Source organism: Hippopotamus amphibius, chromosome 1, assembly GCF_030028045.1.
Source record: "Hippopotamus amphibius kiboko isolate mHipAmp2 chromosome 1, mHipAmp2.hap2, whole genome shotgun sequence".
In the NCBI taxonomy this organism is placed as follows: Eukaryota; Metazoa; Chordata; class Mammalia; order Artiodactyla; family Hippopotamidae; genus Hippopotamus; species Hippopotamus amphibius.
In genome coordinates this window covers 49,501,181-49,645,359 of record NC_080186.1, presented here as the reverse complement: position 1 = coordinate 49,645,359, position 144,179 = coordinate 49,501,181, and the positions used below count along the sequence as shown (strand labels likewise).

The 144,179-nt window shown below is 41.1% G+C and overlaps 1 protein-coding gene and 1 long non-coding RNA gene across 7 annotated transcripts; one reads left to right on the top strand and one right to left on the bottom strand.

The window, feature by feature from the left end:
* The first annotated feature begins 48,473 nt into the window (after positions 1-48,473).
* Positions 48,474-87,455, top strand: MYSM1 (Myb like, SWIRM and MPN domains 1). 6 transcript variants are annotated; one of them, XM_057712365.1, is made up of 21 exons: positions 48,474-48,548; positions 52,124-52,199; positions 53,716-53,786; positions 56,107-56,184; positions 56,278-56,301; positions 57,419-57,497; positions 60,290-60,388; positions 62,501-63,270; positions 66,925-67,055; positions 68,178-68,281; positions 69,491-69,568; positions 71,005-71,093; positions 73,986-74,040; positions 74,344-74,394; positions 75,116-75,190; positions 75,804-75,992; positions 76,748-76,796; positions 80,828-80,933; positions 81,108-81,165; positions 82,196-82,373; positions 82,483-87,455. In XM_057712365.1, exons 1-20 carry the CDS (start codon positions 48,484-48,486, stop codon positions 82,361-82,363), a joined length of 2,415 nt encoding a protein of 804 aa, XP_057568348.1. In that variant the 5' UTR covers positions 48,474-48,483; the 3' UTR covers positions 82,364-82,373; positions 82,483-87,455. The 6 variants fall into 6 exon arrangements, 4 of the variants coding, with proteins under 4 accessions (XP_057568348.1, XP_057568338.1, XP_057568328.1 ...); XM_057712355.1 differs by having other exon boundaries at positions 76,664-76,796; positions 81,111-81,165; XM_057712345.1 differs by having other exon boundaries at positions 76,664-76,796.
* Positions 87,456-88,052: 597 nt separating this feature from the next.
* Positions 88,053-123,041, bottom strand: LOC130840132 (uncharacterized). Its single transcript, XR_009049972.1, has 3 exons — positions 122,436-123,041; positions 89,547-89,678; positions 88,053-88,163 (listed from the first exon to the last, which is right to left on the bottom strand). It is a non-coding gene; the product is annotated as an uncharacterized LOC130840132 (long non-coding RNA).
* Between the last annotated feature and the right edge of the window lie 21,138 nt (positions 123,042-144,179).

Sequence of the window (144,179 nt, the reverse complement as noted above, 5' to 3'; positions counted from 1 at the left end):
AACTCAGGTCTTTGGAGTTGAAATAGTTTTTATACCCCGACGATGTGCCAGGTTTCTTAAATACTTTATCACTGGTTATCTCCAATGACACCCTGAGAAAGGTGTATCAGCCCACATTTTACAGATAAGGAAACGGGACTCAGAAAGTTGAAATGATTTGTCTCAAGGGTTCCTGGCTAATAATAACTCCGCCAGATAACAAAGTTGGGACTGAAGCCCAGCTCTGTCTGAATCTGAAGATGTCTAAAGCGTCTTCCACCACATCATGGTGGTAAAGGTCACTGGAATTTTTGAAGAGCACGTTGCTACTGAGTGATGGATCTGAGACCAAAAGAATGCAAATTCCAGACTAGAGAATTCAAGACTACAGATGCCATATGTACTGTGCCTGCAAATCACCTGGTGATCTTTTTAAATTGCAGACTATGATTGAATAGGTCTTGGGTGGGGCCTAACTTCTGCAGATTCTGAGATGCTCAGGTGATGCAAGTGCCCCTAGTTCTGGAACCAGACCTTGCACCACAAGGCTGCTAAAGATATGACCCAGTCCTCAGTGGCTCCATCCCCAGACTGCCAAGCAGCAAAATTCAGAAGGGAGAGGGAGTGTGGCTGTGGCTGAGTAGTTGAAAGGGGCACCATGTTTGTGTGGGTGTCATTTGTTGAACATCTTACTGTGTGCTGGGTATAATGCTAAGGACTTTACAAGTATAATCACATGTAATCCCCACTGTCATCCTCTGAATAGCTGTTGGTATCCATATTTTACAGATGAGGAAACAGACTCAGAATGTAGGCAACTTCTCCAGATTCACATGGTTCTGATTCCAAAGCTCATGCTCTTAACCACAGTGCCAACTTCCTCCATGACGAGTGTTTCCTTTACACCCAGGGCAAGTCTGAATGGCACTTTCAAGGAGGAAGGAGTCTTTGAGCAGATACTGATGAGCTGATGTGGACATCACAAACCCAACCCCAAGGTGCTAAAGAATATCTTAGATCAGGTGTTGATCGGCTTGCTAGAGGATTGTGCAAAGGACTCATTCACACCCAGACAGAAATAAGCATGAGTTGCTTGAGTGGAAAATCAGAAATAACTTGCATGCTCTACAATAGAGGAATGGTTAAATAGAAAACAGTATATTAGGCAATGGGCATACTAATCAGCCAATGGCTATACAGATTTCAGATAACACATTTGCTACTATAGTATGATCTAAATTTTGTTAGAAAAAAGATGTGACTGTTTATACATAGGAAAAGATTGGAATGAGAGACTACAAGAAATTAATATCAGTAAACTTTAAATGGTATTATTATTCATTTTTTAACATTTCATTTTCATACTTATCTTCATCTCTCATTTTTCTGTAAAAGGATATATCACATGAATATTTTTTTAAAGAAAAAATAGATTTGGAAGAGAAGGCAGGAAAAAGCGGAAAAAGGACAACAAAGGTAGATATGTACTCCAAGATATAAAAATAAATTATAAAGTGTTAAGTACTAAACCAGTTTGGAATTGGGAGATATTAGAATAAGTTGGTGGGAGAGAATAGAAAATAAAGTAAAAGACCCACAAGATTTGCATACATAAATAATTTACTTTTTCTCTTGGAGAACACTTTCCTAAAATAATACAAAACTATTCTATGCTCTCCCCCCCCAAATACTATATATGCAGTCACTAGGTCATTGACAAAATAGGAAAAAATAGTTCTAATGTGGAGAAAAATGTTTCTAATATATATGACAAGTAAATAGCACTAATTTTCTTAATTTGTAAAGTGTTCTTATAACTCAATAGGAAAATTGGCAAGGAACATGAACAACTTTTCAAAAAAAGAGAGGAAAAAAAAGAGCGTGAGCATGAATGCCAGTTACAGTCGTGTTTAGAAAAGGGCACTGCTCGTGCCATTGTCCACTCTGTTTGTTAGAGTTCCTATGTAGTAATCAAGGTAGAAATTCAAATCGAACCAGAACAGCAACAATCCCCTTAGTCACATCTGACCACTAAGGGCTTCATCCGTGGCTTAGTGAGCGAGGGATAGGAAATGAATCCCGGGTTCCTGCTGCACACGGTTTAGTCTGTTGTACATAATTAGGCTTACGCTGACTGCATAACAAACCGTAGCAGGGAGGGAACTGAGATGGCATAAGGAATGAAAAGGGGACTGATAAGGGACCTGAATCCCAGCTCTTCCTCTAGCTGTGTGTATCCCAGAACAACGTCACGAAACCTTCCTTTCCTCATCTATAAAACGGATACAATAAATCCTACTTACAGTGTTTTTCTTTGGAAAAAAATAAGATCCTATATGTAAAGCACTTAGCACCCCTAGTATTGGACACACAGTAACTGTTATTACATCCCCAGGATTATTATTACCACCCATGTCAGGCTAGAAACGGGGACCATGCTTTGTGCCTCCCCTACCGTACTGAGCACAGAGCAAGCCCCTGCGATGGCTGGGTTGGGAGCGGGCACCCAGTGTTGTGGCCGCAGGCAGGGAGCGTGGCTTTGTCTCAGGTTCAGAGCCCTGCACAGCACTGACTGCCTCCTGGGGAACCTCTCAGGACCTCTGTTTCTTGAAGTAGGGAGAATGTCGGTCATGCAAGCGGCAGGAATCAAATCAAAGGAGACGATGTTCAGGAAATCACCCTCTGAGCTGTGAATCTGTCAGTCTCAGCCCTGCCCATCCAGTTCAGAGACCCCAGTCCTTGAGGCAAGCCTATCTGGCAAAGGTAACCTCAATGTCCCCTCATTCGCCTCCTCAGCCCATCAAGCAGCGCTTAGAAGATATTCTCAGACCAAGAATCTGGGAACTTAGGACTGAGCACCACCTCATCTAGTGCATGACACCAAGATCAGGCTGCCTGGACAACAATGGTAACCTCTATAACCTCCCTTAAACTGCCACCACCGTCCAAACACACACCACAAAGCCCCATTTCCTGTGCCTTCACTGCCAACCCAACCAGGACCCAACATCCCAGGACCAATTAACAGCTACCATTCGTAGAGTACTTTCTGTCTTCTGAGCCTATTGCTAAGTATTTTACCTGCATTGTTTCAATTAATCCTCACACCAGGTCTATGAAATAAGAAGAGATACCCTTATCCCTTTTCTACAGATGGGAAGACTGAGGCTTACAGAAGCTAACTGCAGAAGTTAAGGAACTTATAGTTCATAAGTGATGGACCAGGGCCTGGAACCCTGGTCTGTCTGACTAGGATCTTGGTTACTGTGCTGCCTTTCTAGAAATGATTTTGCAGGTGTGCCCCAAGAAGTGAAGTGACCTACCCAGGATCACACAACTAGTAGATACCAAAACTGAGGTTCAAATCCACAAGCCCCCAAGTCCAAAGTCATGCACTCCCATAACACCATGGTACTTTCCCCAATCCTGTAAGACTAGCTTCCATCTAAGTGCCTCTTCCCTGAGCCCAGAGCCTGCTGTTGTCCCAGCCCATTGGTTGCTGGCCTGGATCCATGCCTGATTTTTCTCAGCTCATTTCCCTGAGGGCTGGGTTCTGGAGTCTGTCCTTGCTGGAAGAACACCTCCTACATGTGGACAGATCTTTCCCAAAGGTGAAAATCCCTACCTGGTTCTGAAGAATGCAAATAGAAGTTCCCACTCCAGACACATCCACCTCTGAAAATAAGGAGCAACCTAACCCTTTCCCTTGGCTGCTCTGTTGGGTCTCCTAGGTTGCCTTGCTCCTAAGCTGACTTGAGAGGGGCCAAGAGGTCAATCTCCCATCCTACCTTCTCCCAGTTTCATCCTCCTGCTCATCCAGGCACACTGGGAATCCATACTGCCTTAAACTCAAGCCTGACCTGTGACAACTGAGAGCTGTTATTTTTTATTATGTTTGTTCATCTCCAATTATAAAAGCAACATGCTCATTGTGCTATCTCCCACTGCTCTGACAAACCCATCCTCTCCACAGGAAATGCTGCAGAAACATCAAGGGAGCAGGAGTTACACTTGAAGTTTTAAAACCGGTGTGAGTACCAATTAAAAATCCTCCAAGGTGTTCAAAGGATGCTACAACCGGATCAATCTGCAACAGAGACAACAAAGGAAAAGCAGACTAAGAAATAGAATATTTAAACCGTGCAAATCATTTCCTCAGAAAGGCTCTCTGCATCTTGTCAGAGGAGCGAGTCATCTTCCTGCGTGAAGTGTTCATACTCACTTCCGGTGAGTAATGAGAGGGGCATTCAGGTCTGCACGCAGCCACTGTGCACGTGGTAGAGCCCATGGCACTACAGCTTCCTTTTCAGAAAGCAGAAGAGCTGTCCCTAGGGCCCCATCCCTCCCAGCTTTCCGCCAGGCTGAAAAACAGCCGGAGTTTCTAAGGGGCATCTGAGGATGGCATCTGCCAGCTCTCCATCCAGTACACTGTGGTGTCTGTGACTTCCAGCAAGTTTGCCCTGGAAGACATTCCCCTGTGTTGCTGTGCAGGCTCTCCTGGCTGAAACTGGTGTCAGCCCCAGGAAAGGTCCATGATGCTCGCAGGCAGTAATTGTGAGTTGGAGAACCGCAAGGACCCAGCCTTAGCTTGGGCTGCAGCAGCACTTGAGGGCAAAAATGAAAATCAGCACAAACTGATTTGTGTGATGAATGGGCCTGCCTATGCAGTAGGCTGGAAAACACATACCACAGATCTGATGGAGAATGCAAATGCATGCTGCACACATGGAAGACTGTATGTTATCTAGGCCAAGCACGGCAGTTCCAAAGAGATAAGGAAGAAAAAGAACCCATTGCTCTGAGCAGCCAATCAAGCGGGACAATGGGAGACTTGGTGTGTTAGAAACTCCCATCCTGCCTCTAATCTAGGTGAATCATAAAACCTTCAAATGACCGCACAGAAACAGCCTGGAAGGGAGGTGTTGTCCCCTCCACTTCACACAAACTGAGCTCCAGAGATCACACCAGTAGTCAGTGGTCCAGTGGCACGGGAACCAACGTCTGTCAGACTCCCATGCTCTTAGCTACTTCAAAATTCATTTTGTTCTGATAGATTTTTATTGAAAGCCACCTGTGTGCAGGGGCCCGGCTTAGAGCCAGACATCCTCGTGAGGTGTTGAATGAAAGGAAGAAAGGGAGAGAGGAAGATGTCCCAACTTTGTTGCTCTCCAAATGTGTGACCTTGAGCGAGTTGCGAATAACCTGTCACCACTCTTGGGCATACTGTCCTGCACAGAGCCCCACGGGGAGGGCGGGGCCGGGTCTCAATCTGACTCCACCAGCCACTAGCAGCCAGATGGCTGTGGGGAGGACATCCAGGTGGTCATTGGGCTCCTCTGGCCTCCAGTTATTCATTTGTAAAAGAATGGACTTACCAATAAGGACCTTTCCACCTCTGACGTGGTTTTATTTTATGGTTGAGAGGTTGAAATTAGATTATTATAAAGATCTATTTTTTGTTGTAAAATCCCCATCAGCTCAGATTTTCCTCACAGATATGGAGATAGACTGAAGATTCTATCGTTATTTAAACGATGGCCCCCTTAGCGCCCAATGCGTTACAGCTGGGCGGTGTCGCGGCTCTCCCTCCTTTCTGCTGGCATTTTGTGAGGTCCTGGATGGTGTCTGCTGCAGTTGGGTTAACATACAAAGTGACTCTCTCACCGAGACCACGCTGATCGTTACAGCTTGTAAGCCAGAGGCCCACCTCTGATCTCCAATGAATCGCATCCGTGTGGGCGGGGAATCCCACGGGAACGGACGGAGTCTGTGTCTGCTTGTCACCCAGCTCCTAGCGTAGCGCATAGCGAGTGCGCCTCCCGCTCCTCCCGCTCCTCCCGCTCCGCCTGCTCCTCCTGGCCCAGCGTATGGCACATACGACTGCTATTATTACTACTACTGCTGCTGCTACTGTCAATAACACTAGCCCACTGCGTGGCACATCTGCTGCTGCTCCTATTGCTATCGCTACCGCTACGACTGCGGCTGCTGTACCGCTACTACTACTAGTACGGCTGCTTCAGCGCATGGCGAGTACTCCTGCCGCCACTCCTGCCGCCACTGCGGGCCCAGCGTGTGGCACATACTGCTACTGCTCACAGTAATACTAATAACAGTAACCAGCAGCGTCAGCAACAACACACGTAGCATCCAGTAAGCACTTACTAGATGCCAGCCTCTGTGCTACACGCTTTATGTGTGTCATCTCACAGATTTTCCTTTAACAACCCCTGCTTTACAGATGAGGAACGAGAGGCATGAAAAGCTTAAGACAGCTGCTCAGAGTTACACAGCATCAAGTGGCAGGGTTGAGATTCGGACCCAGAGACCCCAACACCCAAGACTGTGCACTTGACCTCCAATGACACAGAGCTACCGTCTCGAATAAATGAGTGAATGTGTTTAAGGATAGGGAAGGGGTAGGACGTGGGCTCACAAGTCAGGCAGCCCTGGGGTTTGAACGTCAGCCCTGCCATTTACCAGCTAGGACCGAAGTCCAAGCCTCTGTCATGGCACACTTTGGAAGTGCTACTCTTTTCCACAGTTTTTGTTTGAAATCCTTTGCCACATCTGCCTCTTCTCAACTAAAGGCACTTCTATAAACATGTATGAAATACCTACCATTGCCTGGTATGCGGCGGGGCCCTGGGGAGAGATGCACAGTGACTGGGACACAGTTCTTGCCCTCCAAGAGCGCAAACATCTCAAGTGTGGACACTGAAACAGCTGCTCACTAGGCAGATGGGATCCACGCTGCAGGACATGGGCGCAGAGGAAGGGCTGATTAATGCTCAAGACTCCATCTTTGGACCATGGCCACCTTCTGGAATTACATCTTGGGTCCTCTGGGCCTGCATGACATTGTTGGATGATTTATTATAAAATTCAAAGCTGGGGAAGAATTTTGAGGCCCTTCTAATCCAATCTTTCATTTCACAGGTGGGGAAACTGAGGCCCAGAGAGTTGAAATTCACAGGTAGGAAGGGGCAGGAACTGATTCTGGACGCAGACCTCTGGACTTCCCTGCCTTGTTAGGTTTCAGTAGTTATGAGATGCCCAAATCTTTTCTCTCATTTATCCTACCACCTCCATTCATACCCTAAAACCTCATTCAAATGGGTGTAAAAATGCAGGACGGGGACTCAGAATAAATATAACATTTCTCAGTGGGACACGAAATTAAATAACCATTATTTTTTGGACCTGTTTCCAGAAATCTCTCCAGCAAGGGCCTTTATTTATCTAGCTAAAGTGCCAAAGTCTCAGTTAACATTAAAATCTGCTGCAGATGAATCTCATTTATAAAATGCAGTAGATGGAAAAAGTCCTCATCTAGGATTTGGAAAGCCCAAATTCTAAGGTCAAGTCCACCAGGAGGCGGCCCTGAGACATTAGGCATGTTACTCAGCTGCCAGGACCTCCAGCAGTCCTCTGACCTGTAAAGGAGAAGCCTGAACCCAATAGAAGCTTCATGAGGTCAGGGACTTGGTCCACCACTGTCTCTGCAGAGCCCGGAGCCATCCCTGGCACACAATAGGGACTCAACACCTACCCCTTTAACATGTGGACCATCTTCAAGGTCGGTAGCATTCGGTGAATAGGAATCCATAAAATCATTTCCAAAATCTAAAGTTCATCTCTTTGTTTTTTCCCCTCCCTTTTATTAGCGGCATGAATACCTCCCCCACCCCCAGCCCAGTCTCTTAGCAACAACATGGAAGAGTTGACGGTTCTGAAGCAGTTCTCAAGTTGTGTGACCTGGCAGCTGGGAGTTATTCTGTGGACTCTAATATTATCATTTTGGCATCACTCCCCCTCTGCTGTCACTCCCCGGGCCTCCTGCTCAAAACCACCCGCTCAGCGCGGTGCAAGTCCCAAATTTGAAACCTGTAACCATTTCCTGGCATCTTGCACATGTCACTTGATTGTGCACCAGATTAACATTTTTTAAAGCAAATAATCATCACAGCCATTTACTGAGCACATATTATGTGTCAGGCAGCTTCACGCACTCCTTCCTGCTTAATCTTCTCAATAATCTTAGGAGCACTCCCTCTTACAGGTGAGAGAATGGAGGCTCGGAAATGTCAATGAACTTCTCAAGATCATAAACTAGCAAATGCTGTGACCAATACTGAATCTGGGTCTTCTGTCTCATTCTAATACCCTAGGTTTTAACATTGAGAAGAATCTGGAAAGTATTCTAAGAGCCCCACAAGAAAAACCTGGCAAGAAAGGAACAGAACGGCAGTTACAGACCATCCAGTTCTTTCTCCACCCACTTTGGTTCCACTCCTAAAACTGAAATAACTTGTTTTCTGTTGCTCCAATATCCAGAGCTGACACTAACAGCTGGGAGTTATGAGGAGATGACTAGCAAGTATTAGGCCCAAGAGATTTCAGTTTGGAATGGACCTTTTAGCCCATTCAACCTAGCCCTGATATTTTCTAGATGGTAAACTGTAGCCCAGAGAGCTTAAGAAGGTCACCCATCTAATCAGGAATAGTAGAGTCAGCCTTGTCTCTACCAAATCCTAAGCTTTTTATCTGTAAAAGGGGCAATAACGCCTGCGTATATGGCTGTGGCTATAAGGACCAAGTGAGACAATGTCTTCAAAGAGCTCAGCCAGGGACTTCCGTGGTGGCACAGTGGTTAAGAATCTGCCCGCCAATGCAGGGCATGTGGGTTTGATCCCTGGTCTGGGAAGATCCCACGTGCCAAGGAGCAACTAAGCCCATGAGCCACAACTACTGAGCCTGCGCTCTAGAGCCTGCAAGCCACAATTACTGAAGCCCTCATGCCACAACTACTGAAGCCTGCACACCTAGAGCCCGTGCTCTACAACAAGAGAAGCCACCGCAATGAGAAACCTGAGCACTGCAAGGAAAAGTAGCCCCCACTAGCGGCAACTGGAGGAAGCCCGCGCGCGGCAGCAAAGACCCAACACAGCCAAAATTTCTTTTAAAAAAAAATTAATTAATTAATTTAAAAAGAAGAAGAAAAAACAAAGAGCTCAGCCAGGTCAGGGCCTGGCCCATGGCAAATCCTGCAAATGGTAGATGCCGCTGACCCGGGTCCTCTCTGAACCTTGGTCTCTTTGTCTGTAATTGGGGCTGCCAAGGGCCCCTAACTTGTATATTCGTTAAGGTAATCTAATGTGCTCTTGGAAATGGCAGAGCTTTGTTCTGCTTGCTTCACAAACACTAGTCCCAATCTTCCAGGGCTGTCAGGTGAGGCATTTCAGATGGTCCTAGATAACTTCCCAGGTGAGCAACATCCGAGTTAGGTTGACAGCATCTGCCCCTGGCCTCTGCTGATTATGGATGCTTATGAAACAGGAGAAAGGAAGGACATAGGAAAAATCTTCACACTTGCATCCACATACAAATTTTAGCTTCTCACTGTTCTCTTCTTGGCATTGCTTCGACTTCACGGGGAGCCCCAGTAGATGCAAGGAAGCCCATGAGCTGGAAAGGCACAGGTGGAGTGGCGCTCTCTGGACTAGGCTTGATTAGAAGTCAGGTGCTGCCAGGTAAAGGGCTCATAACGTGGGAGGGAGCTGCGTGCATGCGGGTGGCGAGCCTAGAGGACTGTGGGTTTTACCCAACACGTGAGCCTGGATTACACACCAGGCACTGAGGGCCAGCGGGGTCACCAGAGTCTCTATCACCTCCTCTTCCTTCTATACCTTCTCTCTAGGCCCCCTTTTCAGGTGGGAAACCACCCCTGCCCTTGTGTCTTTTACCTTGCTTCTTCCAGACTCCAAATATTCCACCTACTTTTTAAAGTCTGTACCATTGGGAGGAGTGAGTGGGAGGTGAGGAAGGAGAGATAGATTGTGCAGACAAATATGGTAAGGAGTTTGACTATGAAAAGATGGAAAGGAAAAGAATGGCACTGGGGGAGAGTTGGAGTAAAGCTGATTTTTTTAAATGAAGTGGTGTTTGTTCTAAGGTGAAAGAGACAGGAGCCCATTTGTTTTTGGAGAGAAGCGAGTAGAGAGGAAAAGGCTGAAGGGACAGGAGCTGAATCAATAACACAAGGTCCCTGAGACGAGGGGAAGGGGTTCAGAGCTCAGCGGCAGCCATTGGCCTCACCCAGGAGGGATCTCTCCTCTGTGGCGGTACGAAGGGAGGAGGGCCCCAGGGAGTAAAGGTGAGGCACCTTCGGTCCAGACATCTGCAGACACGCCAGGTCTAGAGTTAGGCACAGTCTTTCTTCTCTCGTTGCCCAGCTGTGGCCTCATGCCAGGTGTCGCCTCTGGTGCTCTACCTGCATGAATTGCCATCCTCACCACAATCTGCAAAGCAGGCACTTCTAACCCCCACTGTACAGATGTGCACATCAAATCTCAGAGAGTACATGAAATTGCCTAAAGTTACACAACCAGTATTCTTAATGAAAATAGTGCTGATATCATGTAATCCCAGCTATGTGTCACACTCTTCTTTTAAGCACTTTATGTTCATTAACCTACTGAACCCTATTGAGGTAGGTACTATTACTATCCTGATTCTACGGATGAAGAAACTAAGACACTGGAAGATGAGGTTTTTTGCCCAAGGTCAAACAACTTTAAAAAGCACTTAAAAAGTCCATCCACCTTCCATCAGTTCTGGGACAGCACTGGGCATACAGAAAGGAGACCTCCTGGGTCTTGCTCTTTAAGGAGCTTACAGACTGATACTTAGAATGGACACATAAGCAGACACATCCATCTCAGTGTGTGGCAACCTCCTATAGTGAGCTATGCGCAAAGGGTAGTGGAAAGAGGGGAGATGCTCTGTCTGTCCAGGGGAGGGAGTGAGAGGCAGGCTTCACAGAGGAGCCATCGCTATTAAGAAAAAAAAGCTTGCCGGATGAACAAGGGAAGTGAGGGTGTGTGACTCAGGCAGTGGGGACACGTGTGCAAAGTCAGGGACGCAGGGAGAAGTGTGGCAAGTTTAGGGAGCTTTGAAGGGTTCAGCATGGCTGCACGTAGATGCCAGCTTTGGCGGGAGAGGAGGTAGACGATGCAGCTGGAGAAGTAGGCAGGGCCCTGACCGTGTCACAATGGGTGCTGTACACCACGTGTAGGAATTTAATCTCTAATCTTTACTACCACCCTCGCAAGCTGTTCTATTCCTATTTCCAATTTCAGATAAGAAAATGCCCTCTGTCCACTACTGATAAGAAGCACAGCCAGGGTTTGAACTCAGGCAGGCCTGAAGCAAAGCCCACACCATAAGGACTGCCTCCGCTAAGGCCTCTAAAGCAATCGCACCCTATTATGCAACCAAAAAACTAAAAAGCCTTTTTTGCTACGGTGGCAGTGGCCATGTCATTCCAGAAACTAAGATTTGTTCCCTTTACAAATGAAGGGTCAGTGTATGTTTTTTTTTCCCTGCTCATTATAAAGGCCTGCTTCCTACCAGAATGAATAATGAGGTTGTAGCTGTCTGCATTCAGCCAAAGGAAGACGCATAATTGTATTTCTTCCATGATGGGAGAAGCAGCTGTGGCACTAATAAAAATGACTGCTTTTCAATTCTTTCAACAGAGTAAATAAAACTCCCTTGTGATTAGCAGCAAATTGGTTTCCTACAGAGTTGTCAAATCTGAAGGGGTGTGATGAGGGGGAGGGGGAGGATGGGGGTGAGCGCTTGGTTCGTGTGCTTTCTCCGAGTATGCGTTTCAAAGGTGCTTTGGGTAGGAAAGATATTTTTAACTGCTTTCAGGAAATTCCCAAGCCTGGCAAAATAACGCTCCAATATCCTGGCCTGGGGACAAAAGGGGAAAAAAGGGACTCACTTGTTAACAACTACAGTCTCTAAGGCTTTGAAATGTGGGGTACCAACTCTTTCCCCATTCACTTGTTCTATGAATATTTATGAAGTGCTTCTTCGTGCTTTATTCATTAACTGAATATTTACTGAGTGTCTGCTACATCCCAAGCACTGTGCTGTGCTTCGGGGAAGAATAGTGAAGAAAATCCAGTGCCTGCCCCCAAGGAGTTCACAGTCTAATGAAGAGAGAGAGGCACGTAGTGTGTTATGATTCTGGTGATAAGATCTGTATACTGGAAATTAAAATAGTGGGTTTTTATAGCTTTGTTCTCTCTTGACAAATACAGTAGAAAAGTTGTTTTGCACCCAGCTTCAAGCAAAAGAGTTACAAACCAAGGCCAATGAATGATCCATAAGAAACGAAGATAATATAGCTTTGAAATGGTAACAGAGGGAAATGTGATTCTGTTTGTAAAATATTGGTGGAGTCAAATAGAGTCCCTATAGGAAACAGGACAGTATAATTAGAGGAAGTTTATTTACAAAGGGATCCTTTGTTTACAAGGAGTGGGTGGGATGTAGGAGACCCATGGGGGCTGTACAGGAGCCCAGGGCTAGCAGTTGTTACCACCCCGGCTGCTGGTACCACCCCGAGTCCAAAAGGATAAGGAAGAGCATTAGATATAGGGACCTGGAAAAGAAGAGTTGTGTAGAGAAGATCACCTGGAAAGGAATAGTGACTGACAGTTGAGGGTCAAAGCCGGACCAGGGTGACCAAACAGGGAAGGTGTCAGGGAAATAAATACCTAATCTCATTCTCCTCCATCCCAAGGTTTTTTCCATCTTAGGGGTCAGGGAAGGTTTCCTGTAGCAGAGATAGCACATGAGCTGGATCTTGACAGATGAATGGGAGTTCAGTAGGTGATGAATAGAGTGGAAAAAATCTCCAGTCAGAAAATACAGTCAGAGCAAAAGCAAGAATTTGGGAGGTAGACTGAAACCAGATCCTAAGGGACCTTTACATTACGGATAGAAGTTTGGCTTTTGTACCGAGCGTTGGGAAGCCATGGAATAATTGAAACCAGGTGAAGAACGTGATCATAGTTGCTTTTATAAAAAAATCTCATTGGCTGAAGCATGGAAGATGGATTGGAGAAGAGTGGATATCGGAGAAGAAGGGACAGGCTGGTACAGTAAGTAGCAGATAAGTGGTGAGAGACTGGACCAGGACAAAAGTTATGGAGACAGAGAGAAGGGGATAGTTTTGAAACAAATGTAGGAAGCAGAAACAATAGCTGATTGAATGGGAGAAGTCTGTGCAAGAGAGGGAGGCATCCAGGCTGATTCTCAGGCTAGTGTGTCAGTGGATGGCATGTTTACTTGGATTAGAGACAAAAGAGGCAGAATCAGTTTGGGGGAGGCAACGAGACGGCTTTGGTCTAAGGCATACAGAGTTTCACATGCCTGCAGAACACCTAGGTGAGATGCCCAAGGTGACTTGGATATGACTCTCAAGTTCAGGAGAGGGAGAGAGAGCTAGGTCCAGTAAGAGATAGGGGCCACATGAGTACGTGATTAGGGCATAGCAGTACACAAGAAGAACTCGGAAGAGCGTGGAGAGAGAGAAAGGAGAGGGCTCACAGGCTGCGTGACCTCCCACCTTCCTCTAAGGGATGAAAATGAGCGTGCCTCCTTTGCTGGGCTGTTGTGAGCATTAAGAGGGGAGATATATGTGAACATGTCTTGTGCAGAGCAGATACTAAATCTACAGCAGCAGAGAAAAGGTACAAACACTGAGAAACTTGATTTTGCCTTGTGTTCAGAGAACAAACAGTGGCTGCTTTACACTTAATGAACATCATGATATGACCTCTGTGCTTATTTCCTTACATATCTGGCTCTCCTTGCTACTTGGACAGTAAGGGGATGGGGGCAAGTTCCCAGAGTTGTTTGTATTTCACACTCCCCTAAGTATTTGTAAAATAACTAGCACATAATAGGTATCCACTCAATGTATAAATATGGCTGATTGACTCTCTGGCAAGGAAAAAAAAATGAGAAAGACTCCAGGCTGGATATAGTCCCAATTACCCCAGCACTTCTCCATAACTGACAAACCACTCGCTCTCTAGGTTCTGTCCCTCCCCCGCTGGGGAGGCATGATTAATGTCCTTTCTCTGTTTGAAAGTGGTAGTCCGAAGATTAATGAAGTCAGAATCCCTTGGAGATACTTGAGTAAGAAATGCGGCGTATTGTTGTCTTGTTTTAATTAATTTGAAAATTATCCTATATTGTTCAAATGGCAACTGACTCATCAAAAGTGGGTGTTTGGAAGTGATAAATGGAAAGTCTGAGGATTTTTCTCATTAATTAATTTGGCTGTGAAAATAAGCACTGGCCCACATTCCCAGTGAAATAAAAACAGACAGAAAGGTAACCAAGAAGCCAGGCTAGTGTGGAATGGCATCAATTCTGCCTCGGGACATAGACTCACACTTTTAGCAGCCACGAAACAATTTTACATATGTAATATGTAATATTTGATTTTCTATATTTTCCAAATTTTCTAAAATATGTACATGTTGTTTTACAACAAAAGCTTAATTTTAAAAACATGAAAATAAAAAATATTCATTGTACATATATAACATAAAGAATACGTATAGCACATACAATAAGCAAAATAATGTAAATTCTACATTTATTTTTCTCTTTATCTATGCTTTGAGACTTTTTAAAATTAACACTCCATAATGTTATTTGTTCCTTTACTCTGTTACCAAGTAAACCAGGAGCCTTTACTCATATTCAACAGAAACTGCATTTGATGAATACATATCAAAAGGCATTGGCGGAGAAGAATGTGAGGGAAGGCAAAATTTCAAAAGGAAAGCTGGGCACCAGGCTTAGAAAGACAGGAAGAGGAAGGAAGTGTTTCCAGGGGTTTTTCAGGAATCACGCACAGGTGTGTCCAGGAGCCTCTGTGACAACCAGTGAGCTCAAACCACTCACGTGACCCCTTAGGAAGGGAAGGCCTGGTCAGCCCAGTGGAGGCCATGTTTCTGCCCATGGCTAGAGGAGAGTAGGGCACCTTGCTAACTGTCCAAGCCAGCCTGTATTCAAAAGACTTTGATCATTCACCCTGGTGAATTTTCATCCTAATCCCAAAGGAAATGTCATGGATGTTGGACAAACAAAAGCAGGTGCCCACCACATTTGTAACAGTCCCCTCCCCACCCCACCCCCACTGACCCAATATTTTTAGGTACAATCTACATACAAGCGATGATGTTTCAAATCGAGCACAGATCCATTGCTGAACAGCTCTGGTTGTTAGAAAATCCTTCCATAAGTGTTGATTCCATTTCTGTCTCCCTGTATCAAAGAGGAGGCAGGATGGTGGTGGAACTGGAAACTGTCTTGTTTGAGGATCAGTCGAGAAAGCTGGGGGAGAGAAAGCTTGGAGGCGAGAAGACTTAGGGGTGAAATGAGCTGTCATCACCATGTTTCCAAAGGGCTGTCTGCCATGTAGCAAAAGAACGAGGGTTGCTCTCTCTTTTCCTGAAGACCACAGTTAGAACCAAGAGGTGGAAGTTCAAGGGAGGCAGAGGTCATCTCAACAAATGTTTTTAACTTTTAAGAATTAGAACTGCCCACTCTGGAAAGTAGGAAGCCTGTTATCTCAAGGGGTAGGCAAGTAGGAATTCCAGCCTGGGTGGAGGTTGGGTTATATGATTTCTAAAGGATTCTTTGAACCCTAAGAGTATATGAATCTTATGAATTTGCAAACCTAATAATATTTATAATGCCAGCCCACGGTTGCCAGAATTACATGAAATAGCACATATCATACTGGACTTAATAGAGGCTCCATTATCCTGATAAGAAAATCAAGGCTCAGAGGGGTTTCAATAATCTGTCCAGAGTCCGAGGACAGGGGTAGGGTGCTAGGAAGGAAAGTACATATGTACGGTGGATCTCAGGTAAAGAGGAGGCTCGGGGCTGTGGTAGGGTAGGGAGAAGATTCCAGACTGTGGTTTTCACCTGCACTGCACACTGGAGTGATGAAGCTCACTTTAAACAGCGCTGATGACTGGACCCCACTCCTAGAAATTCTATTCACTTGATCTGGGAGGCAATCTGGGCACTGAGATTCACAAAAGCACCCCAGGATATTTTAATAAGCAGCCAACATAAGAACTACTGGTTTAGGAAAAGAGCTCTTGGAATGCGGAGGGGTTGAGACTCCTCCAGGCATAGGTAGCAAAGATCCTGTGTGTCCTGTTTCTCCTCAATAACGCCACCATCTACGGAGGACGCCTCAGGTTCCAGGTGTAGCTGTGCCCTCAGCACTGACATCTAGTAGGCAGTCGCAATGGAATGGATCACAGATGCTCTACTCAGAGAATGAATAACTTTCATACAACCTCCACCAAGTAGCGAGGCTTCTATTTTACAGATGAGGAAACAAAGGCCCAGAAATTGTCAGGAACTAAGTCTCTCTGGCTCTGTACTTTCAAGCCCTGTCCATCTGCTGAAGAAACAAAACCGGACCTCTCCTCTCTCTTTCTGCGCTCCAAAGCATCGCCTCGCATCTTACTCTGTGTTGGCCCTTCTGTGGCCCCTCCCAGCTGTGGGGGAACATCAGCCTCCTGAGAGAGAGGAGGAAAGTGCTGAGGCTTCCAGTGTAAAGCATGGGCAGGAGTCAGGACCAATTGTCATTTCTGAGAAATCCTATAACCTTGTAAGTTGGGATTCTAGCATGATCTCAGAGCTTCACTTGTACAGTGACCTTGAGTAAAGCACTTCCTACTTCTAGGGCTTGTTTTTCTCATCTGTAACACAAAGAAGCTGGACCATAATCTGCAGGTCACAAACTTAAGTACTTTGGGGTCTAGGTTGATGATGTATACCCATGGGGCAAGCTGGATGGGGACTGTGGGGTAGTAGCAAGCATATGCCTCACCCAAAGGGTCAGACTTTATTGAACTCCAGCCAGTTGTCACCATGGAGGCATTCAGGCTCAGAGTTGTGAGATCTTCTGATTTGTTTTTAAAGAAATGCTAAGAAATCTTTATGTAATGTGCAATCTCCTCCTTAATTTAATGTTAGCTTAATAATAATAATAACAGTATAGAGAAAACAAAACACAAATGTGGACTGAATTTGGCCCACAGGCTGCTTCTTTGTGACCTGAGGGCTAAATGGTCTAAAAGCCTCTACCACATTCTGTGATTTCTAAACGAGGGGACCTGACCCGATATTGCAGAATACAAAAATTGACATTTCTGCACTAGCTAAAAATTCTCTTCAGGAAGTAAACCCAAACGGCATCCTCTCTATTCTTAATTCCTAGTACTTTGGTAAGCATTTGTTTCTGGGGTCCCTGGGAAATTGTTCTCCCCCCAAAATCTGACAACAGTATTTGAAAGAGAAGGACCACCTGCTTTACAGAGAAACAGTACCCTCTGCTGGAAGAGTAGTGCAGAAAGATGCCTTTGGCTCTGAGATCATCTAATACTTGAATGGATTTGTTTGTTTTCACTTGAAATAGATTTAATGAAGAATAATAAATAAAAATCTAAATGCATATTTACGGATGGTTTGATGTATGTTAGGCAGAAATTGGTCTTTCATGTATCCATTTGGGAGTAATTACTCTTAATCTATAGAGAAAGTGCAGGATTAGAGAAAGGAAGAAAACATTTGTTACATCAACTGACAGCAATCATTTGAAATGCACAGACACGGAGAGGAAATTGAAGTCTAGGTCTCCAGACTGTGTTCTGGAAAATCAGAACCTTTACAATAATGTACTGCAAATTTATAGGTTTTCGTCGTTACTTTCACTGCAGCCTTTTAATAAATCCTCCCACTAACTCTCCAAGGCAGGTATTATTACCCTCATTTGACAGATAAGGAAAATGAAGCACAGAGAGTCTGAGTGACCAGCGTGATATTTTTTGGCAATTAAATGATAGAGACACACTTAGGCCAGTTGCTTAGCCCCTCTAAGCCTCAGTTCCCCTATTTGTAAAACACGGTAAAAATACTATCTATGTTTGCAACAAGGATTAAATGCAAAATAGGGTGAGGCACTGAACACGCTCCTTGCCTTGGAGTGAGCCTGGTGCCTAGTGCTAGCAACTGTCACTGCAATGACCAGAGCTCAGGTCTTTTAACGCCTAGTTCTATGTATTTTTCACTACCTTGCGTGATGTCTTGAATGGTCAAAATAGGGACCACAGTGCCGCTGAGATCTGTAACACTGGCCCAAAACCTTAAAAACATAGCCCAGATTTTTTTAACATAAGTGTCTTCGTCAACAGCTCTGAAGATCTTGAGTGGCATCACACACATAGGATATTCTAAATGAGGAAATTTATGGTTCCTGTGAATTGTGCTGCCACCATCCCAGGACTGTTGTGGCAGATTCCTGAGCTCTGCATTTGAATGGGAACCTCACCATGTCGGATGATCTCTCAAAGATAGTGGGGAGGGGCCCAGGAACCACATCAGAGAGTGAGCATTTGCTCATCCCCTCCTTCACTTGTTCATGTATTCTACAACATTTATTGGGTGCTTGTTCTGTGTCGTGTGCTAAGGAGCAAAACAGACATAACCTCTGGCCCCATGAATCTTAATCTAGAGAGGGTTCATATGGTCAAAGAGTAGTGGAGGGCATCAAGTGAAGAAGTAGCCTTGTTCTTGGGGAACCCATGCAGCAGGACAGGGCTAGCAAGGAATAGATTTGAGCAACTCTTTAACTGGCTGGAGGGTCAAGTGGGAGGCGACTGGCTCCACTGTGTGAATTCCTTACTGCTCGGCGTATCCGAGAGGTGTCCAGATGGCTACTGGGAGATTTTGGAGGGGGTTTAAGATGGGGGTGAGTCGGGGCAGAGTTTGGCCACCTTAGTTTCTCCAAGCCTAGCTAGGTACTATGGATGTATCAACATTAACCAGTCTGTTCTGGAAAGGCTCCCAGGAGCTGCCTCCCTAGTGGGGGAGAAAAACATGGACCTAAAGTCCCTTGGTCTTTGACTTTCTCTCCTGAGCCTCCATCTTCTTGATGCTTCAGTGATACTGTGGTCCTTTCTCTCCCAGTCACAGAGAATTCTTCTGAATTGTGACCCTCAGCAGAACATAAAGGGATTGACAGCAAAAATCTTTAGTGCAGGACAGAGATGTTTTTCAAAAGCCCATTATAGGACAAATTCATTTTCATTATAGCCAATTATGATGCACAATATAAGCAATAAGAGTGAGAGAAAAAAATCCCCCAAAGATAACTACAGCTAAGAGTATTTCTAACATTTTTCCTTCTACTTAGGATTTTATTCTTTAAGTACATATAATCACACCAAATCCTGCTTTTTCACTTAGAATTATTCAAAAAAAAAAAAAACCTTTCTTTAGCATTTTTATAAGGTCTATATTAGAATCATATATTTAATTATGTAATTATTATTCTATTATTATTATTGTATAATATTATACTGAATAAATACACCATCATTTACTTATTCATTCTTCTCTCATTGGCCATTTCCAATTTTTGATACTATTTTGGTACTGTGGTAGAAGTCCATACAGTACACAGATTTGGGGGAATAAAGGAGGCAATGGTGTGCTCTGTGGAGAGGAAGGAGGTTGGTGTTGGGTGGGGAGTGGGAGAGCTAATAAAAAGGAACAGAGGAAGTGACATAGACCTAAAGATCAATAGATGTTCCCGATGTGGACCACTGAGAGAAGTTCATATGCAGCCAGGCATGTAGTAATGAGAGATCCTCATTGGGAGTCAGACCCGGGGTTCCACGCTAGTGACCAGCTGGGGAACCTTGGGAAAGTAACTCCTCCAAGCCTCACAGTATGGCTGTGAGAATTACATTAAACTGGTAGATACAAGGGTTGAAGTAAATGAGATAATGTGCAAAGTGCTTAGTGCCATGCCTGGTTCTCAGCACATGCCCAACAGAGGCCAGCTGTGCCAGAGAGTCTCTTGGCAACTCAGAGCCATTCTTGCCCTTCTAAGCTCTCCCTTGTAATGTGGGGGTTGGAAGCCTAGCAACTATGTCTTATAAAGTCCCTAATCCCAGAGTGTGTTAGCTTGCTAGGGCTGCCATAACAAAGTATCACAAACTTAACAACAGCAATGTATCTTCTCATAGTCCTGTGGAGGCTGGAAGTCTGAGATCAACACAGGCCTCACTCAGGGGGTAGAGAAAAGGGAACCCTCCTACCCTGTTGGTGGGATTGTAAACTGGTGCAGCCACAATGGAAAACAGTATGGAAATTCCTTAGAAAACTAAAAACAGGGACTTCCTTGGCAGTCCAGTAGTTAAGACTCCATGCTTCCAATGCAGGGGACACAGGTTCGATCCCTGGTCGAAGAATTAAGATCCCACATACCGTGTGGTGCAGGGGGATGGGGGGGAGACTAAAAATAGAATTGCCATATGATGCAGCGATCCCACTCCTGGGTATATAGCTGAAAAAGGTGAAAACTCTAATTCAAAAAGTTACATACACTCCTATGTTCATTTCAGCACTATTTACAATAATCAAGACATGAAAGCAACCCAAGTGTCCATCAACAGATGAATGGATAAAGAAAATTGGTATATATATACAATGGAATTTTACTCAGCCATAAAAAAGTATGAAATAATGCCATTTGCAGAAATATGGATGGACCTAGAGATGATCATACTAAGTGAAGTAAGTCACACAGAGAAAGACAAATAGTATATGATATCACTTAACATGTGGAATCTAAAAAATAGTACAAATAAACTTATTTACAAAACAGAAACAGACTCACAGACATAGAAAACAAACTTATAGCTGCTAAAGGGGAAGGGGTGCGGGAGGGACAAATTAGGAATAGAGGATTAGCAGATACACATGTCCATATATAAAACAGATATACAACAAGGATTTATGGTATAGCATAGGGAACTATATTCAATATCTTGTAATAAGCTATAATGGAGAAGAATTGAAAAAAAGAATATATATATATATATATATATATATATATATATATATATAAACCGAATCACTTTGCTGTACACCTGAAACTAACACAATTGTAAATCAACTATACTTCAATTAAAAAAAAGATAGGCCTCTCTCCTTGGCTTTTAGATGGCCACCTTCTCCCCGTGTCTTCACATGATCTTCCTTCTGTGTGTGTCTTAATCTTTTCCTATAAAAGGGCACCAGTCATATTGGATTAAGTCCTACCCATTTTACCTTAAATATCTCTTTACCTTAAATATCTCTTTAATGAGCCTATCTCCTATTAGTCACATTCTGAGGTACTGGGGGTTAGGACTTCACCATGTAAATTTGGGGAATTCACAGTTCAGCTTATAACCCAGAATCTGGGTTGGAGACATACATGTAGTATTTGAAAGACAGAAGAGAAGCAAAAGCCATTTTCTTGGTCTTTGGCAAGGGGTCGGCATAAGGTTTTTCCAGTGTCTGCAATTGCTAGGCATCCTCTTGAAAATCACCTATTTTCTGCTGCAGACAGCCTAGGTCATTAGCAGTAGTATCCTGCAATTCCTGTACTACTTTCTTGAACACTGGCAGTGGTTTCTCTAAACTTTATTCCCCTATATCTTCTAACAGCTTTGGAAGCATCTAATTTCCTATATAAAATTCATTTCTGTTTGAGATACCTACAGTGGCTTTTGTTTATTGACTGAATCCTGAAGGCTACAGTAGCTGTTATTTTAAATGGGGTGCAATGGTTGGTGAGTAGAATTTCAAGGAAACCACTAAAGAGACAAGAGTGGCAAGCCAGGCATGAACAGATCCTGGAGAAACTGAAGACAGGATATTTGAAATTTATCCTATGGTCTAGGACATTACAGACTTTTTCCACTGAAACATCCCTATGGCAGAAAAGAATAAACTTGTACTTCCACATGTTCTGACAGCAACTGCTACAAGTAAGAAAAATTCTGTGAAATCTGTTTATTCATCCCAAATTTTCATGTGTGCAATAATATATTCATTTGTTTTAATGTAAAATAGTATTTTTAATTACTAGCCATCAAGAAAAATGAACATTCTAGAGTTATGCTGTGTTCATTCTATGGTTTCAAATACTGTCCAGACCCGGTCACTAACCACAATCTGAGAAGCACAGCCCAAGACAATATGGAAACACTGAGTGGTTTTGAGGAACAAAGTAAAATAAAGCAATTGCCTTTTGAATAACCTCTGTGTTGCTGTGTGGAGGGTGGGAGGAGGTAAGCATGGAGGCATGGAGATCTCTTAGAGGCTACTGTAATAATTGAGGCGAAAATGATGAGATACGAAACAAGACCCTGGCAGTAAGAAAAGAAAGGAGCCAAGACAGGTACCTAAGAGAGCCTGTGCACATCACTGTCACCTCTGATTTCAGCAGAAAAAACAAGTCGAAGCATATAACAGCCAAGACTCTTTCCACCCAAGGATATTGGGATTTCTTTTTGCTTCTCTTTACCTCTTAATCTATTATAAATTTTCATAGTTTATTTCACTCAAAGGCCAGCTTCACTCAAAGGTGACTTTTGTTGCTAGTTTGCCAATGAGACAAGAGTCTGTAGACTGTTTATTTTACATTTCTGTTGTTAACGTTTGTGACACTTTGTTATGGCAGCCCTAGCAAACTAACACACTCTGGGATTAGGGACTTTATAAGACATAGTTGCTAGGCTTCCAACCCCCACATTATAAGGGAGAACTTAGAAGGGCAAGAATGGCTCTGAGTTGCCAAGAGACTCTCTGGCACAGCTGGCCTCTGTTGGGCACGTGCTGAGAACCAGGCATGGCACTAAGCACTTTGCACATTATCTCATTTAATTCAACCCTTGTATCTACCAGTTTAATGTAATTCCCCTAGTTGGGGAAGTTCTAGATCTAAGAAGCAGTGATATTTGGACAGAGGTGTCTAGTAATTTCTGATTCTAATTTGACAATGTAACCTGGCATATAAGAGGCATTCAGTAAAATGTGTTGAATTACCAAGTGAATGAGTAAGTGACAAGATACATATTCCAATGCATTCAAACATATCTTATAGCAAGTCTTCCCTTATGCTACCTGTGTAACCTTACACTTTCTTGGCACTTCAGCCCACAGTTCAAGGCCTTGTCATATATATGCTGTTCCCTCTGCTTACAATATCTTTTGCCTCTTAATCCACTTGGAAAATGTCTGCTCACTTTTCACAACTCAGCTTAAATATCACATTGTCAGAGAAGAGAATAGCTATTCAAATTGAACACAGACATTTAGAGTCACACAGACCTGGGTTCAGACAGAAGCTCTAAAACATACAGTGGGAGGGTGTCCCAAAATTCTTTTCTCATAAACATTTGGCTTCTTAGATGATAAGTAAAACAAGAAAGAAAAACCATGTCACCAGATCCAACCATCATTTTCCATGGCTGTGAAACACAGTTCTGCAGGCAGTGCACCACAGTAACAGCACCAAGCTTCATGTTTGGTTTTGTTGACTGTCTCAAACTGCTGCCCATGTGGAAACATAGCCATAGGCTGGAGAGCAAACATACCTGATGACATGACGTCTCAGCCACATACTAGATGCAACCAGATCTTTTACTCCATCCAATTTCTGGATTTTGCTTAGGTCAAACATGTTCCCTGTGCTTGTGCATCACTGTGCTTGAAGGGTCCAAGACTGGTTTGTGCTTCTCAGAAAACTTGAAAATACTCATTATTCACATTCAGTTATTCAGAGATCCATGTGGAATTCATGGCAAGACTGTGGGGAACCAATTGAAAGGGCAGAAGCCCTTCTTCTTCCACCAAACCCAAACCTTCACCTTGTGCCTGAGTCCACCTGGTTTACCCACCAAGCGGGACTCATGGTGCATTGCACCCACTGTCACTCTCTGGGCTTTTGGGCTCACAGATGTGTCCAGCTGCCACCTTCATTCTCAAGCCTGTTTTCCAGAAGAAACCCAGAAGTACTTAAATTGTACTTTTGTCATTACACAACTGGAGGCCTAAACAGAATAAAATGTACTTAAAAGGCAAGAAATCATGGGCAGCTTGAAACAAACTTCAAAGTGATACCAAAATTGTTGATATACAATTTGACTTTCACATTGCAAACCTAGCACCTATATCATGCTTTACTACAAAATAGTTTTTGAGACTCACTAGATTTCAGTCCTTAGGCAAGTTTCTTAAACTCTCATAGTTTCAATTTCCTCATTGTAAATTGCGAGTAATAATTCCCGTTGTGAGACTTCAGTGCAATATATAAACAAGTCTGACACACAGTAGATGCTCAGTCAACAGTGTCTGTAATTATGCCTCCAAAAACTCTTCCTTTCAAGGAGTGTTTCTTTCCTCAGTACCACGAATACAGAATGTCCTCACTTATTAAGTGGTCCAAATAATATCAATGTCATAGGATTGTTAGGACTAAAGTAGATAAGACACATAAGATTTACAGTCTCATCACAAGTCTCATTTGCATTATCCTAAAATAGAACATGCTTCCACTGAAGTTTTAATCACTTTGTAAGTGTCCGTTATGTGTCTCTCTTGTACACATTCTTTGAATCTTCCATGTGTGTCTTGGGGAGAATGGGTGAATAATATGTGTTGGGTATCTCCCACAGGCCAGTCATGTATGAGGTGCTTTCGATACATTATCTTCTTGGATCTACCCTCAGACTCTGTAAGGAGACACTGAATCCCCATCACAAGATGAGAATACAGATGCTATGAAAGGTTGAGGAACTTAGCAGTTGTGATGCCATGTTCTTTGCATCATTCTGCAGCATAACTGAGGCCAAAGCAGGTGTTCAATAAATGTCAAAGAGCAGTCCCACTGGTGATGAGGGCCCTCCCCTGATGCTGAATGCTCACTAAGCCTCAGCACTTGAGAGCAAACCCTCTGGAGCCAAATTGCCTTGGCTTTTCCACTTTCCAGCTCTCTAACTTTTGATAAGTTCTTAACCATTCTGTGCCTCTGTTTAAATCAATTGTAAAATGGAAATCATAATAGCATCTACCTTATATTATTGTTTTTTTGAGAATAAAATGAAATAGTGTCTGTAGATTATTTTGTGTAGTGCCTGGCATATAGTAAGTTCTCAATAAATGTCTCTCCTAAATAATTAGGTCTCAGAGCCCCTTGAGTAGCACTGCTGCAAAGACTCATCGAGCTGTGGGAGGTCCAGGCCTCAGGAGCCTGCAGACACTTGGATGCTGTTGCTGATAGGAAGCAGGGCCCATTTCCAGCTGTAACAGCCTCACAGTTGACAAAGGGATTGGTGTTCATTTCCTTCAAAAGTTATTTTGCTCTCTTTCCAAGGCTTTAGGGCAACTGCTGTTTCAATAGGAAGCTCTGCGAAGCTGTGAGTCAACAGTCGCTCATCCTGTGAGGTGATTCACACACCAGAGTGTGCGGTCCACAAATGGTGTGGGGGTGGTACCGCTGGGGGAGAGATTGACGTGCCCCCAAATGAGTTGTTTGTGATCACAGGCTGCTCACAAGCAAACATAAGAACAGATGCACCAATTAATTTCTTGTCATGTCCCCTCCACACTCCTTCAGGAAGGGCACAAATATTGCTCGAAAATATATTGAACTTGGACATGAGAACAGTCATTTCCCCCATCCCACAGATCTTTTCAAAATGAGGGCTGGTTAAAGAGTCAGAATGAGAAACAAGAGATTTAGATGGTTCCAAGATTTGTGTTATTCATATTGAGGTAAGACAAGTGAACTCCTGAGAAACTGACTGGAGAGGAATTTTAGAGCTGAAGGCAATTTCAGTGGGGTGATAGTTTTGCCCCTAGATTTTTACTTTAGAATAAAAATTCTAAGATAAAAAATAATTAACCTATTATTTATCTGTCTGCTTCTTCCAATAGTCTGTGCATATCCCAGGGATACTAAATCTTTTTTTTTTATAAATTTATTTATTTATTTATTTTTATTGGCTGCATTGGGTCTTCATTGCTGCACACAGGCTTTCTCTAGCTGCGGCGAGTGGGGGCTACTCTTCATTGTGGTGCATGGGCTCCTCATTGCAGTGGCTTCTCTTGTTGCAGAGCACAGGCTCTAGGCACTCGGGCTTCAATAGTTGCAGCACGTAGGCTCAATAGTTGTGGCTCACGGGCTTAGCTGCTCCGTGGCATGTGGGATCTTCCTGGAGCAGGGATCGAACCTGTGTCCCCTGCATTGGCAGGCAGATTCTTAACCACTGCACCATCTAGGAAGTCCCCTAGGGGTACTAAATCTTAAATGCAGGACTGTGAGTTCTGCACTGGCCATGTGCCAAAACACTTGGGTCTGAATCTGAGTTCTAGACAACTTAACCTCTCAGGGCCTCAGTTTTCTCCTCTACAATGTGGAGATTCTGAATAATACCTACCCAATAGGGCTGTTAAGAACATTAATTGACCTAATGCGATGCTACTCAAAGCATGATCCACAGACCAGAGCACACCTATCAACTGTTACCAGTCCTTGGTCAGGTATGTACAAAAAGTGAAATTAGTCTTTTGGGAACCTTTTTAGCAATTGTGAATTACAGCAATAGTTTTATCATATTTAATGAAACTATCAGCTCATAGTAGATGAAAGTTTTAAAAAAAAGATCCTTCATCACAATTTGAGAATTATTAATGGTGTACATCTTATAATGTGGATGTGTTTAAGTATCTACTTTTTAAAATACATATCATTTTATTATAAATATCTTCCTTTTATTTTTCCTTTGTGGTTGTCTTTGAGCTTTGTGTGTTGGGAGTACAATTTCCATTCCAGGATTTTTAAAGAAGTATTTAAAATGTTTATTATTAAAACTGGGTGTTGTAGACTTCAGAACCACTGATTATAGAACTTATTAAACATAAGGATTTTGGATTTGAGTCTACGATAGCATGAGAGAGAGTTAGGGAACCCTGGAAGTATGGTGAGGGAGGGGCTTCTGTTAAATCCCATTCCCCAGCAGTGTGGTCCTTGGTAGGCTTTCCTCTGTGGTTCTGCTGTTGGTAAAGCATCTTCTTTTTTTTTAATAAATTTATTTATTTATTTATTTTTTGCTGCATTGGGTCTTTATTGCTGTGTGTGGGCTTCCTCTAATTGCTGCTAATGGGGGCTACTCTTCATTGCGGTGCTCGGGCTTCTCATTGCAGTGGCTTCCCTTGTTGTGGAGCACAGGCTCTAGGTGCACGGGCTTCAGTAGTTGTGGCCCACGGGCTTAGTTTCTCTGCAACAAGTGGGAGCTTCCCAGACCAGGGATTGAACCCATGTCCCCTGCAATGGCAGGCAGATTCTTTTTTTTTTTTTTTTTCAATTTATTCATTTGTTTATTTATTTATTTATTTAATTGGCTGTGTTGGGTCTTCGTTGCTGCACACGGGCTTTCTCTAGTTGCGTCGAGAGGGGGCTACTCTTCCTTGTGGTGCGCAGGCTTCTCATTGAGGTGGCCTCTCTTGTTGCAGAGCACGGGCTCCAGGCACATGGGCTCAATAGTTGTGGCTCGTGGGCTCTAGAGCGTAGGCTCAATAGTTGTGGCGCACAGGCTTAGTTGCTCCGTGGCATGTGGGATCCTCCTGGGACAGGGATCGAACCCGTGTCCCCTGCATTGGCAGGCGGATTCTCAACCACTGCGCCACCTAGGAAGTCCAACAGGCAGATTCTTAACCACTGTGCACCAGGGAAGTCCCAGTAAAGCTCTCTTGATGAGCTCTTGGTTGACAGCAGTCTTTCCCACCTTATCGTGCATTCCATAAAATAGAGAATGAGTTTTGCTTAATATCAATTCATTTAATATTAAACAAGAGCAAATCTGGGGGCAGTGAAACTATCATAAAAATTCTCTTGAACAAATCCAGCAGTTCACAGGCACTTAAGTTGCCTTCGATGTTCTCCATAAAATTAGAGATTCATAATAGATAAATGATAGCAAAGTGTAGCAGAAAGAACACAGATCTTGGAATCAGGCATAACTGGGTTTGATTTTTTAACTCTGCCACCAGTGGTCAGCAAGTCACCTTATCCCTGGGCCTCAGCTGCCTCACTAGTAAAATGGGGATAATAACACTTCCTTTGCAGGGTCTTTGTGAGAATCAGCAGTGATATTTGCAGTGTGCTCCAGACATAGAATATTTCAATAATTGTTAGCTTCTATCTCCCTTCCCTTGTTTTTCCATGAAGGAACCTCTGTGAATTCAAATAAAGATGGCCACAAATTTTATACTATTCCTCTCAGTGAGAGGTGGAGTTGAATTTGCCTCCCCTCAATCTGAGCTGGGCTCAATCTCTTACTTGACTATAGAATGTAGCAGAAGTCATGTTGTAGGACTTACAAGACTAGGTCATAAGAAATCTTGCAGTTTTCACCTGGGCCACTTAGAAAATTTTCAGTGCCATCTGCCGTGAACTGATTACTCTATGACCGCCATGCTGTGAGGAAGCCCAAGCTAGAAAAGTAGAGAAGGCAGTGGAGGAGAGATGCCCCACCAGTGCCTCACTGGACCAGCCATCCCAGCCCAGGTGCCAGACATGAGTGAAGAACCCTTCAGGTGACCCCAGTGCCGGCCACCATCTCTAATCATAACCACGTGAAAGACCCTGAGCAAGAACCAGCCAGCTAAGCCTGTCAGCTGCAGAATTCTAAGAGAAAATACTATATTGTTGTTTTAGCCACTACATTTCAGGGCAATTTGTTCAGCAGCAATAGATAGCCATGAAAGCTAGAGTAAGATTTCTGATCTTTCTGCCCCTTACTAACTTATTAGTGATTGGTGGTTTGCCAATACTTTAACCTCCGTTATTCAGTCTGCAATCCTGTACTGGCCAAGGTTAAGGTATTCAGGGTTGCTGTTCACACACGATCTGCCCTTGTTTCCTTTTTTTCTGTGACCTATGAGCATTCTCCTCCTCCTCCGTGAGGTGGGTGGCTGTTCCTTGGTGGGAATGGCTTCTTGCCTTGCTGATCTTACCTATGATTGGGTTGGTAAGTAAAAATGAATCTAGTTTGGCTTCAGGTTGAGGCTACTTTCTCCAGTCCAGATCTGATATTTTCATTGCCTTCTCTTTGACTCAACTGGTTTAGAACAAAGAGTGGGAAGCATTTGGGACTGGCATTGCAGAGGAACCCCAAGCTCCCTTACAGCTCTGACATTCAGTAGAGCAAATGGTTGGGTATTAAGCAGGTTCCCAACTTGCCCTGTAGCCTTACTGATATGGAATTCTTGCTCCTGTTGCTTCTTGGCAGCAATTTCCTGGACGTGACACCAAAAGCACAAGCAACAAAAGCAAAAACAGGTAAGTTGGACTATATCAAACAAAAAAGCCTCTGCCCAGGAAAAGAAATGATCAACAAAATGAAAACACAACCTACAGAATGGGAGAAAATATTTGCAAATCATATATCTGATAAGGGGTTAATACCCAACTCATGCAACTCTATAGCAAAAACCTAAACAACCTAATTAAAAAATGTTCAGGGGACTTCCCTGGTGGTCCAATGGTTAAGACTCTGTGCTTCCACTGCAGGGGGCAAAGGTTTGATCCCTGGTCAGGGAACTAAGATCCCACATGCCATGTGGTACAGCCAAAAGAAAAAAAAAAGGGCCAAGAATAGACATTTTTCCAAAGAAGACATACAAATGACTAACAAGTACATAAAAAGGTAGTCCATATCACTAATTATCAGAAAAATGCAAACCAAAATCACAATGAGATACCACCTCACACCTGTTAGAATATCTGTTGTCAAAAAGACAAAAGATATCAAGGGTTGATGAGGATGTCGAGAAAAGGGAACTCTTGTGCACTGTTGGTGGGAAAGTAAACTGGTGCAGCCACTATGGAAAACAGTATGGAGGTTCCTCAAAAAATTAAAAATAGAACTACCATATAATCCAGCAATTCTACTTCTTGGTCTATAGCCAAAGGAAATGACAGCAGGATCTTGAAGAGATATCTGTGTCCCCATATTCATTGCAGCATTATTCACAATAGTCAAGATAAGGAAACAACCTAAGTGTCCATCAACAGATGAATGGATCAATTTACATTCCCACCAGCAGTGCAAGAGGGTTCCCTTTTCTCCACACCCTCTCCAGCATTTACTGTTTGTAGATTTTTTGATGATGGCCATTCTGACCCATGTGAAGGGATACCTCGTTGTAGTTTTGATCTGCAGTTCTCTAATAATTAGTGATGTTGAGCATCTTCTCATGTGCCTCTTGGCCATCTGTATGTCTTCTTTGGAGAAATGTCTATTTAGATTTTCTGCCCATTTTTTGATTGGGTTGTTTGGGTTTTTTTGATATTGAGCTGCATGAGCCGTTTGCATATTTTAGAGATTAATCCCTTGTCAGTTGCTTTGTTTGCAAATATTTTCTCCCATTCTGAGGATTGTCTTTTTGTCTTGTTTATGGTTTTCTAGCTAGTAGGAACCAGTGCAGGGAGCTCAGCTCGGTGCTCTGTGATGACCTAGATGAGTGGGATGGGGGGTGAGAGTGGGAGGGAGGTCCGGGGGGGGGGGGGATATATGTATACATATAGCTGATTCACTTCATTGTATAGCAGAAACTAACCCAACATTGTAAAGCAACTATACCCCAGGGGCTGGGGGATGGGAGAAATGAGGAGATATTGGTCAAAGGGCACAAACTTTCAGTTATAAGATTAATAAGTTCCAGGAATGTAATGTACAGCATGATGATTAAAGCTAATAATACTGTATTATATTTTGAAAGTTGAGTTGCTAAACTTAAGTGTTCTTACCACAAAAAAGAAATGGTAACCATGTGACAGGATAGAGGTGTTAGTTAGTTACTGTGGTGATAATTATTTTGCCATGTATAGTGTATCAGATCATCATTGTATACCTTAAATTTGTACTACATCATCTATCCATTATATCTCCATAAAGCTGGAAAAAATAGAAGAATTCCTATTAGATCTTAAAACTAAGTATAAATAAATAAATAAATAAATAAAATTAGATAGTGATGATTGTTACACACTTTGTGACTTTGATAAAAACACCTTAAAGAGTGAATTTTATGGTATGTGAATTATGTCTCAATAAGGTTATCATTAAAAAATAATAAAACTCTTATCAGGGAAACAACAAAAAATAATAGGGAGAATGTTAATGATCTAATAGTATTAAGACAAAAAGCACAAATTATGGACTGAATGCTAGTGTCCCCCCGAATTCTTATATTGAAGTCCTAGATCCCAATGTGATGATATTCGAGTGGAGCCTTTAGGAGGTGATTAGATTTATATTAGGTCATGAAGGTGGGGCCCTCATTATGGGATTAGTGCCTTTATCAGAAGAGGAATAAGATACATCTCCCTCTCCAGGAGCATGCACTGAGGAAAGGCCATGTGAGGGGACAGAGAGAAGCCATGAGGTGGCTCTCACCAGGCACCAAATCTACCGCACCTTGATCTTAGATTTCCCAGCCTCCAGAATTATGAGAAATAAATGTCTGTTGTTTAAACCACCCAGTTTATGGTATTTTGTTATAGCATACCAAGCAGACTAATACAGCAGAATACAAAGGCAATACAATCATAACTATATAATACAAATGTACAGAACAAAGAAACTTGGGGAAAAAAGTTTAAAATGTTTATTCTAAGTGATACTTCTTTCAAACTTTTCTATATTTTCTAGGATGTTTGTAAAACAGCTCATTTGAGCTCCAAGTGTTCATAGGCTAATGTTTATTGGGTATTTACTCCATGCCAGGATCCATGACTTCAGTTGGTCCTTACAACAATGCTATGGGGCAGGAACTATAAACTCCTCCACAGTTGACCCTCTGTATCCACATGTTACACATTGGCAGATTCAATCAACCTCAAATCAAAAATAATTGAAAGAAAAATTCCAGAAATTTCCAAAAAGTAAAACTTGAATTTGTTGCACTGGCAATTATTTATATAGCATTGACGTATTTACAACTCTTTATGTAGCATTACATTGTATTAGGTATTGTAAGTTATCTAGAGATGATTTAAAGTACACTGGAGGATGTCTGTAGGTTATATACAATACTATGCCATTTAATATAAGTGACATGAGCATCAGCAGGTTTTGGTATCCAGGGGGCTCCTGGAACTGATCCCCATCGGGATACCAAAGAATGATGATTTTATATAGGGGAAAAGTGAGGCCCAGAGAGGTTAAGTCATTTGTTGAAGATCACACAGCTTGTACATGACAGAGTAGATTCAAACTTCAGTCTGTCTAGCTCTACAACTCCCACTTTTAAGTTCTAAAAGCAATAAACTTTATATTCTTCCTTGCCCTCACCCTAAATTCAGACTCCAAAAAATATTATACTATTGCAAAATTGTAATTTCCACTTGTATATTCCTATTTTGACACTGGGAAGATGATAAGTCTACAGAGGTAGCTCAAAAGTCCAGGCTGCCCTAAGGGAGTAAATGCCTTACTTTTAAGACATGAATGAATTCTTAGAAACCACTTAGTAATTTGTTTCATCCCAGGGGCCTCCGTCATCCTTTCCAGCTTTTGCTTTCTGTTACCCTTCTCATTGGCTGACCCACTGAATCACAGAACCCCAAGGTTGGAAGGACCACAAGGATCATCTAGTCCAATTACCCTTGTGATGCTGGAGGCCTTCATTAACCTCCCCAGTAGGGGGTGCTCTAACTATTCTTTGAATACACCTCTAAGAGCAATCACTGCCTGCCCTCAACACCATGATCCCAGCATGGCAAACCTCTTGGCTGGGACCGTGTTCTCACTTTGAGGAAATTTATCTCAGCGACCTCATTTGCAGAGAAAAATAAAGCAAATGTAGTGCTGTCCTTACTTTTCCCTCATGGAAAAGGAATTTTAATGTGCTGCAATAAATTGATTGTCCAACAAGCATTTTCAAGATATATCAGTGCCTAACTATGGTAGAACCCATCTTCAGTACTCAGCCAAGAAACATTTTGCATCAGGCCAGTTTGCCTCTGACTAAGGGCTTCTTCCTCAACCTGCTTCAGCTCCAGTCTTCACGTGTCAGCAAACAGCACCTGCATCCCTTGCATTTCTCAAGCCAAAAACCTAGGAGTTATTCCTTTTGCCTCCCTCTTCCTCACACCCACAGGCAATCTGTCACCAAATCCTGTTGATTATACCTCCAAAATACATCTCAATTTCATCTGCTTCTCTCTATTGCCACTACTCGTGTCCAAACAATTGTCATAGCTCATCTGGACCCCTGATCTCCCCCACCTTCACAATACTCTCCCCAAAATACACACACAGAGAGACACACACACACACACACATACACACACATCCATTAACCACCCAATACCCAAAATGATCTTTTAGAAGAATACGCTAGATCATGTCACTTTCCTGCTTAAAACCTATAAATATGTTTTCCGTTGCCCTCAGAATATCATTAAAAATCTTCCCTAAGGATTAATCTCCAAAATATAGAACAGTTCATGCAGCTCAATATCAAAAAAACCAAGAACCCAATCAAAAACTGGGCAGAAGACCTAAATAGACATTTCTCCAAAGAAGACATACAGATGGCCAAGAGGCACATGAGAAGATGCTCAACATCACTAATTATTAGAGAAATGCAAATCAAACTACAATGAGGTATCTCCTCACACAGATTAAAATGGGCATCATCAGAAAATCTACAAACAGTAAATGCTGGAGAGGGTGTGGAGAAAAGGGAACCCTCTTGCACTGTTGGTAGGAATGTAAATTGATACAGCCACTATGGAAAATGGTATGGAGGTTCCTTAAAAAAATAAAAATGGAATTACCATATGACCCAGCAATCCCATTACTGGGCATATACCCAGAGAAAACCATAATTCAAAGAGACACATGTACCCCAATGTTCATTGCAGCACAATTTACAACAGCCAGGACATGAACGTAACCTAAATGTCCATCAACGGATGAATGGGTAAAGAAAATGTGGTACATATGTACAGTGGAATATTACTCAACCATAAAAAGGAATAAAATTGGGACATTTGTAGAGACATGGATGGACCTAGAGACTGTCATACAGAGTGAAGTAAGTCAGAAAGAGAAAAACAAATATCGTATATTAATGTATATATGCGAAATCTAGAAAATGGTACAGATCAACTCATTTGCAAAGCAGAAATATAGACACAGATGTAGAGAAAAAACATATGGACACCAAGGGGGGAAAATGGGGGGGTTGGGGTGGGATGAATTGGGAGATTGAGATTGCCATATATACATTACTAATAAGAATAAGAAAAAATACCAAATTATACACTTTTAAATAAATAAACACTTCATTATAACCTGAAAAAAAAATCTTCCCTGATACTTCCACGGCCCTCCTATCATCTGGCCTCAGCCCACCTCTTGGCTCCGTCTCACACCATTCTCCGTCCCATTCATCATATTTCAGTCTCATCAGGCAGCTTTCAATGCCTGCTTGCCCTGGAGCTCCCATCACCTACTAGCCTGGAAAGCCCACCCTCTTCCCTGATTCTGGTTTGGCCAATTCCTATTCATCCTTTAAGTGTCAGCTTAAATGTCACTTGCTCAGACAGGTCTTCCATGATTTCTCAATCTATATCAGCTCTCTCTGGAGGCCAGAGATCTTTTCTTGCAAATAATGAAAACCCAACTCTAATTGATTTAGTTAAGTAAACAGTTTTTCTTAAATCAAATTTTTAAATGAATTTGTTGACCTGTGGAGCTTATAAGTCTAGAATTGGTCTTGCTTCAGGCACTCAAAGAGGATCCAGCACTCACATTTCAGAACTGGGTTTGACTCTATCTCTTCATTCAATCTTATATTCAACAAATATTTATTAAGCACCTGTACCAGGTGCTGGGATGTATCAGTTAAATAAAAGATAGAGATAAAAATCCTTGTGTTCAGGGAGCTGTCTTTCTAGCAAAGGAAGATATACGAGAAGAGTAAAGATAATAAATAAGTAAAGTATACCAAATATTAGAAAATGTACCTAATATAAAAAATTCACATAACATAGATTGGTAGTACAGGGAAAGGAAATGGGGCTTGCAATTTTAAATAGGCTAGTCATGGTAAACCTCTATAAGAAAGTGACTTTTGAGCATGGTTTTGAAGGAGGTGAGGGAAGAAGCCATGTAAGTATCTGAATTGGAGGGTCTTCCAGGTGGAAGGAATGGCCAGTAAAAAAGCACCCTTCAAAAGTATGTCTGGCACGCTGAGGACCAGCAGGGAAGCAAGTGTGTCTGCAGTGGGTGAGGGAGGAGAGAAGAAGGTCATAGGTAACAGGAATCTCATCCTGGAGAGTCTCACCTGCCATTGGAGGGTTTTTAGTAAAGAAGTTAAAAATCTGACTTCTAAGAGAATCATTCTGTGTTGACCAAAGATTTCAGGGAAGAGCAAGAGTAGAAGCAGGGAAGCCTGTTAGTTGGCTATTGCAGTCATCCAAAGGAGAGAGATGGTGGCTTGGACCATAGTAAAAGCAGGGAAATGGTGAGAAGGGGTTAGATTCTGAACACATTTGACAGGTCGGATGTGGGGTCAGACAGATGCCCAGGATAAAGACTTCATTTCCCAGCCTCCCCTGAAAGTAGGCGAAGTCACCTAATTCTAAATTTTGGCTCATGGGACATGAGCAGAAGGAGGTGGGCAATTTCCCAAAGGGAAGGGGTGTGCCCTTCATTTTGCCTCTTACCTCTGCCTTGCTGGCTGACATTCAGCTGTAACGCTGGTAGCCACCTGGGATGCTGCCATGTTGGGTCACCCCAAGAAGGGCAACACCTTCAGGAGCGACTGAGTGACCCAAGGAGGAGATGCCGCATCAGCCCTGGCCTGCCAGTGTGTGGCTTATTACATGAGAAAGAAAGATCCCTGAGGTATTTAAGCCCTTTTACTCTAGGTCTCTGCAGGAGATGTCAAATATCTATTATACCTAAGATAATGGCCTGGTGTTCTTTATCCCACGAGTTCTGACAGGACTTTATCTTGCAATCTGAAAGTCTAGGTCAACCCAAGAAGATATTCTGATGGCAGAAATTAAGCCTTTTAGAAGTTACTAAAAGGAAGTCAGAAGTATTAATATTTTACTTTTCATAATGAACTATTCAGCTCACAAAATATTTTAAACTGCATTATTTTATTTAATTCTTGAAACAGTACTGTGAGTTGAGTATCATTCTCCACTCTAGTGTGGTCACCCAGCGGTAGGGACCGTATTTTAATCATCTTTGTATCCACATCCCCTGTAACTTCAGTCCACGACTTGGCATCCAAAGGTGTTTAGTAGACATATGATTAATAAGTTAATTTACAATGCTTGGACACATGAAAAATATGGTTCCCCCATTTTCAAGATATTTAAAAAAAAATTCAAAGCTGTTAAGTGACTCGCTCCAGGTCACACAATTCATAAGACATGAAGACAGAGAGCTATGCCTTCTGAGTTGACACTTTGCTTCAGATTTTACTCAAAGAGAGGAGGCAGGAGACAGATGGAGAAAGGAAAGAAAGCAGAGAGAAAATAAAGAAAGAGAGAAGACAAGGGGTACTAAACAGAGACCCTGCCCCTTTGCTGGGATGTTGTCTGAAGGGAAGGAGACAAAGGCACAAAGGGATATCTTTATTTCCAGGTCCTTGTGTGGGACATCAAGATACAGTAAAGGCACATTAAAAGCCTGGCCTCGGGGCTTCCCTGGTAGCACAGGGGTTAAGTATCCACCTGCCAGTGGAGGGGACACGGGTTCGATCCCTGGTCTGGGAAGATCCCACATGCCATGGAGCAACTAAGCCCAGGCGCCACAACTACTGAGCCTGCGCTCTGGATCCCGCAAGCCGCAACTAATGAACCAATGCTCCACAACTACTGAAGCCCACACTCTGCAACAAGAGAAGCCACCACAATGAGAAGCCCGCACACCACAATAAAGAGTAGGTCCTGCTCTCCACAACTACAGAAAGCCCGCACACAGCAATGAAGACCCAACGCAGCCAATAAATAAATACAAAATAAACAAATAAATAGATTTATAAAAAACTAAAAAATAAAAAGTAAAAGCCCGGCCTCCCTCTGAGGCCAGCATACACCAGGGCAGGCCTTTGAGCTCCCAGCCACCTGAACTCCAGAGCAACTGCCAGTCACTTTCCCACTGGCAGATTCCTGACCCAGATACTCTCTCTGGGCAATGGATACTTCTGTAAGTAAAGATCATTTAAGAAGATTGGACTAGCAAAGCATTAGCTGCTTGTGTTTGCCAAGAACAGAAATGAGTGTGTTTTTTCCCTTAAATCCTTCTTATGTTATTTTAAACCTTCTTGCTTGCACAACCTGAAGGGGAATTATTAGACCCCAGATTCTGCATTTAAATCATTCTACAGCTTTAGAGTCTGTCTGTCCTATTCATTTAGCGGGGAGGACGTGAGCAGAGCTGTGTGATCTCAGATATTATAATATAGACCATGATAATCATCTCAAGCTGCAACTGACAGCAAAGAGCCGTGATGACCAAGAATCACAGAGCTCTCCTCCTCAGGCAGGCAGCAAAGTCCTGGTCCCCATTATATTCTCAACTGCACCTCACAGGCAAGCTAGTGCTCCTTTGAAAGAGTGACTGTTTCGAACACAGAACTACAGCAGACGTTATGGTCAAAACCAGACGCAGTGTGTTTGGAGCGCAGCCGTAACCAAGAACAACTGTTGCCTGAGGCAGTATAATATTTGTTAAGTACCTACCATGTGTCATACCCTGGGCTAAGCCTTTCCACTTACATTATCTTTATTTCATTTTATTTCATATCATTTCGTCCTTCCAACAGCCCTCCGAGGTAGGGATCCTTACCCACCATTACAGGTGATGAAGCAGAGACCCAGTAAGAACAGTACTTTTCAAACGCACCACGCCAGTAAATGCAAAGCCAGAATTCCCTCCTGTTCACTTTCCACTCCCCCATTCACTTTCCACTCCCCCATTCACTGTTCATTCTGGCAAATATCACCTTTTCCATTCAGAGAGTCCACCTAAGCGTTTAAGTTAGGACAAGCTGTGAGCAGACAAAATAAAAACAAAGATGAAATCCCTACAACGGGAGTATGAGGGTGGGTGTGTGTCTGTCTGTATGCGCCTGGGAAGTACTTCAGAGGACAGTGTTGTCTTCCTGAGGTGTGGGCAGTCTAGGCCCCGGGCCAGGATGGGAAGGTGTAGACCACAAGGGAAAGGGGAAAAAGGAGCCCCTGTTCTGAGGCTAAGGAGGTGTAACCACTGCACCCCAGGCATAGAGCCTTCCCAGGTCCCCAGCTCCTTTTATGCCAGGTCAAGACCAAGGCTGAAAAATCCTAATGGTCATAGCATATTTTCAAAGGATTAGTCACTTTAATAAGAAGAATGCCCTGGAACCTTCACTAATGCAGTGAGGTCTGTTTCCAAGACATGGGGCTGAGATGCCAAGACTCTTACTAAATATCATCTGGGCTGCTTAACAGGAAAATCACAGCAAGCTCGAGGTGTCGGTGAGTGGGATGGAAATGGGTCTCAGTGAGCATGAAATTAAATCAAATAAAAGCATGGAAAACCTTGAAAAATCCCTTCCTGCCTTAAAAGAAAACCACAGAAAAAGTATATGAATCATTCCTTGATGTCAACTTTTTCTTTCTAAGTAAAGCCTTTCAAAGGGTTAGAAGTGTTGGGGACAGCATGTGGCCTTGGGAACACTCCCTCCCACATAAACAATTAACACAATATCTGTACTTTCAAAATTATTTTTACTGCCACCTATAAACAATGATTTTTTAAAGAGGGTCTTGGCTTTCTTATAAATGTGATAGAATATGATCTGTGGCATGAAGACAAACACAGAGAAAACACATTACAGAAAGTCTTCACACACTTTGACTTCTCCTCTTGGTATAAACAAAAAGATGGTAATATGATATTTTTGTCAATGCTGACTTGTAGTAAGTCTATTTCATTACGTTATGCAGGGTTCTGAGATGGATGATGAAATTCTCACCCCAAGAAATGTCCTAGTCTTAGGTAGGATACCCAAAATGGATAAAGAGAGATAGAGATCTGCTTACTTTAATTCAGCAAATATTTGGTGAACACATGCCAACTATACATGTACCAGGAATTGCACCAGTGGTAGAAAAAGTCAAAGTTGAACAAGTCAAACTCCCCCCTCCACCAGAGCTCACAATCAGGCAAGGGAAATGAAATTGCAGGCATCCGAGTTGCCTATTTTCTCAGATCTCTGATTTCAGGATATATCTTACAATTGACAACATGTCAAAATGTAATTGGCAGTGCTTTTTCATTCTTAGCAGCACATAAAATAAGGGAATAACTGACTATCCATTATAATGAAGTGAAGATTTGATAAAATATGGTCATTACTGTATAAATCAGAACACAGTACTAAAATAAAGAGGCCCAAAATTTCCTTTTCTAAGGTAAATGTACCACCCCTCCCTGGAAGAGTATTTGTAGTTGAAGAATTTAAGTCCTAATGGGTAAATAAAAGGAAATAAGTTAGGAATGACTACACAAAAGCACTTGTAAAACTTTTTTTTGTTCATAATAATAAAACAAAGAAAATTCACTGCTATTTTGCTAATTAATAACAGTGCATATTACACAATTCATTTCCATTTACTTCCTTGAAAATTTTTGGCATCCCCCTCTTTTGGTCACAATAAGATGGTTGTAAATTGCTTTATATACCTGTAGATAATCTGTACACTAAGAGCAGTTTTATTTTCCAGAATTTGGTCTTTCATGCAAATATTCAATTTTGTCTTCAGCTTTTAGCATGGCTGAAAGTTACTACCCAGTCCATGGGCCATTGATTTCCCAGACATGAAGAGCAATACAGGTGCTTATGATGAAAAACAAACAACAAACAAAACTTTAGGGGGAACATTTTTTCAATATTCTCAGCTTATTATATCTGATAAGTATTTCTCAATCCACAAAACTTCCCACGAGTAATTTTCTTCTCCTCACGTCTTCCATTCACCCCATGCTTCAGCCACAGCAGGTTACTGCAAATCCCTAGATGTGCCTTGTACTGTCTGTGCCTCTTTGTCTTTGCTCCTGCTTTTTCCTTTTGCCTGGGATGCACTCTCCCTGTGTCTATATTTGGAAAACTCATGCTCGATTTTCAAAACTCAGGTCTAACACCACTGTCTTTGGTTGGGCTTTCCCAGGAAAAAAAGGGTGTGAGACCAGGGCTTGAAGAGACCAGGGCTTAAATTTATCTGAGTCCCAAAGATTACGAAGGAGGACTGGAAAGAGTTTAACAGTGAAGAAGACAAAGTCAATAGAAGAGTAAGTTATTGCTTTGTTCCTTTCTGTGGGCAATTGGGGCTCCATCCTACAGGGATCATTTGGGGATCTGCACAGGATGCACTTCAGAATTATTACCTGTGGGATAGAAGAGAGGTGCATTTATTCATCAAATCTTGCCCCCCATTGGTCATTAGTTGCCTTATGGGATGTTAACATCCTTGCTTTCCCAGATTGTGCATAAGTCAGAGAAGTCCTGGTACTGAAAATGAGAGATGCGTAGCGCTACCAGATTATACCTGTGTGATGTGGTTCCCATGACAACAGCCAGAGTAAAAGATGAGCTAAGAGGATGAGGCCATGCAGAAGCCGTCTCTCTTTCCTAACTTGCACAGAATTAGCCTTGCCCCATCAGACCTCCACGGTGCCAGGCACAGACCTCTGTCTCGTGACATTTGTCCTGTTGCTTTCTAATGAACAGTTTTTATATTGGGTATGAGCTTCTTATCAGTGCTGGCAAGATCTTGTTCAGTAGCTACTGAATCCAGCAGAATAACCAGCATACACCATATAGACTTAGCCCCCTCAATGGAGTCAAAACACACATTTTATTTTGTTTTATTTAAAAAATTTGTTTTCTCTTGGGTATTTTTTCTTCCAGTTTTATTGAGGTATAATTCATGTACAGTACTGTTTAAGGTATATAGCATCATGATTTGACTTATATATATCATAAAATTACCATAAGTAAGTTTGATGAACATCCATCATCTCATATAGATACAAAATTACAGAAATACATAAAATTTTTTCCTTGTGTTGAGAACTCACAGGATTTACTCTCAACTCATATATAACATGCAGCAGTGTTAATTATATTTATCATGTTGCCCATTACATCCCTAGTACTTATTTCTCTTATAACTGCAAGTTTATACCTTCACTACCTTTATCCAAGTCCCCCTTCCCCCACCCTCTCCCTGCCTCTGATAACAACAAATCTGATCTCTTCTTCTATGAGTTTAAAACACACATTTTAAATTAATGGGAAGTTTTATGGCAGCCGGTCTATTTCTCAAGCAGTTGATGTGACTGTTCAAAAAGGACATTACGTAGTACGAAAAAAGAAGAAATAAGTCAGGTGGACTGAAAACAAAGTCAGCAGGGACAAAAATGTGATCACGTGTGATCTTGGAAAAAAGGAACTATTTTAACAAAAGTATCAGTTATATTTCTTGGGATTTTTTTTTCTTAAGAAATCTGACATGTCATATGTTCCTTCAGAAATATTAAATATATTATCAACCACTCAATATATAATCTTAAGTAAATTTCATGAACTCATACTGTTAAAATCTATCTTTAATCTCACTAGAGCCCTGCAATGACTCCCAGATTCACTAAGCATAAGAACTAACGTCCTTATAATAACACCTACAGCTCTACAAAATGTGGTCCTATTACAACCTATTACGAGTCTGGCTTCTTCTCCGAATACTTTCCTCTTTGCTCACTTTCCTCCACACTGGCCTCCACTAGGCACATTCCCACCTGCAGTCTTTACACTGGCTGTTTCTCCCACCTGAACCCTTTCTCCTGACACCAGGTGGGCAACTCCCTCAGCTTTGCAAGACTCTGCTCAAATGCCATCTTCCCAGTATGGTCTACCCTGAGCCCTCTCTTTAATCTTGCAGCCCTCCATCACTCTGACCTCTTGGGCCCCTTATCCTGCTCTACATTTTTCTTTTTCCATAGCACTCAATCACTGCTAACAAATATACAATGAATTAATATATGTTTATTGTTTATTTTCCTTCCCCCTCTACCAGGATGTGAGTTCCACCAAGGTAGGGGACTTTGTCTTTTTTATTCTTTGGCATGTCCCAAGTATTCAGAACAGTGCCAGACACATAATAGGTGCTCAATAAACACTTATTGGATTGAACTGAATATCCTGAAACTCTGGAGATAATATGCTTCCTAGTCTAGAGGACATGTCATTGATGCAATTCTCCAAACATTGACTGAGCACCCATTAAGTGCTAGGCATGGATAACCTACACATGATCCCAGTCCCCAAAAAGGCCCCAGGCTAGTGTGGACACAGGCAGGGTCACAGACAATTACACACCAGAGTGATGGCACCCAGACACAGCATACACTATGGCTATAGGGTCGCAAAGGAGAAGGTATTTGTGTGGGGATGGTCAGGAAGATGTTAAGTGAGGAGACAACGCCAAAGCTGACTTTTCACATAGAAATGGAGTTACCAAGATGATGAAGGGAAGGATTTTGTGCACACGGATTCTATCATATGTGAGTTATAGAAATGAGAGTCAGCAGAGGTGTTTATCTTAAACAGTCCTTTAGGGTCAATACACAGTGAACTATTTTTCTCAATTTAATTATTTATCTTCTGCCTCCCCTCAGTTCCCCCCAAAAGTATAGCCTCTAAATAAATAGTCAGGCAATAGAGCTTCATGCGTCTCTCCCTCAGCAACGGAGAGGGACTTTGGTAATCTATTTAGGTTTATAATTTTCCACTTGTCTACTGGGTTGTGTATTTTTGGTCAGGATCATAATTCAATTGCTATATATATTTCTCATTTAAAATAGCCATTGATTATGTGCTTATAAAGTAAGTTTTTGTTTTCAATTAAGACAAAACTCTGGTGTTATTCTTTCCACTTGATTCACTCACCCATTCAACAATTATTAAGTGCCTACTATGTACCAGGCATTGTGCCAGATGTCATGGATAAGAAGAAGAACAGACGTTTTTCCCCTGCCCTTAGGAAAACTTTAATAGCAGGATAGGCATATGTGGGAAAAAAAAGAACACTGAAGCATTACATGCTGTATGAGGGAAGGATTTAGGGCAATAGTCACAAACTGCAGGTCGGATGTAGCCCACATAAGTGTTTGTTTGGCTCAACAGTGTTTTTTTAAAACTTGAATTGGTTTTCACAAATTAATCTTGATTTCTGGCTAGTCTTAAAAGAAAAATCAAATTTGACAACTCTGAGCCAGAGTTCCAAAGGGCAACAGAATACCAGAGTTCAGTCAGAACCAGCCCTCTCCGAGGGAGGGAAGGACGCAGAGAGGGAGGGAGGGAGAGAGGGAGACAGAGTTCCCTTAAGAATGTGGATGGGCTGGGAATGGGGGAAGAGATACAGATTTAAAGTAGAGGGCATATTTTGGTTTTGGTCCAACGAACTATATATAAACCCATGCAAACTCCAACACTCCCAGCCCCCTGTTTTGCCCAAACAATGTTTAATAAATGTCTGTGAGATGAATAAGAATAGGATCAAAGAATTTTAGCCCAGAAGAGATTATTTCATAGGTCATTTTGCAAATGAAGGAACAGGAATCTGGAAAGGCTGAATACTTTGCCTGATACAATGCTAACATGAGCCTGTAGGGGTTCACAGATTGTATCAAAGGCTTGAGGGAACAGAGGGGAAACGCAACATGGAACAGTATGGTGGGCATCTGCTGTTTTACCTACCCAGCATCCATTCCTCCTCTGGAAATGGTACCCTTATTTTGCTTGGGGCGCCAGCATTCCTCCTGTTCCATGTGGTACTGGTGGAAGTGAGTCCACCTGGCTTCTGTGATGGCATGAAACTCAGGCCTGCCAACCCCACTCATCCTCCTGGAGCTACTGAGAAAGAGACATAATCCTTCCACCCGAGGCTGCTGAGAAGAAGAGACACAATTCTGAATGATGTTATTTGTACCCAACCTGAGATAGCATGATGTAATGAAAAAATGATAAGCTACATTTCCTTGGGTAAATTGCTTAACTATTCTGAATCTAAGTTACCACATCTGTAAATGGAAATAATTCCTTACCTCAGAGGACTGTAAAGAAATAATGTATATAAAATGTCTGGCACACAGTAGGAGCTCATTAATGTTGGCATCTTTTCTTTTCCTTCTGAATAATGTCAGATGGATGTAACATCACTGTAATTAAAATGTAAGAAGTGCATTGGCAGACTTTCCTTGCAACATATTGAGAACATCTTTTTCAGTAGCTACCTTATGTGATTTCAGGGAATTGGGAAGGGAAAATAAAATAAAATGCAGCTTGCTTTCCTGGAACAATTCAAGCCACATCCAATGCTTGCCAAGTGTAGCCTTTAATTCTATGTCTGCATTCATCTATTATCTTACCTCTATTTAGATAAAGTGGTTTTCCTCCCCACTAACTGGCCATTTTATTTTTAAAATGGGAACTCTTTTGAATCCCTGGCAATCATTTAGTTGACAGTTTGGATCATAATGTAATAATAACATTAGTGAGCAGTTGTACGACACTTCCTGCTTTTAAAGCACTTTACAAATCTGAGTTAATTAGCATGAATATTAACATGCCAGCTTTTCTGGATTAATATTGCCATTGTACTTTGCTTTTTCAATAAAAATGCAGTGATGTTCTTTCACCAGAAACGGGGAAAAAGGAAATGAATAAACTGTCTCTCCAATGGATTCAAACACAATGTAGCTGAGATACGACAGACACTTAATTGACTGTTTCCTCTAACGACTTTCAGGAGAATGTACAGGTATGGCACCTCCTGCTAATTAATTCTGTTTTAGGATCAACAAAGGCAACAGAGTGTATCGGTGGGAGACAGAAAACCCGTAAACCTAAGACAAGTTTCCAGGCTTCAGAATACTCTTTCTACTCTTTTCTAAACCGAAGCACCTCAAAGAAATCAGAAATACATGGTTATGATTTATTCTTAAACCAAATGAGAAAATATCAGTTCACATAGTATTGCAAAATACCCTATTCTTTCTGTTGTCAATGAAAATATAACAGAGTTAAGTGTAGAGTGAGGGAGACTTGGGCTGGGATCCTAGCTCTGGTACTCAGCTATGTAACTGTATCTGAATTTTGGTTCCCTCACCTCTAAAATGAAAGTGATAGATCTTTGACTATGTGCTCAAGTTCCCTAATCCTTTATTTTGCAATGTCTAATTTACTATTAATCCCACCCAGAGTATTGTTTGTCTCAGGCATTGTAGTTTTCATCTCTAGAAATTCAATTTCATTATTTTTATGTTTTCCATGTCTACTTAACTTTTTGAACATATAGACATATAGAATACAGTTATAACAACTATTTTAATGCCTTGGGGTGCTAATTCTAATAACTGTGCCAGTATTGGGTGGGTTTCAATTGATTGATTTTTTTCCCTTATTATGGGTCATATTTTCCTACTTCTTTGCATGCCTCATAATTGGATGCCAGCCATTTTGAAATGCATTGGGTGCTGGGTATTTTTGTATTTTTTTTAAATTTATTGAAGTATAGTTGATTTGCAATGTCATGTTAGTTTCAGGTGTACAACACAGTGATTCAGTTACATATATATATATACATAAACATATACATATGTATATGTGTATATAATCTTTTTCAGATTCTTTTCCCTTATAGGTTATTACCAGATTTTGGCTATGGTTCTCTGTGCTTTACAGCAGATCTTTGCTGGTTATCTATTTGATATATAGTAGTGTGTATATGTTAATCCCAACCTCTTAATTTATCCCTCTCTCTACCCTTTGTCCTTTGGTAACCATAAGTTTGTTTTCTATGTCTGTGGGTCTTTTTCTGTTTTGTAAATAAGTTTTGTTTTTTTTTTTTTTTTTTAGATTCCACATATAAGCAATATCATATGATATTTTTCTTTCTCTGGCTTACTTATTTTTGTATTCTTATAAGTACTCTTGAGCATTTGGTAGGGGGAGGGGATAGGTAGTTAAGTTTACCTGGAAACAGTTTGATCCTTTCAGATCTTGTCTTTAAGCTCTGGTGAGTATCAGGCACTATTTCTTCTAACCTTTTTCCATTGATTCTTTCTCCAAGTTAGGGACAGGATCTTCTATTTTGTTGTCCCCAGAGTCTAGAGCATTACTCTCAAATTTTAACTGATCAATATCTTCCTCAAAAATGTGGTACAGGAGAGTATTTATTCTGGGATGTGTATCTGCCCCCCACCCACCCCAGTGATCCCATAGCAGCTTGTAACTCCTCTATCATAGAACTTATTACATCATCTTGAAATTGCATGTCTGATAGCTTTTATGAGAGCAGAGACTGAGTCCATCTTGTTCAATGTCATTTCCCTAGTACTGAGTAGAGTAGGAATATAAATATTTGTGAATTCTAAATTCTGAATTTTTCATTCTACTTTCAAATGGCTGAGAAAATGCATCTTTAAACAAGTCACAGAGTTGCAGACCTCTAGAGCAAGGAATTTTAAATAGTAGACCAGTCTTCAGGAGTCCACCCGACTGTGGGGTTATAGCTGCATTCTTGCAGGTGGGGTTATACTAGACCCTTACGGAGCTTGTTTCACATAAAGCCAACAAACCAAGAGCATAGTGTGAGGTATGTGAGGGGAGCCTTCAGACTAGTCCCCTGTTTAGGGAGGGCTTTATATCTAAAGGCCTTGGGGCATATCTGAATTCTGTACAGGACTTCCTTTTCTTCCTTCCACATATATTTAAATGCCTACTGATGCCTGGCACTGGGCCAGAAAGCTTTCAGTTCTGTGTTGCAAGAGATGCTGTTCACATGGCATTTTGTGTCATGGTCTAGGAGGCACTTGATATCATGTGTATCCAGACAGTATTACCAAGGTTCCCATCCGGCCTGCTATGTAAAGATGAATGGAAGGCATCTACTTTCTTTTGACTAGCTGGTTATGTCCATTTTTCTATCCTTGCTGTAAATTATGTTCAACAAATATCTTAGAATGCCTACTCTGTTACAGGCAGGCCAGTTACCACTTGGACTGGTCATTGAATAAGCCCTTTGGCAACAGGAAAGGCACCCTCAGGCACCCTAGGGATGGGGCATTGTTCAGTTTCTGAGCACTGGATCTCCTTCTTTGCAAAACTCTCTCCATCTTCTGCCATCACATTCATAGTACAGCTCATCTTATGGCTTGAGGACAAACAAAGGTGAGATGGGACAAACTCACACAGTGTGGGAAGTGAACTCATTCCATTAACTGGTTGATTCATTCATCAGTTCTATAGTTATTGAGCACCTACTGTGTATCAGACATCATGTTGAATGTTGGTAGTATAAGGACTCATGCAAAGACTAGCAGATACAGTCTCTGGCCTTAATGAATTCACCACCCAATGGCAGAGGCAAGTGAACGAACAGCTACAATAATGAGTGATAGATGGTAAGGTAGAAGAATACATAAGGCCAATAACCAATTCCTTAAGAAGCCACAATTCTTTGAGACAATGGTGCTTGTCTTTCACAGTTCCTAACAACATGATTTGTAGAGGGTGAGCACTCATAAAGAGTCAAGAGGCCTAGATTCTGGTGCCAGCTCTGTCTTTGACTAGCTTTCTATCCTTTATGTTAGTCATTTCAGCCTTCTGAGCCTCAGTTTCCTCATCTGTAAAGCGTGATTGATGATACCACCCGGCTACCTCACTGGGTTATTGTGAAGATCAATGGTCATGAGAGTGATTCTTTAATTAATTGTAAGTATCTCTATGAACTAAAATATGCAATCGTAAGCTATTCTTAACATTTTTTTTAACTTTAAAACAGACGTTGTTCAGCACTTCAATAAGTGCTGAGTAATCCTTTTCGAAAGAAAGAGAGAACGAGAAAGAAAGAAAGAGACAGAGAAAGAAAGAAAGAATAATATTCCATTGTATATATATGCCACATCTTCTTTATCCATTCATTTGGACTGGAGAACTCGAGGTTTGGGGGGGCGGGGGGTGAAGGAGAAGCTGAGACGAAGTGAGAGAGTAGCATAGACATATATATACTACCAACTGTAAAATAGATAGCCAGTGGGAAGTTGCTGTATAACAAAGGGAGTTCAACTCGAGGATGGATGATGCCTTAGAGGACTGGGACGGGGAGGGTGTGGGGGAGTCGAGGGAGGGAGGGAATATGGGGATATGTGTATAAATACAGATGATTGAACTTGGTGTACCTCAAAAAAAAATAAATAATAAATAAATAAATAAATAAATAAAATAAAATAAAAATAAAAAAAGAAAGAAAGAAGACCAGCAGGTAAGTGTCATTGTTGCTACCTTCACAGTTCAAAGCAGGTCTGATTTGATCTTTTCAGCACTCTAGATATTTATCATCCCTGTATTCAAATTAGTGGGGCGCCAAAAAATTTATGCAAGAGCACAAGCTCTTCAAAACTCAAGCCTGGGCTACTCGCCAAGGTCTTCACACATCAACAAAAGTCAAAATGACCAAACCCCAGGTCTCCTTTACACCTTTTTCTCGGAAAGACGCACCGCCCCGGCGTGGGCGGGGCTGGCGGAGGCTTCGACTCCGCCCCGTGACGCACAGGGTCCCGCCTTCAGGCCCTTCACCTCTCGCGGGATCTCTCAGGAGGACGGCTGGGGTCAGGGCCCAACATGGCGGCGGAAGAGGCGGATGTGGATGTCGAAGGGGACGTGGTGCCAGCGGCGGCACAGTCTGGGTGAGGCGTAGAGACCGGGTCTTGCAGAGTCGAGGAGGGCGCAGATGTGAGGAGGGTATCCTGTAGAAAGGCTGCGGTTCCGGCAAGGGCCAGGAGAGCGGAAGACCATCCGCTGGGCCAGGGTCTCCTAGCGGCCAGGGACTCCTTGGCGGCCTGGGAGACACCGCGCCCATCCCGCTGGTCGGCTCCTCCTAAACCCAGTGGGCGGGTACCGCAGGCTAGTGTCCGACGGCCCTTTCATCTTTTACCGGAACGCGGTGAGGGCGCCTGCCGCGCCTAGCACATTGCGCACTCTTCAGCAATTAGACTCCTTCTTCCATTACTGCCACCTCAGAATCCACCCCCTTGCCACCGCCCAACAATAACTAGGACAAGGGCGGCCCCTGGAAGAGACCCGAGCTTCGGGATTTTTGTTCCATCGCTTGCAGGCCCTGTGACCTTGGGCGTGTCGTTTTATCCCTGCCGGCCACCGGTTTCCTCTTCCACGTAGGGATAGTTGTGAAAGAACTTCCCGAGAGGCAGCGTGACTTGAAGGAAAGGGGCTGGACTTCAGAGTTGGACAGCTCTGGGTTGGTCCTGCCAGTTACTAGCAGTGTGACCTTGGGCATTAGACAGCTCATGTGTTAGCTGACAATCATGTTGTGTATCTCGTACTGTTACTGTGAAGATCAAATGAAATAATTATGGGGTGTGCTCTAGTATAAGGTAGGTGCTCTGTAAATGTTGTGTTCTTTACCATCCCACCGAGAATGGTATTTTGAGGACCCAGTGGGGGGGGGGGTCGCAGTCTATTATCAATTCCTGCAGAGCAGGCTAGTGTGATTTTAAATAGCAGCCTCCAGCTTGAGACATCTAGCTCTTTGACGCCTTGCTTGCAGAGAAAGAAATTGATTCGTGCTATTTAAAAAATGTGCTTTCAAAATCTTCTTTTAGTAATGGAAGAGGCCTAGACTGGTCAGGAATCGGAACACCTCAGTTCTAAGCCGGCTTTGTTGCTTGTAACTATGAACAACTTCATTAGAAGTCTCTAGGTTGAACCATTTAAAATTGCTAATCTTAGACCATTTTTGACCTATAAAATAGCAATTCACTAACCTAATAATAGTGCCTCTATAAATTGTGGTAAAGAGTACTAACATTCTGCCCATGAGGGACCAAGATAGTGGGTTTAAAGTTCTCCTGAATGCTAAAGCACTATAAAAATGAGGAGTAACTGAGTTCATTTAGTCATCCTCCCTCAAATCTTTAGGCAAAGCAGTCCAGGTCTGTACAAATGAATAGGAAGTCTTTAATAACAATCATTGTTCACATTTGTGTAGATCAGGTTAATCTTGACCAAGTGCTTTTGCATGCATGATTTCATTTACTTTTCACAGTAAGTCTATGAAATAAATGGGAGGGATTCTTTTATCCGCGGTCCAGAGAGAAATGGGTTGGCCTTGGAAACACTAAAGATCATCTGAGAGCATTGGCTTTACCCCTTTTGCATGGGTCCTTCTTTATTTTTCTGATTGTGTTTTATTTCTCTTTTTCCTTTTTCTTTCCTTTCTCTTATTATTCTGTTTGAGCTCTAAGTGTACTGATGGCACCTGTAATCATATTAGTCTCATGCAACCAGTAACAAGTTATTGGTTCCTGATGGTCAGAGCCATTGCCTTACACAGTGCCACAGAGCATCATTAACATTCTGTTCTGGTGAAAGTTGCTCCCTGGTGTTGGGGCTCTGATCACATGGAATTTGGTGAGAGTGAACACTTAGGTGCCCCTCTGAATTGTGTGGTTACAGCTGATTATAACATCTGTGGAACCCTTGAGGATTAATTGAAAACACTCTTTTAAGTCCTTGCTAAGTGCTAGTTACCAAAGTTAGAAGATGGCATCGAAATGTTTTGGTTTCCCGTCTTTCTCATCCTCCATTTTTTTTGCTTCTTTAAATCATAATGTTCCAAGGGATTTTTGTCACTGAAACTTCTCACTAACCACATGGTCCCTCTCTCAAGACTTAAATTTCTGTTAGGTGGACCATATGAAATTTTCCTATTGTTCCACCATTTTTGACCTACAAAAATGACAGTTTAAGTTCCACCTAATACACGCTGATGTTTCCGTCTGTCACCAGCATAAATCTCTCTCCAGAGCTTCAGATCCATTTATCCAACTCTCTGAGTCTATTTGCACTTGGATGTTCCACAAGCACCTCAACCTCACTTTACAGAAACTTTCCTTACCCAACCTGCTTCTCCAAGTTCCCTAGTTCAGTGAGTGGCACCATCCACCCAGTCATGCAAGGCACAGACCTAGATTTTATCCCTTTTCCTTACCTCTCTCTTTCTGTCAGAGAGTCTGTTGATTCTGAGTATCCTCTTAAAAGTGTTTACTTCTTCCTGTTCACACTGCTTATTCTTTAGGTCTAAGTTAACTGTCACCTCTCTCTAGTATCTATATAATCACTCCCTCTTAACCACGTCTTATCTCTCTGACCCCCTTCTAGTCTTTTCTGAAGTTAGAGCAGTCTTTTCTTATATCCAGATCCAATCATGTTATTCCCTTCAGTCCTCAGTTGGCTTTATTAACTCCCAGAGACCTGTGTGATCCATGCCCCACCTATCTTGTTCATTCAGTCATTCAGCAAATGTTGATTATCGTTTATATGCCAAGTCCTGGGTATGTAGCAGTCATCCAAACTAAGTCCTTGCTCTCATAGAACTAAGATTCTTATTGGATGAGACAGTAAACCTTATAAGCCAGGTGGAGATAAACCTGTAGATAGGTTTTTGCAGTCTAAGAGGTACAAATTCTTTCCACAGACTGGGAAAAGTCAGTAACTAGGAAACTTTATAACTTCAAAACGTACAGAAGCAAATATTAAATTTAATTATATCACAGATTGGGCCTCCTCAAACTTAACTATTCAGCCTTTTTCCATATGAAGTGAACAGTGTGACTTTAGAGAGTTCTAATTAGTGAAAAGAGTGAGAATTAAAGTTTAATCCCCCATGGACGTAGAAGAGCCCCCCAATAACCCAAGTTTTTTTTTTTTTTTTTTAATAATGTGAGTTGTTATTAAAATATCACATTTCTTATCTCTTCACTGTGCTGTCCTCCTTTGAGTATTTTCTTTTGATTCTTCTATCCTTGCTTTTTCTTCATTTTGAGGGTAGTACTGTTGATGGGTGGCTTTTATGCTTTAGATATAACTAAGAATTAATTGTAAAGTTGAATTCCTGTATACATATGCATATTCATCAAAAGAAATCTGAAGTATTGGTTCATAGCCACAGAATATGTTGTGGTTGCTATTTGGGGGTATTTTTTCCTTCATGAAATTGTTTATTCTCAGGAAAAAGAGAAGTGAACAGACTTGATATTTAGCAATTGAAATAGGGTGGCTTAATGCCATTATATATTTCACAGGTCAGAGGTAGAACAGGCATCTGCAATGTTAGATCTGTTAAGGGGAGAAAGGAACTAAATATTTGCTTAACATCTGAAACCTGCCAGTCACTGTGCTGGATAAATTATATTCATTAACTGGTATAATCTCACTTTCATACCCATTTTCTTAATTATTACAGAAGTGATGGAAATACAGCATCTCTTTTACAAGATCACTATCTTGATACATCATGGAGAACTGAGAATGGTCTTATTGTAAGTATTTTATGAAAATGTCAGGTGCAGTAAGCTATTGCTCAGTACCGGGAGTACCTCTTTTTTTTTCTCAGCAGTCACAGAGGTAGTGTATTGAAACCTTTTTCTTAACTTAAAAATAGAAAGAATTTATTCTTTCTTCTTTAGACTTTGAAAAAAATGGCCTTTTGGGAAACAGCTTTGGAGCCAGCTAGATTTAGGTATGAATCAGTGCTCTACCACTTATCAGATTTGTGAACCTCAGTTTCTTCATCTGAAAAATGGGGATCGTTGCATGGTTCATTTCTTTACTTAATGGTTATTTATCGAGTAGTTACTGTGTGCCAGACACTAGGCCAAGTGTGGGGGATACAACTGTAATCAAGACAGACTTGGTACTGTTCTCAAGGAACTTATATCTTAAAGGGGAGTCAGGTGGTAAACAGGTGGACGAATTATAGATCATGAAGGACATAAGCAAGATGCTGACTGAGAGTAACAGGGTGGAGAACCTACTGGAGATAAAGTTGGTGAGGGAAACTGAGGAGGTAACATTTACGTTGAAAATAGGAGTAGATAAGTGAAGAGTTGAGGAAAAATATTCTAGGCAGAATGAATTGCAGCACAAAGGCTCTGGTTGAAACCAGTGTCTAGAATATAGTGGGAAAGGGAAGGGGATGAGAGCTGTGACAAAGTTGGAGAGGCAAACGACAGCTCTGTCATACTTGTAGGAAGCAAGAGGGGAATCAAACTAGTTAAGAAACATTTGTAGGAATCTAAGCAAGATTTGGTAGTGGCTTAGCCTGAGGTTGTGGCAGAAGTTGACAGATTTAAATTGTTTGGGAGGTAGAACTGCTTGGTATATTGGGTATGGGGATTGAGCAAAAAACGAATTCAGGATGATTCCTGGGTTTCTATCTGGAATAGCTTGGTGACTAGTAGTAATGTTTACAAAATTGGGAAAGTGGGGGAGAAGCAGGTGAAGGTATGCTGTGGTGAGTTTTGTTTTGAATATGTGAAGTTTAAGAAGCGTATTAGATATCCAAGTGGAAATTTTGAGTGAGTAGTTATAACAGTCTAAATAGAACTTGGAGAAGAGACCTGGGCTGAAATTTTTTAAGTTTTAAGAGTTAAAAAGGAGTATGATTATTTAAGGAGAGATGGTGGCTTAAGGGGAGACAATTGTGGTGAAATTTGGAAGTGGGTGAAGTATCTAGCAGAGTGCATAACAGCTCATAGTTCCTCATACAGGATAGCCATTATTACCTTATCATGGGTAGGAGCCTGAGCCTGGGAGTCCACGGCTCAAGTCTCTTCTCTCCTGCTTGAAACGATAGTGCGTGCCTCTGTGGGTGCACCTGTGAAGTGGCAATGCCTGTCTCATAGCATTATTGTCGGAATCAAAGATGTGGCTGTGTGCTCAGTAAATGGTAGCTTTATTATTTGTAATCATTGTATTACTTTGTATTTTCATTTAACAAAACGATAATTTCAAAAAGCAGTAAATAAAAAAATTTATTCTTCCTTTTATTAATAGCCTTGGACTTTGGATAGTACCATCAGTGAAGAGAACAGAGCTGTTATTGAGAAAATGTTGTTGGAAGAAGAGTATCCTTGAATGATTATGAGGAAAGTAGAGATTTCAGGGTTAAAAATCCATAAATGCAAAACACTGTTAGTTACTAAACAGATTTTATTTGGCCCCCAACTGCTAGTGTATAATGTGTTACCTACCTATTCTGTTTTATTATTAAGTCTAAGATCTGACTCAATATTTTTGAGTGTCTTTTGTTTATACTGTCTTAATATTGAGTAGAAATTGTAGAGCGGTTTTTTTGTGTTGGTTTTTTTTGGGGGCCGAGCCGTGTGGCATGCGGGATCTTAGTTCCCCGACCAGGGATTGAACCTGTGCTCCCTGCAGTGTAAGTGCAGAGTCCTCACCACAGGACTGCGAGGGAATTCCCTACAGGGTGTTTTAAATCAGCTAGACTCTTTAGTCGAAGTCCAAATCATTGAGTCCAAACCTCCATTTTCAGTTATATGAGATTTTAACTTGTCCAAGGACACAGAATTAGAATAGGTAAAAGTTTTCACTTCTTACTCCACCAATTTATAGATGTTAGTGGGAGCAATTCAAGTAAAAAGCACAAAACAATAGAATGAAGATTTTTTCCCCCTAGAAGTTGTAGGTCCTTATTCACAGTTCAGCCACTGGCTTCTTGTCCTTATTTCTTTCATGTATTTATGATGTTTGCAACTTAACTTTTTTGGGACTCCATTTTCTTATATGTAAAATGAAAGGACTGAACAAAAAGATTTCTGATTTTCTGTTTTATAAAGATTATTAATATTACTGTAATAAGTAGTGAGTGGTTTATTTTCAATTCACCTGTTTCATGGATTTTTATCTCCTTTTTAAGCCAGAATCTGTTCTTTTATTCCCAGTTATTGCTATGTTGTTTTCAGGGTGTCCATGTACCTTTAATTATCATAGTTTAACCCTTTCTTAGGCTTCCTTACTCTTTAACTCTCCTCAAACATTACAGTTATAGCCTAGATCATTGTTTTTCAGAAGAAAAATAGTGCAAGTCACATATATCATTTACAATTTCTAGTAGCCACATAATTATAACATTTTAACCCAGTATATTTAAAATATTATTTCAGCATTTAATCACTATATAAACATTATTGTGATATTTTGCATTCTATGTCTTATACTCTTTGAAACTCAGTGTGTATTTTATACTTAACAATACATCTCAGTTTGTGCTAACCACATTTCAGATACCCAGTAGCTACACATGTGGCTGTTGGCTAATGTATTGAACAGTGCCATTCTAGATTGATGAATATTTAAGTAGTCACTGGTTCACTTCCAGATTTGGAAACAAAATGACGAGAGTAAAAGCTATGTGAGCTCTTGGAGGACAGGAATAATGTTTTCTTCTATCTTTGTCCTCAGCACCCATTACCTAGCATAGTACACAATACACAATCAATATTTGTTAAGTGAAGAATATCTCAGACTGATCTAAAAGTATTGCAGTATAGGCGAGGTTTAAAAAGTCTGAGAGGGGGACTTCCTAGGTGGCGCAGTGGTAAAGAATCTGCCTGCCAATGCAGGGGACACAGGTTCGAGCCCTGCCCTGGGAAGATCCCGCATGCCGCGGAGCAACTAAGCCCGTGTGCTACAACTATTGAGCCTGTGCTCTGGAGCCCGTGAGCCACAACTACTGAGCCCATGTGCTGCAACTGTTGAAGCCCACACGCCTGGGGCCCGTGCTCCACAGCAAGAGAAGCCACTACAATGAGGAGCCTGCACACCACAATGAAGAGTAGCCCCCGCTCTCAGCAACTAGAGAAAGCCCGTGTGCAGCAACAAAGACCCAATGCAGCCAATAAATAAATAAAATAAATAAATAAATTTATAAAAAAAAAAAAAAAGTCTGAGAGGGAGACTCCCTGGTAAATTTGACCCAAGCGTTTGTTATTTTTATTAGGGATGAGAGCAACCCTAAACTCTTCTCTGTTACCTTCAGAAATATGAAAGCAAATACTCCTAAATTACCCTGGACAACCAATCAGATTCATCTGTTACATTCTCCATATGTATTAGGAAAAAAGATTTAAATAAAACATTGAGGATATGTCTTCTCTTAGCCACTTCTAATAGGGAAGATGAGAGAAACTAGCATTTATGTAGCACACATTTTGTGCAGATACTGTGTATGTGTGACTTCACACGTAGTATTTAATCTATATAGCAACCCTGTGAGGTACAAACATTTTTACCATAATTTTTGCAGACCTGGTTCAGCTAGGATTCAAGTGTGACTTTCATGAGTGTGTGAGTGCTACTTTATATAAGTTGCATAACAGTTATAGGACTTTATTATATTTTAAAAGTTCCTTAATAATTACACAGGTATTATTTATCCAAAAAGTCACTTTCAGGAAAATTCTGGCCTGATCAAAAGGAAGATGATAAAAAATACATGAAGAGGTAAAATCAATTTATAATACATTTAAAAGTCTGAATTGTATTTTTAAAAACTTCTTCACAAGCTTCCTTATTTTCTTTTTTCATGTGGTGCAGTCTGCAGAAAACAGCAAAAATCATGTATGTACTTATGTTTTATATTTTAAAATCTTTTGATTAGTTAAAACTTACGAGGAAATTAAACAAAAAGTTATAGTTGGCCTATGGAAAAGCCCTCTTGACCTTGGGTTATACAAAAATATAAAATCAAAATTTCTTGTACAGATGTTGGAATGTTATAAGATGATTTTATTATGTTATTTATTTGTTGGAATTTTTTATACATAGGCAATTTCATTAGACTATGGAAAAGGTGGTTTTCTAGGGACTTGTGGGGAAATTTTTTAAAGCTGTCCTTTAATATATTAGGAATTGACTTGATTTCTATTGCCCTGTCAGTTTTCAGTCATTTCAAACAAAAATTTAATTTGAATTTGTGGCTTTCAAAAATTATCTAGAGAAATTAAATATTAACTGTTTTATAAACATCCTTTCCCTATAATTGAAGAAAGTTTGATGTTATTTAGTGCTTCTAAACTTGCATGTTTATAATCCCTTAGAGGGTAGATTTCCAATTACCAAGAATTTGAGCACTGAGAGACTCTGGCTTTTGCATTTTGCTGAACAGACAACAGCAACCAAAAAATGAAGTCAATGGAAAGATTAATGGTTTGCTTGAATTAAATTAGTGACCTTCATCACTATTTTATTTTTAATTTCTTAATGTCCTGCATTTCAGAAGCAATAAATGTAATGTCATGGTATTTTTACCTCTTTTCTGGCTTGATATTTACATAGATTTACATAGCAGAATCAGATGATATTTCTGGAGCCAATTTAAATTCTGACATGCCTCTCAGGATTTGGAAATGTATTTAGCTTGCTGCTTTGTGTCCAGTGTAAGGAAGCCTATTTGTTATCACATTGACTTCCTTTGATGTCTTTTAGTGTTATCTTCACTCAGACCCAAGGATTATGTCTTTGGGGGCCCTTATCATTCCTGAGCTAGAGAAGTATATGAGACAGGGCAAATCTGTTCCCCCAGGTGGAGGCTGCAGCCTTCTTCTTCTTCTCCTCTTTTTAATTATTAGACTCAAAAGTATTAAATTTAGCCCATGGCTGTCTATAACCTTTAGCTGCGTATATATGGACTGTTCCATTTCAGAAATTTTTTTGCAATTCCTCTTTTTCCCCTCAGGGTACACTCTCCTACAAAACCAGCCAGTTACTCAGTAAAGTGGACGATAGAAGAAAAAGAGCTGTTTGAACAAGGGCTGGTAAATAGAGCAATTTTTAATTTATAGTAAAATAATTCTAGAAGCAAGTATTGATAGAATTATAAGGTTAAATTAATTTATAGAGACTGGAAATTTCTTTTTAATTATAGTGATCACACCTATAGTTTTCCTGTAGTTAGTGATGATGTTTGTAATGTAGTATAAGAGAATTCCTTTTAACTCATACCTAAGTTACCAAAATATTAAAATAGATTTGAATCAATATTTTAGATAGTTTTTCACCCCTTTTTTGGTATTAATAAAATCCAAGAAATTGTGTTATATCTGCATACATGACACCAACTACCTGGCTTAAAAGGCAAAATTATTTAGTTACCTGATCTTTTCTCTCTTGGGAAAAAAACTTGTATATTTGGAACTGCCTGGGTGATCAGCTGAGTTTTTTTAAAATTCAGATATTTGGCATTGTGCTCACAGTCTAAATATTTTAGTGGATGTAACTGAAGGCCAGAAACATTCCTTTTGCATGAATGTTTCACTGAGATCTATTTAAATGTCCACAAGTTGCATAATGGAAAAAAATATATACACAAGTTTCTGATTATGAGAAAACTCCTTCATATAATGAAGCTTCACAAAATATGCAGGAATTTTTTTTAACTGTCAGTAGTAGATTATATCTTTTTCTTTAAGGTACATGTTACCCAGTACTGTACTAATTAATTTTGAAATTATATGTATTTATATATTACATATGTAGAATATTTATATAATGTTATGTAGGATTCACGAATGCAAGTTGAAACATCATTGTTAATATTTCTACAGATGACAGGAAATAAAATGTTTGTATTTTTATAGTTAACATCACCATGACATCTGTGTTCTGTGATGCTTTATATAAATACATAAACTATTTTGAGGGTTTTATCTCCTCCTGAGAGTTTTCTCCTGTACTATTGATGGTTTTTATATTGGTATTTTAGTCTGTTACATGATTATCATTTACATAATTAATTAACCAGTCATTTATTTAAGATTGCTGACAACTTTGATGTTTTGTTCATTACCGAAGATCAGAATACACACACACACACACACACACACACACACACACACACACACACACACACACACTAATTGGTTGTGAATTTTTAGGTTACTATTGTCGACTTTGGTGGTAGTTATAGTGGCTTTATCTGCATGGTTCAAAATTCAAATGGTACCTAAAGTTTTAGGATGTTAAGTCTCCCTCTGACTCCTGTCTCAACCTTTAGTTTTCTTTGCCTGAAGTAACCATTGTCATCTGTTCTTGTGTATCCTTCCAGAGATACTTTGTCCCTGTAAAAGCAAGTGTCCATTTATTTAGGTACATATGTAGATATCTCTATCCATCTATCTATAAGTAGATATTTTAAACCTAGAATGTTTTCCCACAAAAGTACATGGAACCATTGGTTGTATTCCCAGCCTTTTTAACCTATCACTGTCATTTGCTTATAGACTGAATTCTCTCAGGCTTGAGAGAAGGAAATTATGTGCTACTGAATGATGAAAGATTTTTCCTTCTCTGTCTTGTCCCTTTACTCTATTTTTAAATTGGTGAATGTTTTCTTTGCTCCTCTTGCTAGTTTCCCCTCTCCAATTTTCATAGTGTCCAAGCCCCTGCAATACTAACTAGTCAAACTTTATCCAGATCTTTCCTACTTCCAAAAGTGCTCCATGCTACCAAGTTACCTATTTGCCTTCATCACACAATACAGATAAGTAAATCTTCAGTAAGTTGATCTCAGTTAGATATTAGTTAAGAACAATCTTAAATAATTAATTTATACTTACTAATCATTTTCTCAGAAGTACTTTCAGTTTTAAGAAATGGTCCATATATCAGATTTTCTAATGAATACCAGAAATAAGTGTATAAATTAAGATTATGTCATTTAGGTCAGAACTTTGAAAATGATTTACTGCCATAAGTCATGACTATCTGACCTGTAAATCTGGCCCTGGGGTCAGCTTCTCTGAGTTGTTAAGAATTCTAAAAAAAAGATCGTTGAGCTACTTTGGGAAGTAGAGTATATCTTCTGTTAGAGATAATGTAAAGGAGACTTATGTATCAAATGATAGGCTTGATACCTAAAAATCCTATCTAGCTTTACAATTATATCGCATTCCTATCTGTACTTTAAAACACACCAGAGCTCCCTCAAGTTCTCTCCCTGCACAGCTTCAGTGTTAGTAGGTACATAGCCTTTGACAGTGCAGGGGTGTAGGGAGGTGCTGGTTGCAGGTTGCTTCATTTGTGATTCACTCTTGTAAGTCAGTTTACTGTGATATCTGTATGGTGTAAAAGTATCTGCCTATGGAACATGTAATGAATATTGTAACAGATGGAATCTGGGTAAAAAAAAAATATTTTGAAATTAGTGTTAGAACATATTCAGTTAATTCTGTAATTGGAAAATATAACCTGCCTCCCTTTCAGGCACTTTTTTTTTAAGTTATCTTAAATTTGGAACATCATAATGTGCAGTATTAATCCATACTGTTAGGAATACATGGAAGTGATGGGTCTTCATTTAGGTAGCTATAAAAAGAAAACAAATTTCTAAATCATCTTGGTCTGTTTTCAGAAGTCAAGATTTGAAAAGAAGAATGTGGGCTTTGATTTTAAGAGTCTTACGTATATATCTATAGATATATATATCAGGCTTCATTGTGTGCTTTAGAAAATGAATAAAGATAGGGTTTTGTTTTTTTTTATATGACAGTAGTTAGGAATATTAAGCAAGCTAATCAAAAGCTATTTCTTTTCCATTTTGATAACATAGGCTAAATTTGGCCGAAGGTGGACCAAAATTGCAAAGCTAATTGGAAGTCGCACTGTTTTACAAGTGAAGAGTTATGCCAGACAGTACTTTAAAAATAAGGTAAGCAGAATATAAATATCCTAATGATAATATTTAAAATAAATAAAATTAGTAAGCAGAAATAGTTCTTTAATTCAGACATTAAAGTCTTAATGATCAAAGTTTTTATAGTGAAAGTATTTTATACCCGTAAAGTACCCTTATAAATGTTTGTCTTAAAAATCTCAAAGCATATCTTCAATGTATTGAGTATTGCTATTTAATAGGTATTATTATGTTACTCCACTTAATTTCATGCAGTTAAATAGGACAAAATATTAATTGCTCAAAAACATCCTATAGAGCAAATAGTATTCCAAAGAGAAAATCTTAGAGGTCATTGTTTCCTGGAAAACTTCTTCTTAAATATCTGCATTAAACCTTGAGAATGATTAGAGCTTTGGGGCCAAAAATGCTAATATGATTCTGAAATCTTTTTAATAACAATGAAACTTGTATTATAATGCAAGTATTAAGAAGAATTGTCTGAAAACTTTAATAAATTTCAGTGTTGAGAAATGTACAGTTATGATCTAGTTGCTTAGTCTTTCAGGTTATTTGTGCTGTGTTCAACCACGTAGCTTCGATGTTTAGAATTTTTCTAATACGTTCTGCTTGAGTTCTGGAAACATAATTATATAGAATTTGAAAGTGTCTTAAGTGAAATTTGGTGTTTTCTATTAATATAAATAGAGTTGACCCTTGAGTAAAATGGGTTTGAACTGAGCAGGTCCACTTACATGTGGATTTTTTTCAGTAGTAAATACTACAGTACTGCACGATATGATACAGAATTGCAGATGTGGAGGAACTGCAGATACTGAGGAACCATGTATACGGAGGGCCAACTATAAGTTATTTGCAGATTTTCAACTGTGTGGAGGGTTGTTGTTCAAGGGTCAGCTGTAATTGGTTTTACCCTGTATCTAAGATTTATCTAACTTAGTGTCCTTTGGACATAGAAAGTAAGTAATGGAATGGATTAATCATAAATCAATCATCTGCTCCCTATTTCAGTCAGCAAAAGACAGCCTGCTTAAGGTTAAGGTATTATGGAACAGAATAAGCCTTCTTTGGTTATTCTTACTCCTATGCTTCTCTGACTAGAATATGCAGGGCATCTTGTAGTGTCAGTTTTATTCAAAGGCTTGAGGTGAAAGGGTACATTTTAATATTAAAAGAAACATTAACCTGTAATGAAATACAATGCAAAATTGTATCTAAATTTTTAAGCTAAAAACAGGAGACTTCAAATAAAGTAGCAAGGTTGTTAAAGGCAATTTCAAGCTAAATGTCCAAATCTCTTTTTCCCTCCTGCTACCCTTTCCTTCTCCTTTGCATAGTAAGCCAGTTAACCTCAAATACAAGATCCTGGGGTTCTGTTGTGATAAAGGATCTGTAAATAATCTTCTCTTTGGGAGCTGTCATCCCTTGGGTATGTTAGTCATGTATAGGATTTTTCAAAAACTCTGTATGTAACAAAGACTTTATTTCACATCATATATACTCATTGACATTTATCTTCTTTTTCTTATTGCATAAGATATTTATGTGTAATAGCTGATATGATAGATAATTTCATGCCTTAAACTATAAGCTCTGTAATATTGGAGCTACATTAAATGAACCTGCAAAAACCAGTTTGTTTCTATTGTCTTTGTATTTAAATGAAAGATGATTTTAATTTACTAAGAAAAGATATGTAAGATGGACTCCTTTAACTAAAGGATTTTTTAGCGTTATAAAAAATGATCAGCTGAGGTATCAGACATTCTGAGAAATAAACCTTTGCAGATATCTTAGAGAATACCTTGTATCATCGTTGTTGGTTCATTCTCTATGGCTGATTTGAGCCAGATTCTTATTTTAAACTTAATATTGAAAATTAAGTATGATTATTTGATTACTAAAAATCTCCAGACCATGAGTGAGTCAAATATATTTATGGAAATTTGAAATGATGATCTTTCACATTTAAAATGCAGTTGTAAACCCTTCAAAGAAAAGTGCAATAAAGGTATAATATACCATTGACATGTACTCAGTTTAATAACTTTGAATCCTATTTTTTGTGCCAGTGATTACATTTTAAAATGCTAATATTATAGAGGTTTTGTCTTGATTTTTAATAAGGTAAAATTAGATGGTCCAGAGAAGGAAACAGCAAATCAGAAGAACAGCAGTGGTTTTCAGGTGAAAAATGAAGATGAAGGCACAAAGGCATGGACACCATCAGGTTTAAGGGGACGTGCTGATCCCAACTTGAATGCTGTAAAAATTGAAAAGTTATCTGACGATGAAGAAGTAGATATCACAGATGAGGCAGATGAGTTGACGTCTCAAGCTCCCCAAAAGAATCTTAGCAGTGATCTCTTATTAGACATCTCTAATAATAAAAGTCATGAAACCAGTAAAGGAGAATTCACAGCTTCTGACAGCCAGGAAGATCCCATTTCTAAATCTCCCAAGGAGTATCTTCAGAATATAAAGCAAGATGAGATGGAAGCACTTTCAAGCTCAGGAAATACAGTTTGGACTGAAAATCACATCAGTGACCAAAAATCATTTGAATTAAATGGTCAGAAATGTAATAAACTGATGAAAAACTGTGATAAGCATGATGGAAGGGGAATAATAGATGATGCCAGGCAGTTACCTTCTCCAGAGCCTTGTGAAGTTCAGAAAGACTTGAGTGATAATGAATTGCTTTTTCATTCTTCCTGCCAAATGGAGGAGGAGAATCATGAGGAAGAAGAGCTAAAGCCACCAGAACAAGAAATAGAAATTGATAGAAATATCATTCAAGAAGAAGAAAAACAAGCAATTCCTGAGTTTTTTGAGGGACGCCAAGCTAAAACACCAGAACGCTATTTGAAAATCAGGAATTATATTTTGGATCAGTGGTAAGGAAAAATTGTATTTTAGATGCTGTTTTAAAACTTATGATATTCTAGAGTATTTACCTAGGCCTATGCAGAATGTAGTATTTTACATTTCTAGTGTTCCAGAGAGCTTTAACATATTATATATTTCAATAAGCAAGACTTATAATTTCTCGCAGTGAAATCTTGAAAGTTTTGATAAATACTGTCATCTGTAGCTATCTTAACCCATCTGTCTGTTCTTTAAGAGTCTGTGGTCTTAGAAGAAAAGGGATAGATGATTGCCTCAGGAAGCAGTTTCTTAGGACAATGTTAGGAAGATAGAGAAAACACTACTGCACTGGATAAGGGGGAGAATGTCTTCCTTAGTTTATGATGTACTTTGAAGTACAAAGAGAGAGAACTTTGGTGACAAGGATAGTATCATTAAATGTGGCTAGATTTCAGAAACCATTCTAAATATCTGCCTTAAGTGCTTTTCAGCTTTGAACTTGTGACATAATGTGTTAATAATTCCTTCATCAGGATACAGGAATTTTTTGATATATTAAGTTTACCCTCTAGATTGTCAGTGCGTTTTATTTGAATTACTTACTGAGGGATGGAGAACAAACCAAAAAACCTCCCACCTTATTAGCTTAAGTGCTCTGAAAGTGATTTGCATTTTTCATAATAGTTTAATTAAGACATAATCAAACATTCATAATTGCTATTGCTTCAAGAGATATCTTTACAAGGGCTTCTGCTGTAACTTAGGAAGATTACCAAAGGAAAACAAATAACCAGGCTTATTAAATCAGCAGCTTTCATTTTACCTACACAATATTAACTTGACATCTAAGGATAGCCCTGTTCTAGAAGGAAGATTTTTTTTCTTGTTCTTGACTCTTTGTTATCTTGCACATGGTTGAGATTCAGAAAATTCTAGCTGAAGGTGGTGTCAAAGTAAAGAATACCTATAAGGAACCACTCCTGACATTTGCATAGTGTTTTGTGGTTTACAGAAAGCTTTTCTCTATCATCTGATTCCTCACAACAATCCTGTGAAATAGGCAGGTGGTATTTTCTCTATTTCATAGAATGATCTTGAGGTCAAGAGAGGGTTAGGGAGCTGCGTTGGGTTGTACAGACCAGCTGCTGACAAAAGAAGGACTTCAGCTCAAGTCTCGACTCTGTAAATCACTCTTTCCATTATTCCACATTGCCTAATTCACACTATTGAAAAAGACAGATTAAATCTCTGTTGGTATCTAATTTTGTTTTTGGAAATAAGAACATGAATGGCCAAAATTAAAGTACTTCAAAACAGTGACTAACTCAAAAGTGTTACTTTGAATTTTGGATTTATGAGGCAGAATAATTTATATGGATAGCATAAATTGTATGGCAGTAGTTTCCTAATGCCGTTTGCCTTAGTTCATGAAACTGTTTAAATATTGCTGTTTCAGTATGATGATTTAGTGTGAAAGCAAAAAGGAATGTTTTGAACAGGAACTCAAACCTCTTCTCTTCAGAAATAGAGTGTTTAGAGACCGGAGGCGGTGTTTCAAAAAAAAAAATAGAAGAGTTAAAGTTTTAAAGATAAAAAAGGCCTGCTAGATTTGTTTGTTGCTAAAAGATCCTTTCCGTAAAAGCACATGCAAATGACTCCCTGTTTAGGGGAATATTTTCTTAAAATAGTAACCAGTATCATTATTGAATACTTACCAAATGCCATGCATTGTATTTAAATCATCTCTAGTCCTCTTGACAGCCTTGTCCTCATTTTACAGATCAGAAATATGAGGTTCAGAGAGGAAAAGGAACTTATTCTAGGTCACATTAGGTGAAGGTGACCTAGAGACTGCAGTCTTGACCCGTTATTTTCACGCTTTCAGCTCTGGGCCTTGACTGACTTTTCATGCTGCCTTGAATGCTTTCCCCTCATCAGATCTTGCTTCCTCTTCTCTCAGTTCTGCTCAAGGGAAATTAGAGGCCTTCTCTGACTACCCTGTGCCTACAGTAGCGAGCATATCTCCCTCTCATTCTTTAACTGCATTTTATGTATCTTATAGAACTTAGTACCACTGAAAGCACTGTATTTTTATTTGTGTTGTCGCCTCCCTCCCTACCCCTATCCCCCATGATAATATAGGCTCCATGGTCATTGTTCATTGTTATATCACTAGTGCTTAGAACAATGCCTGGATACAGACGCAGATTGAAAGAATGAGTCATCATTGTATTATAAACAGATATTTGTAGAGGCCTTAACATTTGTTCATTGCTGTACTTAATACTAAGCTCTTTGTTTATAGCCTTACGATTTGGATAACCTTTAATTAGACCAATACAGTTTATAGATGCGTACAGTTCTTTGATAGCTGGGTATACCATGCCCATTTCAGCTTTCTTGCCTTCATTTGCGTAGTTTTTTACCTTTCTTTCAAGACACACTGAAATCTCTTTAATGGAACTTCTGATACCTTCCCACATCCCAAATTACTTTTTACCCTCCCTGAACTTCCATAGAATTTATGATTTTAAATGTGGTTTCTGCTTAGGCCCTCCCTAAACACCCTATCTAAAAGAGTCTGTATCTATTTGTCCTATTTTATCCCCTTACCTTTCTTACTGTGTCTTCCTAGTGCATACTGCTGCCTGACAATATAGTATATATTATTCATTAATTTATTGACTGTTAGAATGTAAGGTCTATAGGTTCAGAAACTTCAGATTCATCTCTGTATCCTTAGTGCCTAGAACAGTGCCTGGTGTATAGACCACAAAATAAATATTTTTAAAGATTGATTAAGGAATACCTGTGTCATATGATGTATCTAAATACTTGGTTTATAAAGTCTGTGTTTGAATCTTGTCACTTCCTTAAGTAAGTGCTTTAATCCCTCTCACCTTTTTGTTTCGTTGTCTCTGAAATAATAATAAAATCTACTTTGTAGAGTTGTGTATAACCCCTAGTACAGCATTTGTTATAAGCACTCAGTAATTATTTGCTTCTATTATTAAGTTACTTAAACTTTATGCTGTACCATCTAGCATGGTACAGTAAGTATATTTAGTAAATATGTGTTTTATTATGTAAATGTCTAATTTCTTTCATAGTCTTGTGCTTTTCTTGATTCCTTTAGAATGCCCTGTAGTATCTGTTTCTGTTTTCCACTGAGAGCACTTAATATTTACTGGCATAATGATTAAAAACTAATAGAAAACTTTTAAGTACTTATAAAGTAACTTGTAATTAAAAGATGTTGTCAGCAAAGTAAAAGTAGGTGAACCTAAGCAATGTATTAAAGATTTGAATGTCTAATACTAAATATTTTCAACATATTATCAAGTGCCCTTTTTATTCAAAGATTCAGGCTTGCATTTGGATCTGTAGATAAATATGCTCAAACTTCACAGTTCTGGGAAAACTGAAATCCATTGAATTTAATATTGGGAAAGAAATGATACTTGTAAAAATCACACTATACTTATAAGTTACTGTATCATTGAAAGATATTTTATTTCAGAAAAGAAAGTACACTTGGGTATTATGTTTTAGTGTTGTATTTACTACACATTTACCTATTGAGGGGGGTACATTTTTCAAATATTTCAAATATTAAAAGTTTCCCCCAGAAATCTTCTTTTATGTTTTTATTTATCCAAAATAATTGTACTTCCATCTCTTAGGGAGATATGCAAACCGAAATACTTAAATAAGACCTCAGTACGTCCTGGCCTGAAGAACTGTGGGGATGTTAATTGTATTGGACGGATTCATACATACCTCGAGTTGATAGGAGCAATCAATTTTGGATGTGGTAAAAATAAAAACCCAACAACATCTTTTACTCAACATTTTTTATCCTTACAGCACCCATTAATTTCTTTGGTAGTTAGAATTCAAGTAGATTTAGTATAGATATAGAATACAGAAAGATGCTATAACGTTGTAGAATAAATGTTATTGAGATTTTGTTTTAAAATAGATTTCTGTTGATAAACTATATTTCCTTTTAACCTGCATTGAAAATCGGTGGTGTGATTTTAAAGGAATAATATTCAGTCTAAGTGGTAGAAATGATTTAAGGATGCAGTTCTTTGTCAAGTAAAAGTAATTTCATGAAAAAGTCCAATCAAAGCCTATTTGATTTGGAAATGCTTTATTGATGCTAGAAATACTGTCTTGCAATGTTTAAATGAAGAAAATAATTTATGAGCCTCTACACTTAAATGTAGTAAAAGTGCCAAAATATTTTTCATGAGAGGTTTCTTTCACCTTAGTTTTTCTCAAATTTAAGCATATTTTTAAATGTATTCTGCTCTTTTATTGAATTAACATGACAGAATTTTGAAGAAAGATAATAGTTATAGTTGCAAAGTGATAATTAGAATCTTGTAACCCATAGTTTTGAGAGGAGTATATTCTGTATTCTGTGCCTATTGAAAAGACAACCAGAAAACATCCTGTCAGAGATTATTTAATTTCATGTAGAGGTAGAATTTACAGTCTGCCCTGGGATCTGTCCTTCGTTTCAGTGTTCTTGTTTGCCCAAAGCATGGTATTGGGACTGGCTTTACAGGAAACTAAGGTGTCCTAGCTTCCTTAGCCACTAAAAGAAAAATGAAATCATGTTTACTGTATTAGACTTCCAAAGTTAGCAAAGTGGGCTTAGCACTCATTTAATCAGAAATTAAACTAATGACCCATTTCCTAAATGTTTCATTTTATTGAGATTTCCTTATAACAACAGCATTACTTTTAGGTAAGAACTACCAAGTAGCACATCAAATATGTATTGTGGAATAAGGTAGAAGCTCAGATATTTAAAAAAAAAAAAAAAAACTTAGAAATTGGCTTATAATTGGTAGTGTAAATGTCTTCCTATTTAAATGAGTTCCATAAAATAATAGATTGTTTTGTTTTTCTTGGATTCCAATAGAACAGGCTGTATATAACAGGCCACAACCAGTTGATAAAGTACGAATTAGAGACAGAAAAGACACAGTAGAAGCATACCAACTTGCCCAGCGTCTGCAGTCTATGGTAAGCAGTCCCCTCACTAAGTGATCTCTCCAGATTGCTCCTTACCCTGTTAAGAAAGATATACCACCTTCTCTTCAGCTGTTTAACAAATGGCCATCTAGTGGAAGACATGTTTTTGCTTTTATTTCACCCAAGCCATTCACCTTTCTGGTTTCCATTCAGTTTCATGTTGACTTATAAGGCAAAAAACAAACCCCAAAAATCTAAAAATTTACTCAAACGCTGAAGTGGTCTTAGACTGCTATGTTTTGATACCTGTATCTAATGTATCTTTTAAAACTATACAGTTAAGCTTTTTTTCTCTTTCATTTGTTTTTTTGTTTGCTAAAAATTCTTACTGTAAGGTTTAGCTTTTTGGAAGCACTATCCAAAATATTTTAGCCTTTATTTTTAAATTCTTGAGGTTAATGTTTTACAGTATTTTAAAATGCATGCATCTTATTTTAAAAATAAGTGATCCAACAAGTCTTCTAAAAGGCAGAGTCACATTGTGGTCTTGTTGGCTTTACTAATAAAATAGGTTAAATTGGTAATAGGTAAGATAAATGGAAAAAAAGTATAGATTATAGAGTAGGTATTTTTCTCAGTATTTAGGCTATAAAGCATTTCTGTCTAGTTTATTTTTTTAAGAAAGGATGTCTTCATATGCAGTTGCTGGAGTTGCAGCTAGTCATACACTGGCTTCTGGCAGCTGGTCCATTTTAAAGGCTTCAGTATTGATGTTTACAGAACTGGATATTATTAATCCAGTCAACCAACTTTATGGTTTTTTACTGTTTGTATTAACTAGGCAGTCTTTTCCTAAGCCTGAGATATAATTATTTTGCTTTTACTTTTCAATATTATACCTCTGGCTGTGTGTTCTTACAAGTTTTCTACCACAGAGTCATTTTCACGGTGATTGTTTTTAGTCCTAAAAAATATTCTTGCCCTAGAGTTGTAACTCCCAAACGGTGAAAGGAAACGAAAATTAAAGGAGAAATTGAAAATAGAATTAAGAAAATCATCACTGATTTATTTCTGAGCAGTGTGCTAACTATTGAACATAAATTAATAAAATATAGTCAGTCATTGCTGATCAGGGATTACAGTATTTTAATGGAGAAATTGAATTTTAGAAAATTATCATTTTGGTTTTGTGTATTAATGTGCTGTGATTTCTCCAAGCTAATCTTGTTACCTTTTGCTTTATTTTTAATTTCATCACAGCGCACAAGGAGACGTAGGGTCCGAGATCCATGGGGAAATTGGTGTGATGCAAAAGACTTAGAAGGACAAACGTTTGAGGTAACTTTGATCCCTTCAAATGACTCAAAAGTGAACTTTGCTTTGTCGGTATACATTTGTATATCTTAATGTCACATCACATATATTACACTTTTTTAATATGTTTATATATAGGTCTCTTTCCCATGTTACTTTGTCTAGAAGTCATCAGTGAAAAACAAAGAAGAAGGCATTGATGGTGCAGTTAACTAGGAGTTTGACTGATTTTCAGTACTCTGATTATCTGTCTCTACATTCTGGTCTCTAGCTCCAGAATATCTGCCAAGGTGCCAGGAGGTTGTGCCCTGTTCATTTCAATAAACAGTCATTGAATGATGTTCTGATATACCAATTAAAATATTATTCCAAGCATGAGACATAAATCGAATTACAAATATTAAAGTGTTATTTCTACTAACAAAAATTATGGTCCGAAAAAGAAACATAGGCAGTGAATATATGTCTGTATGTGCGCACATGCTTGTGTGCACGTGCACACACGTTCTGTACATATATAACTTGTTTGGGAACAGCCAGTGCAGTCAAATGGAAAGAATGTGTGTATGTGTACTTACTGACTTTGTTACCTTGGGTAGCTGTACCGAATCTCAGTTTTGTTTATGAAGTATGGATAATAATACCTCCCTCAGAGATTGTTGTGAGAATTAAGTGAAATAAATGAAATAAAATGTATGAAGGTCCTAATACTCGGTACTCAGTAAGCCTTTGTATGTACCAGGTAGTCAGTAAATATTCTCTTTTTTTCTCTCTTCCCCATTCACTGCCCCAGTCTCACACCTGAGCATTATTCTAGGTACAACAATTAGTAACACATGGTTCCTGCCTACAAGGAACTTACATTTCTGTGGTAAGTTCTATGAGATTGGTCCCAAGGTCCTCCCAAAGGGTGTGATCAGGGAAGGTTTCACAGAAGATGTGATGTTTCATCTGTGATTTGAAGGATGAGCAGGAGAATCTCAAAATGTGGAAAAGTAGATGAGGGAACTCCAAGCTGAAGGAGAGGCATAAGCCAAGGTAGAGACATAGGAAAATAACTGACATATTCTGGAAAAGGTACATAGTTCATAAGGGCTGGAATATAATATTGATAATAGAGATGAAATGAAAGAATTATTTTATTTTATATTTATAAAGGACTTACTATGTCAGACACTATTGTCAGTATTTTAGAAACAGTAACTCACTTAATCTTCACAATATCATCATGGCATTGTTATTATTACTATTATTGTTCACATTTTAAAGATGAGGAAAACTGAAACACAGAAAGCTTCAGTAACTTGGCCAGGGTCATCCAGCTAGTAAGTAGCATAGCGAGGCATTCTCTCTGCAGAATCTGTGCTCTTTAGCTTTATGCTGTGATGACTCTGTATTAATTTTCCCTCTCAGTGGTTGATGGACTTTTTGATCAGATGTTATTTATTTATTTTTTTTAGCATCTCTCTGCTGAGGAGTTGGCAAGAAGAAGAGAAGAGGAGAAATGCAAACCTGGTAAATCTTCAAAAGTGCCAAGACCAACAAAAAGGTATAGTGTAACGTTAAATGGTGTGATTTTTTTTTTAAACTTATCACAAATGATTATAAAATATATGGAAGGGATATCTGATATTGCAACATTATATTGTCCACATTAAGTTTAAAAATATTGCTGAAATTTTTTACTTCACTGGTTATTAATTTGGGAGACCTTGAGCAAAAGTTTTAATTTGTTCATGTTCAGTGAATGTAGGCTCCAACATGTGTTGTAAGGGGGCCTTGTTTATGACAGGTGGTCATTTAACTCCTCAGACATTATAACAGGAAACCTCATGAAATGACTAGTTCTCTCTTTAATTGGTGCTGAATGTTAGAGAGGTTTTTTTTTTTAAATAATATAAAATATTTAACTTGTAACACTAAGAGTCACCAAATAGGTTAAATGCCTTGACTTTCTAGACTGTCATTTCCTGCAGATGACCCATGAAATAGACTGTAGTTTTGTCAGTGTCCCTTTTAAAACAAAATATCCAGGAATGCCACTTGGTTATTTTCAATGGAAAGAGCACTGATATTCAACCGGTTGTATGTCCCTGGGTAAGTTACATAAAGCCTTTATAAGCCTTGGGCCCTTATTTAGAAAATAATAACTATAATAGCTAACACAGTTAGCTATGTTTTAAGCACTCCACATATATTAACTCATTTAATCCTCATAACAACCCTGTGAAGTAGTTAATATAATCACTCTCATTTTATATATGAGGAAACTGAGAGGCACAAGGAGGTTGTATAATTTGCCCATGCTTGTTAATGGTGGTGGTGTGATTTAACTCAGGCATCAGAATCCATGCTCCTGGACTTTCTAGGTGGCGCAGTGGGTAAGAATCCACCTGCCAATGCAGGGGACACGGGTTCGATCCCTGCCCCAGGAAGATACCACATGCCTTGGAGTAACTAAGCCCATGTGCCACAACTATTGAGTCTGCGCTCTAGAGCCCATGAGCCACAACTGTTGAGCCTGTGTGCCGCAACTCCTGAAGCCCATGCACCTAGAGTCCATGCTCTGCAATGAGAGGCCACCGCAATGAGAAGCCTGTGCACCACAATGAAGAATAGCCCCCACTTGACACAACTAGAGAAAGTCTGTGTGCAGCAACGAAGACCGAACACAGCCAATAAAATAAATAAATAAAATAAATTTATAAAAAAAAAAAGAATCCATCCTCCTAAACATTACATTATGTATCACCTTTCTAAAATTAAAATCAAAACTTAGGGTTGTTGCAAGAATAAATTAAATGAGATAAACTATGTAAAAAAATACAGTTGTCCATAAGCTAGCACTCCTCATCTAGTGTCCAGACGTTTGATTTTCTGAATCTAAATGGGAGACATATATAATTTTCAAGTCATTCTTCCTGTTTGTCAGAATCTTCTTGAATCCAGGTCCACTTTTCTCATATCAGCCTTCTTAGCTTTGAATCATCAACATTTCAATAAGCTTGCCTTTTCTACCATTGATCACTGATTAAAGTGTTTAACTGAGATAAATGTAAACCTCAGACATCATTGTTCAGTCAGCTATAATATTACCACAGTTAACTAGTATTTCTTCGTCTTATGCAGAAGAATAATCATAGCAGATGTCTTGCTTACCTTTAATAACAATATATTTGAGTCTTTATGAGTCTGCTAATTTTTTATCAAAGATGAAATTTTGGTGTACCTATCATGACTTATATTTTCGGGAACCCATTATTGTTCTTAGTAGTCACCTCTTCACTGCTAAAGGCTCACAAATCAGCTGTTTAATAACCTTTTCTAGAATTTTCCCAATATTCAACATTTAATTCGTGTGCTTTTTTTGTGTTTTGAAAAAAGGCCCGATAATTGCCTATTCCTTGACCTCCAATAATTTTTCCATTCTCTATGGCTTCTCAAAAAGGGTTGACGATGGTTTCACATAATGGTTCTTCAAAGTGCTGTGCGATGCATATGCTTTCTTTCTGTTTTCTCATCTGTCTTGACCTTTCGTTTCCTTCTATTTGTGTTGATTAAGCACTTTCTGACGAAGATCTACTCATTCAACAAACTACTTTTTGAATGCCTACTCTGTGTCAAGCACTGTTCCAGGTACTTGCAATACAGTATTCAGCAAAAGAAAGTGTCTGATGATCTTCTAGCACTAAGTCTCTGGTAGAGTAGGAGCTAAATAGTTCTGTTCTTTTCCAAATGTTAACATGAACGTATTCCCCATTTGTTTGTTTTCTCTGAATGTAGCCTCAAAACACTTTATTTTTCTCAACCTCAATTCTTTATTAGTCAAAGCCTTTCTAATATTTCTCTCAAATTTACACATGCTTTTGTATTTAGTCTTGCTTAGGTGTCCCTCTTTCCATCTTTTTATACTTTTTCATTTAAAAGATGAGTTTATCATAGAACTTTAGAAATACATAAATTTCTTTAACAGAACTATTTGTCATTTGGTCATTCAACAAATACTGAGTCCCTATTCTGTGCTGAACACATTGTGCTGATAGAAGTATTTCTGAGAAACTTCATCTTTCTTGAACTTTCTTTCCTATCTTATGTCAGGGTTAGGTTTTCACTGAACTTTTGAAACCTGCTTTCAGTGTAGGACATATGTCTGGCCATTCATAATGTTCTCTTTCGGTGTTAAAAGAAATTGACAATGAAATTACTTTCTCCTCAAAGTCCTGTTGTTTCCCGAATTTTTAATCGAGTCCAAAAGAACAGTGCTGCTTTCAAAAAGGTTGTATCATAAGAAATTCTCCTAGTTTAATATTTTTTTCACTTGGACAGAATTTAGGTTTAGATTATTGGTAAACATTTTCAAATTTGTAAATAAATGTTATTTTCCTGCTTATGTTATTGAAATTATATTAGGAATGATTTTTTGTTCTTTTTCCTTTTCCAGCTCATTCGATCCCTTCCAACTGATACCTTGTAATTTTTTCAGTGAAGAAAAGCAGGTACTACTTGTTCATCACTGAGTGACCTTAAATAATACCCTCCCCTCAGACATGAAATATTTCTTCTTTTTCTGTGTGTGCAAGGCATGTGTAAATGAAAGGTTGGATAAGGCAGGGTACACTAAGGGTCAGATGAGTGATACAGGTGGAAAATGAATTTCTTTAGAAGTCTGATTTGTGCTGAGCCTTGGTTGGTGGTGAGGACGTGGTGTGATAGATAAAGGAGAAAAGGGTGGACATTCCTATTAGGAAGAACAAAATCTCTATTTTTATGCTCCCCCATTTGTTTTTTTTATATTTCAGGAGCCATTTCAGGTGAAAGTAGCTTCAGAAGCACTTTTAATAATGGATTTGGTAAGGATATTACATTGTGTTTACTTAGTTATTCTGATTTCTATTCTTGTGTATTTTTGTTGCAGGCATAAGAGAGAGTATGGAAGACGTGTATTTTGGATCTTAACTATCCTCTTTTACAAGGAATCTAAAAATAAGTCTTTTCTTTTGGAGAAAAGCCAAACAATTGCATGTTTCCATATTTTAGAGAAAATAAATTAATGTGAGTTCTTGCAGACTGTTTATCATCATTAGCCCTATTTTAATTTCCTAGTATCCTTGTCTGCTGCCTTCTAGATAACTGCAACAAAGCACAACTTACCATTTGGAGGCTCCTTGTTTTGCACTAAACTAGTGAAATCTCCAGTAGTTGCGTGTGTTTATGGTGTTTTTCTGTAGGAGGACCCAGAATGATTTTTACTTTGTATCCTTATGATACCTTTCCTCAGTAGGGAGAGCAAATGGTATCCTCATTTTGTAAATGAAAAAAATGGCATCTTGGAGTGTTTGAATGTTTGGTTCAAAGCTTCTCAGCTGGCAGTAAAGATAGGTCTAAAATCTTAAGTTTCTGTGTGCTGAGCCTAGCATCTAGTTCCTCTACTGTGCTACTTCATTTTAGACAAGCATAATTATCGTACTTGTAAATATGACTCTCCTATGATAAGTGAGATTTATTCTGATTTTTTGGTCAGGTGTGTTTGGTTTGCGTGTTTGGGCTAAGTCTATCTTGTGCTTCTTTTAGCATGCTCATGTTTCTATGGCAGAAGTGATTGGTCTGTTAGGAGGAAGATACTCAGAAGTTGATAAGATAGTTGAGGTAAGGTTTCTCTTTATTATTTAGTCCTGCTGCCATACCAAATATTTTTATAGATTTCAGTGGATATAATTAACATATAAACCTTATCTGTGATATAAACAAGAATATGCAAATGTGGAAAGTTATATATTCCCAGAGGTGACTGAACATTCCGTATATTGAGCACCTGTTTCCTTTTACCACCGAGAAAGAGGGAACATTGCCAGGCCTGGGTTCCTCATTGCCTTTGCCATTAAACAGCTTCAACTCCTAAGAGGGCAGAGGCCAGGAAACGTGCTAACCTTACAATTGAAACTTGGTATACTTCATTCGCTAGAAATTGTTATCATAAAGAATAGGGGTCATTGAAAGACTGTGTCTGTACAGATACTATATGGGCTGACCTGGAAAATTAACACTTAACTTGTCTGAGTAGAAAAATGGATTTTGAGTTCCTAGCATGCAATCACATCACATTTTTGAAGAGTAATTCATTTGCAAGTTAAAGGCTGCCTATGATATAGGCAAATAAAAGGCTTGGCTTTAAAAAGTTTCTGTATCTGTGTATGAAAGGACTGAAACAATAGCATTAACAGGATTTCAGTATAATCATTTAAGGATTAATCCTTTACAGGTCTGTGCAGCAGAACCATGTAACAGTCTGAGTACAGGACTGCAGTGTGAGATGGATCCTGTCTCACAAACACAAGCCTCAGAAACCTTGGCTGTCAGGGGCTATAGTGTTATTGGATGGTATCATTCTCATCCTGCCTTTGATCCTAATCCTTCCTTACGTGATATTGACACTCAAGCCAAATACCAGGTGTGTTTATAGGTCTTTTTGTATGTAGTCTGTAAGTAATTGCATACACTCTTCCCCTCTCATTGTTTTCTATTAAATAAATACACTTTCAGCTTTTCTAGCAAAGTGATTACAAGAGTAATATGTTTGTTTAAACATTTAGAAAATTAGCTATTCTATTTAATACAGACAAGCCATCAAAGTAGTGATAATTCCTCCCAGAGCCTTTAAAAATCATGGGGATGACTAGGACAGGGACTGGGTACAATTGAAATAATTGGAAATCGAATATATTTTGCATCTCTGGAAAAAACAGAGTTTTGTTTTAGTCTGCAGTTTTATGTTTGACATCTGGGTGTTTTTGCTATAGGCAGCTGTTTGTAAATTATTACCGTATTGATAAAGATTACTGCTGAGGGCAATGAATACAATTTGTAAATGTGTTCATGGCAAATACAGATTTTGCAGGCCTGGCGATCTTTTTAGGAGCTATCTTTTCAGATTGGGTTGGACATGTTTTGGCCTGAAAAATTTAGGGTATGGAGTAAATTTAGTTGTTGTTTGGAAGTGAAATTTTTAACAGACTTTTGCATTCCCTTTTCCTCTATTGGATGTTAAAATGTTGGTATGGGTAAATACTGACTTTTAAATTTATGTAGCTAAAACTAATTATCCTTTTTTTTAAATTGTAGAGTTACTTCTCCAGAGGCGGTGCAAAGTTCATTGGAATGATTGTTAGTCCTTATAATCGAAATAATCCTTTACCTTATTCTCAGATTACCTGCCTGGTTATAAGTGATGAAATTAGCCCAGATGGCTCTTATCGTAAGTTTTCAACAAAAACAATTCTACTTCTACTTTGATTTTTTTGAATCTTATAAATCATAGAATTTATACCTATGCAAGGCAATTTGATGGAAAAGTTTGTGTCCTCGGGTAGGGAATCACTGCATACCATGTAGTGCAGCCACCCTCTTTCCTTTTATGATTTCCTTCTATATTAAAGTCCCCACCGTGTTACCATGGCCACTGGGCAAAAGCATTGCAATGTAGAGAAAACTTATGGCCAAGCAGTGTTTGTATTAGGTCCTGGAGACATTGCAGTAAGCAAAACAAAGTCTCTTCTGTTATCTTGAAAATTTTTAAGAAATGCAGATTGGCTTTCTGTGCAGTGGCATTCAAATGAAAAAAAGCAAATAAAGAATAATGACCACGCTACCACCAGCTATCCGTGATCTCCCAGGTTAGGCTCAACAGTGTCTAACTATTTTTATGTCTCTCTATCTCAGGAAAGAATTTGGTTGGTTTAGCCCATCATATGACTTGGTTCCTTTGGGATTTATGTCCACTGCTATTCCAGTCAACTCTGGCTGGATAGGGAATTACTGTAGCAGACTAGGAAAAGTTGGGGAGGGTAAGAAGGGAGTGTGGAGGGAAGGAAAAGATTAGAGGAAACAATTAGATCTCTCAGATGTTCTCTTTTCATCCTTAATACCACTGCTCTAGTTGATTGTCCTCTCTGACACTGTCACTTCCCCATTAGCTCATGAGTCCCTTGAAGGTAGATATTATATTGTACTGATTTTTCTATTCTCAGTTTCTAGCACAGGGCCTGGTATAAAATAGGTACTAAATGAATGTTTAACAAATTAATTTCTTCAGTTGCTCTATTCTTTGTGCACCTGCAGCACTTGTTTCCTGCCTTCATGATTGCATTTGTCTTTTAATATAATTTATTTACTGTCTCACTAAACTGTGAGCCCCAAAGAGCAGGAACTGTGTTTATTTGTATCTCCTATAGCACCTAATCAATGGCCTTACAGCTAAGGAGTGGTCAGTGCTCTATAGGTTTTTATTGAATGAATAGTATTGACACTAACTTTAGTCCAAATGCCCATTTTGAACATAGCACATATATACATCATTCATTACCCTAGTATAATTTTACATAAAGTTAACAAAAGGAAGAATCACAATGAACTTGTTCTCAATTTAAACCATGTCTTAATATCACATTCTGCTAGATTTTGAGAGTGAGCCTCTACTCTGATGCTGTCTAATACAGCCACATGTGGCTACATGTGCCTGTTTAATTAGAATTAAGTGAACTTAAAAATTCCGTTCCTAGAATCCTGCTTCTGGCCAAAATGAAGTAACAAGGACGTGTATGAAACAACCAAAAAATTGGACAAAATCTAGAGAACGGTGGCATTTAAGATGTAACATCAAGCAGTGAAGGAATGATTGCTGAGAGATGGGAAACAAATGAAGTGAGCCCAAGTTACCCTAGCTTACTGAGTTAAAAGAACTTCCATTTGTGGCACAAGGAGAAGCCCACCCAGAGCCTAGCAGACTTTGAGCTGAGGTGATGGAGGTAAGACCAAGGAGACCAGGGCAACTAAATTTGCAAGACACCGTACCGTAGAGCAGAAAACTGCCTAGAGAGAAAACTCCAAAGATTTGTAGAAGGTTCAAATTTAGTATTTAGTGAGTTAGAGACCAGTGCATGGATGTGAAGAAACTGCCCCAAACGGGAAAGAATCACCCAGAAGATTAGCGGGGACAGTGCTGGGTGCTCACATAAACTGCCGTCAGATAACACAGAAGTATTCCACGTTATCATCATTGCAGAAAGTTCTCTGGGGCAGAGCTGTCATGGGGTACCTTGTGCTACAGTACTTTGAACTGGGTCCTTATTTATTTGTTCATTCATTGATTCACTCATTTTCCCCCCCATTAGATACGTATCCAAATCCTATCTTTACAGTATGTCTAATGGTTAATCATTTTCTCTATTTGTAATAGGCAAGAAATACACTTAGTGCTTATTTTTATTCTGACATTTTAGTGGATCAGAATAATCAGTATACATATGTATGATTGAATCACTGCTGTACACTTGAAAATAACATTGTAAATTAACTATACCTCAATTTAAAAAAAATAGTAAGCATATCAAAAAATAATTAGTACAAAAGGAAATTTTTACTTGTTTAGTGCCATCTTTTTAAACTTAGAAAATATTCTTAATACCAAATAACGTGTGTGTGTGTGTTTTCATGGTTTTTTTATGAGCACAGACTGAAAATGCATTTATTTGCTTTTAGTCTCATTTATTAATTACTTTTAGTCTCATTTTTTACTCTCATTAAGAGTAGTATTTGCTTACCTGGATTCAGATCCCAGCTCTGACATTTATCAGTTATTTTACCTTGGGCAGGTTACTTAATCCCTCTCATTCTCCTTTGTGACATCTGTAAAATGAGAAAAAATTATTAACTTGCTTATAGGGAGTTGTAGAGACTGTCAGTAATGTATGTAAAGTGCTTAGTAAATAATAGGTCTAAAATAGGTAGTTACACTCATAGCTGTTATCTGTGCTTAGTAGGTAATCAAAACATATCACGTAAGTGATTGTTGTAACAAAAGGAATTTGTGTAATAGCGATGTGTCACTCTTCTTAAGTTCTTGGAGGGGGAAAATGAAATGGAAGAGAATTGAGAAATGAAAAAAGATCAGTTATCATCAGGCTTTCTGTTCTCTTCTCTCTTTCCATACATCTGAAAAAAATGGGGAGGGAGAAAAGCCTTTTTAGAGCATATTAACAAATTATGGTTGTATTGTGTAGAAATATAGTTATGATTTTTTTTTTCTTTTTCCTAATACCTTCTGATTTGCTGGCATTTTGTTTACTTGAAAAGCCTTATGATGGCAAAAATGCAAGTTGAGAGGCACTATAATGTAAAGGTTAAGAAAGTAAACTCAAGCCAGACTGCCTGGGTTCAAATCCTGGCTCCAAATCCTGGCTCTACCTCTTACTAGTAATGTATGTCCAAGAACAGGTTATTTAATAACCTCTCTGTGGCTCAGTGTCCTCATCAAAAAAAAAAAATTGAGGACAATACTGGTAGCTAGTTCATGTAAGTGGCCTTAACATCTATCTAAAAAGCACCTTTATATATAAAGCCTGGCACATAGTAAGCATTATATGTGTTACTGTTATGATGATGATGATGATGATGGTGGTATCGGCCTTTGGTAATGAATCAGCAGAGCTTTTAATATACCGCAAATACAATTACATGGGGATTTTGAAGCTATGTAAGAAATGTCTGAGTAGGCTCATCCTGTGGTATTTTTTCCTTTCTAACCTAAGTACGTGATGTCTACCCCTTGGACTTGTTTTCTCCAGAGTTTAGCATGACTCAAGCGCAGTTACTGCCTCTCCAGAATTAAACCTAGTTCCTGTCTAGTCTTGTCAGCACACAGAGGGAGGTGGAATGGATGTGGGCTCAGAAGTCCGGCAAGCCTGCTGGGGTTTGAAACCCAAGCTGTTCGCTTTAACACCAGAAGCAGCTTGTTTAACCTGTCTCTGCCTCAATTTTATCTGTTAAATAGGAGTAATGCTGCCTACCTTATGGCACTGCTGTAAGCTTGATAACCTGTGTTAAGAAGGAAAAATCACTGGGCTGGAATATATCTTGGTTTGCCTAGGTCAGTCCCAGCTTAAGCCTGTGGTTCTGGCACAATTATTAACAGTGCCCACTTTCACTCCAAAAGTCTCTTGGCTTGGATGATAAATTATGTGATCATCTTACCTGTCACAGTTCCTTGCAAAGAATTGTCATGCAAATGGCACTTTTACTCTTCTTTATTAATTGCTTGGCATTAATATGCTTGACGGACCAAGTGCATCCAGGCAGTGCGCATTTAATGAATGCCTACTATGTTTAAAGTGCTGTTTAGCTGGTCCACCAAGCTGCGGTTGTGAAAACACTGAAGAGAATTTTAAGTAATTAAAAGATTGGAGATTTAAGAAATAGTTGGTAAAAATGTGCTTCTTTATGCTTTTCTAGGTTTACCTTATAAATTTGAAGTACAACAGATGTTAGAAGAACCTCGGTGGGGATTAGTGTTTGAAAAGACAAGATGGATAATAGAAAAATACAGGCTATCCCGGAGGTATGTGCTGTGGTTTGAGATGGTTGCACATCTGCAGTGTTTCTCATTAAATTGTGTTTTAGGGAAAACCCAAGTTAAATATAAAATTGTGAAATATGGCATCAGTGATAGTTTATCACAAAACTGATTTATCATATTTGTTTCATTGGTTTGTTTTCATATTTCTTCCAACAGCAGTGTCCCCATGGATAAAATCTTTCGCCGGGATTCCGACCTGACTTGTTTACAGAAAGTAAGCTGCCTTCATTTTAATTGGTTTCATTGTTCACAGATTCTGAAGCTATTCATCTGGATGTGTTTTCCCATGAGGCCTAATGCTTTGTGGATACACTTTCTGTGTATTTCCTTTATTGGTTTTTCCTTTCTAAAATTAATTTCTAGGAGATAATTAGTAATGTATTTTGTTGCCCATGTTTGCATATAGAAATAATACTGTTTTGGAAAAAATTTGTCAATGTTGGCTGATAGATTTCTTAGCAGACTATTATTGTACACAATGGAGAACATTTTTCTTATTTTATTAAATTCAAAAGCGCCATGTTTCCATTTAGCTTTAACAATTGATCATTTTTTAAAAATGGTAGTATAAATCTAGCAATTAAATTTAAATGGTCATTTTATTTAACTTTCTGGTAGGAAATAAGAGTCTTGAATTATTTTATTTCACTTCCAGTTTTGTTTCTATGAGTATAATGAATTACAGTAAGATTGGCAACATTGGTCTTTCTTTTTTTCCCTTGGTAACAATTTGGGAATAGAAAATTTTAACATATTTTCTTTTTAATATGTTTTACTCCCTTCTATTATAGCCACTTTCTCTTCTTCGTTCTTTTGGAAGATTAATATGCACATTTCCCAGGAAATAGACTCTAGTATCCTGTTTTTGAAATGGTAGAATCCTGTATTTTTACATACATAGATTTTTATCCCATAAGATTCTTTGCTTTGTAAATAAAACTACTAAAAAAAGAAGCAAAGTCACAAATTTGTCCAAAGTAGAAAGCAACATATGTGCAATCTCAGGCTTATCTCCTTATATAAAATCAGAAAGGAACTGACCTGAGCATTCCTCACCAATGGCTTCCTGCACTTCAGCTCTACAGTTATTAGACACAGGTTTATCCTCAGTCACCTTTAAGGAGAATGTTTCTCATTTAAGCGTTAGAAAATGGGAGATTTGGAAAGGGATAAAATAATGATGGTAATGCAAACCCTCTTACACTTTTTGTGTATTTAAATATAAAACTTTTCTTTTCAACTAGCTTTTGGAGTGTCTGAGGAAAACTCTGAGCAAAGTGACCAATTGCTTCATTGCTGAAGAATTCTTGACTCAAATAGAAAATTTATTCCTTTCCAATTATAAAAGCAAGCCAGAGAATGGAGTGGCTGAAGAGAACTGTACTGTGGAGCCAAAGGAATTGTTGATGTAATTATTTTAAAGTAAGACATTTTAATCTTGACAAAATAGATCCTACTTTCAAAGTTATAACCTTGAAATTGTAATTTAGTTAACAGTGATACAGCTTTGATTTTTTTTTTTTTTTGCTAGTTCATGAAATCCAAACTTTGCCACATAAACCATGTGACAAGAAGAAGATGTGGACTTGGACTTGTTTTCATATGTGGTGCTCAGAGTGTTGTGTGAAGTGGGATCCGCCCCCGTGCCTCGTCCTCCAAGGGCAGTCAGCAGGGCGTGGACTGAAGGGCGGCCTTCCTGCCATCTTCAGGTTGATAAGGGGACTGTGTCTCGAATTTTTACTTCCCCCTGAACTAGTCATTCCAGTTTTGCTATCTCCTGTCTCATGAGGAACACTTCCGTTTTTTTCATGTGTTTTGGTGAGGCTTGTTTATCGTTGCAAATGAGATACGGGTGGGTGGTCACTGAGGTAATTAACATGGTTGAGAACTACTGGTTTAATGAATCTATCAACATGCTGAGGAAGGCCAGGGGAGGCATCCGGAGAAAATCTTCAAAACAGAGAAGAGACCTAAAGGAGAGAATCAGATTACCAGTTTTTTAATTATAGGTATTTGCTTCCATTTTATTTTATAACAACACTGCTATAGGATATGCCATTTTCTCAGCTGAAATGTTTTATATGGCTTTCAGATACATAAAATAATTAATTAGCTTCAGCTATAGATTCACTTATGTTAGTACGTGTGATAAAGCCTCGGATAACTAGAACACAGATAATCATAACCCTTAAACTAGATTTTTTTTTCTGTTACCTGCTATGAGGAGAAAGAGGCAAATTACAATAAAGCTTAAATAAATCATTTAATTTTAAAAACAAAAAAATCTTTACAGGACATGTTATATATTCAGCCCAGTTTCATATACTTGCTGAATCCAGAACAGGGGTCAGTGAGCTTTTTATGTAAGGGGCAGTTAGTCAGTAACTTGGGCTTTGCAGACTACACACCATCTCTATCAGATGTTCTTTATATTTTTTAACAACCCTTTAAAAACGTAAAACCATTCTTAGCTTATGAGCCTCACAGAAAACAGGTTTCTGGCTGTTGTCTTCCAAACCCTGCTTTGGAGAATTGCAAACATTTAGAATTTATTTTCAAATGCATGAGTGAGACACTGAAAGGTCTTGCATCACCTTCAGACAACAATAAAACTAAAAATTGTGCTTTACACTTAAGTTCATTTTCAAGTGAAAATTAGCAGTGATGTTGCCTGATGTATTCTGATAGATTTTAGTTTATTTCTGTTAACTAAAGAATTGACATATTCATTTTTCAAGCATTCTTATTAATAGCAGTTTTATTACTTCTAATCTGGGTAAGATTCTGTACTTTTACCTTTTTTGGTTTAATGAATATCCAAGGAAAATGTTAGTGTTGGAAGGAGCCTTGAGCCAGTTTTAGATGACCTGAGTCTTGACCCAACCTTGTGATTTGGTGGGGGGATGTAGTTTACCTTCTCTGGGCCTAAATTCGTGTGTAACTGAGATCTAAATTATCTTCCCTGCATCCTTTCAGGTCTGAAATCTTATGATTCATTCTATTTGTTGGACTTACTCACCTGGAGCTTATATTTTGAGATGGTACAGTTCCCAAATTAACAAATGTTTTTAAAGAAAAGTGATATTTTCCAGTTTTCTATATAATATGTATTTAGGATAAACAGTGAAACATAACACAAAGCAGTTACTTTGGGGATTGGGGTTATTAGAGCTATAGACCCAAAATCAGGAAACCTGAGTTCTTACGCTAATTATCTTACCAGCTTTGTTGTGTGACAGTGGTAAGATCACATAACCTTCTAGACCTCAGACTCTTCTCCTGTAATTCAAGGGCATAAAGTCTGTGATTCTGTAAAAGGTAGTGATTCATTCCTTTATACCCTTTCTTTTGACATATTTTCTTCATTATACCTCAGGAACAGATCCTAGAAAGTGGTATTAATTAGCTTTCTTGATTGGTATTTCCCTGTAATATTGACAAATTGAGGTTGGAAAATAGTAGAAATTGTTAAAAGTTCTGTTCTCAGTCTGGGTCCTCTGCATGCTAGTGGTTCACCATGTTTAGTAACCTAAGCCATACCATGAGGAACTCAAAGATGGTAATATTCAGAGTTTAGAGCTTTGAGAGCACAATTTTTAAAATAATACTTAGTGGTTTTTTCTGATAGAGTACATTTATGAGGAAATATTTTTTAAAAAACAGAAACCACAGTTAACATTTTGGTATAAATCTTTCTCTTTTTTTTTTGTACCATGTAATTTTAGATTAAAATCTGTGATATTTTCCTCTCCTCCCTCATTCATTCTTTTACCATATTCTTAAAACATTTTTGTAACTACAGGTGCCCACATTCCTGTCACTGCCAACCTTGGCCTGCTGAGTGCAGTAGGAGCCAGGCGTCAAGAAGTGCAGAGGCAGTTGAGGACTGAGTGGCAGTGTAATGCAGGCAGTTCAGGAGGCAGGGTCTCAGAGCGAAACCTCCCTCTCCTAATGTTTACAGAGTGAAGAGAGGACTTAAAAACATCCTGATTTGGTTCTTACTTTTGCGCAATGACAATAGAATAATGAGCTTAATTCTTTTTTTCTTTTTCCAGCTTGCGTAATGGAAATTGACACAAATACTTCATCAGTATTAGACTTAGCTCTCCTTAAACATCTAATCCCAAAGTAATATTCAAAAAAAAAGAAAAATCAGTGAAATAAGACCCACAAGATCAGACTATCCTTTCTTTCCCCTCTGTAAGTTTAGCCTTGAACCCGTGGCCCTCAAAGCTGTATTGTGACTTCCATGGGCCTTAGACACTTTTGTCTTCTTGGGCCTCTTCTTCCATAAAAAATTAAAAATTAATGTTACAGTTGCATTTATATAAAATGAATTTTATATATAAACATCCTTAAATCTAAAAGTTTGGGTTTTTTCTTATAAATTTAAAAGAAATTAAAACATTTTGGGGGGCCTCTAAATGTATTATTGGCCTCAGATCTGGTGCCTAATAGATAAGTTGGCCCTCCCTATGTTCTGAAGGGTATTGTTGGGAAAATGGCAGTCACTACCCTCTCCCCTATAAACCCACCTCACAAACCCTAGGGAGCTTTGCCACACAGCCAAGAACATTGTAGTTCCTGTGGCTTTAGATTCATAAACTTGAACTTTGTTCTTTACTGACTTGACCAAAATTCAGGAGTGTTACTTAGGACCATTCATCCCCCAAAGAAAGATAGGCTGCAGTGGCTAACTTCAGTTTTCAGGTAGATATTTTATTCAGATTCTTAATCAATAGTTTGAAACTCATGCCACATGTCCTGCCACCTTTTCTTCCTGCATTTCTCTCAGGCCCTTTTTTTCATTCTCACTCTCTTGCTTCTTACCTGTCAGTGTATAGGTACAAGATCCTTCATTGTCATGTGTTGAAAGCAGGACCTGAAGAACAGAGTTAAACAGACCCGTTCATATTTCCCAGAAGCTGCCCAGCCCTCTCTCCATAGCTTTCCTTCCCCACAGGAGTGGGGCAAGGGCTGTGACTGTCTGGGCAGCAGAGGAGACTGTGGCCTCAGCATGCCAACCTGAGCAGGCCTCCTGCTTTTCAGTTTACCTTCTTGTTTATCCTGCTGGCTCCTAATAAAGTGAGCTGTAGGACCTGGAGGAGCTGATACAGTCAGGATGCCCTAGGACTGATGCTTTGTCCTATCCCTGCAAAAGAGCCATGTGATATCTGACCACCTGGAAGGTAGCTCCCATCCTCAAGTTATCAACAAGTGTCCAGTTGGTGGGTTTCTCAGTAGAAATTAAGTCAGGGTATCCAAATGTTGTGGTTTGTTTTGTTTTGTTTTGTTTACCTATAGTTTTCTCTATGCAGAACTAGAGACTAAATCTAGAGTCATAATTATGACATATAGGAAAACTTTTTTCACACAGCACAAAGAAGAGAGCACATACTTTTGTAACATCATCTGTTCCATCAGGGTTAATACAAAATCTAAGAAAGAAATTTGATCTGCATCTCCAATTTCCCAGTAGTTTAATAGTTTTCTTACAAATTAATACCATATTTTGCATTATTTCCAGAAAATCACTGTGGAGAATAATGTAATATACTGTAGCTTAATTCCTGATCTTTTCTTAAGTGGTTTTATGTGTGCTGTTCCCCCAAACTCTTTTTTCATTTAATCTGTAATTTGTGCTTTCTGGTATTCTCTAAATCTTCTTTTAAGCTACCTTAAATTTTTTCTAGAACAAGGCAAAGAATAAATATGTTATCCCCCCTAAGTCAGGAGAAAGTCAAAATATCCCAGAGAAGCTCTGATTATGCCAGGGGCTCTATACCAAACTAAATTTGAGAAGGTAAAATTAACTTATGGTATCTGGATTGTTTTATTTTATACCTTTGACTGTATTTATGAATATCTTCATAAGAACTTTAATTTCAGCAAAATACGCCTGATGTGCCACCTCTGAGGTTTCCTGGAGTACTCTCTTAGGGATTAAGAAGTATGCTAAATATGATTTTATAGTTGTATTCCTGTTTCATAGGTTACCACAGAACATTTGTTTCAACCTATGAATTATAAAATAGTATTTAGATTGTAGCATGGTTTAAATAGATAGGTCATATATATCTTTAAATTTGTAGATTTGATGTGTAAATTGTATATTATGTATGTTTACTGTGATTATTGGTAAACCTGTTGCTGTTTTCCCCAAATGTTATCAGTGTTTATGGATTTCTTTTATTTTGAATTTCGGAATGTTCTGTAATAAAATATCATGATTTAAACTATTTTGTACATTTAAATAATGATGCCATGTTGTCTATACTGTATCAAAGAATATTGTAAATATTGTTTGTACAATTATGAAAGCTTTTCCTCAGAATGATTGAACTCTGCTCCTTGAACTTCATGTACTTAAAACTCTCCTCCTTGTACTTTATGTACTGTGACATAATATATCTGATTTTAAGCTTTGGGGTTTTATCTTGTAAAAATTAAAGGGAAACATTCTGAAGATTCTGTATAAATAAAATTTTGAAAATAAAGTAATGAATCATTTGATCGCTTTCTAAATTATTAGCAGCATACGCACTGAATTACAAACAATGTGCCATTAATTCAGCAAACATTTGTTGAGCATTATAGGGGCACAAAGATGAGTAAGTCTTGGTTTCTTTCCACAAGGATCCTACTACCTACTACCTGATAAGTGGGAAACACATAAAACCTGACGTAGGTAGCTAAGATACTAAGATACAAACTGGAACTGATTATGAATGTCTGTAAGACTTCAAGGGTAAGAGGTATTTAGATAAAAGAGAATTCTCTAGAATGTAAGCAGTGAGATTGATTGCTTGGAAGAGATCACCTTTAAACCTTAATGACATCTGTGGAAGATGTTCCAGAGAGAAGTGACCTCAGAGCATAGGCATGGAGTTAAGGGATGAGATTTAGAGTGGTGAGTCTTTGGCCAGAGGGTAGGGTATGTGAAGATGTTAATTATGAAGGTAATTCAAATTCAGTCTACTAACTAAGGATACAGAAGGTATAAACTAAGAGAAAATTCTCACCTTAGCGTTAACTCTACTGGTCTTTAACTTCTGTATTTATTTTCTGTAAAATCTGTCAATTTCGGAAACGGAACAACAGGGTCAGACTTGCGTATACTCAGTACCTATGTATCTTCAATGTCCTTTTATTGAGGGCTTCTCTCCATCTCAGCACGTAAACATTCATTCTTTGCAAGAGGTGCATGGCATTCTGTAGTATAGATTTGACATCATTGATTTGATCAGTTTTCAACTAATGAACTTCAGATGTTTCCATTTTTCTATGAAAAACATTTTTGTTTGCATACTCCTAAAATTTCTCTGACTAGATTCCTAGATGTTTAATTGCTAGATGATCTATGTACCCTTTACATTTTGTTAGTATCTGCAGAAAAAACTTCAGTTTCCACAAGTGACGTTTTCTCACAGCAGTACAGCCACATTTATCGTCTTGTTTACAGAACCAATTTGAATTCGGGCTCCTAAATGAAAATAATTTAGGTGGCAAAGTATAATAAAATCCTGAGTTCTAATTCCACGAGACATTTATTTCATCAGAAGTTCCTTCTTCTGTACAGCTGTTATGGATTCCTGCTAATTAAGCATTTGCTATAATTTTCTGATTGGCCAGCAACATAGCCTGTAGCTCCAGCATTGTCCCACAGTCCTATTGGTACTGTAACAATGGTTTGCTTTTTTTTTTTTTACTGTTGCTGATGTGTTTCTATATCATTGATTCTCAATTATCTTCCCATAGAATGCTAGCTTAAATATTGTCAATATTTGCAGAGAGATATAGCTAAATAAAAAACTTGCTTTTGCCTTACATATTATTTTTCCTGCGATCAAAAACATCTTATTAATTAATAACTGATACCTGTTATTGGGTATAATCAATGAATGATTCCTCTCCCACCTTCCCCCATTAACAAGTTCACCTCAAAATGTGGAAGAATTGGACAGTTTCTGAAAGCAAGTTAACTGCTTAGTTCGTTTTACCTAGATTAGTGATTATTGAACTTTCTCTTGTTCCAAAACACCTGATAATTAGCACTCAGCAGTAATTGTGGCATCTTGAACTATCAATAGCCAGAAGATTGTCCACATCAGACTCCCTTTGTGTAACAAAATAGTTCAAAGGAAATCTTGGTAAGACCTTTTTCAGAACAGAACTATCTTCCTAATCACAAAACAATGAGTGGACTAATCCTCCCTACCATGCCCTCCCTCCCCCCACCCCCCCACCGCCAATCCCCTCCACCACCACTCCAGAGAGATTCCTTTTAGGCAAAACCTCTAGATTGCAACATCGCAGAGTTGGAGAGTATGTTAGGATAATTAAAGCTAGCGGCTATACAAACCACCCCTGATTTTCAATGTCTTAACATAGTAGGCTTATTGCTCACATAAAGTGCACTGCAGGTGTTCTGTTTGGGTGACTCCCCTGGGCAGCTCAACTCCCATGGGTAATTCGGGTACCCAGATTCTTTTCACATGTGGCTCTGTCATCTCGTGACTCCAAGGAGCCCAGGTGTCATCCATCTGAGGACAGGTGGATGAGAAAGAACAGAGAATCACACACGTTATAATTTACCTTGGCTTGGAGTCCACACATCATTTTTGCTCATATTTCTTTGACAAGAACTAGTCATATGGTCCCACCAGGATGCCACGAGGGGCTGTTCAATGGAGTCCTGATTGGGCAGATGCTTTGCAAAATTCTACCCTGTGGAAGGAGAACACGAATCTTTGTTAGTGACTAGCCATCTCTGTTACAGACAGCTAGGGTTGGTTTTGAATTCATCTTCAAATGGACTTTAAATTACTGTGCCAGAGGCCTAGTATTAAAAGAAAATGGATAATGTATCCCCCTCAAATCAAATAATCTTAAAAGTTGGAGAGGACCTTGAAAACATTTAGGCTTAGAGTCCTGTCTTCTAATATGAAGAAACCAAGGTCCATAGAAATGAAGCAACTTGCCCAGTCACACAGTCAAATTTGTAGCAAGGATACCTCTCAAAAAACCTCAGTTTTGCTATTGCATCATCCTTTTGAGTGATTCCAAATTATTTTTAATTTTATGGCATAAAGAACTACTCTGAAGATTTTTTGTGCAATTCAAATATTCAATATAATTTATGTTTTAATTTAAAATGTAATTTTGTCTTTTAGAACTGGAAGATCTAATAAATGCCCAGAACATATGACTTTTACGGAAAAGTTGACTAAAGAATTACTATTAGAAGTGATATAATTAATGGCACTTTATTAGCTTTATCTAAGATTAGCTGTATTAGCTTTATCTAAGATTAACGAGCCCCAAATCCTTGCTGTTTGCTTATAAATCCACAAAGCTACATTTGTTCTTCATTTTAATGAAAGTGTTAATATCTAAAGCCACCAGAGGGCACTCCGGCACAGTCTATGAGCACGATGGTCTCAGCCCTGTAGTGTTGATTGGCTTTACCAAGTCAGAGAAGGTTACACATCCGGCTGAATTTGCAAACCCTGTAAACATTCAGTTGCCTAGTTCCTTGACATTGTTTGATCTTGGGGTGAGCTTCCTTGTTTCATGGTATCTATAGGGTAGCCATTTTCCTTTTTGAAGGTTTCAATTTGAAGGTATTATAATAATAGCGTGTGTCCTTTCCTAGTTACAGTTCTAAATGCTCCACATACAGCATCACGTTTAATCCCCACAACAAGCCTGAAAGAAGTTTGCTTTATTTTTCTTTTTGAAGCAATTGGTTGTCTTAAGTTTTTGTCTTTATTCAGTAAAGTGCCTACTGCCTTACAGTTTTATTATCCCCATTTTAAACTTAGCTTTAGGGAATTCCCTGGAGGTCCATTGGTGAGACTTGGCACTTTCACTGCTGAGGGCTTGGGTTCAGTCCCTGTTGGGGAACTAAGATCCCGCAATAAATAAATAAATAAATAAACAAACAGCTTTACTTATTCTTTTTAAATTTATTTATTTCTGGCTGCGTTGGGTCTTTGTTGCTGTGTGCGAGCTTCCTCTAGTTGCCATTAGCGAGGGCTGCTCTTCCTTGAGGTGCATGGGCTTCTCACTGCAGTGGCTTCTCTCGCTGTGAGGCACAGGCTCTAGGCGCTCAGGCTTCACTAGCTGTGGCACAAGGACTTCCGTAGTTGTGGCTCGTGGGCCCTAGAGCACACAGGCTCAGGAGTTGTGTCACATGGGCTTAGTTGCTCCGCAGCATGTGGGATCGTCCCAGACCAAGGATCGAACCCATGTCCCCTGCATTAGCAAGTGGATTCTTAACCACCGTGCCACCGGGGAAGTCCCTAAACTTAGCTTTAGAATGTTTAAGTAACTTACCCAAGGTCTTGCAGTGAGAAGTAGCAAAAACAGAATTCAAACTGAGATCCATGTGATTCCACAATCAGCTCACCAAACTATCATGTTATTGGTTTCAGAGCTGCAAGAAGCCTAAGGAACAGTTTGGTTCAATCTCCTCACTTTCGGACGGGAGAACTAATACCCGTTGTTTTACTTGTATGCGAACTTCGAACTCAAACACCACTTCTGCCTAGAAGCCTGCTCTTCACCCTTCTACTCTCCCCTGCAGATTGGGTCGATCCTTTCAGCTGAGACCCTCTGACACCCTCTTCTTACCTTCATCACGGCCCCGCGCACACTGGCTTTCACTTGTCTCTCTACTTTCCTGCCGCCTTCACCGTCCTGTGAGCTTCTGAGTAGCATGGACCCTAACTTTTTCAACTTTGTATCCCCAGTGCCCACTGTGATACCTAGCATGGATTCCTAAGGCTCTCAATGGCAGTATGATGAATGGATAAACTATTGAATGAATGAAAGAAAACAGAAAGAAAAAACGCAAGGCAGATCTTTTTGGGACGATGGAGGGGATTAGTTCTTTTACACTCAGATGCCAGGTGTTTTTGTTTCCTACTATAAAGAAGAAGAAAAAAACTGAAGCGGGACTGTTTGTTCTGAAAAATGAGCCCCAGAGTGGGGCGGGGGCCTGGGGGGAGCTGAGGGCCTGGGAGAAGCAGCATCCCTCCATTAGCGTAGGTGCATTGAGAGCTTCTGGAGACATGAATCAACTGATTAGCAAGGGCCAATTGCCCCAGAAGACGTATCCTCCTGCAATTTCCTCAGAAACCCAAAGACAGGTGAGATTATAACACTATAAACATCATTGCATTTTCTAACCAAAAGTGCAACAGAACTCATATAATTATGAGGCTTCAGTAACTTTGGCATTTTACATCCCGGGTGTTTTCATCACTGAAAGCTGGGGGGGAGGTGTGGCGCTCCAGCACTGTGACCCATCGCCTTGTGTTCTTTGCCAGCGCACCTACACACAGAGAAAACACACTGAAGTGAAAGAGCAGCCCAAGAGGTAGCATCCATTTCAAGAGGACAAAGGTGCCTCGGTAATATGAGGTCAGGCAGTGAAGTGGGCTCAGTGCTCTATAGGCAAGTGGTGTTTCTCCGTTGGGCAAATGGGGACCACAAGGGCATTATCCTTAGACCTGGCTAAGTGACACAGGAGAGGCGGTGCCAGCTCACATCCAAGCCTTTTCCCACTTTGACAGATGCCTGTGAACTGCGCTGTCTTTTCATCCATGGAGTCAGCACAGCCCTGGGGGCACAGGGAGGGCAGAGTGTGCTCTGGGCAGACCAGGCTCTCTGGACTCCAGAATGGAGTGACGTCTCCTCTGTAGGAGAGAGAATAGCTACAATAAAAAACAGAAAAACAAAAGCAAAAACCAGGCCTTTGTGGGACTGGAGGGATTTTTAATGGCTGCAAAAGGAAAAGTAAAGGATCCTGTCAAGCCCAACCTCCCTCCTCAAGGGTTAGGTGTTCAACAGTCCTTCTTCCTGGCCCTCAGACACAGGACCCAGCTGTATGTCTTGCATGGCTCTGTGTGGCAGGCATTTTTTGCTTTTGCAGAGAGGTAGGGCCACTTGGAGGGAGCCCTGGATTTCTAGTCAAAAGATAGCTCTGTAAAATGGAGAGCAGGATTTGGACAGTCAGAGAAAGGCATTCTCTTGGCAGAGGGTACTGGAGCAGCCATGACACAGTGACAAGAGAAGACAGTGCCACGTGGGATAACATGAAGATTCCATGCAGCTGGTACACACTGCGTGTGGGGCCACGTAGATGTGGAGATGGGATCAGACCTTGAGGGTGTCAGGGGCCACCCTAGAGAGAGGTGTATTCGTAATCCTCATGAAAAGATTCAGGCAATCAACAGCCACCATCTTCAAATCCTAAAATGAAGAGGTTCCACTAAGTCAGGAGTGTTGAGGCTTTTATTCAGCTAGAGATCTCTGTTTAAAGAAAAGCTTATGTAAAAACCAAGCTATGATGACAGACGATAAACCAAGTATTATCTGTAAAACAGATAATAGCCCCAAGGTAGAAACAACCAATTGGCCATCAACTGGAAAATGGATAAACAAAATGTGGTCTATCCATACAATGGAGTGATACTCAGCCATGGAAAGGAATGAGGTACCAACAGATGCTATAACAACAGAGATGAGAGGGCAGAGTCAAGATGGCGGCGTGGGAAGATGCGGAGATCGCGTCTCCCCAAAAATAGAGCAGTTACTGGAGGCCAGTGGGGGACCTGAGGCCCAAGCAGACTGCAGGAACCCTGCAGCAACCAGGTAGGACCTGGAGGAAGTCAGGGGGGCGGGGAAGGGGAAGCCTGACGGGACCGGCACCCCTGGGGGGTGGCTGGGGGAGGGGGGAGGTTCCTGCCTGGAGGGACTGCTGGGGGCTGGGGAGATTTGGGAAACCGAGACTGGGTTTCTCCCACCCAGGAGGTCAGGAGGCCTGCTGAGCTCACTTGCTGGGGGGCCTGCTGAGCTCCCTGGCTTGGGGGCCTGCTGGGCTCCCCAGAGGGGTCCTCCACCCTCCAAGGCCCCCTCCAGGCTGCCTGGGTCCTGGGGGTGTGGAAGGAGGGAGGAGGGGTGAGGAGGTGGAGAGGCAGGCAGGAGGGGGTGGGGGCTTTGAGATTGGGGGATGGGGGAGGCTGGAGGACGTTTCACCTGGGAGGCAGACTGGGCTCCCAGACCTGGTCCTTCATTCTCTGGGCCCCCTCCAGCTGCTTAGAACCTAGGAGAGTGGGGGGCAGGGGAGAGGAAGAGAGGCAGGCAGGGACCCTACCAGACTGGGAGACCTGGGGAAGTGCGCCAGGCATTACCCTAGCCCAGTTGGCCCTGGGAAGCCTGTCGGGAGTCAGAGTCTGGTCTCCTGCCTTTCAGTGCCCTTTGCAGCTGTAAAGGTTCTAGGGGAATAGGAGAGAGGGGGCGGGAAAGAAGAGAACTCAAGGGGGAGGGACCCTCCGAGACTGGAGGACTAGGGGAGGTGCCTAGCATCTCTCTCACCAACTCGGGCCCAGGGAGCCCGCTGGGTACCTTGACCTGGTCCTTTGCTCCCAGGACCAGAGGCATTCCTGGGCCCCTCTACCTCATTGGGCCTAAGCCCCATTCCCCACCACCCCCAGGGCCTTCTCTAAGGGTAGGCTCTGCCCATTGCCTAACTTCCCCCCCACCCCACCCCCACCCTTGTCTAATCCCTGTCTCCACAGCCAAGGCCTTTTCTGGCCTTTTTTTTTTTCTTTTTTCTTTTTCTTTTCTTTTTTTTCTTCCCACCTCCTCACTTAGGATATTGCAGTTGTTTTACCTTCCAGTTGTTGCTCCATCATTTTTTTTTAAATTTTTCTAACACATCTGTTAGTTTCCTACTATCCTACTATCATATTTTTTAGCTTTCTATTGCTCTGCTGTTCTCCTACTTTTTTTTTTTTTTTTTTTTTTTTTTTTTTTTTTTTTTTTTTTCATTTTCCCTGCTCCACACAGCTTGTGGGATCTTGATACACAAGACCAGTGTCAGGCCTGCGCTCCTGAGGTGGAAGTTCTGAGTCCAAAACATTGGACTAACAGGGAAACCCAGCTCCCAGGGAATATCCTTTACTGTGAGGTCTCCCAGAGGTTCTCAACTTAACACCAAGACCCAGGAGGAACACAATCCTGCCCATCCAAAGTGGGGGGAAAATGAGATGACAAAAAAATATGTCACAGATGAAGGAACAAGGCAAAAATACACAAGATCAAATAAATGAAGAGGAAATAGGAAAATTGCCTGAAAAAGAGTTATGATAGTAAAGATGATCCAAAATCTTAATAACAAAATAGAGAAAATACAAGAAACAGTTAATAAGGAATCAGAAGAACTAAAGAGCAAACAAACAGTAATAGATAACAAAATAACCGAAATTAAAAATACTCTAGAAGGTATAAACAGCAGAATAACTGAGGCAGAAAAATGAGTGAGTTGGAAGATAGAATGGGGGAATAACTGCCACAGAGCATGAAAAAGAAAAAAGAATAAAAAGAATGGAAGACAGTCTCAGAGACCTTGGTGACAACATTAAGCACACCAACATTTGAATCATAGGCATCCCAGAAGAAGAAGAAAAAAAGAAAGGGTCTTAGAAAATATTTGAAGAGGTTATAGTGGAAAACTTCCCCAACGTGGGAAAGGAAATAAGTCCAAAAAGCGCAGAGAGTCCCATACAGAATAAACCCAAGGAGAAATACACCAAGGCACATATTAATCAAACTAATGAAAATTAAACACAAAGAAAAAATATTAAAAGCAGCAAAAGAAAAGCAACAAATAACATATAAGGGAAAACCCATAAGGCTAACAGCTGATCTTTCTGCAGAAACTCTTCAGGCCAGAAGGGAGTGGCAGGATATACTGAAAGTCCTGAGAGAGAAAAACCTATAGCCAAGAATACTCTACCCAGCAAGAATCTCATTCAGATTTGAGGGAGAAATCAAAAACTTTCCAGACAAGCAAAAGTTAAGAGAATTCAGCACCACCAAACCAGCCTGACAACAATTGCTAAAGAAACTTTTCTAAGCAGGAAACAAAAGAGAATGAAAAGACCTACAAAAACAAACTCAAAAAAATTAAGAAAATGGTAATAGGAACATACATGTCAATAATCACCTTAAATGTAAATGGATTAAATGTTCCAACCAAAAGACACAGACTGGTTGAATGGACACAAAAACAAGACCCTTCTATATGCTGTCTACAAGAAACCCACTTCAGACCAAGGGACACATATAGACTGAAAGTAAGGGGATGGAAAAAGATACTCCATGCAAATGGAAGCCAAAAGAAAGCTGGAGTAGCAATACTCATATCAGACAAATTAGACTTTAAAGTAAAGACTATTACAAGAGACAAGGAAGGACACTACATAGTGATCAAGGGATCAATCCAAGAAGAAGATATAACAACTGTAAATATTTATGCACCCAACATAAAAGTACCTCAATACATAAGGCAAATGTTAACAGCCATAAAAGGGGGAATCGACAGTAACACAATAATAGTAGACTTTAACACCACACTTACATCAATGGACAGATCAACCAAACAGAAGATAAATAAGGACACACAAGCTTTAAATGACACATTAGACCATCTCGACTTAATTGATATTTATAGGACATTCCATCCAAAAACTACGGAATACACTTTCTTCTCAAGTGCACACAGAACATTCTCCAGGATAGATCACATCTTGGGTCACAAATCAAGCCTTGGTAAATTCAAAAAAACTGAAATCGTATCAAGCATTTTCTCTGACCACAATGCCATGAGACTAGATATCAATTACAGGAAAAAAACTGCAAAAAATACAACCACATGGAGGCTAAACAATTCACTATTAAACAACCAAGAAATCACTAAAGAAATCAAAGAGGAAATCAAAAAATACCTAGAAACAAATGACAATGAAAACACAATGACCCAAAACATATGGGATGCAGCAAAAGCAGTTTTAAGAGGAAAGTTTATAGCAATACAATCCTACCTCAAGAGACAAGAAAAATATCGAATAAACAACCTAACCTTAGACCTAAAACAACTAGAGAAAGAAAAACAAAAAAACCCCACAGTGAGCAGAAGGAAAGAAATCATAAAGATCAGATCACAAATAAATGAAAAAGAAATGAAGGAAACAATAGCAAAGATCAATAAAACTAAAAGCTGTTTCTTTGAGAAGATAAACAAAATTGATAAACCATTAGCCAAACTTATCAGGAAAAAAAAGGGAGAAGATGCAAATCAACGGAATTAGAAATGAAAAAGAAGAAGTAACAATGGACACCGCAGAAATACAAAAGATCATGAGAGACTACTACAAGCAACTATATGCCAATCAATTGGATAACCTGGAAGAAATGGATACATTCTTAGAAAAGTACACTCTTCCAAAACTGAACCAGGAAGAAATAGAACATGTGAACAGACCAATCACAAGTACGGGAATTAAGACTGTGATTAAAAATCTCCCAAAAAACAAAAGCCCTGGGCCAGATGGCTTAACAGGCAAATTCTATCAAACATTTAGAGAAGAGCTAACAGCTATCCTTCTCAAACTCTTCTGAAATGTAGCAGAAGGAGGAACACTCCCAAACATTCTACAAGGCCACCATCACCCTGATACCAAAACCAGGCAAAGATGTCACAAAAAAGAAAATTACAGACCAATATCACTGATGAATATAGATGCAAAAATCCTCAACAAAATACTAGCTAACAGAATCCAACAGCATATTAAAAAGATCATACACCATGATCAAGTGGGGTTTATCCCTGGAATGCAAGGATTCTTCAATATACGCAAATCAATCAATGTGATACACCATATTAACAAATTGAAAGATAAAAACCATATGATAATGTCAATAGATGCAGAAAAAGCTTTTGACAAAAATCAACATCCATTTATGATAAAAGCTCTCCAGAAAGTGGGCACAGAAGGAAGTTACCTCAACATAATAAAAGCCATATATGAGAAACCAAAAGCCAACATCGTTCTAAATGGTGAAAAACTGAAAGCATTCCCTCTAAGGACAGGAACAAGACAGGGGTGTCCACTCTCACCATTATTATTCAACATAGTTTTGGAGGTGTTAGCCACAGCAATCAGAGAAGAAAATGAAATAAAAGGAATCCAAATTGGAAAAGAAGTAAAATTGTCATTTTTTGCAGATGACATGATATTATATGTAGAAAAACCCTAAAGACTCTACCAGAAAACTGCTAGCACTAATTGATGAATTTAGTAAGTAGCAGGATACAAAATTAATGCACAGAAATCTCTTGCTTTCCTATACACTAACAATGCAAGAGCAGAATGAGAAATTAAGGAAACTCTTCCATTTACCATTACAACAAAAAGAATAAAATACCTAGGAATAAACCTGCCTAAGGAGGCAAAAGACCTGTACTCAGAAAACTATAGGACACTGATGAAAGAAATCAAAGATGATACAAACAGATGGAGGGACATACCGTGTTCTTGGATTGGAAGAATCAATATTGTGAAAATGACCATCTTACCTAAAGCAATTTACAGATTCAACGCAATCCCTATCAAATTACCAATGGCATTTTTCACAGAACTAGAACAAGAAATCTTGCGATTTGTATGGAAACGCAAAAGACCCCGAATAGCCAAAGCAATCTTGAGAAGGAAAGATGGAGTTGGTGGAATTAGGCTTCCTGACTTCAAACTATACTACAAGGCCACAGTGGTCAAGACAGTATGGTACTGGCACAAAAATAGAAAGGAAGATCAATGGAACAGCATAGAGAACTCAGAGATAAACCCAAGCACATATGGGCACCTTATCTTTGACAAAGGAGGTAAGAAAATACAATGAAAAAAGACAGCCTCTTCAATAAGTGGTGCTGGGAAAATTGGACAGCAACCTGTAAAAGAATGAAATTAGAACACTTCTTAACACCATACACAAAAATAAACTCAAAATGGATTAAAGACCTACATGTAAGGCCAGACACTATAAAACTCCTAGAGGAAAACATAGGCAGAACACTCTATGACATACATCAAAGCAAGATCCTTTTGGACCCACCTCCTAGAATCATGGAAATAAAATCAAGAGTAAAAAAATGGGACCTAATGAAACTTTAAAGCTTTTGCACAGCGAAAGAAACCATAAACAAGACAAGAAGACAACCCTCAGAATGGGAGAAAATACTTGCCAATGAAGCAATGGACAAAGGATTAATATCCAAAATATACAAGCAGCTCATGCAGCTTAATACCAAAAAAGCAAATAACCCAATCCACAAATGGGCAGAAGACCTAAATAGACATTTCTCCAAAGAAGACATACAGATGGCCAACAAACACATGAAAAGATGCTCAACATCACTAAATTAGAAAAATGCAAGTCAAAGCCACAAAGAGGTAACATCTCATACTGGTCAGAATGGCCATCATCAAAAAATCTAGAAACAATAAATGTTGGAGATGGTGTGGAAAAAAGGGAACTCTCCTCCACTGTTGGTGGGAATGTAAGCTGGTACAGCCACTATGGAAAACAGTTTGGAGGTTCCTTAAAAAACTAAAAATGGAACTACCATATGACCCAGTAATCCCACTACTGGGCATATACCCAGAGAAAACCATAATCCAAAAAGAAACATATAGCATAGTCTTCATTACAGCAGTATTTACAATAGCCAGGACATGGAAACAACCTAAATGCCCATCAACAGATAAATGGATAAAGAAGATGTGACACATATATACAATGGAATATTATTCAGCCATAAAAAGGAATGAAATGGAGCTATATGTAATGAGGTGGATAGACCTAGAGTCTGTCACACAGAGTGAAGTAAGCCAGAAAGAGAAAAACAAATACCGTATGCTAACACATATATATGGAATCTGAAGAAATGGTACTGATGAATCCAGTGACAGGCAAGGGTGGAGATACAGAAGTAAAGAATGGACTTGAGGACACAGGGCTGGGGTGGGGGGCGAAGGGGAAGCTGAGACGGAATGAGAGAATAGCATAGACATATTTACACTACCAACTGTAAAATATATAGCTAGTGGGAAGTTGCTGTATAACAAAGGGAGATCAACTTGATGATGGGTGATGCCTTAGAGGGTCAGGACAGGGAGGGGGGGAGGGAGTCGCAGGAGGGAGGGGATATGGGGATATATGTGTAAATACAGCTGATTCACTTTGGTGTACCTCAAAAACTGGTACAAGAGTGTAAAGCAAATATATTCCAATAAAGAGCTTAAAAACAAACAAACAAACAAACAGAGATGAGCCTTGAAAACACTGTGCTGTGTGAAAGAAGCCCATCACAATCCACATGTGTGAAAGGTCCAGAATAGGCTAGTGATAGAAGCAGAAAGTAGATTAATGGCTGTGAGGGGCTTGGGGGAGGCAGGAATTGGGAGGCGCTATGATGGGTACAGGGTTTCTTTCTGGAGTGACGGAAACGTTCAGGAATTTGATGGTGATGATGACTGAACAACCTTGTGAATTTACTAAGAACCACTGAACATACTAAAAACCATACTTTAAAATGGTGAATTTTATGCTATGTGAATTTTTGTCTCCAAACCAAACCAAAACAAAAGCCAGTTAAAGTAGAAATGATGTGGGGGAAGGGAGGAGGCACCGTAGCCCTCACAGCTGCCCTGATCATTTCGTGTCCTTTGCAATGTCCCATCCAGAGCTTTTGATCCTGGCTTCCAGAGCCCTGGGGAGCCAAGTAGGAGAAAAAGTGAGGGTCCTAAAAGTGAGAAAGTAAACTTTCGCTCCATTCTCCTGTTTCCCCCCAATCCAGAAATGTTCTGTTTTCCCCTCTCCAGATGCCAAACAGGCAGTGACCTAGTGGGGTTAGGGACAGTCAGTTAACCTGCCAAGGAAGCTGGAAGGCACTGACGGGAAACTGCTTCTTAAATGTACGTTTTACCGGTCCTCTCCTTTTCAGTCCCATCTTCATCTCTAATTCCAGCTGTGCTGGGTGCTGTAAACTCCTGAACCTTGTGGGGTGGGAGAGGTTCTACAAGGTAAATGGGATACTTCTTGCCTTCCCCCAACTTTCCCAGCTCTGCTAAGTCAGGCCTCTCCCGCTTATTTGCTACATCACACCTGTCAGTACAAACCAACAACCACCACCTTGCTGTGCTTTACTGAAGTGCCAGGAGGGAGAGGAGGTTAACTCTGCATGGTTCCTCTTGCATCTTTAACCCAGAGTCTGCCATGGTTTTCCCTATTTCTTAAATTCCCTTCGATTAGCACACACTAATTTTATAATTGGAAAAAAAGAGAGAAGGAGAAAGGCAAACATTTTAGAGGTCAGTTTGAAAGCACTTGGAAACTGAAAACAGATTTGAGAGGGAGGCAGGAGTCCAGGGAGATGGGAGGGCAGGGGTACCACTGGCAGAGATCTGGAGTAAGAGACCAGAAACAGGTTCGATGGTGATCAGCCATCCTTAAGGGAGAGATTCGTCTTTGAGCTATGACCACAGGGCACATGGGGAAAGACCAGCATTCCAGAATGACCAATTGGGTGTGCAGTGTCACCAGGGCCTGACCCAATGCCCCAAGTGCCCCTGACTTTGGCAGCTGGAGCCACTTGACACTCTGCTGCCCTGCACCCAGGCTCAGCCCTTCCGGAACCAGTTCTGACTTCAGTGGGGGCAGGTGAGATACAGGGCATCCTGGGCTCCGGACCATTTAGCATCCAGGAAGCCCAGCCACAAATTCCCCTCCGACTCACACCTCAACCCTACTAACCATTCAGTGGAAAAAGCCCCACCTTATAGCACAATGCTAGCACCAGCCTACCCAAACACACTTCCAAGTCCACATGTTGCTTTGCTGGACCTTCCACCAAGGCCTGAAATCTAAGTCAGAACACACACCTGGTAGCTAGATCCCTGTTACCTGCTGCCAATCATCTCCAATAGGCCATGTGATGTTTCTTGAGACCTGCCACCCACCCCCCATCCAGAACCAAAGTGCTGCTTCACCCAGGCATGTTCATGATCAACAAGGCAGTTAAAGTAGGCAACATCGTCTCCATGCCTGCAGGCTTGAGGTCATGACTCAGGAGTAAGAGAAAGAAGTATGTCTCACCTGAGGCAGCTGCTCCAGATTTACCCTCAATGGATCTCATTAACCCCTAGGCTAAGCCCAGACCTGGCTAGTCTTTCTGGAGCTTTCTGGGGCACTTAAAAGCTTGATGATTTCTTCCCAATGCCAATAGACACATTTTCCTGTTGCCCAATGTAGACCTGGGAAGGCCCCATCTAGAGCTTGCTTAGCCAGTTTTGCAATGTAAATTCAGAGGAAAGACTACACCTGAGCCATAACAATGAGATTGCATTTCCTATAGTCGGATCTTACTGGTTCTCTACTAGTAATTAAAATAAGTGCTTTTAAGCTGATACCAAGGGCCTGTGGTAGGAATGAGCTTGGTTTGTTTGAGGAACACAAAGCTCAGCATAACTGGAGCACAATTTGCGAGACAGCAGGGAGTAGCAAGAGGCGGAGAGGGAGAGGTCTGCGGGGCCAGGCCACGGTAAGGAATTCGGATTTTACTCTAAGTGGGAACCACTGAGTGGTTTTGAGCAGCAGAATGCAGGGGTCTCCCTGGCTGCTGTGTGGAGAACAGAGAACAGGGAGTGGAAGCAGGGGAGGATGCCACGGCAGTGGTCCAGGTGAGAGGTGACAACGACATGAACTACTAGGAGGTACTTTGGAGGCAGAGCCAACAAAAACTTGCTGATGGGGTGGCAGGGAAAGGAAAAGCTGGGATCAAGGGTGACTTTTGGGCTTTTATCCTGAACAAATGGCACCCTTTGCTGAGATGGGAAGCCCAGGGAGGGGCGGGTGGGGAGAATGAAGGGAGGGTGAGAATGAATACTTTTTTTTTTTTGGCCGTCCCACAGGGCTTGTGGGATCTTGGTTCACCGACCGGGGACTGGGCCCACGCCCTCGGCAGTGGGGGCACACAGTCCTGGCCACTGGACTGCCAGGGAATTCCCCTTTTATGTTTTGTTAAAAAAAAAAAGGGGGGCTTTTAAAAGTTAAAGCCAGTGAGAGGCCCGGGGGTCCTACGGTCAGGCAGGAGAAACAGACAAGACATCTAAGAAAGACATTTTCCTGGCTATTGTTATTTTTGTGGCACTGCCCAGGTTTAAATCCATGCCACCCCTCACCCGGTGTGTGATCTTGAGCAATCATTCTGCATCTCAGGCACCAACACTGAACCACTACTCACAAGGTTGTTGCAAGGAATGGATGAGTTGAGACACGCCAAACACTTAGAACAATTCCTGGGGTGAAGCAGGTGCTCATAAAATGTTAGTTATCACTGCTTTTATCATTCTTATTATGATTATAAATGGCGTTAGTATTATTTAAATACTATTATTTATTTATTACTGTTATTCAAGTATTATTTAAATCAGTCAAGTTTCGGTGTGGGAAACAGAAACCACTGTAGGTGTTTTATGCAAGAGGGGATTTAACACAGGAAATTAGGTGCTTACAAAACCACTGGAAAAGGGGTGAAGGTGTGGGCTCCAGCCAAGACCTCCAGGAACGAGCACTGGGTGATTTCGTCGAGGTTGCTAGGACCTCTGAGGCTGCCACTGGAGCCTGCTGGAATTAAAATCCCACCACTACTCCTTCTGCTGCCCCTGAGTGCTGGGAGGCCACGGCAGTGACCACCCAGGGGTCAGGACGCCACTAAAGGGGCCCTCGTCAGCACCAGATGGACACCAGGAGGCACAGAAAACTCCCCTCTCCACGCTTGCAGCAAAAACACCCCAAAGAGGCAGGAAGACGGCTTTACCCTCGCTCCCACCTGCCAGGTCTCCTGAAAGAACATCTAATGGCAGAACCTAATTAGCGTGTGGAACTCCAAGAGTCTGGGAAGTGACGTTGTTCATTTTCCAACTGTTCGGATGAGAAGGAATGAGAGCAGGGGTAGGGAGAGACATCCACACGGGAAACTGAATGAGAAGGCCTCCCTCAGCAGAAGGCACGCCTCTGTCTAGAGAGCAGGTCTCACCTGAAGGGGAAGCCATTCCTAATGTCAGTGCATCAAACCAGATGAGGGTAGAGAGGGCCCGTAGGTATGAGCAGAGGGGCCTCCCTTCTTGGCCTTCACCACGACGTTGGGTCTGTTATGAGTAGAAATACATCGACTAAGAAAACACATGAGAATGTTCTCATAACGCTTGCCTTTCAGGCAACGCACAAAACCCAGAAGCCGCAAGAAAAAAGATCGACGTATTCAACCAAAGAAAAAACCTAAAAAAAAAAATACAAGCCAAAGTTTGAGAGGGAATATTTGTAATTCAGATAAACAGTTACTATGCTCACTCTATCAAGAGCCCCTTTAAGACAATAGGATTGAAATTTTCAACCGGAGCAGGTCACCTAAAAGCTTTTCATAGCTTGGTGGGTTGTGTATGCTGTGTCCTCTGTTAGAAGTGCCTCATTCCCCCTCACCTACCTGGGAAAACTTTATTAATATCTGAAGACTCCAATACTATCCCCTTTCTGTGGCTCCTTTTCCCTTTGTAGTGGACAGCATGGTACACAGCCATCCTGAAGCCATTCCTCTCAGAATGGAGGCACCATCGTCCTAAGCAATAGGAGAGCTGAGTCTCGCACAGGAATTGCCCTCTGAGGAAAGCAGGTGCCCTGCCCAAATCTACAGCACTTTTTTGGGGGCATCCTGTGACCAAGGTGGTGGATACAGGAGTACAAATGTCCAGAGCCCTCGGACATCTAGGACAGCTCAGCAGAGCCATGTGAGCTCCAGGGATGCCCGTGGGACTGGCTAAGGCCTCTGTTCAGATTTCCTGTGTTCAACCAGCTCTGCCTCCCTCACGCCTCACAAGTATTGGTCCAGAGAGCACTTCCCAATAAACCTCCCACACACAATTCTCAGAGTATTGAGGTCTGTTTTCCTGGGAATCTGAACTATGATACTATGCTATTGATGGCTTATAGATTTTTCCATAGTGATATGCATTGATTTATTTTATCCATCTTAATAGCATCTCATTGTACAAATATGCCACAATTTATTCTTCCCTTTTTATGGATGTGTAGTTCATTTTTTTTTTTTTGCTATTACAAACAGTGCTTCTATTAATATCTTTTTACATACCTCCGTGAGAACTTGCAAAGAGATGGAACTGTGGAGTCAGAGGTATATGCAGCTCCAAGTTTAGAGACTCCACCAAGTTTCTCTGCAAAACCGTATTATCCATCGACACTCCTGCCGGCCTTGCATCAAAGTGCCTACTTCTCCACACGTACCCAGGTATTGTTAGACTTTTACGTGTTTGCCAATCAGATGGGAGGCAAAGGGCATTTCATTGTTGTTTGAATTGTGACTTCCTTGGTGACTAGTGGCCTTGAGCATTTTTTTGTGGAGGGTGGTGGCATATTCCTCTCTAGGAATTGCTTGTTCATACCTTTTGCCCATTCTCGTATGAGGTTGTGGTGCGTGGGCTTCTCATTGCCGTGGCTTCTCTTGTTGCAGAGCATGGGCTCTAGGTGCATGGGCTTTGGCAGATGCAACACGTGGGCTTGGTAGTTATGGCATGAGGGCCCTAGAGTGCAGTCTCAGTAGTTGTGGCACACGGGCTCAGTTGCTCCTCGGCATGGAATCTTCCTGGACCTGGGATCGAACCTGTGTCCCCTGCATTGGCAGGCAGATTCTTAACCACTGTGCCACCAGGGAATTCCCCCTTATTGATTTTTAAAAGTTCTTTATATTTCAGCTAAATATTAACCAACTATTTGTTGGTCAAATTCATGACAAAATTACCTCCCTCTTTAGTTTCTCCATTAATTTTCTTAGATTTCTTCGCATATATAACTTTTACGTATATAAATTTAGATATAAAATTCTTTATGACTATTGTAGTTTTTAGGTAGGAAAAGCTGGTTTCCTACCCTAAGGCCAAAAAATATGTTCTCATATTTTCTATAAAAGGTGACTTTTGTGTATAGTTTTTTCCATATGAATAGCTAATTGTCTTACCCCATTATTGAATAGCCCATCCTCTCCCACTGATTTATAATGCCACCTCTGTCATGTACCCAACTCCCATATACGCCTGGTTCTATTTGGGGCTCACTATTCTCTTCCATTAGTTTGTCTATCCCTGTGACATTTGCTTCCCACTTTGGTTTCTAGAGCTTTATAAATCCTAATAGTTGGTGCAGGAAGGAAGTTCTGCTCCTTTTTTTTTCCAAAAGTGTGACGAGTTTCACACTTTTCACAAAAAAAAAACTATAGTTTGAGTTTGATTGATTGGAATTGCTTGGACACTACACAGAAAATATTGAGGAGAATTGACATCTTTAGAGTATTAAATATTATCACCCATGAAGATGCTATATGTCCCTGTCTTTATTACAATATTAATATCAATTTTGCTAACATCTTGCAATTAAACTTTATACTTTTACCCATAAAGTTCTTACATATGTTTTATTTTTAAAGTGTACAAATAATATATTTATTCGTCAGTACCTTAATATTTGACATTTTGTAAATTATATGTTTTAAAAATTATAATCAATTGTTTGATGCTAGTATATAGAAATGCAGTTGAGTTTCACATATGGATTTATACATATAAGCCTTCATAAGTTATAGATTTTCCTAAGTTTTAGAAAATATCATCTTCAAATAGTGAGAGTTTTTTAAAATTTCTTACTAATCCTTATACCTCCTATTTCTTTACTTATCTTACAATACTGTCTAGGACCTTCAATAAGATTCTGAGAGAAAAAGAGGGGTGATAAAGATGACCTTGTTTTTTTTTTTTAAAATTGATCTTAATGTTATGCTATAAAGTAATATTGTGTGTGTGTGTACTTGTTTTCTGCAGCTACTGAAACTTTCCTTGGCCTCCAGTTGCTTTAGAGCAACACAGAGATATGTGAAGTATGCTAGGATATTGTCTCTAATGCAGCTACCCATGACTTGATGGAGATGGGACCAAGGAAAATTTTCTATGAACCCATCACAACCTTTTAATATAGGTAACTAGAGAGAAACCTAGACAAGCTCTCGTTGGCAAATTTGGTGGTAGGGAATTTGGTACTCAGAGTCAGAAACTTTTTCTGACCTGCCTGGAAGAAAGCCTCTTCTCTAAGGTCACCATAAGCAATGCCCTCCAATTACTGAGAGTAACCAATGTTAAACATTGAGATTATTGGCATCCTTGGTAAAGAGATCACTGGTCAAGGATGAAAGACCCAGGAAATGAGAATGAGCTCCTCTTGGACCAGGTGTGACCAATGGCTACTCTTTGTGGAACCTTCTGATCTAAGCTTAATCAGACAGAAGCCCAACCTATTTCCATCATTAAAGCTTAATAAATTGGAAGAGGAGGAAGCTAAGTCTTGCCTCCATGAAAGGAAAACACACAATGTAAAACTGGTATCCATCAGATAAGAGCATAATAGCTGAACACACATTTCATATAAGGAAGGATGGAGACCACACTGGCGTTCATGACTCTGGAGGGCAGTGGGGCAAAAGGAGCTCAGGTGGTACATAGAGACATTCTCCTAATGCTCACAGGAGAAAGTACAGGTAAAAGTACAGCCACATAATCAAATGCAGATGCACCCTGACAAAGCTGAGGTGGGAACAGCCCCCAAGCATAAGTTAAGAACTTGTCATCCTAACTTTAAAAAAAATTTTTTTTTAATTCTTTTAACCATTTTATATTGGAATATAGTTGATTAACAATTAACAATGTTAGTTTCAGATGTACAGGAAAGTGACTCAGTTATACACATCCATGTATCTATTCTTTTTCAAATTCTTTTCCCATTTAGGTTGTTACATAATATTGAGCAGAGTTCCCTGTGCTATACAGTAGGTCCTTGTTGGTTATCCATTTTAAATATAGTAGTGTGTACATGTCAACCCCAGCTCCCTAACAATCCCTCCCCCACCCCTCCTGGTAACCATAAGTTCATCATTCTAACTTACTTGGAGCACAGAGGGAAGTAGATCAGGAGTGAGAGTGAAGATGTGGGAGATGGCAGTCTTGGGAGGCAGACACTTTGATGTCACAAAGTCTCCCTGTGCAACCCTATTAACCTTGACTGGTAGGAAGCAGAAGAAAGGACAACCCAGTGAGAGGCCTGGGGAAGTGAAGAACAGCAACAGATAAAGAAAGCAAGTAATAGGCATATGTCTTGGCTCACTCAGACCTTCAGGGAACCTGAGAAAATGTCACCACCAGTTGTACGCTGCTTCGCATGCAGTAATTTCTCTCCCAGAGAAAGCAACTGGCGACAAGGACTTGGCTTCCACCTAGTGGATGATAGGCAGTACATCAATCTCATTATTCATGGTAGTTATGATGTATCAAGTTGCCATGAACACAGAATTAGCGAACACTGAATCATTGCTCCTAGGGGAAAATACAGGATTGGGTTCCTACCAGCCACTGGTCAAAAAATCTTCATCAACTAATCAATATGTTACACTGTTGTATGTGAGTTTCTGTTTAAAAACGCCTTGTTAACATATACTATTGCTTCACAGTGGACTGCAGCCGGCAGTGCTATAACTCATGCCTGATCTGAGCTTATCTAGCTTGTGTATTTTCTCCATCAAGCACATCACAGCCTTCTTACACATAGAAACACTTGACAACACTTTAGCACTACACTTGGGGGGGTCTATATTAAACAGAAAAATCACCAATAAAAAGCATAAGAATTTGAAAAACACAGTTTAGACTACGAAAAGAACATTTGTTTATAATCTGAGCTGAAAAAAGAAGACAGAGCTTTGCCTTGCTCAACCTCAGCTGAGAATGTGAGGTTTGGGTGAATCAAATTTTTTGCTGCTCTATGCATATTCGCAAATGACCACAAAAGCACCTCAGGCATTGCTTTGGAGTTCGAAATACACTTTAGTGAGCAGCCAAATTCATAAATATGGAATGCACGAATAACAAGGATAGACTACATCTTTTGTGGGCACACAAGGATTTCCTGTGAGGAGAAATATAAGCGCCAGAGATCTGGCGTGGGATTGTAGACACCTGTCAGGGGGGAGGAGCCATAACAGGGAAAGCCCTTGTACTCATGCTTTGGTGTGTGATGAGGACCTGTTAGGAGCTCTCCCTGGAGCTGGTAGACACACTCTCTTACATCCCTATGATAACCAGCTTTCCATCTTCTTCTAGACTAGATGGAAAAGTTAATATTCACATTTCACATTACAGTTAATATTATGCATAACTCTTCTAGCCTAGGAGAGGTCTGGATACAGGAAAATTATATATTTTGTGGTTCCCCACCACCAGTAGTACATGGCAGGCACACAGCAAATGCCTTTTCAGTAAATGTAAAGCTGGGGATCTTAACACTAAGTTGCCCATGAGTAAGTATCCAATCTCATACAATGGCAAAGTACTTTTCACTTTGCAATGTACCTTCACATCCATTGTGCTACTTAATCCTCACAGTGACCTTGCAAGAAAAGTACTATTTTTCCTCTTTGTAGGTGAGGGAACATTTCCAGTCCAAACTGCCCTTCTGCACTCCAGGCCATGTTTCAGACATCTGGGATGGCTCACAAGCATTCCAAACATCATGTATCCAAAAAGGAACTCAGTGAGCTCCCATTCCCCATTGATCCAAACCAGAACCTGCTCACGCTCCAGAATTGCCCATCTCAGTTCATGGTACCATCACCTACTAGTCAGCGAGACAGACACTTGCAAGACAGCCTACACTCCTCTCCCTCCCTTCCCACATGCCATCTGTCTGTGAAGTTTCCTCCCAATGCCATATCTCTCAGCCCCTCTTCTCCAAACCACTCTTCCTGTGTTAGCTCAGGCCCTGGTCACCTCTCCTGGGCTAATGTGTTAGACTGGATGCTACTTCAACCTCCTGTCTTGTCAGTCTCACTCCTACCCCACCCCAGCTCTAATTCCCCTGCCTTCTAGACCACACATGCCAATACTGACAGCATGGTTTTCATAAATGCCAATTTGATGGAGTCCCTGGCCTCCCTTAAACCATTCAATGTCCCACTATTTTTTTTAAATTAATTTATTTTATTTTATTGGCTATGTTGGGTCTTTTTTGCTGTGCGTGGGCTTTCTTCTTTTTAGTTGCGGTGAGTGGGGGCTACTCTTTGTTGTGGTGCACGGGCTCCTCATTGCCATGGCTTCTCTTGTTGCGGAGCATGGGCTCTAGGCTCGTGGGCTTCAGCAGCTGCAGCACATGGGCTCAATAGTTGTGGCTCACGGGCTCTAAAGCGCAGGCTCAGTAGTTGTGGCACACGGGCTCAGTTGCTCCGCGGCATGTGGCATCTTCCTCGCGCAGGGATCGAACCCGTGTCCCCTGCATTGGCAAGAGGGTTCTCAACCACTGTGCCACCTAGGAAGCCCAAAGTCCCATTATTATTAGGACAAATTCTAATTTCCTTTAGCTTATCATGACTTCTTCTGTTTTCAACTCAGCTCTCCATTCTGGACTTAGAACTCCTCATTCCTCATTGAGTCTGTATCCCAGTCTTACTCAGCTACTAGTATGCCCCATTACTCACTAATGTGCCCCATCTCTCAAGACTCCATCCCTATTCATATTTTGTTCTTTCTGCCTGGAATTTTGTTCCTACGCTTCCCACCTGATGGATTTAGCATCAAATTCTCCACCAAGTTTCACCTGACTTCCCTGGTTCCAACACAGGACTAAGACCCTTAACACATTTGATTGATCTCCAATGCTTACTACAATACTTGGAAATGAATTGTTGTTGCCTCTCTTTTCCACTAGAGGGAGTGCTCCTTGGCAGCTGGAATTGCTCATCCCTATCTCTAGGGTCTAGCAGAGTGGCTGTCACACAGTAAGTGCTTAGTAAATGTTGAATGGGTGGATGGATGGATGGACGGATGGACGGATGAATCGGTCCCCTGTTCAAGATGGCATAACCAGCAGACAGAATGACAAGGCTCAAAACGAAAGCTTCTTTTCATATTCTTACTTCTTCATTGCCTATCTTTAAAACCAGTTTGTCAACCTCCCAGATTTCCCAAATTACACCTGCCATTGCAGGCTGCTACAAATGATGATGATAGGCGCTGAGAGTTCCAGTTGCTCAAATGAAGGGCTCTGTGCCCAGTGAGTACAAGGTGGTAATTTGTCCAATGGGCTTCTTATGTCCTGGACTGAATGTTGCAGAACCAGCTAATGAAATCTACATTGTAATTAGGCAAAATATTCCTGCAGCAGGTTGGAGAGATAATTACTGCCTAATTGTATTTTCCCCCAGTATTTTAGCCCAATGGTCTAGAAAAATAATTTAGAATCGTGATTTTTTTTTTATAATTATCTTTTTTGAGAAGTCTGTCCAGAATTGTAATTAGCATCTAACAGGTTTGAGAGCTAACTTTGGTGTAGGCACTACTCTAAGGGTTTTACGTGCATTCTCTCATTTGATTATTTCAAAACCCCATGAGGTAGGTCCTATTTGCCTTATTTTACAGATGAGGAACTTGAGGCTAAGATGGGTCAAGAATCTTGCCTGAAGTTACCCCTGGTAACTGGATTGAACTAGAATAGCCTATCTGCTGCCAAAGAGTGTGATCTTATCCACTTTTCTCTGCTGCCTCCACAGTTCTCAAAGGATTCATTTACTCAATTAATTTAGAAATTCTTTGTTATTAAATAGTGGCAGACTCTGTTTTAGGTGCTGGAGGTACAACAGGAGCAACACAAAGTCTGTGCTTCCATGGAGCATGTGCTCTGGGGACAGAGGAAGGCAAATAATGAATAAATAAATGTGTAGTATATTATATATTGGTAAATGCTTATGTACAAAGGTAAAGAGAGAGTATGCAGGGAGAACAGTTCAAAGAATGGATGCATCGAAATTCCAAGTCAGTAGTATCTTAGTCTATGTTCCCTGGAGACATACTCTGAGCCTGAGATTGTCTGCAGGAGATTAACTGGGAAGTGTTTCCAAAAGCTCTCAGGAAAGGTTCCTTTAAGGACGTGAGGAGGGCTGGATTGGGCAGAGGAGACGTTGAGCCGTACGTGACTGCATCTGAGCTCTCAGAAGATACTAAGGGAACTTGCCATTGTGAGGACTCTTCAGGGTGGTCTACATTGAGGCAAAGGGGGCTGGGTCTTTGTGTCCCCGCGTCACCAGGCATTGGCCCCTGCTCTCACGGGGCGGGGCAGGGAGTGAGGCAGCTCCCCGCGGCCAAGGGCAATGCCCAGTGTGGGGCAGTTTTTGGAGTCCTGGGTGTTGTTCCTGGACAGTGGGTGCTTCCTGTCAAGGCTCTCTTGTAGGGTTACTGGCTGATGTCATAGAATTAGCTAAGGCTTCATTGTTCATCTCTCCAAGCCGGGATAATAACATCTCTGCCAGAGGGGTTGCTGTAAGGATCAGAAGGATAAAATGATGATAAATGATCATATAGAAATATAACAGAGATGAAATAGTATAGATCATGTGTGGGAAAAGAGTACCACAAGGCTTCTAGTGAAACACAGCAAGCCCTTGTCCATCCTTGGTTCCACATTCCAAACGCATCCTCATTTAACTCATCAAGCTATCTTACCAGTTACCTCTGTATTTCTAAATAATATGGTTATTATGGTGTTTCCTGTTTTATCAAATGTAGATATTAACTATTATCTTTCTATTAAGATCCAAGCACTTAGCATTCTTATACCGCCCCCATCCGCCCCATAGTTTAAGTAAGATTGAAAATCAGGGTTTATATTATAAGGACTGTGTAAAGCTTTCTTTAATTTTTTTTAAAACTCTTCATCAGATCTTCCATCTACCTATTCTCTGATTCTTGTTTACACACATTCTCATATTGGATACTCTGTTTACCTTATTACCACCTCTTTCTGTTTCCACACGGGGGCATCTCTCCAGGAGCTTCCCTCCCGCTCCACACTAGACAGGTTACTCTCAAGGTCTATCCCACAGCTACCAACTGGGGGGGATCCTCTTTTTGCTCTCCTGGGTAGAATCCTCCATTGCCTGGATTTCACGTGTTTTTCTCTCCCTAGTTTTGCTGGAGCACATCCTTAAAAAAGGAACTTGGCAAGAAAGGGTATAAATTTCCTTTTTACAGCGTCCTCTGGAGACTGGATGTATTTGCACTAGGCCACAAGGAGGATGGTTTTCTTCCTAGTAAGGTACCTCACATCCCTGAAGTTAAACAAGTATAAACAAAGCAGTACATACTAATCCTTTTTTTCTGAACAAATATGGACTTGGCCTTGTCCAAAGATCTGAAGTCAATAAGGCAGAAACTCTGCTTTCAAGATGTTTTTTCACTGGGGAAAATACATAAACAGTCAATGACTTAATGGGATCAATAGTATAGTAGAAACTTCATAAGATGCTAAAATAGCACCCCCCACCCAACAAAAAAAGACTTAACCCAGCTTGGGGAATCCTTAGAAGATGTCCTAGGAATGGAGCTACCTAAATTGAGCCTAAAAAAATGAGAATGCATGTTTATTTATTTATGAATTAGATAGTTAAAAATGGATATGATATTTTGCAAAATGCTTATAACTGTTCTGGTGAGTACCAGAAATTCTTCTAGGTACTGCAACTGTGTTTAGATCTCCTTAATCCTCTGAGTTTCAATAATTTTCTCAGTGACTTCAATAGTTCCTGGCACATAGTATATAGTTATTGAATGAGTGGATGTCAGATGTGGCATTATAAATCAGGGGAGGAAACAAGTTCTTTAAAAAGAAACTTTAATAAATGATTCTATGACAGCTTACTATTAACACACACAAGAAAATAATAAAATTAATTTCTGGTTTTACCTTACAAAAATAAACTACAGATGGACTAAAGATAAAAATTTTTAAACTTTTTGAAAATACAAATGAATATCTTTATGATCAGAGTAGGGAGAGAGAGATTAAATAGGACACAATGTGTAAATCACAACATCAAGACTGATAAAATGGACATGAAAAAATACTTATCACAGAGCATTATCAAAAATGCCTCTTCCCCTGGAATTCAAAGGTCATGTTTGTCAGTCTGATAGACTTTGATTCTAAATGTGACCTTGCTGTTTACCAGCCATGTGAGCTTGCTCAGATAATTTAACTTCTCTGAGTTCAGGTTGCCTCTTCTGCAAAGTGAGGTATCATTTTGGAGCATTACGTGATATGACGAATGTAAGGTCTTGGCAGAGTGCGTGGTTCATTTTAGGTGTCCAGTGTGCCAAGTGTTGGGGTTTTCAGGACAAATGACTGTAATCCCACCCTTTATCCTTGAAGAACTCATAGTCTGTTGGGCAACTGAAACAAATAAACAGACACTTAACCATCGAGTGACGAGTGTCATCACAGTTCTCTTAACTTTGGCCCCTTGGAAGCCAAGAAGCAATGGCACCCTATTCTGAGGGGAGCCCCTCTTGGCCTCCTCCGTTAGTCCCACTCCTCAGGGCTCTATCACAGTTCTCCTATTCTCACCAAGCACTCCCTTCCCACGTGATCTCATCCACTTCTAAGGCTATGAATGCCATCTCTATGTTGACAACTGAAAATTATCTCCAGCCAAGACCTGACACATTCACTTGAAAGCCCAATACACGTCTCACACTTAGTATGTCAGAAACTGAACTCTTGATCTTTCTATGTCCCTAAATAAACTCCTTCTCCCCATTGGCCCAGCTTAACAAATGGTCCTCAACCTACTCAGTTACTCCAGTTACTCATGGCAAAAACCTGGGACCAGTCTTGATAACTGCCCCTCACATATTGCCCAAACCATGTTCATTCTCCCATCAAAATGAAACTGTGCAACTCAGACTGGGACTCGAACCCACACGAGGGACTCAAACCCAGTCAAAACCCAGACTGGGACTTGAACCCACTGTCTTTTAATTGAGATCACACATCTGGTCTTAGGACGTAATGTAGCTCAAGTTCTTGATGTCTCATTGCAGAAAGAATTCAGTGAGAGACAAAGTGATAGGTAAGAAGTGGATTTACTTAGAAACACACTCCACAGAGCGTGGGCCATCTAGAAGGTGACAGGCCCCGGCATATGGCATGGTCATTTTTTATAGGCTGAGGCAGGAGGATTATTCCAATTATTTTGGGGAAGGGGCGGGGATTTCCAAGAACTGGGCCACGGCCCAGTTTTTGACCTTTTATGTTTAGCCTCAGAACTGTCATGGTGCCTGTGGGTGGGTCACTTAACTAATGTATTATAATGAGCATATAATGAGGCTCAAGCTCTGCTGGAAGTTGAATCTTCTGCCACCTTGGACCTAACAGGCTCTAACCAGCTTTTGTTGTATCCTCAAGGTCTATGTCATTCTTTTAAAGGTTGCGCCCTGCCCCCTTCCCTCCTGTTTCAAAAATACTTCTTAAATCCATCTACTTCCCTCCACCTCAACTTAAACAACCTGGTCTCAACCATCATTGTCTCACACCTGGATTTCTGCTGTAACTACCTAATAAGCCTCCCTGAATCCCCTCTTATCTTTCTCCTCTTCCTCATTCTTCACACAGTTTGAAAATGCAAATTGGATTGATATTTTCCTACATGAAATCCTCAAGTGGCGTCCCATCATATTTAAAAGTCTAATAAATCTCTTGCTGTGGTCCACAAAGCCATGGATTACCTGGCCTCCCCCACTGTAACGCATTCCCTTTGCTCCGTCTTCCCCCACACTGGTCTTCTTCCAATTTCTGCAACACTATATTCTTTCCACTTCAGGCCATGGGCACACGCTTTTCTCTCTGCCTTAAACAATCCCTACCTTCCCCTTGGCTTAGCTAACCCATCTCATCCCTTTGGATCTCTTCTTACAGGAAATTTCCCTATTGTCCCTATCAAAATCAGATATTTTAACTTTCTAATCACCTCCTTTTATTCCCTCCCTATGTTTATCAATGTTAAAATATCTACTTTTATGATTGAGTATGTTTACCTCACCTAAGAGACCAAAAGTTTTATAGGGTAGAAACTATGTAAGATTTGTTCCCTATACTATTTTGTCCCCTGTTATAGCTTATATCCAGCATAGTTTGCTATACATGGTAGGGAACTGGTTATCATCCTGGCTGCACAGATTTTATAGGGTGTTATTTTATAAGGTGTTATTATAGGGCTGAATATGTGTTCCCCTGCCCCAAATTCATACGTTGAAATCTAACCCCCAATGTGATGGTATTTGAGGGTGGGACCTTTGGCAGGTAATTAGATTTAGATGAAGTCATGAGGGTGGGCATCTCATGATGGGATTAGTGCCCTTAGAAGAAAAGAAAGACAGAGATATCTCTGTCACCACACACATGCACAGAGAAAAGACCATGTATACAAGGAAGAAGGCCCTCCCCAGGAACCAATTTGCTGGCACCTTGATCTTGGACTTCCCAGACTCCAGAACTGTGACAAATAAATATTGTTTAAGGCACCCATCCTATGGCATCTTGTTATAGTAGCCCAAGCTAACTAAGATAGGTGTTTAATAAGTATAATTATTTGGGGGCTTCAAAAACCTACTGAATCAGGACCTTTTAAGAGAGAAACTCAGAAATCTGTGTTTTTAACAAACTCCACAAGTGATTCCTATTTAGATACCCAGCTCTGATGTTTGGAACCTGCTGGTCTAGAGGAAAGTGCCCAAGAGAAGAAATCAGAAGACACAGGTTTGAATTCTGTTCTGTAAATTGTTAGATGTGACATTTAGGGAAATTATTTAATATCTCTGGTATTCAGGTTCTTTTGCTATAAATTTGGAATAATAACATCTGCTTCAAAGTGTGGCTCTGAGGCTCCAATGCACGCTACATTTTAAAACACTTTCTAAAGTGCATAGTAAAGAAACTGACTTTTCCACTTGCTAAGAATCTCTTCTACAAAGTGCTTACTTCATCATGTCTGACAATCTACCTGGTGCAGCCCACACTTTTCCAATGAGATAGCATCCCTTTCTTCATAATTCTGAAGAAGGACTAATAACAGTAATTCACGGAGCCTTTTGCTTTTCCAAAGTTCTGGGCCATCATTATTTAGATACACATCGGAACACACCCACAGCCTCAATAGCCCATTTCCTTCTGGGGAAGAAACTGAGATCAGACGGCAGCAAAGCTGGGAGGAGAAAGCTTGGCCTCACCTCTGTAGGGATGGCAAGTGTTGAGTCTATGGAAAGTAACAAGGAAAAGCCACCACCAGGAATTTTATTTTATTTTTTATTTTTTTTTTTTGGTGGCACACGGGCTTAGTTGCTCCGCGGCATGTGGGATCTTCCTGGAGCAGGGATCGAACCTGTGACCTCTGCATTGGCAGGCGGATTCTTAACCACTGCGCCACCTAGGAAGCCCACACCACCAGGAATTGAGAGATCGCTGAGCAGTGCCTTAACTGACATTCACATGCTGAATCCTTTGAAACCTTATTCTTTGGGCAATGGCAAAATCAAGAAAACTGGATTCCCCAGCAAAGATGTAATTTTTTTTAAAATGAACTCTCAAATTTAAGCAATTTGCTGTGTGAATCTAGGAAAATCCTTGCATCAACTTGGCTCTCATGTATCTTATATATGGAACAGGCAGTTGGACCAGATATAGGTATAAATGAATGAATGAATGAATGAGCCCAACTGCTTGAAGACAGCTTTTTGTTTAGGCACCAATGCCCAGTCATCCAAGCTAAACACTCTGATTTGAAGATTCCTCCCAGGTTGTCTTAATTTCCCATATCTTCCCTCCCTTCTCCATCCCTGCTACACTGACCTGATTCAGCCCCTCATTATTTCTCACCTGGACTATTTCTGCCACTCCCAACAGGTCTGCCTCCTTTCATTCATTACCTTATTTGGCCACACATTTCATTCATCTGAAAAACGTTTACTGAGACATCTTCTCTGGTCCAGGCACTGTTCCAGTGACTGAGGATCTGATGGTGAATAAGACAAAGTGCCAGCCTTCATGAAACTTACACTGTCATCGGGAGAAATGACTGGAAAACTAGCTAACAAATACACATGAAATACCATTTGAGGTTGTGGAAAGTGTTACTAAGAGAATGTGAAAGCTGGCTGAAGGAATAGAGAGTGGTATGGGGAGAGAGCTCTATTTTTTTAGGGGAGTCAGGCAAGAACCCTCTGATGAGGAAGTGAGGGAGTGGGTATGTGAGATCAGGCAGAATACCATTCTAAGCAGAGGGGAATATGTGCAAAGGTCCTGAGATGTGCAGAAGCTTGGTGTGTTCTAGTAATAGCAAAAAGGAGACCAATGTGACTGGAATGGGGTAAGGTGAAGAATCATAGGAGATGGGTTGGTAGGCATGGACCAGAATCACATGAGAAAAAGAGAGATACTGAGAATGACCTTGTGACTTTGGGCTTGAGCACCTGAGAAAACCCTGGTGCCATCTACTAGGTGGGGAAGACTCAGGAAGAATGCTGACAGGTGCAAATTTTCAATAGTTCTGTCTCCATCAGTTTTGATAGGCTTATTAGATAACTAAGTGCACATATCAAGTAAGATGGATAAATAAGTCTGAAGCTCAAGGAAGAGGTGTGAGCAGGACATGTGAATCTGGACTTATCAGATGTTATTTAAAGCCAGGGGGCTAGAGAGGGTATAGATGAGATAGAAGAGATGTGAGGATGAGCCACAGGGAAACTGCAGTAATTCAAGAACTGAGGGAGGAGATGCATGCAGAGGAGGCTGAGACGGAGCACCTGGGGTGGGGAGGGGCGGGCTGGGGGGAACACCAGGAGGGGGTATGGGAGCCAGGAAAGGAAAGCATTTTAAGAAATAAAAATGGTCACTGTGTCAAGTGCTTCTTTTCATGGAGAATTTAAATCAATTACATTTCTTTGAATCCTGAGGTATTTGGCCATCTTTCTTACATCTTATTTTGTATTTCTATTTACCATGCTTTTTTCTTTGCTTCTTTATTTCTCTGCTGATTCAAGAAATTCAATTTATAACTGGTTTAGAGGGAGTCTTGAATTGTTGGATATACACATGAAATGCTTTTATTTTTTCCAAGGGTTGCTTCCAAACTATGCTATGATGATTCCTTTCTCTCTCTCACTGGGTAATGGCTCCCTTACCCATAATGGCTCCCTTAATGGCATCCTGGCCTGATTACTTAATTTTCAGCAACTTTGGACGAATAGCACAGTCTAATTCTGTTTTTAAAAGCTCAGGTGTGTTTACTTAAAAACCCAGTTTTTTCCAAAGGCATACCTTTCATCTATAAAATTTTCAGTGGAAATTTTCAAACACAGAAAAATTCAGTTCATTTAAAACCTCCATCTTGTGAGTTTCAAAGCTCTTCTCCTCTGGCGGCTGGATGGGGACAAGTGGAGGACCTATGGTGTCCTGCTGTCAAGGAGCTCATTCCTGAGCTGCCTCCTCAGGGCACTTGTGCTGCCTTTGGAGATCTGACCATGTCTTCTCCCCACATTGGTGATGGAGAAGACATGGTCCCTCTTGATGGCTGTGACTCTCTCTTCATCCTCCACTCTTTCCTGGCACGGGAAACACCACCCCTCCCTGCCAATAGTATCTCTGAGCCCATTTTCCATACTTTTCAGGAACTCAGATCAAAGGTGGGGGCAGCTTCCCCCCCTCCCATTACCCTACAGTTCTCTCTGCATGCTCCTTTTACCCCCAACCCCTCTGATTTCTAATTTCATTATGTCTTATTTATTGACTATTTATTCCTTTATTTATTCAACACTGTTTATTGAGTACCTGCTATGGGTCAGGCACTTGCTCACAGTGATGAACAGGTAGACATGCTTCTGCCTTGATAGAGCTCACAGTCCAGCAGGGAAAACAGACATTACGTACGTAGTGATACTAAAGCGTGATGCTGTATTACACCTTTTACACACATAGATACTCATCTTTATTTTGTTTTTTAGAATTTTCTTGGAGGGGGTTTGTTTTTATTTTTTGGGTGTGTTGGGTCTTCATTGCTGTACATGGGCTTTCTCTAGTTGTGGCGAGCAGGGGCTACTCTGCATTGCGGTGCGCAGGCTTCTCGGTGTGATGGCTTCTCTTGTTGTGGAGCACGGGCTCGAGGGCACACGGGCTTCAGTTGTTGTGGTGTGCGGGCTCAGTAGTTGTGGTTCGAAGGCTCTAGAGCATGGGCTCAGTAGTTGTGGTGCACAGGCTTCGTTGCTCCGCTGCATGTGGGATCTTCCTGGCCCAGGGATCGAACCCATGTCCCCTGCATTGGCAGGTGGATTCTTAACCACGGCACCACCAGGGAAGCTGATACTCATCTTTTAAATTCAGTTTAGACATCCCCTCCTCTGGGCAGTCTCTCCAGATTCTCCTGGCTGGTACTCTCCTAGGTGCTCAGCTGGCCTCCTATACATCTCTCTCCCGTAGCACTTCACACACTGCCCATCACTGTGGACATGTGGACACGCTCAGCTTCCCTGCAGCAAATGGTGGGCATCTTAGGGGGCAGGCATTGCCTCATTTATTTCTTAATCTCCAGCTGAGTTTCAGTGCATAATAGACTCCAATAAACGCTAAGTTAAAGGCTGACTGAATAAATATTTCCATCAGATCCTTCCAAGGAGAGTCCCAATAAATAACCCTTCTGAACAATGTGAGAAATAAGTCAAGAGTAAAAACACAAGCCAGATGTCACCTTTAGTAGTGCCAGAAGCGCTGCTGGAGGAGGCAGCTTAGTCTGAGGGCCACGTGGACCTGTCAGGGAATCAGAGCATTAGGCAGATGCCCACCCAGAGGAGGGGCCGTCAGGGCCAGCAGGCAGGTGCGGAGGGAGCCTCACAGCAGAGGGGCAGACCTGCCCACAGCAGGAAGAGGGCCGAGCTGGACAGAGCAAGCCCTGTTATTCTCCCAAACGTACCAAGAGAACAATCACCCACCTCCCCAGAGCCAGACAGAGGGAAAAGAGGGAGAGAGGCCCAGAGTATAGAAGCTACACTAGTGTGGGTCTTTCACAGGAAGGAAACACCAGATGTCAGCAAGAAATATCCCCTGTGATCTTCATATTGATGAAATAAAATTCATATTTTATGGCAAGCAAGAAAAATTTAAACATAAAATTCCCTCTAGTGTGTACTGTGAGTCTGTATGAACCAGACATCCTTAGGAGATAACATTCCTTAATCTTGTAAAGAGTTAGGTTGACATACGACTTGGTAACTCCTTAGGCGATAACCTTCTTTCTTCACTGGGTAAGGGGTCACGAGGACCCACTACACACTTCCTACCTGCTGATCCAGATTACGTAACCTGGCAATATGTCATTTGACGTATAACCCTCTGTCTCAAAAACTTACATAACTGTGCTTTGACCTGTAATGGGCGGAAAAGTCCTCCGAGCTTTCTGAAAGACTGTCTCCGGGGTTATAATCCTCAGGTTGGAAAACAAAGCTCTCTCTTTCTTAGATCGACTGTTGATGCATTTTTTCATTGACCGTATCAAGCATTTTGCTAGACCCTTTTGCTCATGTTAGATTGTTCAATCCATACAAAGGCAGAGAGGGGTCGGCATTATTCCCATTTTGCAAAAGAGGAACCCAAGGTTCATGTTGTCTAAGTCACTTACCAGAAACTGCAAATCAAGGAAGTGGTAGAGAGAGCCCGGATTCAATTGTATTATTAATAATTACGGTTGAGATTTGTTTAGGTGCTTATTATATGCTAGGCCCTGGGATAATTACATCAACACATCTAATCCTCACAGCAACCCTATGTGGTGGGTATTTTTTTTAATTCCGTTTTGTGGAGGAGGTAATTTAGGCCAAGGTCACCAGCTCAGGCTAAGATTCAAACCAGGATCTGTCCTCCAAAGCCTCGATTTGCCTCCAGACTCCCAGACCATTCCTGCCTTGCGTAAAACATGTAAGCGAAACCGCTAATTACCCCAAACCACAGGACAGACTGCATCCCTTAAGACAAAAAGCTCACTACTAGGACAGAGATGAAACCTCCAGGGTCTGGGTTTGGATCTTGCCGCTTGCCAGTTGTGGGCTTCTGAGCCACGGCTTGGGTTCACTCACCTACCAAGGGAGATAACAGCACACGCATTACGGAGATGGACAGACACAGGAGAAGAGAGTGAGCTTCCCAGCTGGCACACAAGGCACCAGGTTAAGGATCTGGGTGACTTGATGGCCCGTGCCTCAGGCAGGAAGCAGGCTGACGGTTTATCTCCCACTCCTTGGGAGCTTGGTTACTCTCTCGGTGTTTGGCCCACCCCCGTGCCTTGCCCTTGTCTGAGCCTGGAAGGGATAACTAGGAGGGAGGGTGGGGGGCCTCCTCTTAGTGAGGGGTGACACGGGCTCCTGTGATAAAGGACAAGCCCTAGGCTGGGAGAAGGGCAAGGCAATGGGGTGGTTGGGGCGGGGTTGAATTGCTTCTCTTAACCCTCCCAACAAACCTGAAAGGCAAGTGTTAGCTCTGTTTTTCAGAGAAGTGAAGGGAGGATACTGAAAACCAAACAAAACCTGCGGCAGAAGGAACTGAGTAGGATCTGGGGCTGATGGAGGAGGATTAGCAAGAAAGGGTGAGGGAATCACTTACCCACTCTGCCGGGACCCTCTCTGTACTGGGTGTGTCCTGTCTTCCGTCCCACAAGGAGGAAGGAGGTGAATCCTGGTTGTTGGAGGTCTGGGTGCAAAGCTGGTAATATCTGCTCATCTGTAAAGGGCCCTTGGCCCTGCCTGAGGCCCACAGCTGGGGGTGGTGGAGGAGGGGCTGGGATTCAGGCGGGCCTGACCCCTGCACCCGCGGGGTCTCTTTTCCCGGATGCTTGTTACTTAAAGTCTTACCAACTTCAGCTGCTTCAGCCTCACCTGGAAGCTTGTTAAAAAGCAGGAATCGCAGGCCCTGCCGCTGGGCTCCAGGCCAGATCCTGACTTTTAGTGAGATTCCCCGGTGATTCAAACGCGTTTACTTTTGAGAAGTTGTGTCCTACACCGTGTCTGGGTTACCCCAGCGTTCCTTCCCAGCTGCTGCCCACGCAGCAAAAATAACCCCTTCCATCTCTCTACGGCTGTCCGCAGACCCCATCTCATTCTGAGCTTAACAGCAACTCTTTAAAATAGGTTTTATTATCAAAGTCAGTAAGAGACTTGCCCAAGTTTTCAGAGCTAGTTTATATCAAGATAAGAACCCCTCCGAAGACTCCGTCTCTTCACCTCTTCCCCGCAAAAGAAAACCACACCGCCAGTCTGGAGGTACTGAGATGCGGAGATAGTGCGTATTTTTTCTAAAAGAGGGCAAGAGGTTATGGCAAGTTTCAGTCTTCTGGAATCCCAGCTGTCCTGCACGAACCCCGGTGCTCCCGGGAGGGCGGCCAGTACTGGGGCAGGCTTTCCTCTGCGCTCAGGGATCTCTCATCACTCCAGCTGCGCAGCCCTGAGCCGGAAACGAGCAGCCTTGCTCCGGCCTCAGCTGTCACTCACGGGCAGACCAGGGTGAAGTGAGCTTACCTGTGTGAAGCGCTCAGCTCCCTGCCGCACACGGAGATACTCAGCGGCAGTTCCTGATGTTCCTTGGGCCTCCGTTTCCTCATCTGGAAAGTGAAAATGGTCTGATGAAATCAGTTGTTTTCAAACTGCGGTCCAAAGAGCTTTGGTGATGTCACTCTGCACGTGCAACCAGGTTTGGGCTGAGACGGAAAAGAGAAAGCAGCACACAGATCCCTGTGCTGCCTCAGATTTTAACCAGAGCACCGCGACTCCTAATCCATTTTACCTGCGGGCTTCCTCGTGAGACTTTCTCTAAATATATATGTACTCTTCGGTCTAAAATAATTTTGGAAACCATTGTGCTGAATATTGTGAGGTCCCTTACAACCAGTACAGGCTATGATTCCAGGCCTGATTGGGATTTATTAAGTGAGCCACTAAAATATTTGAGAGCCATGACGTCATTCACTGAGTGACACGCCCTGATCGCTGCTCTGCCATGTTCATCTTGGCTGCTGTAGGGAAAACAGACGGTAGGGGTATGTGTATGACAGAAACCCCAATATCCACTCAATCTTTCTGTAGCAACAGAGCCCTGATCCTAGCCGGACTCCTGGCTGTGCAGAACAAAGCCTGTGTTTCCCAGCCTCCCAGGTAGCTAGATGTGGCTGTTTGACTAAATTCAGACCAATGCGTTTAAATGGAAAGGGGGACAATGTGTGGGTCACGGGGTTAAAGGAAAGGGGTGTGTCCTCCCTTCTCCGTTTCTTCCTCCCACCTGGAGGAACTGACTGTGAACGGGGTGATGAGCCAAGCCATGGCAAGGCACGGGGTGATGAGCCCGTGATGAACGCGGTGAGCTAAGAGAACGCCCTACGGAGGGTGGGGCCACAAACACAAGGCGCCTGGCACCAGCACCGGCGGCTGCCGCAACACGTCCTGGGCTGCGTCCACCCAGGGCGCTGCATGAGTGGGAAACAAAGCCCTGGCTCGTTTAAGCCACTGTTTATCTGGGTCTCTGTTAGAGTAACTAAATATATAAACATACACCAATGATGTACTGTATGTGCATATGTGTATACTAATCTTATACCAAATGATATATATATATATATATGTAAAAACTGTGGGGGAGGAAAAAATTTTCTCTCTACCCTTTGAGGTTCTTGGCTGAGACACCCCCGTAATAAAAGACAGATCAACAGATGAAAAAGAAAAAGAAAAAGAAAAAGAAAGTTTAATAGCATGCATATTTCCTGTATACGTGGGAGAGACCCAGGAAAACTAAAAACTCATTGAATTGTTTCTGCCCAAGCCATCACCTTAAATACCATCTTCAGCTACAGACAAAAGATGTTGGGGGGAGGGGAAGACCAGTTATGGGAGGTTACCAGGAAAGGCACAGTAAACAAGGATATGGTTGTTGTGCAGGTTTAAGTTCTTGCCTTCTCCACTGAGAAAGAGTTTCCAGTGATTTAGAGTCATCCTTCTCTTCCTGGTACAGAGAGGGAGATACCCTTACAAGTGGAGACTTCCCTTGTAAATGTAGATGCTTTTTACAAAATGGCTAGCTTTCACTTAGTTTTCAGAGCTTCTCCTGTGTCTGCAATTTCTTAAGAATAACCAGCCTAAAATAATCCTTATGCCAAAGAGACATATTTTGGGGGACACATTGCTCCCCTTTGATACTACCTAATAAAGTGGGCAAAAATGGGAACAGAGAGACCAATTAGAATATTTTGAAATAGTCCAGGCAAAGGTAATAGTGGTTTGGAGAAAAGTAGTAGATTTGGAGACGTTAACCTAAAACAATAAAACAGCCAATTATCTTACCAGCAAAACTGGTTTATTTGGGAGCAGCAAAGGACTGCAGTTGAGGACATGCGACTATGGCAAACCACATGCAAGTCCAGTAAAGCAAAGAGAGAAGGGGAAGATGGGAGGGGCTGTTATTTACAAAAAGTCCTTTGGAAGAAACCAGAGGTCAAAGTACAATGGCTTTTCTTTGACAGTCTCTCATTGGCTGAGCTATTGCCAGGCAAGGAGAAAATCCTTCCTCCTGCTGGCAGTAGTAAAGTAGTGTCACTTCCTGTCAGAGATGCAAGATATGTCTCTTCCTGTTGGGAAGTATGTGTGTGACAGCTCCTCCTTCTGGCCTGCTGACTCCATTTTAGTGAGGTTTCCCTTTATTAATTTTCACAGAGGTGATAAGAAGCTCAGGTGTTTCTGGAGATATTGCAGAGATACAGGAGATGCGATTTGCTGGTGGAGTGAATGTGAGGTATGAAAGAAAGAGTAGAGTCGTGGATGATCCCAAGATTTGGAAGAACATACTGCCAGATGGAGAAAACTAGGAGAGGAGTCCGGATGGAGTTAGAAATCAGCAGTTTAATTTGACATGCCAAGTAGTCATCCACGTGTTGACTGAGCGTTTGGATTTAAGCATCAAGATTTCAGAAGAGAGGGAATCAAGTTAAGTATAAAAGCAGAACTTTGGGGCCAAAATGTAGAGAATAGAATCCCACAGTAAAAATCTGATCAAGCTGCTGCCTTGTCTTTTTCTGTAATTGCAATATGGCATTTAATTAACTGGCTCCGTGGACCACTGGGCACTGGGAAATCCACAGGACAAATGACTGCTCTGTGCACCTTGGAAAATGTATCCTTACATCTGAACAAGTTCAGCATTCCCAAGGCACATAATTATCCTCTGAGAAAGTTTTCCAGGGTGAATTGGATTTTTAATCCAAAAGACACAATGGAAAGAATAGTCAGGACTTCCTAGGTGGCGCAGTGGGTAAGAATCCGCCTGCCAATGCAGGGCCCACGGGTTCGAGCCCTGCCCCAGGAAGATACCACATGCTGCGGAGCAACTAAGCCTGTGCGCCACAAAAAAAAAAAAAAAAAAAAAAAAAAAAAAAAAAGAATAGTCAGAAGATCTGGTTTGGAGCCCTCAGTTCTCTCTATAAAGACTTGATGATATGGGACAAGTCACGTTTTATCCATCCATCCTTCCATCCTTCCATCCATCCATCCATCTATCCATCCATCCATCCATCCATCATCTGAATATACTATCTCCAGTGTCATTTCTTTTCTCCTGAGTCACCCACATTCCTACACCAATACGGTTGGGTGGTGCTGCTTATTGCTCAAGTAAGACAAGAGAGGAAACCACCTGGAACATAAAAGTCTATAGAGTACCAAAAGAAAAAAGAAAAAAAAAGTAGACTAGAAATAAAGGGATATCTGTTCAGAAACAAATGGGTAGTGGAAAGCTTTTCTGGCGTCAGGGTTTGGGGCAATAGACACAGAGAGAGAGGAAGAAAGTCCATCCTGAGGGCTGAACTCTGTGAAGTAAGGGCTGTTTTGTGAAAGAGGCTTAGAGACAACGGTGTGGAACAGTTTGCTCCTTGCTTCTCAGGGTCTAACTCTGGGCAATTCCAAGTCTCAGGTTCAGCATGAAACCATATCCAGCACAGCATGGCTATATAAGAAGTAATAGCCAATGAGGTGTCTGAGGGCAATGTCACAGAGGCTGCTCCCTAGCGTGGGGGAGATACAGAAATGGAGCATTCTTGGACCCCAGGTTTGGGGTCAGGAGGTAGATGTCACAGAGAACAGGACTCTAACAACTGCAGAGTAAAGCAGGAACAAAGCCTTCAGCATCTGGAGCCATAAATGGTTGGATGACACTCAGAAGATCACAGGTGTTCTGAACGCCTGAATAGTCATCCACTCAGAGTGCCCAAATCTGCCAGCCCTCTGGATTACACAGAGAATTACAAGAGCTCTTGGACCAGGGTTTCTCCCCATCTGTACTCTCTTCCCTGCCACCTCCATGACCATGGAGATGCATTAAACTCATGCCTGCACCCAGACACCATCTTGGGAAAGAAGGAGGTGGGGGGTAGTTTTTGTATGAGGAGAGAAGCAGTATTGCTAAAGGACTTGAGTTTAAATTATGAACCCCAACATGACTGGATTTTGCAGAAGGAGTAAGTTCAAAACAAACTGAGTTGCCTTCAATTGGCAAGTTTAAGGATTATTTTCCACCATCATTAGCAATGTGGGTGCAAGAGCAAAATAAGATCAGTTATTGTCAAAGAGAAGGGTGTTAGTTTGTACATTAGAGTTGTGTACAAGTGTTTAATTTTCTGCTGTCATTCTTTCATTTATTCATCCTTTTATTCACCCTGCAAACATTTGCTGAGCACTTACTTGCTGTCAGGCACTGAGAGATAGATGAATAAGATTTTTCTGATCTCAAGAAGCTCAGAGATTGGGGTGGGAGGCACTCCCCGAGGTGTCAGTGCAGGGTAAGAAGTGCTGTAATAGAGGCCAGCCCAGAAGAAAAGCAAAGGGCGCTCAGCCCAGCCTGGGTGGACAATTAGGGAAGACTTGCTGGAGGAGTTGGTGCCTGGCTAGAGTCTTTAAAATGAGTGGGAGTTGACCACGTGGAAAAGGATGGATAGGAATGGTGACATTCATTTCTGTGTTCATTTATTCATTCCTTTAACTAATATTTATTGGCTGCCTAGTAAATTAAAAATCTGATCTAAGCTATAGCAGGGGAAAAAACAAATGAGATCCCTGCTTTTGTGGAACTTATATTCTAGTGAAGGGAGAGAGAGAGGAAAGAAACACCCCAACAGAATAAATATGTGATGTATATCAGACAGTGATAAACACAATGAAGAACAAAGAAAGTTGAGTAAGGAGATAGAGGGAGACTCTAGTGGGAAGTGAGAAAGGGGCCAGAGAATATTCTGAATAGGCTGAGAGGGGAGGACTCTGATGAGGTGAGATTTGAACGGATCTCCATTTGAAATCAGAGCCTTAAACATGTGACATCTAGAGGAACAGCATTTGAGGCAGAGGGAATAGCAAGTGCAAAAGCCCTGAGTCTGGAGTGTCCTTGACAAATTAAGGAGTAGCCAGTAGTTCAAAGTGGCTGGAGCAGAGAGGGAGGGGGAAGAGCATTAGGAAATTAGGCTGGGAAGGTATCCAGGGCCAGGACAGAGCCTTGCAGGCAATGATTAGGAGTCTGGATTTTGTTCTGAATATGAAGAAAAGCCACAGGTTTCAAGGCATCAGAGAGTAGGGAGCATTTGGGGAGACAAATATATACATATTTTGGTCCTGCTGCATGGCATGCAGGATCTTAGTTCCCTGACCAGAGATCGAACCCGTGTCCTCTGCAGTAGAAGCACCAAGTCTTAACCACTGGACTGCCAGGGAAGTCCCATGGGGACTTATAAATAATTCAATGCAGATACAGAGAATGGACTGGAGAACTCGAGGTTTGGGAGGGGGCAGGGGGTGAAGGGGAAGCTGAGATGAAGCGAGAGAGTAGCACAGACATATATATACTACCAACTGTAGAATAGATAGTGGGAAGTTGTTGTATAACAAAGGGAGTCCAACTCGAGGATGGAAGATGCCTTAGAGGACTGGGGGAGGGGAGGGTGGGGGGGACTCAAGGTGGGGGGAGTCAAGGAAGGGAGGGAATACGGGGATATGTGTATAAAAACAGATGATTGAACTTGGTGTACCCCCCGAAAAAAAATAAATAATAAAATTAAAAAAAAAATTCAATATGATTGAACTCCAAAGTGCACAGTAGAGGCTGTAAAGGAATGAGCCAGAGAGCTAGGCTGGAGAACGAACACAAAAGACCTAGAGCTTTCCTCAGCCAAGAAAGTTGGTATCCATCCTGAGTGCAGCAGAAGCATTGACTTGACACGATTAGATGAGGGTTTTAGAAAAACAATTTGTGGGCATTTGGAGGATGGATTAGAGGAACAAAAGAGGGCCTCCCTTGTGGCACAGTGGTTAAGAATCCACCTGCCAGTGCAGGGGACACGGGTTCAATCCCTGGTCCGGGAAGATCCCACTTGCCTTGGAGCAAATAAGCCTGTGTGCCACAACTACTGAGCCTGCACTCTAGAGCCCGTGAGCCACAACTACTGAGCCTGAGTGCCACAACTATTGAAGCCCACGTGCCTAGAGCCTGTGCTCAGAAACAACAGAAGCCACAGCAATGAGAAGCCTGCACACCGCAATGAAGAGTAGCCCCTGCTCGTGGCAACTAGAGAAAACCCGCATGCAACGGCAAAGACCTAACTCAGCCAAAAAGAAAGAAAGAGAGAAGGAGAGAAAGGAAGGAAGGAAGGAAGCAAGCAAGCAAGCAAACAAGCACAGGAGAGTAGTATAGGAGAGAGGGAGCAAAATGAGGGCCTGGAAAACCAGTCAAGGAGGCTGGTGTAATCATCCAGGTGAGAGTTGATGCCTGAGCAGGTGCAGCAAAACTGGGGATGAAGAGGAGGAGTGGAGTCCAAAGATAGAGAAGTGGAACGAAAGCTTGATTGGATTTGGGAGGTGAGGGATGAGGAGGAGCCTGGCTCTCTTCTCCCTCCAAGTGATCTTGTCTGTTCCCATGAATGTCAATACCATCCTTGTGATAATAACTCCCAAACTTATATCTCCAGCCCAGGTCTCAGTCAACGGAAATCCAGAAAATACCAGAACTTCTTTTATTTACTATAGCATATCCTTTGTAATTTATTTTTTGTTTTATTTGATCATGTACATTCTGTATTAATGTGGAAATATTGATAGTGAACGCTTAATGAGCACCTGCAATGAACCGGACCCTGTTCATTAATTAGCTCATGTCATTGTCCCAATAACCTGGTGAGGTTGCTATTATTCCTATAATACTTATTTTTCAAATGAAAAGACGGAGGCACAGAAGGTATGAATACCACAAGATCGCATAGCTTATACTTGTACTTGGCCGACAGAGATGGGCTGCGTTTTTCCTCCTTTGAGAAAGGACTCCTCGCCCAGCTGAGAGGAGGTGATAACCTGACAGCCTCCACTTGTGCATCCTTTATGGAGCTCTCAGCTCTTCTCAGCGCGGCCCCAGCCAGTGACCGAGTGAGGTGGTGACACAAGGTCTTCAGCATTTCCACTCAAAGTGCGCTTCTGCTGACGGGCGCTCTCCTCCACCCCTCCCCTTCGGGCTAACAGAGACGGGGCCGATCTGCTTCGCCGGCTAGCAGCTTCCTCTGCCTAGTCCTGCTCACTCCCTTTCCTTTCACCAGGTTCCTCATCCAGAAACCTCGTGGTCCTAACTGCATCTCAGTGTCTGCTTCCCAGGAGACGTACCAGACACAGAGGCAGAGACAGGACCCGATGCCTAGGCCGTATAGATGGATGAGCCTGTGCACCCCAACACCCTGTCCTTCCTTCTGTCTTTGCCACACCGTGTTGACATTTTTGGCTTCCACGTCTGGGGTGTGTGTGTGTGTGTGTGTGTGTGTGTGTGAAATACATATAACATAAAATCTGCCACTTTAACCATTTGGAACTAATTTGGTGGCCTTAATTATATTCACATTATAGTGCAACCATCCCCATGCTCTTTTTTCAAAACTTTTTTTATCATCACTGTCAGAAACTCTGTACCCATTAAATAATAATTGGAGTCTGCTTTTTATTTTTTTATTTATTTTTATTTTGTTTTGTTTTGTTTTGTTTTGTTTTTTTATTTGGAGTCTGCTTTTTAGACACCAAATGTAAACTGGGCTGTGAGGACAGCAATTCTATCTTACTCACCTCTATCCATAGATCCCAGTTATACCGAGCATCTAATAGGCATCCAAGATATTGCTTATCAAACTGAGGAATTAAAAGAAAATTCCTATTGAGATAATTTGGAATGATCTTCTGGAAGAAGTGACATTTCACGGGCATCTTAGTTACGTGGAGAGATGGGAAGCACATCTGAGGCGAAGGGAACAGGAGGAGATGGCAAAATTTGCCGATTGTTAACCCAAAGTCAGTGCTCCCCTACCACAACTGCAAGTTTGTTCAGCAAAGTGCACAACTAAGAAATATATATTCGTTTCCCAGCCTCTCACATCCAGATGGCCATTTGACAGTTGTGGCCAATGAGATGTAAACAGAAGATTCACATTCCTGAAATGAGTGCTGCCACTTCCTCTTTTTTCTCCCTTCCACTTCTTGTCTGGAATGTAGACGTAGTGGCTGGAACAGCACTAGCTATCTTGCAAACCTTAGAGAGGTGGTGAGAAGATTATGCAGTTGCTGGTCCTGACATTGTGGAGGCACTGAATCAGCAACTCTAGACTTCTGTGCTTGTGTGTGTGTGTGTGTGTGTGTGTGTGTGTGTGTGTAACTCCTAACTGAAAAACTTTGTTGAGTTTTTTTGTGTGCAGTCAATATGTCTTAACTGATACAATGGTGAAAGGCATAGAGGCTTGTATCTGAGACTGAGATATCAGAGACAGTGTGATGAGAAAGAATGTCCAAATAAAGGAAGCAGACAGAAAGTACTCATTGAAACCTACAATGGCCTGGAAATGCCAGCCTGGAAGTTTTAGGTGTGCTCTGGCTGTTACAGAAGAAGGAGTGAAGGACATCTAGTCACATGGTAACAAAACTGCAAAAAACCAAAGAGAACATTTTTTTTTTTTAATATTTATTTATTCATTGGCTGCATTGGGTCTTCATTGCTGTGTATGGGCTTTTTGTAGTTGTGGAGAATGGGGGCTACTCTTCGTTGTGGTGCACAGGCTTCTCATTGCAGTGGCTTCTCTTGTTGTGGAGCACAGGCTCTAGGCACACAGGCTTCAATAGTTGCAGCATGTGGGCTTAGTAGTTGTGGCTCATGGGCTCTATAGTTGTGGCACACGGGCCTAGTTGCTCCACGGCATGTGGCATCTTCCCAGACCAGGGCTCAAACCCGTGTCCCCTGCATTGGCAGGCATATTCTTGAACACTGCACCACCAAGGAAGTCCCAAGGTCTATTTTAAAGCAGGACCAAGACAATAGATCCTAACTGAGGTCAGTACATCCACTCCTCAATGTCTCCACTTCGTAGGCAGTGTCATTGAAAACTACAAATCGTCTTGGGTTAAATTGCTCAAAACCCTTTCAGTTGCCCTTCAACGTGAATCATAAGGCATTCCACGATCTAGCATTTTCTTGCCCTCCAGTCCTTCTTCCCTTGCATGGCTCCACCCTGGCCTCATCGAACATACTTGGAATGCTACCCACTTTCTTCCTGGTAGACATTCCCATATGCAGTTCCTATGATCTGTCAATTGTTTAGGGCTCAGTCACGGGAATCAGAAGCCACTCTAGTTAGATTAAGCAGGAGAGGATTTATTATAGGGTATTAAATGGCTTCAGAAGCAATGGCAAACCTGGAAAATAAAACCCTAAGAACAACCTCAACAGCCACAGGCAGCTCTGGCTACTGAGAGGGATTTCTGCCTCTACTGCTGTCAGGGAGCCGGCAGCCAAAGTGGGAAGCTGCCCTGCAGTGCTGTCTGCCAGGATCAGAAAACCACCTAAATCAGTACACAGTCACAGTCTAGAAGCAAAAATGACCAGGAAGCTACCACAATCAAGAGGTGCCTCAGGAAATCCAGACCTCCTGTTTACCTGCCGGCAGAAGCCCCAGAAGCAGGGAGGAAAGGCCACCTTGTCACCTCCACAGTCCAAACCTTTCATGCGTGCATCTGACTGATGGAACTAATTCATATCCAGAACTTGTACTTCAGAGTATCCTGTGAAATGCTTTTTTTTTGCTTTCCAGTCTATACACACTAGAAGGAGGTTAGAGTAGATGTTGACTGCCAATGGACCACACTTGCCATAGCCTGAAACACTCTGTTCTTCCTCTGGCCCAGTATTACTCATCTTTCAGGTTGGAGTTAGACTTTGCTTTGTAAAGAAGGCATTCCCTGACCCTGAGTCTATTTAAATGCCCCATCTCATCCCTACCCCTTGTGGAAAATATCCATACTGCTTTCTGATTTTCTATTACAAATCATACATTCACCATACTCCCACTCCAAGAACGTGTCCATATTCCCTGCTAAGCTCCATGATGGCTGACACTATATCTATCTGGTTTACCCCTGTAACCCCAATAGCTTGCCCCCTGCAAGGCACATTTTAGTCTCTTTGCATGAAATGAATGAATTTATTGAATGAATAAATAAATGAATGCACAGGAGAGGATGGGGATAAATACTGTGGAACAGCTTGTAATAAGGTAAGTACAGACATCAATTGGAGGAGAGTTCCTCTGATGTGGGAGGGGGTGTCAGTCTCTTTGTGATTTGTTTTGCAGGAGTGGATACACTGGTAAGTATAAAAGATGGAAGGCCTGGGACTTCCACTGGCGGTCCAGTGGTTAAGACTTCTCCTTCCAATGCAGGGGGTGCAGGTACGATCCTTGGTCTGGGGAGCTAAGATCCCACAGGCCTCACAACCAAAGAACCAAAACATAAAACAGAAGCAATATTGTAAAAAAAATTCAATAGAAGCCTTTAAAAAAAAAAAAATGGTCCACATTGAAAAAAAATCTTTAAAAAGACAAAGAATTTAAAGGAAAAAAAAAAAGGTTATTTTTTTAAAAAAAATATGGCAGGTCTGGATAGTATCTGAAAAAATCCACCACACTCCTACATAGTTTTCTTCAGTAGCCTTGAATGGAACCAGATTCTCCTAAGAGAACAGCACTTCCCATTCACTGGTATCTGTCTCCAATGAGGAACATGGTCCTCAGAGCACTTGATTTTGAGGAGGCTGGAGATAATGAGATGATCAGAAGCTTAAAAGATGCAGAAATAGTCTTTTTCAGAGGTTGTCCATTGCCCAGTCCTCAGAACAAACTGGATCTCAGAGAAGGAACATCTCTTGTGCAGCTCCTGGATGGGTCTGTTTGGGATACAGATTCATTTCTCCAAGGATTTGACCTGACAAATTGTTGGCCTGGAAGGAATGGATCTGTGTGAAAGCCTAGCCATAATACTGAAAAGTTTTACTTCTCTGAAGAAAGAGCCTGCCTGGCAGCTCTGTGTGTGGCACAGTAATGCTAAAGTGCTAGCACAACATCCATCTGTCAGAAGCTCCTCTCCTCTACACAGAGGGACCCGTGATGTTGGCTGGACCAAAGCCTTGTCTCAAGTGAGAGCAGAACCCACTTCAGGGTTTCCAGCCCCTTGGCTTCTTGCTCTAAAGAACTGGCTTTACCATTGAAATTGCTAGTGCAGTGAGTTCAGTGACAGACAGACCAGGGAGAGGGAAGCCCAGGGGAGGATGGACTAGTCAAGGGGGAGCCATGTGCTCTGGAGCTTGGTTTTGATACCTGTCTGTGGGAAGACATTCGGGAACCTTTCTGAAACCTTGAAAATGTTAAAGTATGTGGGCCGAGCGATGGGATTCAGAATGTCCTGCTTGAGCAGTGGAGGAGCTGAGGGTGCGGGGCGTGGAGACTAATATCACCCTGTTTGGCCCTGAAGGACGGCTGGTTAGCCAAAGACGGGTAAGATTCCTCAGAGGAGGAACAACCTAAGACAGGCACAGCCGCAGCGGGGCCAACAGGGGTGGTGCATAGAGCCTTCCTTATATCACCCTGTTTGGCCCTAGAGGATGACTGGTTAGCCAGAGACGGGTAAGATTCCTCAAGGCAGGAACAACCTAAGACAGGCACAGTCGCAGAGGGGCCAACACGGGTGGGGCACAGACCCCCAATATCTGAGAGAGGTCTCCTGCCCCCAGGGCTGTTTTGCTCTCCACACCCAGCTCAGATCCACACCTGCTCAACTCGGACCCAGGAAGTAAACAAAGATAATTGCCTCAGTCATGTGAGGCCTTTGATTGTTTATGAGTGTAACCTGAGAATGTTAGCCCACGAACTCAATAAAAGCAACGTGGGATGAGTCAGAAGGGCTCTTGATCCGAGAGGTCTTGAGCCCCCCGGTCCCACTTTTCTCTTCAGTCTGTGTCTGTGTCTTCTTCAAGCTTGCAGCACCCATCACTCGCCTCGAGTCGCCGAGCTGGTCTCGGCACCTGTTGTCTAAGTCACACTTCCTCCAAAGATACACTACCATGGTCAGAAGAACTAAAGTTTGCTAGATTGAGGTCACACAGGAAAGAGTTATTAATAAGAAATCCACAGTGTGTGTGTGTGTGTGTGTAAATATGTAATACAGCTACTAGCTACTTATGAAACATCAGTGAACTGTGGTCATGGGCATGTAAGATGCTGAGAGTTCACTTGTGCCTCTTTCTTCCTTGGTATCATGATTGATCCGTTCCCCCCCCCCAATCCAGCCCACCCATGAATGCTTCTTCCTTATTAAAAACTCTATAAGCCTTTTTTTAAAAACAATTATTTAATTTTTATCGCTTGTGGTTCTGGGGTTTGACTGGGATCAGTGAGGCAGTTCTTGCTCAGGGCTTCTGATCTCCAATTTCTTGTCTACCGTCAGATGATGGCTGCAGCTGGGGTCAGCTTTTTATGCTGACTGTTGGCTGACACCTCTGCTGGGGCTTTCTGCCAGAACACACCCTTCTGTGTGGCCAGGCTCAAGCCCTGCCAAGCTTCTTGAAGGCGTGGGGCATCTCTCGCCTAAGTCCTATTAGTCAGGCAGTTTCAGAAACCAGATGCAGGAAAGGGGACATAGAGCACCAGCTCTGGATGGGAGGTGTGTCAAAGAACTTGGGGGCTACTTTTTAAAAAACAGCGATGCTGTGCGACTTGCGGGATCTTAGTTCCCTGACCAGGGACTGAACCCGTGCCTCCTGTAGCGGAAGCGCAGGGTCCTAACCACTGGACTGCCAGGGAAGTCCCTACAAAACCTTTTGTTTTTCTTTCAGTGCTATTATTTTCTTGGTTTAGAATAGTCATTGAGAGGCAGCGCTCTGAAGTCAGACTTTCTCAGTTTGAATTCCAGTTCCACCACTCGCTGCTGTGTGACCTAGGAAAATTAACCTCATTTTTCCCTGTCTCAGCTTCCACTCTGTAAAATGGAGATTAAAATATCTCTTACTACATGGAATTTCTGTGGGAATTAAATAACATTTAAAACAATGCTTGGCATATTATAACTCCTCAATGACATTCATTATCCTTATAATTATCGCTATTAATATTCATTTGTAGCTCTCTTATTGTTTAGAAGCATGGCTTTCACGGATTTTATGTAGTCAAATTTATGGTTTAAATGACAGATGGATCAAAGTTATTTCTCTCCCATTCTCCATTCTAGGGTTTTAAATATAGCAAGGGAGCCTAGGTTGTTCTCAGGATGAACTGGAACTGAGGAAACTGAACTTACCAACCAAATAAACAAAAGACCTACAGCATTAATTAGGTTGCCTTCCGCAGCAAGCAACAAATCATGTACAAACTGGCTTAAGCTGGAAACAAAGAAATTAGTTCCCATAGCAGATGTCCATCAGTAGGGCGGGCTTCAGTGTTGGATGATTCAGAGATCTGATGATGCCACTTTGGTTCTAGGTCCTTTCCATCTCTCCCCTCTGTCCTCCGCAGCATCAGCCTCATCCTAAGTCTGGTTTCGCTTGTGTTCATATGGTGGCTGCCAGTGGCAATCAGGACACGTGTCTTCTTTCCCATCCAGTGAGGGAGAAAAAGAGTCCAGATACCCATGAAAGACTCCCTGCTGACATCTCCAAGAGCCTCTCCTCGCGACTCAGGGGACTCCCCATGTCTACCTAGAAAGGAAGATGGTGTCACTGTGGTTTTCTTAGACCCATCAGCTGGGGTGGAATAGATGACTCTGCGGCTTCTGTAGGTGTCATATGAAGAGGTTTTCCGATGGTGCCAGGGCTTACCTACTTTTATGGTCCTTGAGTGTCAACCAGTAGGGCCGTCCTGTTTATCTGTTGCTACACAAAAAATGACCCCAAAACTTGGTGGCCTGAAGGTACAATCATTTCATTATATCTCACAATTTACAGGTCATGAGTTCAGGCAGGGCTCAGCTGGGAGATACTTCAGCTTCACATGGCTTTAGCTAGGACCACTCAGTGGTATTTGGATGGCAGCTAGGTTGGTCTGAGAGTCCTAGGATGTCATTACTCACATGACTGGCACCCTGGAGACAGCTAGGGGCTGGGTTCAGCCCTCTCTGTGTAGCCTCAGGGGCTTTGCCTGTGGTCTCTCCAGCAGAGTAGCTAGGCCTCTCACGTGGTGATGCACTTTGTTACACAGATATCAATGACTGAGAAATTGTGAAATAAAAGATGATTTCAAAGGATCTGAAATGTTATCTTTGATACACATAATAAAGGCAAAGAAATGGCTTTACCTTTATTAATGGCCACTTTGTTTTTAATAATGGCTACTTTGTTTCTCTCCATGCCCACTAAATAGATGTGTCCATTTAAAAAGTATTAGTTTGAAGAGATGCTGCTTTGTCCTACTGCCTGGGCACCAGTGTCACTAGCCAGCCCTGTACAGTGTGAGCTGTGGGGCTCTCATGCTTCTCATCACCCCTGCTTGGCCTAGGGCACCAGCACATCTCCTCCGTGGTATCCCAGCAGCCTCCAGCCTGATCTTCCTGCCTCCAGTCTCATCCCTTCCATTCATTCCCCCCCACCCCCCACTGTTTTCCAGTGTGATTTTTCTGAAAATCAAACCTGCTCAGACCATTCCCTGGCCTAAAGTCAATACAGTAGTCACCCCCTCATCCTCAGGAGATCTGTTTCAAAATCCCAGGGGATGCCTGAACCACTGGGTGGTACCGAATCCTATATACACTGTGTTTTTCCGTATACATACATGCCGATGCTAAAGTTTAATGTACAACTTAGGCACAGTAAGAGATTAATAACAATAATAAAATAGAATAATTATAGCAATATACAGTCATAAAACTTATGTAAATGTGGCCTCTCTGTCTCGAAAATATCTTATTGTTAAATTTTATGCCTTTTCCATCTTAACGAAGTACTTATCATGCACTGTGGCTGTAACCCTTATAGTCTGAGGTGCGACAGCAAAACTAGCACAAATTTCTTTTTCCTTCTTCACAAGTTCATGGGTAGGAGATTTGTTCTTCCCATAGGTCTTAGCAACCTCAGCATATGATTTTTTTTCTTTCCTTATTAAGTTGAGAACTTTCACCTTTTTACTTAATGGAAGCACTTTATGGCTTCTCTTTGGCGGATCCGAATTGCCAGCATGACTACTTTTGTGTTTCGGGGTAAAATAAAGGGTCATTTGAACACACGCTCTGAGATACTGTGGCAGTCAGTCTGATAACAGGGGTGGCTACTAAGTCTGATGGGTGGCATACACCCAAGGGATGATTCACATCCCAGGAGGAACAGAATAGGAGGGCACGAGATTTCATCGTGTTATCCAGAACAGTGAGGAATTAAAAACTTATGAATTGTTTATTTCTGGACGTTTTCACTTAATATTTTCAGACCACAGTTGACCACAGGTAACTGAAACCACAGAAAGTGAACCATGGATAAGGGGGGAACTAGTGTATTAGGTTCTTTTTTACCAACCAAATAAATCCCACTCTTCAGTAGGGCTTAAACGTTCTTTCCTAGGTTGCTCCTGTCCTGGTCAGATCCCCCAATTATCACTGGAATGTAATTCCCAGGAGGGCAGGGATCTTGTCTCCCCTGCGCCCCTGCCTTACCGTCAGCACCAAGACCAGACCTGGCACACAGTAGGCACTTACTAAGCATTTGTGGAAGGAAGGGAAGAGAGGGCAGAGGGAGGGTGAAGAGGAGGACGTTAGTTCCTACAGCACCCTGTACTCCACTGTCAGAGTGTTCATTTCCAGTTTAATGTCTGGCTTCCTCACCAGATGGTAAGGTCCAAGGAGGTAGTGAACACACCATATTCACCACTCCTAGCACAGTGCCTGGAACAAAGTGAGTGCTCAAAAAATTTTCTAAAATAGGTGAATTAATACTGTGATAAATACTTAAGGCACAGACACAGGGGGGTGACAGCCTGAAGGAAAGGCCAGTGGATTCTCTGGGGTTTAGGGCTGGGAATGGGAAGGGTAGGGTGTGAATGACCCCTTGGAGGGCATGCCCATGGCTTCTGCCTGGGGGCCCCGCCTCATGGGATTCCAGGTGGTTGGTTCTTTTTAGGCCTCTTGCTCTGGATGGTGGGGGTCCTTTGCTCAGCCCCCGATATCCCTTTTGTGTAGTCAGTCTTTTTATTTGGCAAAGATACCCAGCCCTGCTAGTTTTTTTCCAAGAGAATGGGTCTTTTGAAATGAAGCGTGCACTGCCTTGCCTCAGCCTCCTGGAATGTGACCTCATTTCTTTCCCAGGTTGGTCCCCTCATTAAGAAGCCTGCCCAGTCCTGCTCCAGCAGGCAGCCTGCCAGGAATGCACTTGGCATAGGTGCCCCACTTCAGGGTCTGAGGCAGCCTTTACTATTTAAGAGCACGGACTCCAAAATCAGATAGACCAAGGTCTGGATCCTGAATCGTCATTTACTAGCTGTGTGGTCTTGAGCAATTTACTTCTCTGTCTGAGACTTGACCTCATCATCTGTAAAGTGGAAATAAAAATAATGCCTAACTCATAGCATATTGGGGAGGATTAAATTAGATCATCCATGAGCCTATACCACAGAGCTTCAATAAATATTATTTTCCTATTCAAGGACTACTCTTGCCTTTCGTAGGTCCTACACTTCTCAGGGAGGGAGCCAGGGTGGAGGGAGGTGGGGGAGGGGAATGAGCATGTATCAAGCACCTATAATGTACCAGGCACTGTAATGGCATGCCTGCCAAGCCACATGACCACCCATGTTGTCGTGTGTAACATTAGCCCTATTTTCCTGTGAAAGGAATGTAGATTGTAGAGTAGAAAAACCTGGGTTGGAATCCAGGCTCTGAAACTCACTTGCCATGTGAGTCTGGGCAAGAAGGCCTTTCCCCTCTGTGAGCTTTGGGTCCCCACCAGTACTGACTCTTCCTATCTGATAGGCTTGCTGTGTGGATTGCATGAGCTAACACCATGTAAAAGATGCTTAGCCAGATGGTACTCAGTAAATGTGAGTTCCTTTATTTCCGTGGAGCCTGTGGTTGAAGGCAGGGCTTGAATGGAGAAAGGAGAACTTGGGGAATGCTAGGAAGAAACACCCCAGGGCATCAGGATTCTGGGGGGGACACCCTTCTCTCACTCCCCAGAGAACAAGGCTGTTATAAACACCATGAGTGGACCTGCCTGCTGGGCTGGCAAAAAGACTCAGGTGGCTGCCCTCTATCCCTGACCTTTCTGGCCCTAGGGCTTGGGAGGGGTGGTAATGATACAGCAGGAAGAGTTCAAACAGCAGTTTTAGAGGTCAGCATACCTGGGTTTAGCTCTGGCTCTGCTGCTTACCAGCCATGTGACTTTGGTTAAGTCCTCCTAATCTCTCTGAGCCTCAATTCCCCATCCAAACGGGGATAATATCACATATTCTGGTTATCTATTGTTGCATGACAAACCATCCCAAAACATAACGGCTTACCACAGCAATTGTTACCTCTCAGGGTCAGGGCTGACTTAGTCCAGCTGGGTGTCTCCTGCTGGGAGTCCCATGAGGTTGTGGTCAGATGGCAGCTAGGGTTGGAGTCCCCTGAAGGCTGGATGGGGCTGGATGTCCACGGTGGCTTTCTCATTCACATGTCTGGCACCTGGGCTGGGAGGGCTGGAACAGCTAAGAGCTGGGTGGGCATCTCTCTTGCCATTTGGCCTCTGCACATAGCTAGCTGGGACTCCTTCACAGCATGCTGGTCTTAAGGTAGTCAGACTTCTCCCACTGCAGTTGGCTTCCCTCAGAGCAAGCATGCCAGGAGATCAAGGCAGAAAGGGAAACGCTGCTTCTCACCTAGCCTTGGAAGTCCCTCTGTGTCCCTTCCACTGCATTCCACTGGTTATTAGGGGGACACATGGCCGGCCCAGATGCAAGGGGAGGATAAGGGAGGGATGTCAAAGATGGGCCGCCACCTTTGACTCACCACCCCACATATCCCACCCTCATAGGGCTGTTCTGAGGATGTGGAAAGATGGCATGCATGAAAGCCCTCAGTGTAAATCATTAAAGAGACATGAGGTTACTGTTTCAAATCCATCTCTTCCTCTCTGCCCTAAATCAGGCCCTCATCCTTTTTATTCTGCACTAGGAGCCTTCAGAGCCATCTCTCTGACTCCTGTGTCTCCGCATCAAATGTATCCTACATAAATGCCAGCCTCCGTGATCTTTCCAAATCAAAAATGCATCGACGTCTGTCCCCTAGTGGAAAACCATTATTAGCATCCAAGGACCTCCACGATGTGGCTCTCGCTCCCCTGTACAGCCTCGGCTGTACTCTAGACACAACAGCCATATTATTCCATTCCCCTCTTCAGTATCTCAGTGCCTTGGCCTACACCATTCTTTCTCCCTACAAACTCCCTTCTCTTTGCACCTCTGCCCAAATTCCCACCTTTCTGGTAACAATTACTTCTATTTTTAGGATTCCTTTCAAAATTGTCTTCTCCAAGAAGACTGCCCCAACTCCTTCCTTCTACTACTGTCCCATATACCTGTTGGATTCAAGCATCCCTTCTGTGAGCTCCCATAAAACCGGTGCTCACTGCAGACTGGCCTTCTTGTCATTGCCCAAGCAGGTCAAGCATCATCCTGACTCAGGGTCTTTGCACATGCTGTTCCCATGCACAGGCTGTTTCACACGCCTGGAATTCTCATTTCCTAAAAATCCTCTAAACAACTGGCTTCCTCATTTCATTCAGGTCTCCATTCAAATTTCATCTCCTCAGAAAAGCCTGCCCTGAACAGCCTATCTAAAAGAGCAGGCCCTCCATCCCTCTCCATCCCCTCCATCTGCTTCTTTCCTTTCATAGTACTTAGCATCTGTTGCAGCATCTATGCAGTGCTGTGCTAGAGCTGGTTTGCACCAGTTTGCAAGAGGCAGTTGTGTGCATTGCCTATCCAAACTGGAGTTCAGTGATGCCATGTTGGTAGCTTCAAATTAGCCATGGGGAGAGTATTTTCAACAAGAAAATCACCAAATGCTGCAAATTATGGCACTTTTTTTCTGGAGAACTTGTTAAATATCTACCAACACACCATTGTGTATATATTTTGTTTATTGTTTATCTCCTCCGCTAGATTAGAATTTCCATAAAGGTAGAGTCTTTATTAATTCCATATTTCCAGCATCTATTGCAATATGTGACAGAACATGCGTATTCAATAATGCTTGTTGGATGAATGAACAAATGCACAAACCAACTAATGAGTAACAACGATCACACTGAATAGTGAGTCAAGGTCCTCAAAAGCAGAAATTGGCTCTTTTTTCATCTTTTGCACCCAACACAGAGCCTGGCCCATAGAAGGAGATCAAGAAATGTTAACAAACAAGTGAATGCACTCTGCAAAGGGCTAGGTCCTGGTTGAATCCAGCTGCACCCTGATGAGCATCAAAAAACCCAGACTCGACAACTGCTCTGGCAGTTTCCATCACGTGCCAAAAGCAGAAACCTGCACTAATGCAGGCAGGGGAAAAGCACTGACCTGGAAAGCAGGGGTCAAGGTTTCTAATCCCAGTGCAGCTCTCTGATCTCGGGCAAGTCAATTCCCCATCCTGGGCCATAGTTTTCCTATCGGTAAAATGGAGCAATTGGGAATAGATGATGGGGTCCCTTTTAACTCACAAACTATGATTGAGTTTGTGTCCGGAGCTACCCCAGGACAGGTTGCTCTAAAGTAGGGTAGGTGTGAGCAGAAGGTGCTGACCTGGTAGAACTGCTCAGAAACAAAGTCGTGTGGTCCCCATTCCAGCTCCTCCCACCTGTCTCTGCCTCAGGATGGTGGCACCTGACTGGAGACTTCCCTGGGAATAATTACAGAGCTTTGGCCACTTTGCCTACTTAAGCTGGACATGGATGGGAAGGTCTCTGCACCAGGGAGGAGCAGGGAGCCTCTATACACTCTGCTAACTTGGGCTTATTTGTGACAAGCAGCTTGGCTGAGTTGCTCAGCCAGCACCTTGCTTCTTGTTATTCATGCTACAAGGAGGTGACCGTGGCAGCTGAAAGAACCCTGGTTTGGAGAGCAAAAGCTGGCATTTACTGAGCACTTACTGTGTACTACGTGCTACTCTAAGCTAAGGGCTAGCAAACTACAAATCCTGTTTTCGTGTGACTGCTTGTTTTTGTACAGTCCCTGAGCGAAGAATGTACTTTACATTTTAAAATAATTCCATAAATATCTCCAAGATAGCCTTGAATTTTGCTCCTTGGCCCACAGAGCCTAAAATATTTACCATCTAGCCTTTTGCAAAGACAGTTTGCAAAGACAGTTTGCTATCCCTGCTTAAAGTTTTAACCTGGATGAACTCCCAATCCTCACAATAACCTTATGAAGTAGGTTACTATTATCCCAATTTCACAGATGAGAAAACAGAGGCATAAAGAAGTTAAGTGGTTTATTGAAAGCCAAATAGCTAGTAAATGCTCAACCTAAAATTTGAGAGTTAAATTTTACTTGGAGACCTTAGTGAGGACTACAGCCTGGAAGACGATAGCTCTGAAGAACTACTCCAAAGTGGTAAAGGAAGAGCCAGGATATATAGGAGTTTTTGCTGAAAACAAATGAAAAAACAGCCATGTAGTTGAGCATCAAAAGATTAATCACAAAAAGCAGCCACCTCAAGTAATTGATTTTAGTGCTTTTCTGTGTATGGGAAGATGTAAGAGACTGGGCTCACTGAAATTATTCCTTAGATATGCATCTTAGCTATCTAGGGCCAGTATTCAGGGCACAGAATGCTTCCTGTATTTTTCCATCCTGAATTCCCCTCAGGGTGCACTGTGGGTGTGTGTGGGAGGGGTGGCTGCAGTAGCTGATGGACTGACGGTGGAGGGGAGGGGACAAACTTTCCTTGTTTACTGGAAAGGCAGGCAACATTCTCTTTCCACACGGTGAAGTCCAGATTTGAACCCAGGCAGCTGTTTTTTTCTTAAAATCAA

Bases quoted from the DNA above. Each gene is read 5' to 3' on its own strand.
- MYSM1 (XM_057712345.1), top strand. From the start codon at position 48,484: ATGGCGGCGGAAGAGGCGGATGTGGATGTCGAAGGGGACGTGGTGCCA. The intron at 74,041-74,343 runs GTACTACTTGTT...TTTATATTTCAG, and splicing joins TTTTCAGTGAAGAAAAGCAG to GAGCCATTTCAGGTGAAAGT. The intron at 81,166-82,195 runs GTAAGCTGCCTT...CTTTTCAACTAG, and splicing joins ACCTGACTTGTTTACAGAAA to CTTTTGGAGTGTCTGAGGAA.